General features: G+C 41.2%; 2 protein-coding genes and 2 long non-coding RNA genes across 8 annotated transcripts in view; 1 reads left to right on the forward strand and 3 right to left on the reverse strand.

Annotated features, from left to right (window-relative positions):
• Window positions 1-21,116: 21,116 nt before the first annotated feature.
• On the reverse strand, window positions 21,117-48,499 carry LOC144324768 (uncharacterized). Its single transcript, XR_013390196.1, has 5 exons — window positions 48,325-48,499; window positions 30,343-30,562; window positions 25,322-25,550; window positions 24,412-24,619; window positions 21,117-23,203 (listed from the first exon to the last, which is right to left on the reverse strand). It is a non-coding gene; the product is annotated as an uncharacterized LOC144324768 (long non-coding RNA).
• A 197-nt stretch (window positions 48,500-48,696) lies between these two features.
• RAP1A (RAP1A, member of RAS oncogene family) lies at window positions 48,697-119,390 on the forward strand. Of its 3 annotated transcripts, XM_077916080.1 has the most exons (9): window positions 48,736-48,772; window positions 56,343-56,436; window positions 98,331-98,414; window positions 103,138-103,206; window positions 105,237-105,293; window positions 108,110-108,250; window positions 109,879-110,022; window positions 115,523-115,638; window positions 118,704-119,390. In XM_077916080.1, the coding sequence occupies exons 3-8, from the start codon at window positions 98,358-98,360 to the stop codon at window positions 115,607-115,609; spliced, it is 555 nt and encodes a 184-aa protein (XP_077772206.1). In that variant the 5' UTR covers window positions 48,736-48,772; window positions 56,343-56,436; window positions 98,331-98,357; the 3' UTR covers window positions 115,610-115,638; window positions 118,704-119,390. The 3 variants fall into 3 exon arrangements, with proteins under 3 accessions (XP_077772207.1, XP_077772206.1, XP_077772208.1); XM_077916081.1 differs by lacking the exon at window positions 56,343-56,436 and having other exon boundaries at window positions 48,697-48,772; XM_077916082.1 differs by lacking the exon at window positions 48,736-48,772 and having other exon boundaries at window positions 56,346-56,432.
• Window positions 96,354-121,268, reverse strand: LOC144324767 (uncharacterized). Of its 2 annotated transcripts, XR_013390194.1 has the most exons (5): window positions 120,697-121,268; window positions 116,462-116,667; window positions 112,492-112,572; window positions 104,068-104,184; window positions 96,354-96,879 (listed from the first exon to the last, which is right to left on the reverse strand). It is a non-coding gene; the product is annotated as an uncharacterized LOC144324767 (long non-coding RNA). The 2 variants fall into 2 exon arrangements; XR_013390195.1 differs by lacking the exon at window positions 104,068-104,184 and having other exon boundaries at window positions 96,355-96,879; window positions 120,697-121,260.
• Window positions 121,269-130,617: 9,349 nt separating this feature from the next.
• Window positions 130,618-135,978, reverse strand: part of INKA2 (inka box actin regulator 2) — an 11,803-nt gene continuing 6,442 nt past the window's right edge. The window contains exons 2-3 of one of the 2 annotated variants that reach the window (XM_077916078.1): window positions 134,249-134,419; window positions 130,618-131,840 (exon numbers count right to left, since the gene is read on the reverse strand). In XM_077916078.1, coding sequence (XP_077772204.1) covers window positions 131,022-131,840; window positions 134,249-134,419 — 990 coding nt within the window. In that variant the 3' untranslated portion in view covers window positions 130,618-131,021. The remainder of the gene's footprint in view (window positions 131,841-134,248; window positions 134,420-135,978) is intronic. The other variant, XM_077916079.1, reaches the window with a different exon arrangement.

Consider the following 135,978-nt stretch of genomic DNA (forward strand, 5'->3'; position numbering starts at 1 on the left):
TAAAGGCAGCAGGGACTATGACTTAGGTCCCCTCCCTCCTCTCATCCTAAAGTTTACTGCAGCGCTTCTCAGATAAAATTTAAATGAGCTTCTTTCTCCTGAATGCCAAATAAAGGACACAGCACCTGCCCTTAAGGAATACACAGCCTACAGAATGGGAGAAGATATTTGGAAATGACGTATCAGATAAAGGGCTAGTTTCCAAGATCTATAAAGAACTTATTAAACTCAACACCAAAGAAACAAACAATCCCATCATGAAATGGGCAAAAGACATGAAGAGAAATCTCACAGAGGAAGACATAGACATGGCCAACATGCACATGGGAAAATGCTCTGCATCACTTGCCATCAGGGAAATACAAATCGAAACCACAATGAGATCCCACCTCACACCAGTGAGAATGGGGAAAATTAACAAGGCAGGAAACCACAAATGTTGGGGAGGATGTGGAGAAAAGGGAACCCTCTTGCACTGTTGGTGGGAACGTGAAATGGTGCAGCCACTCTGGAAAACTGTGTGGAGGTTCCTCAAACAGTTAAAAATAGATCTGCCCTATGACCCGGCAATTGCACTGTTGGGGATTTACCCCAGAGATTCAGATGCAATGAAACGCCGGGACACCTGCACCCCGATGTCTCTAGCAGCAATGTCCACAATAGCCACACTGTGGAAGGAGCCTCGGTGTCCATCGAAAGATGATGGATAAAGAAGATGTGGTTTATGTATCCAATGGAATATTCCTCAGCCATTAGAAACGACAAATACCCACCATTTGCTTCAACGTGGATGGAACTGGAAGGTATTATGCTGAGTGAAATAAGTCAATCGGAGAAGGACAAACATTATATGTTCTCATTCATTTGGGGAATATAAATAATAGTGAAAGGGAATATAAGGGAAGGGAGAAGAAGTGGGTAGGAAATATCAGAAAGGGAGACAGAACATAAAGACTGCTAACTCTGGGAAACAAACTAGGGGTGGTGGAAGGGGAGGAGGGCGGGGGGTGGGGGTGAATGGGTGACAGGCACTGAGGGGGGCACTTGATGGGATGAGCACTGGGTGTTATTCTGTATGTTGGCAAATTGAACACCAATAAAAAATAAATTTATTATTAAAAAAAAAGGAATACACAGCCTCTTAGAAGAGGACAGATGAATCAACCAAGAAGAATAATCAAACATCTAAGGTGCCCTAACAAATCTCTAAATGGGCAGAGAGCAACAAAGCAGAGCATATTTACTTTTAGTTTGGAAGAGATAAGAAAGAGTTTGGGAGCTTCTGGGTTTATGAATATGGAATTTGGGGATAGTGCTGTCCTTACCCCATACCTCGGCCTCTGCGTCTCTTCCATCGGGCTGCTAATGAACCAGTCATCTAGATTACTGGCTCTGTCTCTTTTACAAGTGCCTGATCAGCCCCCAAAATCTTGGCCCTGCGTGCACCTGGGTTCTAGTGGAAACCATGCCCAGACCAAATGATCTGGGACAAATTAATAATGTCTGTTCACAACCACCACAACCATAACCATGTCTATGAATTCACTGTGCTCTTTGTCATCAACCTGCACTGAAATCAGGCTGGTTCAGCCTCTCAGGGACAAGCTCATGCACCAGTACCTGCTGTAGCCCTATGGCTATGGGGATGGGTCTGAAGGCCCATCTCTTCTCCTGAACAACAATAAAATAAGGTATTAGAGTGTCCAATCACCCACATCAGAACTCCTAGAGAGGTTGATTGAGTGGAACTCAACAAGCATGAATTTAAACTATTATCATAGGCAAGAAGGCCCAGAGCCACTATCAAAATTAAAAACTAGGAACAATCCCATCTAGCACGCAAAATTATTCCAGAACACGGATAACATAAAGCTGAGAAGGGTGCATGCTTTTAAAAAAAAGTTGGGGAGGGGCGGGTTCCTGGGGGCCTCAGTGCTTGAGCATCTGCCTTTGGCTCAGGTCGTGACCCCGGAGTCCTGGGATTGAGTCCCACATCAGGCTCCCTGCATGGAGCCTGCTTCTTCTGCCTCTGCCTATGTCTCTGCCTCTCTCTGTATGTTTCATAAATACATAAATAAAATCTTTAAAAAAGTTGAGAGTGGATGTGTTTGAACTGAGCTTTTGAAAAATAAGAATTGGCAAAGTGTCCCAGAGTGTGCGTCTGTGGACTTGAATATGGGCACAGGTTGGGAAGGAAGGGATGCAGGGCATGGGTCAGTCACCAAGCAGAGGGAGAACCCTATGCAGAAACAAGCAACAGCCTAGCTTATTCAGGGATCTGGAAGAGGTTTGGAGTGGACGGTGTGTGTTGTGTGGGGGAAGGTGGTTGAGGATAAGATATGGTTACATTACTAGATCAAGACCAAATCAGAGAGGACCTTATAAGGCATGCTGAGAGGTTTGGACTCAACCAGAGGGCAACAAACAGCCAATAGGGAGGAGTGGTATGAGCAGATAAAACCTGTAGGAGTGTTTTAGCAAGACTTTTTTCTGTAGTTGCAAAAAAACTTTCAATGGGAAAAAAAATTAGAGGACACAAGAAAAAAAAAATCACTTATAATCTCACCATGCATACTTAACTCTTCACTTCTGGAGCATGTCTTCTAGAAGCAACTCTCAGAGAAAGGAAACTAACTTGTACTGAGTACATATGACACTCAAAATGCTTTATAGAGGTTATGTCATTTAATGTAATAGTCAGGGGGGCTGTTCCATGTGGGTAACAGCCTGAAGGTTCTGGACGAGGCTTCAGTAGAAGAGGAGCTGACTCAGCCTTGCATGATTAGGTCACCTAAGAGGAACATATTTACAACAGGGCCTAGTCTCTGCATCACCAGGGCCTAATGCTCATGCTGCACTCCACCAGGCAGACAAGATGGGACATGGGAAGATGGGAAGAGAAGTAACTCTAGGAAGAGGAGATACAGATACTAAGTTCTCCTTGAGATCTTTATGAGACATACAAGTGGGGACACAGGTTTGGGACTCAGGAGAGACAGCTGATCTGAAACCAAACATTTTGGAGCTGATGTTTATCTCAAAACGAAACCCTGAAGAGAGAAGAGAAGAGAAAAGACCTAGAAAGGGCCCTGTGGAATGACAGACCTTAAGGGGCAGAGCAATGGAGACCCCATTAGGGTTTGTGACAGAGATGCAAAAAAGAACCAGGAAAGGAAGACATTCTGGAATTTGTCAAGTGTCCAATGTCACAGAGGCCAAGCAAGACAAGAATGGTGGAAAGAGAACTCAGGGTTTAGCGTTCTACCAGCAGGAGCATTGCCAGGGCATTTCTTGAAGCCAGGTGAGGGAATCCTGGCTGCAGCAGGTGGAAGAACAATGGACAATGAACACAGGTTCTGCTTTTGGAGAATTTGTGAAGGGAAAGGGTTTGGGGCTTGATTCATTTGTTTTGTTTTGAGAGACTGGAGAACATACATTTTATGTGAGGAAGGTGCTGGGAGAGGCTGAATAGAGCCAAGAGATGGGGAACACCAAGAAAGCAAAGTTCTAGAGCAGTTCTTCTCCACCAAGGGCCGTCAATGTCTGGAGACATTTTGGGTTGTCTCACCTGAGTTGGAGGAGTTGCTAGCAGCTTGCAGTGGGCAGGGGCCAGGGATGCTGCTCAACACCCTATAGTGCACAGGGCAGCTCCCTTTACCGCAATAATGAATGGGTGGCCCAATGTTGATAGTGTCAAAGAAATCCTATTACAAAGGAATAAAAAACATATCAAGAATACAAGTGATAGGATTAGTTGCCATCTGGTACCATGAAATAAATATTTGTTGAATAAATAGATGAATTAAAATTCCATCCAGAAACCCCACAATTTAAGCATGTCATGAAGAATTTAAATACTATGTAGACACTGCGACCGAAAGATCAGACACAGACATACTCTTGAATTTTGAGTAAGATGATGCTACCCGGAGAATTAAGGAATGCTTGGCAAGTGGACATGGAAGAAGGAAGCTGATATTTATTGAGTATCTACTGTATGCCAAGCATTGTCTATAGTTGTGTAAATTAATATTTACTATAGTCCAGTGAGCAAGGCATTTGCTCCATTAACTGTGGAGGAAACCGCCCCACAAAGGTCACATCAACTTGTCCAAGGTCACCCATCTAGTGAAAAAAAAAATGGTACTAAGATTTAAACCCAGATACATCTTACTCTGAAGGCCAAGTTCTCTGCACTTTGCTGTGCTGTCTACACACTATGACCAAATTGAGTGATGTCTCAGCCTTGAAGGATGAGCATGAATTTGCCAGAGGAGAGAGTAGAGGAATAGAGCCATTCTAGGTGTTGTGGATCGCATGTAAGGTGGTGTGAAATAGCCTAGCTGGTGTGGTGAGTGTGAAACAAGTGGTACATGGCCATGGCAGGAGGCAGAGGTGGAAGCCAGCACAAGGAGTAGTATGGCTGCCATATAGCTAGATCTTCTCTAGAGTCAGCAGTTCTTAATTTTAGCCTTTCCTGAAGATAGTCTGCCAACTAGAGCCTCCTCATCCTCTGTTTTACACTGCTTGCCTTTTACCCAGTATTAAAATTTCCATATTCCAGGCACCAAGGTCTCTAAATATTGGTTTAGGGTTTAGTAAATCTTTTCCTTTTCTATGACAGCAAACACGAGCTATGTGACTTACAACTCCCTTGGCCGAGACACTCATTTTACAGAGCAAAATGAGTTATAGATTAATTCGGGGATATTTAAGCACCTGTTCAACAGCAGCAGGCACACAATTGCCGGGAACGTAAAACCAGGGCTGTCAGGGAGCAGCGCTAGCTTGTTAACTATAATGCCAGCTAAATGTCATCCTCCGCTCAGGCTTTTATAATAGTTTCTTTAAAAATAAAAATAAGAAGTACTCAGTTGTACTTCCTAAGGCATTTCCTGTTTACAGGGTGTGTATTCCGACAGCTGTGTTAGAAAGTGTGACCTAAGGGCTTTTGGATCAAATTGTCCTTTGAAGCTACGAGGTGCCAGCCTAGGGGATTACGCCCACCCAGGCCAGAGCCTGGTCTCCTGGCCCTGATCCTGGCTGTTCTGGGCTCCCAACTCCTAAATCCATGGAGCCATGTAATGACTACAAGGGGATGAAGGGTGCACAGAGGCCTGGAGTCCACTCGGATTCCACGGGATGGATCATTTAATTGGAAAGGCAGGACAGAATGACTTTCACAAAGGACTTTGCAGAGATTCCTGTTCTTGGTCACAGAGCAAAGGTTGCCAGGCACAGATCACACTGGTTTTCCCTACCCTCTCCTCCAGCCTAATCTCAACATATTTCCCTGCTCTGGAAAAGTGCAAAAGGGCAAAAATATGTCCCAGGCTGCTGAACATATGCCCGATTATTCTCTGGGACAAGGGGTCAACCTCTGACGGTGATAAGTAAACGTACATGCTTATAAAACAAGCAAACAAAAACCTTCTTTTTAAATACAGTCAACTTGAACACAATTTATCACTTTTAGGTCACTACTTCACTAATTAGCATTTCAGTGTATTAAGAAATACCCAGCTAGCCTGAAAGAGATGACTGTCATTTCACACAGAAAAAAGATGAAGGCAGAAAGATAGCCATCACAGCATTATTTACAGCAGCAAGAACCTGAAAACACACTAACTCTATACTCACAGGAGAATGGACCACATTTTAAAAGTATGATATATTCACAGTGAGATATTATGTAAATGTTTATACTTAAGGGAGTTAGTAACAAGGGCCCCTGAGTGGCTCAGTCGGTTAAGCATCCAGCTCTTGACTTCAGCTCAGGTCTTGATTTCACGGTCCTGAGTTCAAGCCCTGTGTTGGGACCCACACTGGGTATGGAGCCTGCTTTTTAAAAAAAGTAGCATAAGAAAATGGTTACATAATAATGCTGAAGAAGCAAAACAAGCCACATGACTATATATGCACCAGATACTTTAACTGTGAAGAGCATGTACAGACGGAGGATCGGCAACTTCAGGGCCATGCTTTGGATCCATTTCCACTGGTTCTTACAGCCACTTGCCAAGAAGCCTTGACAAGTGCAGGAGGTAAACTCCCAGCAATGGGCTTCTCACCATGTGGTTCAAGCCCTGCAAAGTGAGCAGGCCTTTCTTTCCTTCCCTCTGAAAAGTATTCCAGTGTCGTGTCCTTAAAGTCGAAGTCAATATGGATGACCGTCAGGACGTTGTTTCAGTGTCAAGTCAATGAATGCCAACCTTCCAGTGTTTTAAAAAGGGACAAAAGTGGGAAGCCTGGGGGGCTCAGCAGTTGAAGGCAGTGCATCCGCCTTTGACTCAGGGCATGATCCCCGGGTCCTGGGATCAAGTGCCGCTTCGGGGTCCCCTCGGAGAGTCTGCTTCTTCCTCTACCTGTGTCTCTGCCTTTCTGTGTCTCTCATGAATAAATAAAATCCTTTAAAAAAAAGTTGGGGGGACAAAGTGTGGGTGAATTTTTCAGAGCTAATACAGAAAAACTTGAAGCCACCATTAATGAGTTAATCTAATCATGCTTTCTGAAAACATAACTAGCCATCAGCTGTTTAAAGTTCATAATTGTTTCATTGACATACACAAAAAGAAAGATCATAAGGATGCACATAACAGGATACACCATGGATCAATTTGACTATCACAAAAGGACGAACCTCTCCTGTGTTGGAAACACTTAGAGATAAAAGGAGCCTCAAAGAGAAGAGGAGAGAGGAATTAGGTCTCTTAGAGTGATTTTACATTCTTCTAATGCCTGTAGAGTAAGTTGTTTATAAATAGGGACTAATTTATAACTGACTAGTGTGGCTAATGACCAGAATGCCATTATTTAGTAAGAGTAGAAACAGTAGCAGCTCGTATAACCAAACTTTAAAAAAACAAAAAACCAAATTTGAGTCCTACTCAGTTAAGATAACTGGACCTACGAAGTGAATTCCAACCGCTCACCATAAAATTCTCACCACGAGAGTCTGCAGCTTTCCACTGCAAATTACAGAATTAAGTATCTTTCCTCTTCATGTTCACACTCTGCTGTATTTGCTTCCTAACATTAGGAGCCGCAGACAGTAAACAAAGCGATGGCTCCTATGATGGGGTGGGCCAGGTGGACAGGCCAGGAAGAGCTCCTCGTCCCTGCCTACTGCACGGAGGTTCTATCCACCACTGTTGAAGCTCTAATCCTCCCTTTCAAACTGGGACACCTGCTTTCCTTAACCATTGTGGCCTCAGGGGAGGACAAACAGGAAGCAGCATTGTGTCTACAGTATTGAAAAAATATTAATCACATCAAATAATAGATTGCTGTCTGTATCTTTTTTTAAAACTGCCTTGTGTGTCTTGAAAACTTCTTGAGAGAAATAAAAAGGACAGTGAAAGAGTATGCTCTATAAAACAATTAAACTATAAAGCCAGCAAGGCCCATGATTAAGGAGATGAGATAGATATAGACGCTGGGCATAAATCAGAAGCACATTGTCAAAGATTGTTGTAGTTACTAAATCTGTTTAGAGTCTCTCCAGCAGGAAAAAAAAAAAAAAAAAGAAGTGATCATTGGATTTTTAATGGAGGTCTGGGCCATTAAGCCATTATGTAATTTTTATCTTTTCTTGCTCCTTTTGCCAGAAGGCATAGCAATATCTTCTGCAGTAAATAAATTTCCTCTGCCTCCAAAGTGCTGTAGGGTGCAATCCTGAGCCAGCCACCTATCTCTTAGGACTCAGTTTCCTCACTTGAAAAGGAGAGAGTTGGTTCTTCTGGGTCTGACATTCTATATTTCTCCAGAAGAAAATATTTAGAGAGTCTAGGACATGAATCATCATATATCATCTATTCTAAGCCACATTTAATTGCAAAACACACCAGTATTTTATTTATCACTAAGAGGAAAAAAAAAAAAGTCCTGCCAACTAAATTATGACACAACGCCTTACCCATAACCCCATGACCCAGGAATTAATCACACCAGCCTCTCACAGTTTTAAAATATGGGACAATTTTCCTTGCCTTCATTGCATTGTTTGGTTTTTCTTGGCAATTACTTTGTGTATACATCAGTGACAAACATAACACAATTTTTATTTGTTTGTGGGTATTTCTTCTTTTGTGGGTCCCCTAAAAACACTTGGCTCTTGTCTTTTTGCAAGTATATATGGAACTGTGGAGATTTCTCCAAAATAAATATCTGCTTCACTAATACCAGATTCACGCCTCACTATTTCCACACCTTCCACAACGACAACTTTTCATTTCAATGCCAAATGATAGCGTAAGTTTTGTAATTGAAACAGCAACTAAGCTCAACACGTTATTATGAACAGTGTACTTAACTAAAGCAATGATCACATGAACAGCTACCACAAAGTTTGAGCCTGGCAGACAATGACAACCACATCATGGCCTCAGCCTGGCTGACCTCAGCAGAAACAAGCCTCTCAACTTGGGAGGATTTCAGAGATTTGATTTGATTTTTTAAGATTTTATTTATTTATTCCTGAGAGACACACAGAGAGAGGCAGAGACACAGGCAGAGGGAGATGCAGGCTCCCTGCAGGGAGCCCATGCGGGACTTGATCCCGAGACCCCAGGGTCACAACTGAGCTGAAGGCAGACCTCGACCACTGAGCCACCCAGGCATGCCCCGTCTTATTTCTACACAAGGAAGTGAAAGGCAGCAAGTTGGAACCTGCTGAGCTCCCTGCCCAGCACCTAGACACAGAAAACTCTGATTTCATCTCTCCCTCCTCTCCTGGTCAAGGCTAATCCCTCCATCTGGCCTCTGCCTCCTCCTCAGGAAACTCTTGCTCTATTAATCATCCCATCTACCTCCTTTACTCTGAGCTTCCCTTCATTTGATCTTTCCTGACACCATGTAAATATTTGCATCTTGACTCTCTTTAAAAACAGCCCCCACCCTTCCACACCATGCTCTCTCCTAGCAGCTGCCCCTTCCCTCTCTTTCAAAGCCAAGTTTGTGAAGTCTTCCCATTACCATTGTCTCTGCCTTCAGCTCCCATTCGGTTGCAGGTCTACTGCAATCTTGCAAACATCCCAGCATGCCAATAAAATTGTTCTCCAAGGTCACTCTTGTGACTTCTATGTGGCCTGTCAGAGTCTCACTTTGTCTCGCTACAGGACTTCACACTGTAGAATCTCCCTTCTTGATGTGGTCTCCCCTTTGGTTTCTGTGGGACCGTTGTTTCCTTTTTCACATCTTTCTTTGGGTATTCTTTGACCAGACAGAAGAAGGCTCTATCTTAAGCCTTTGGCTCTTCCAGTCTACATATGAACTCTCTTTGGTGGTCTTCAATCAAACTTCAATCTTCAGCTTCCAAAGATGACCCCAGCCCCAGATCTGTTCCAAATATGCTGAACTCAAACTTCTCTCCAGAGACATGATAATGGGTCTCAATCAAACCCATCTCTTCCCCTATAGACCAAGCTGGAAATGAGGCCACCCTTTTGTTCTGGTTCCTTTCTCACCTGTGCCTCTGATGGGCTACTTAGGCTTCTAGAGCCTTCTACTACCTCATGAATCCATTTCCAAGTAAAGCTTTTATGTTATGAGGCCTTTGTAATCCATCACCTGGATTATTATAGTGGTCCGCTGATTTCTTCTTCTCCAATCTACCTGCCATATTACCACCAGAATAAGCTTTCTAAAATGCAAATTAGATTGTGTTATTTCCCTGCTTAACATACTTTGATGGCTCCCCAGTAGCTTTCAAGATAAAATTAAAACCCCTTAAACACCTAATCCTTCATGATGTGCCCCTGCCTACATCTTTGGCCCTTATTCCACTAAGTACCCTAACACTTTCCTTTTTCTAATCATACTTAACCATATACATGGGATGTTTCATGCCCCGGGCCTCCTCCTCGGATGCTCTCCTACTCTCTCCTCATTGGTCCAGCTAACTAACTGCTAAATATCCTTCTCAAACATCTCTTCCTCTAGGAAGCCTTTCTTAACTCCCTTATTAGCTGCTGCTCCTCTGTCCCACAAAAATATCCTGTGCATACCTCTATCACCATTGCTAGTGGATTTGTACGTCTAGCCCTAGACAATATGCTCCAAGAAAGTGAAGACCATGTATTATTTGGTTTAAGCTGTTATAAAGATTAGTAGAAGGAAATGAATGAACAAATGAATCACACTGAGCCTTTGAGTCTAAACACAAGTTCAAGTGAATAAAAAGTTGTTTTATACTCAAAACGGGGCAAAGTGTGGAAAATTAAGTAGTGACAACAGTGGGAGACAAAAAAAAGCAATGCATTAAAGTAGGATCTTCATTCACTGAACATCTTTCTCTAAAATGTATCATTCCTAGGGCGACTGGGTGGCTCAGTCAGATAGGCATCTGACTTTGGCTCAAGTCATGGGACCAAGGTCCTTGTTGGGCTCTCCTCAGCATGGAGTCTGCTTGTCCCTCAACCCCTCCCTCTGCCCCTCCCCCTGCTTGTGCGCTCTCTCTCAAATAAATAAATAAATAAATAAATAAATAAATAAATAAATAATCTTTAAAAAATAAACAGGGGCAGCCCCGGTGGCACAGCGGTTTAGCGCCTCCTGCAGCCCAGGGCCTGATCCTGGAGACCCGGGATCGAGTCCCACATCGGATTTCCTGCATGGAGCCTGCTTCTCCCTCTGCCTGTGTCTCTGCCTTTCTCTCTCTTGCTCTGTATCTCTCATGAGTAAATTAAAAAAAAAAATCTTAAAAGAGAAAATTTCTTAAATAAATAAATAAATAAATAAATAAATAAATAGACAAACAGGGACACATGGGTGGCTGAATGCTTGAGTGTCCTGCTTTCAGCTCAGGTCGTGGTCCCGGGGTCCTGAAATCGAGTCCTGCATCAGGCTCCCTGCAGGGAGCCTGCTTCTCCCTCTGCTTGTGTCTCTGCCTCTCTCTCTCTCTCTGTCTCTCATGAATAAATACAATCTTTAAAAAAAATAAATTAAATAATAAATTAAATATATAATTTCCTTAAATGTGTGTGTTAAAATAGTTATCAGTGTTTTGGTGTCTTACTGAAATTCTAATTTTTAAGTGAGAAAAACCTAATTCATTTGGAAAAATACCTTCAACTGAACTCCCAAGAGAATAAATCCAAGTGGAGCCTAAGTACCTAATGTGCAAATCCAGCTACCACAAGACACCTCAGGCAATTTCAGTCTTCTTACCCAACACTAACTTGGATTGAAATATCTCCAGGATCTTATTCCAACCTATTTTTCACCACTCGTCTGTACTCAACAATTATACTCCAGTCAAATTGCACTTCTGAATTTCAAAGCTCTACACTTTCTCACTGCTGTATTTCCCCTACCAAGGCCTTAAGTCCCTCCACCAAGAATCTCTTCGTTCCAACTATTTAAATATTAAGTATAGCTTCAGGTGTGAACACTTCTCTGATTCCTTTTGGAAAGATTCGTTTCTCTTTTCTCAAGACTCTCATATCATTTTGTGCCTGCTTGCGTATCTGGGTGAACTTTTAAAACTTACACAGCAAAAATTATAAAATAAATGATTATACCTGGTTTTATGTTAAAAATTTTTTTCTCTAACAATTTTCAACCTTTTAAAGACAGTACAAATAAAACTCTTTTAATGGCATATTTCAAGCAGATATATTTTAAATACAGAGTATGGTGTGATACCCTATCCACACTGATGCATGATAGTTCTAACTCATGCATGTTAACTGGTATACATTGTTCCATTGTGTAAATATTCCACAGTCTATTCATCTGTCCTCTTCTAAGTCGCTGCTACTTTGAAACAAGACATGATCTCTTGTGCATGGAAAAGGGGTTTCCTAGGACCCCTTCCTGTGCATGATATTCTTATGAATGGACGGTTAGATTACATGCATCTTCACCTCCACCAGGGCTTGCTCCCACCTGTGTGCAGGGCCGGCGCTGTCCTAGGTCCTGGGGAGTGCACCTGTGAACAGAAGGAAGTCCCTGCTCTCTAGAGCTCAGATTCTAGCAGGGGAGGGGCTGTATGCAGAAGCTCTCCCATCCTCACCGGCACTTACACATTTTTTCCTTTAATTCTACTCATCTGACAGGTTTAAAACGATACCTGGGTGTGTTAATTTATCTGATTACAAAACACTTGACATTCTCCCTTATGCTCATTCACCAGTTTAAGTGTTCCTTCCTGTATCTGTTCATTTCATCGGCCCATTTTTCTCCTGTTGACTTGTCTTCTTCTCAATAATTTGTGGGATATATTATTCATAATGCTGATTTTAGGGGGGTATCTGTACATTGTAAATGTAAACTGCTAGCTGCTGGCTTCACTTCTCACTTTGAGTCTTTGGTGTAAAGAGGTTTTAATCTTACATGAAATGGATCACTCTGGACCTTTATGACATACTTTTTGTATCTTATTTGAAAAGTCATTTCCCTTCCTAAGATCATTAAAATATCTTCCCATATATTCTTCTTAAAATTTTAAAGTTTGTTTTTGATGTTTAGGAATCTAATCCACCTATAATTAATTTTTGTACCTGATATGTGGTAACTGTGTAATTTTACTTTATTTTTCTATGTGGACACCAATTGTCTTAGCCCCATATCTTGACTAGTTTGTAACACCACCCACTTGTCACCTGGTAAATTTCCATACATGTTTGGTACCGTTTCTGGGCTCTCCATTCTGTTTCATTGATTATTTGCTCACCCTTTGGTCAAAGGCACAGTATCTATTTTTTTTTCTTTTAAAGCAAGACTTTTTCATTTATTTATTTTTATTTTCTTGGTTCGTATACAATACAATATTGGTTTCTGGAGTAGAATTCACTGATTCATCACTTACATACAACATCCAGTGCTCATCACAACAAATGCCCTCCTTAATGCCCATCACCCATCTAGCGCATCCTCCACCCACCTCCTTCCATCAACCCTCAATTTGTTCTCTATCATTAAGAGTCACTTATCACAGAGGCACCTGGGTGGCTTGGGCACTTAAGTGTGTGACTTTTGATTTCAGCTCAGGTCATGATCTTAGGGTCATGGGATTGAGCCTCCAAGCAAGCTCTGTGCTCAGCAAGCAATCTGCTTGCCCTCTCCCTCTGCTCCTTCTCCCACTCATTCTCTATCTAAAATAAATAAATAAATAATATTTTTTAAAAGAGTCATTTATGGCTTGTTTCCCTCTCTCCTTTTTTCTCGCCCCTATATGTTCGTCTGTTTTCTTTCTTAAATTCCACATATGAGTGAGATCATATGGTATCTGTCTTTCTCAGACTGACTTAATTCACTTAGCATTATACCCTCTAGTTCTACCCACATCATTGCAAATAGCAAGATTTCATAATTTTTGATGGCTGAATACTATTCCGTGATTATATATATATATATATATATATATATCACATCTTCTTTATCTATTCATCAGTTGATGGACATTTGGACTCTCTCCACAATTTGGGTATTGTTGATAATGCTTCTATAAACATCGGGGTTCTTATAACCCCTTCGAATCTGTATTTTTGTTTCCTTTGGGTAAATACCTAGTAGTGCAATTGCTAGGTCATAAGGTAGCTCTATTTTTAACTTTTGAGTAACCTCCAAACTGTTCTCCAGAATGGCTGCATCCACTTGCATTCCCACCCACAGTGTAAGAGGGTTCCCCTCTCTCTGCATGCTCACCAACACCTGTTGTTTCCTGTGCTGTTAATTTTAGCCATTCTGACAGGTGTCAGGTGGTAGCTCATTGTGGTTTTGATTTGTATTTCCCTGATGCTGAGTGATGTCGAGTATCATTTCATGTATCTGTTGGCCATGTGTAGGTCTTCTTTGGAAAAGTGTCTATTTATGTCTTCTACCCATTTCTTAACTGAATTACATATTTTTGGGGTGTTGAGTTTGGTGAGTTCTTTATAGATTTAGAGTACTAACCCTTTATTAAATGTGCTGTTTGAAAATATCTTCTCCATTCCATAGGCTGACTTTTAGTTTTGTTGACTGTTTCCTTTGCTGCACAGAAGGTTTTTATCTTTTTTTTGTTTGTTTGTTTTTATCTTGATAAAGTCCTAATAGTTCATTTTTTGCTTTTGTTTCCTTTGCCTTGGCTATGAATGGCACAGTATCTCGTTTTGATTTATACGAACTTAATATGGTAAGGCAAGTGCTCCCAAATTTATTTTTTTCAATATCGTGTTGCCTATTTATGGCTGCCTGAATGCACTACCTTCTGAATTTAGATTGAGCTTGTCAAGTTCCATTCAAAAAACAAAACAAAACAAAACAACACTTGGGGATTTTGATTGGAATTGCAACTGAACTTATAAATTACCTTGTGAAGAATTGACATCTTTACTGAGCCTTCCTTTTACAAAATATAGTACCTCTCGGTAATTGTTTAGGTATTCTCTTATGTAAAAAAAAATGAATATGGTTTTATAGCTGTTTCCACTATTGTCTTACTCATCCTTTGGTTAGAGTCAATGCTTTTTTCTTTTTTTTTTTTTTGCTGCTAGGAAACATCATTTTTAAAATATAGTTTCTAATGATGTGTTTTTCCTCCATAAGAACACAGTTGATTTTTGCATTTTGATTTTGTTTCTATGGATTTTGCTGGCTTCTCTTATTTTATCTTTTAATAATAAATTTATTTTTTATTGGTGTTCAATTTGCCAACATACAGAATAACACCCAGTGCTATTCCCGTCAAGTGCCCCCGTCAGTGCCCGTCACCCATTCACCCCCACCCCCTGCCCTCCTGCCCTTCCACCACCCCTAGTTTGTTTCCCAGAGTTGGGAGTCTTTATGTTCTGTCTCCCTTTCTGATATTTCCTACCCACTTCTTCTCCCTTCCCTTCTATTCCCTTTCACTATTATTTATATTCCCCAAATGAATGAGAACATATAATGTTTGTCCTACTCCGATAGACTTATTTCACTCGGCATAATACCCTCCAGTTCCATCCACATTGAAGAAAATGGTGAGTATTTGTCATTTCTAATGGCTGAGTAATATTCCATTGTATACATAAACCACATCTTCTTTATCCATTCATCTTTCGATGGACACCGAGGCTCCTTCCACAGTGTGGCTATTGTGGACATTGCTGCTAGAAACATCTGGGTGCAGGCATCCTGGCATTTCATTGCATCTGTATCTTTGGGGTAAATCCCCAAGAGTGCAATTGCTGGGTCGTAGGGCAGGTCTATTTTTAACTCTTTGAGGAACCTCCACACAGTTTTCCAGAGTGGCTGCACCAGTTCATGTTCCCACCAACAGTGTAAGAGGGTTCCCTTTTCTCCACATCCTCCCCAACATTTGTGGTTTCCTGTCTTCTTAATTTTCACCATTCTCACTGGTGTGAGGTGGGATCTCATTGTGGTTTTGATTTGTATTTCCCTGATGGCAAGTGATGCAGAGCATTTTCTCATGTGCTTGTTGGCCATGTCTATGTCTTCCTCTGTGAGATTTCTCTTCATGTCTTTTGCCCATTTCATGATTGGATTGTTTGTTTCTTTGCTGTTGAGTTTAATAAGTTCTTTATAGATCTTGGAAACTAGCCCTTTATCTGATACGTCTTTTCCAAATATCTTCTCCCATTCTGTAGGTTGTCTTTGAGTTTTGTTGACTGTATCCTTTGCTGTGCAAAAGCTTCTTATCTTGATGAAGTCCCAATAGTTCATTTTTGCTTTTGTTTCTTTTGCCTTCATGTATGTATCTTGCAAGAAGTTACTGTGGCCGAGTTCCAAAGGGTGTTGCCTGTGTTCTCCTCTAGGATTTTGATGGAATCTTGTCTCACAATTAGATCTATCATCTATTTTGAGTTTATCTTTGTGTATGGTGAAAGAGAGTGGTCTAGTTTCATTCTTCTGCATGTGGATGTCCAATTTTCCCAGCACCATTTATTGAAGAGACTGTCTTTCTTCGAGTAGATAGTCTTTCCTCCTTTATCGACCTCCTTTAGTTGACCAAAAAGTTGAGGGTCCACTTCTGGATTCTCTATTCTGTTCCATTGATCTATGTGTCTGTTTTTGACCAGTACCACCCTGTCTTGATGACCACAGCTTTGTAGTACAACCTGAAATCTGGCATTGTGATGCCCCCAGATATGGTTTTCTTTTTTAAAATTCCCCTGGCTATTCGGGGTCTTTTCTGATTCCACACAAATCTTAAAATAATTTGTTCTAACTCTCTGAAGAAAGTCCATGGTATTTTGATAGGGATTGCATTAAACGTGTAAATTGCCCTGGGTAACATTGACATTTTCACAATATTAATTCTGCCAATCCATGAGCATGGAATATTTTTCCATCTCTTTGTGTCTTCCTCAATTTCTTTCAGAAGTGTTCTATAGTTTTGAGGGTATAGATCCTTTACCTCTTTGGTAAGGTGTATTCCTAGGTATCTTATGCTTTTGGGTGCAATTGTAAATGGGATTGACTCCTTAATTTCTCTTTCTTCAGTCTCATTGTTAGTGTATAGAAATGCCACTGACTTCTGGGCATTGATTTTGTATCCTGCCATGCTGCCAAATTGCTGTATGAGTTCTAGCAATCTTGGGGTGGAGGCTTTTGGGTTTTCTATGTAGAGTATCATGTCATTGGCAAAGAGGGAGAGTTTGACTTCTTCTTTGCCAATTTGAATGCCTTTAATGTCTTTTTGTTGTCTGATTGCTGAGGCTAGGACTTCCAGTACTATGTTGAATAGCAGTGGTGAGAGTGGACATCCCTGTCTTGTTCCTGATCTTAGGGGAAAGGCTCCCAGTGCTTCCCCATTGAGAATGATATTTGCTGTGGGCTTTTTGTAGATGGCTTTTAAGATGTTGAGGAATGTTCCCTCTATCCCTACACTCTGAAGAGTTTTGATCAGGAATGGATGCTGTATTTTGTCAAATGCTTTCTCTGCATCTAATGAGAGGATCATATGGTTCTTGGTTTTTCTCTTGCTGATATGTTGAATCACATTGATTGTTTTACAAGTGTTGAACCAGCCTTGTGTCCCAGGAATACATCTACTTGGTCATGGTGAATAATTTTCTTAATGTATTGTTGGATCCTATTGGCTAGTATCTTGTTGAGAATTTTTGCATTCATGTTCATCGGGGATATTGGTCTATAATTCTCCTCTTTGATGGGGTATTTGTCTGGTTTTGGAATTAAGGTGATGCTGGCCTCATAGAACGAGTTTGGAAGTACTCCATCTCTTTCTATCTTTCCAAACAGCTTTAGTAGAATACGTATGGTTTCTTCTTTAAACGTTTGATAGAATTCCCCAGGAAAGCCATCTGGCCCTGGACTTTTGTGTCTTGGCAGGTTTTTGATGACTGCTTCAATTTCCTCCCTGGTTATTGGCCTGTTCAGGTTTTCTATTTCTTTCTGTCCCAGTTTTGGTAGTTTGTGGCTTTCAAGGAAGGCATCCATTTCTTCTAGATTGCCTAATTTATTGGCGTATAGCTGTTCATAATATGTTTTTAAAAATCGTTTGTATTTCCTTGGTGTTGGTAGTGATCTCTCCTTTCTCATTCATGATTTTATTAATTTGAGTCTTCTCTCTCTTCTTTTTAATAAGGCTGGCTAATGGTTTATCTATCTTATTAATTCTTTCAAAGAACCAACTCCTAGTTTTGTTGATCTGTTCCACAGTTCTTCTGGTCTTGATTTCGTTGCGTTCTGCTCGAATCTTAATTAACTCTCTTCTTCTGCTGGGTGTAGGATCTATTTGCTGTTTTTCTCTAGCTCCTTTAGGTGTAAGGTTAGCTTTTGTATTTGAGTTCTTTCCAGTTTTTGAATGGATGCTTGTATTGCGATGTATTTCCCCCTTAGGACTACTTTTGCTGCATCCCAAAGATTTTGAACGGTTGTATCTTCATTCTCATTAGTTTTCATGAATCTTTTAAATTCTTCCTTAATTTCCTGGTTGACCCTTTCATCTTTTAGCAGGATGGTCCTTAACCTCCATGTGTTTGAGGTCCTTCCAAACTTATTGTTGTGATTTAGTTCTAATTTCAAGGCATTATGGTCTGAGAATATGCAGGGGACGATCCCAATCGTTTGGTATTGGTTCAGACCCGATTTGTGACCCAGTATGTGGTCTATTCTGGAGAAAGTTCCATGTGCACTTGAGAAGAATGTGTACTCAGTTGAGTTTGGATGTAAAGTTCTGTAGATATCTGTGAAATCCATCTGGTCCAGTGTATCATTTAAAGCTCTCGTTTCTTTGGAGATGTTGTGTTTAGAAGACCTATCGAGTATAGAAAGAGCTAAATTGAAGTCACCAAGTATAAGTGTATTATTATCTAAGTATTTCTTCACTTTGGTTATTAATTGATTTAAATATTTGGCAGTTCTCACATTCGGGGCATATATATTGAGGATTGTTAAGTCCTCTTGTTGGATAGATCCTTTAACTATGAGATAGTGTCCCTCTTCATCTCTCACTACAGTCTTCGGGGTAAATTTTAGTTTATGTGATATAAGGATGGCTACCCCTGCTTTCTTTTGAGGACCATTTGAATGGTAAATGGTTCTCCAACCTTTTATTTTCAGGCTGTAGGTGTCCTTCTGTCTAAAATGAGTCTCTTGTAGACAGCAAATAGATGGGTCCTGCTTTTTTATCCAGTCTGAAACCCTGCACCTTTTGATGGGGTCATTAAGCCCGTTCACGTTCAGAGTTACTATTGAAAGATATGAGTTTAGTGTCATCATGATATCTATTCAGTCCTTGTTTTTGTGGATTGTTCCACTGGACTTCTTAAAGGGGAATTTGAAGAGTCCCCCTTAAAATTTCTTGTAGAGCTGGTTTGGAGGTCACATATTCTTTCAGTTCCTGCCTGTCTTGGAAGCTCTTTCTCTCTCCTTCCATTTTGAATGAGAGCCTTGCTGGATAAAGTATTCTTGGTTGCATGTTCTTCTCATTTAGGACCCTGAATATATCCTGCCAGCCCTTTCTGGCCTGCCAGGTTTCTGTGGAGAGGTCTGCTGTTACCCTAATACTCCTCCCCATAAAAGTCAGGGATTTCTTGTCTCTTGCTGCTTTAAGGATCTTCTCTTTATCTTTGGAATTTGCAAGTTTCACTATTAAATGTCCAGGTGTTGAATGGTTTTTATTGATTTTAGGGGGGGATCTCTCTATTTCATGGATTTGAATGCCTGTTTCCCTTCCCAGATTCAGAAAGTTTTCAGCTATGATTTGTTCAAATACATATTCTGGACCACTGTCCCTTTCGGCGCCCTCGGGAACCCCAGTTAAACGTAGGTTTTTCTTCCTCAGGCTGTCGTTTATTTCCCTTAATCTATCCTCATGGTCTTTTAATTGTCTCTTTTTTCCTCAGTTTCCCTCTTTGCCATCAACTTGTCTACTATGTCACTCACTCGTTCTTCCACCTCATTAACACTTGTCGTTAGGACCTCTAGTTTGGATTGCATATCATTCAATTGATTTTTAATTTCTGCCTGATTAGCTCTAAATTCTGCAGTCACGAAGTCTCTTGAGTCCTTTATGCTTTTATCTAGAGCTTTTATCTAGCTGTATAATAGTGCTTCTGAATTGGCTTTCTGACATTGAATTGTAATCCAGATTCTGTAACTCTGTGGGAGAGAGGACTGTTTCTGATTCTTTCTTTTGAGGTGAGGTTGTCCTTCTAGTCATTTTGCTCAGTGCAGAGTGGCCAAAAACAAATTGTATTGGGAAGAGGAGAAAAAGAGAGGAGAGAAAGAAGGAAAGAAAAGAGAAAAAGAGAAAAGAAAAAAGGAAGAAAGAAAAAGAAAGAAAAAAGGGTGGGGGAAGCAAACAGAAAGCAAAAAGCAAAAAAAAAAAAAAAAAGAAATAAAGAAAAAAGAAAAAAGAAAAAAAAAGAAAAAACCACGGGGGAGTATCTTCTGATTCTGTGTACTTTAAGTCCCTTGACTTCCCCTGGAACTTGTCCGTCTAGCTGGTCTTGTGGAGGAGGAGCCTGTTGTGCAGATTTTCAGGTGTTAGCACTTGGGGGAGCTTCTCTGCCCCCTGCCTGGTGCAGGGCTCAGTGGGGGTTGTTTACCCCGTGAGGCCCCAGGAGGAACAACCGCAGTGGCGGTGGCCAGCTCTAGAGCCCTGGAGTCAGCTCTCGCAGTAACTAGGAGCTCTCCATCTGCAGGGCCTGGATGCTCCGGGGCGGGGCCGCTGATCCGCTCAGCTCGGGGCAGGAGCGTCCTCGCTGTCCTGGGCCCTCCCGGCTTCTGCCTGTCCCGGGGGGAGGCCGCATCCTGGGCTGTGTCCTGGCGCCCTGTGCTCCTGGGCCTGCGCTGTTGGATTTGCGCTCCCGGCCCCGCAGCCCCCTCCGCGGAGCCGCCCCGAGCACCCCCCCCAGCTGCTCCCGCCCCGCAGCCCCCTCCGTGGAGCCGCCGCCCGAGCCCCCCCGAGCTGCTCCCGCCCCGCAGCCCCCTCCGAGGAGCCTCCCCCGAGCCCCTCCGAGCTGCTCCGGGTCCCGCCGTGCACGCTGCAGCCCTTAGGGAGCTCGGCGCACTCTCCCGGGGCGCAGGTGTCTGTTAGTGTCCCCGGGAGCCCGAGGGCATCCCCGCCCTCCTGGGTCCTGCTCCAACTCCCCACGAGCCCCTTTCCGCCCGGGAAGGTTGGTGCAGCTCCTGCTCCTCCGGGACGGGGCTCTCCTGTCCTGGGGTCACTCGCCCCGGCCTCAGCCCGGCTCCTCGCGGGGCCCCTCCCCCTTGGATTCCTTTTATTTCTTTTTCCCCGTCTTCCTACCTTGATAGAAGCGCGAACTCTTCTCACTGTAGCATTCCAGGTGTTCTCTCTTTAAATCTCAGGCCGAATTCGTAGATTTTCAGGATGATTTGAAGGTTATCTAGGTAGTTTGGTGGGGACAGGTGACCTGGGGACCCTACTCTTCCACCATCTTGCCCCTCCTCTGGCTTCTCTTATTTTAATAATTTGTAGATTATACATCTACATTTACATCTGCATTTGTGAGAGATGGTTCTATAATTTTCCTTTTCTACCTATCCTTGCCTGGTTTTGATATCAAAATTCTGTCTGCATCATATAATGAGTTGTAGTCATCCTTTTTCTATTCTCTGAAACAGATTACCTGAGATTATATTTCTCTTTTAAGATAAATTTTCTGACAGAGATTTGCTTATAAACCACTTTAGTGCTTGTGTAGTTTGTTTCACTTTGGTAGATAGATTTTAAACTACCAACTACTTTTTAAAAATAGCTTTAGCTCTCTAGTTAGATTTTCTATTTCCTCTTGAGTCAGTTCTGGTAGGTTTCATTCTTTTATTTTTTAAAAAGTCTACTATATATGTAGTGATTTTCCCTTTTAATCTGTCAATTTTATTAGTCTTTCAAAGCAGTAGCTTTCATTTTAAAAAGATTTGCTTATTTATTTTAGAGAGAGAGAGCATAAGTATTGGGGACAGGGGCAGAGAGAGAGGGAGAGATCTCAAGCAAACTCCACACCCACCAAGGAGCCCATGCAGGGCTTGATCTTGTGACCCTGAGATCATGACCTGAGCCAAAATCAAGAGTCAGATGTTTACATGACTTCACCACCCAGGTGCCCTTCAAAGTACTAGCTTTCTATTTTCTTGATCATTTCCACTGTAACTTTGTTTTCTATTTAATTTCTCCTCTGTGTTATTTTTTTTTCTACTTTCTTGGTGTGTATGCTGTTGTTCCTTTTACCAGTGTCTTGAGTTGAATACATGGCTCATTAATTAAGGAGCCTTTTTTCTTTTATAAATAAGTAAGCATCTTAAAGCTTTTGTAAGTTTCTCTCTGTAATTTCTCTGTAGCTTTTGCTGCATCAAACAAGTTTTAAAATATATTTTATTTAGCTTGTATACTCCTTAATCTTATATATAAGATTATATAGGTATTTATTTCTTTGAACCATTAGTTATTCCTAATGTTCTTTAAAAACATTTTAAATTTCCTAATTTATGGAAATCAAAGTAAGGGTTTTTTTAAGAGTAAGTTTCCTTATAATTCAGAGGATGTGATCTATATGACACTAATTTGTTGTCTTCTGTGCTGAGGTGGATGGGTTTTGCCATCCTAAAACAAAGCTTCTATCACATACCTTCTTTGTATTTCTGTTTCCAGGAAGACTGTTTGCATAGAGCGGCCGTGGTACAACCCACCATTGAAACATATCATGCTTTGCATAAGAAGGAATCAACAGCTCAGACTGAATAATCATGAGATTTGTCATGAAATCCATGAAACAGTCTTGTCTCTAGTCTCATCAGTTTCTTCCTCTCACATAGAGTTCATAGTCCTGTCCTGGAAATGCTCATCAGAGGCCTGGACCTCAAGGACTGCCTCCAACATTAAGCCTTTAGGAAATATTTGTTGAAGTAAAAAATGCATAATTAAAAAGGAATGAATACTCTCAGCATGCTGATCTTGCAAGCCCTGAACTAGCAATGGATAGTAAATGTCACAAATGGCAATTCAATACTCTTCCTAAAGATATCAGAGTGAGGACCCGAGCAGCTTTTGGTGCAGGCAGGAGTGTCACGTACTGCACAGGCTTGGAGGGCGGGGACAACTTAAGGAAAATTAATTTCTAAACAACAACTTTCTGGAAGTCTCTAAAACATATATATTCGTGAATCTTCTGGCGGTCCTGTCCATGTGATTTTTTCCATTGTTCACAACGTAGGCAGCGGCCCTCTGCTCAGGACAGCCGCAGCTGCACACTGGATACCGTCCACAAGCAAGCCCACATCATTGAGCCAGCGGCACATGGGTATCAGGGACCAGGAGATAGCCCTTTAGGGCAGAGGATTTGCACTCTATTTTGCAGGTAGCGTCTGGCTGTCCCTTCCACCTTGCACTGGCCGAGTCCACATGCTTTGGGTGCGGTTGCTCGTAAATATTCCCAAAGAGCAGTGCCCATTCTTTTGGACGCCTGACCACGCCGGCTCAGTTGCAGGAGAACCATGGTGCGCGCAGGCCTGTCAATGAAGTTGTAATCAAAGCACGCTTTCCTTCCTGTTGTTGCTTTTGGAAGAGCCTCGCTCCCCCGGGGCCAAGCTTCAACCACGGCACCTCAGCCGAATTTTTCCACAGCCACTTTGGATTCCTGCCCCACCCCTCCCATCTGCACCCCCATTTCCTCCCTTCTCTGTTTTGGCTCCATGTGGTTCTTGGTGAAGCGGCTGAGAAGTAACAAACCCAAAATACCTTGAGTGAGGAATGAGTCACCGGGCTTCAACAGCAGAGCTCTGAAGATCAGCGGGCCTGTGAGGGGATAAACAGCAGAGGATGAAGAGCGGGGACGGCAGCTGAGGGGGGGAGGGGGCGGGGTTGGGTTGGCCTGCAAGGTGAGCTCAGCTCTGGGCCCACACCCCGGGACTCAGGCTGGGGCAAGCCCCCAGGAGCTGCTAGCACTGGGCTGTGTCTACTGCTCAGCTGGATAAGCCACCTGACTGCTCTCTGCTTCTGCTTACAAGTCCTGGGTCCTCGGGTTGCAATTCTCTGTTCAGGTTCATGCAAAGCTGCTAATCCGGGACCATGATATTACCCCAGGGCTGGTCCCTTTCTGGTCATGTGGTACCTGGGTGATAAGCGTCAGGGCATGAGCCAAATGATTTCTTTGTACTTTTTGGTTTGCAGGGATTTTTTAGAATGCATCCATTTCCTAAGACCTGATCTCGAAGCACAATAGTGGAGCTGGATGGCAGCCGAAGAGCTAGGGGTGGTGGTGGTGGGGGGAGTGCTGAACACCAGGGGCAGCTAAAGCAGTGCTTCCCCCCTCCCCCCCACCCCCCCCCCACCCCGGGATCCAGAAATGCGCCTGGTGCCCTGTCAGGATGGGCTTGACTGGGAGGCCACTGGGTGTATGTCCTGGTTAGGACATGACTCCTACTTTTTATGCTTTTTCTAAGTGATCAAAGAGTACAGTAGGCTGAGCCCTTGAAACACACACGTCTGATGGTCTGATTCCGTGAGGCCCTGCCAGACTGGCCCACGGTCCTTCTTGAAGACTCTGGAACCGTCAGGAGAAACCAGAAAGAAGAACCACGTGCGCAAGGAACTGCTGATGTGGTGTGGCCACCAGGAGGATCTTTCGGAAAAAGGAGAAAAAAATGCATAAGCTTTCCCCTGGGCTAGGCTGCCTCAGATCATAGGGATGTCAGGATTCGCTCACAAGCTGTCTGGCTCTCATTTTAGGACAAAACCAGGAAGTTTGGAGACGAGCTTAAAAACAGAGGAAAACAAAATAAGTTGATTTGGGTTCTTCTGTGCGCAGCCAAGTTCCGCTCCAGTGGCCCCTGCTGGGGGCGGCCTTAGCCTTGGGTTTCATCCCCCTCCGCCCTCTCACCCTGCCCACAGTGGTGCACAACCAGATGCCAAGAGTGGAAAGAGCGAAGCTTGATCTCAGAGAGGAAGAGGAAGAGACTGGAGGCTAATGAGGCTGGGCAGCTAGATAGAAAACCACGACGGACCTTGTGAGGGAAGACCAGACTCAGGACGTAATCAGGGCAAACTTTCTGATCCCCGTTCAATTCCTAAAAAGTGCTGCCTTTGCTCACTTTGACCTTCACTCAGCTGGGCCATCCGGTGAATTACTGAATAGCCTTCTTGGAAGTGATGCACGCAAGTGGCCTCCGGGAAGTCCATATTCTTGGCCTCAGAAGTCTTCATTTCAAAATGCTTTTTAAAGATGATATAAACAATGGATGCTTATTATAAAAATAAAAGTAGAAACAAAAAATTAGCCAAAGTTCCAACACCCAAATATTAAAGTGTTTCCTTCCAGTCTTTTTATAGGCAAAGATTTATTCTTTTAACACAGTTGTGCTCATTCCATATATAGAATTTTGTACACTGCTTTTTGTTAAATATATGTTTTTTTTCTATCATATGGAAAATTAGGTTACTAATAATTATTATAAGAACTCTGTTATTTAAATTATTAATTATGGTTATATAAAATTCAATTTATGTGTGTGTGTGTATATATATATATGATTAACTTAATCTATAGAGTTAATCACCCCTTCTGTTTTGGACATTATATTTGTTTCCTGTTATTAAAATTCTAAGTCTTTTTTATTTTTTTAAAAATTTTTTAAAATTTTTATTTATTTATGATAGTCACACAGAGAGAGAGAGAGAGAGAGGCAGAGACATAGGCAGAGGGAGAAGCAGGCTCCATGCACCGGGAGCCCGACATGGGACTTGATTCCGGGTCTCCAGGATCGTGCCCTGGGCCAAAGGCAGGCGCTAAACCACTGCGCCACCCAGGGTTCCCATCTAAGTCTTTTTTAAATTAATGTACACAATTTGGAGATTTTCCTCATGAGCCCATCACTTAGCCATGTGACAAACCCTACCAGTATCTGGATCTCTCACCTGAGAGTTTGGGGAGGCAGCTGTAGGAGAAGACAACTGGAGGAAGCTATTTGTCCCAGACTCCATGGGAGATCTAGCCCCTCTTAAGCTGTAAGACTCATGGATTTCTGGTGCAGGGGTCTTGAAGGATGTAGAGATTACTTAAGGCAATGTCACTAGCATCTAGCTGTGTATTTCCCTGCCAAATGTGGCCACAGGTTCCATCTCCACCTCCATGTTTTCCAGCATCCTGGAGATAATAGAAAATACTTTCAGTAAGTAGAAAGAACAGTAAAATGAAGTACTGGTCTACACTTAAGTGTGACAAAGCTAAGGATATCATTTAAAAACTTGAAGTGTGGGATGCCTGGGTGGCTCAGTGGTTGAGTGTCTGCCTTCAGCTTAGGACGTGTTCCCGGGGTCCTGGGACCAAGTCCCATATCAGGCTACCTGCAGGGAGCCTGTTTCTCCCTCTGTCTACGTCTCTGCCTTTCTCTGTGTCTCTCATGATTAAATAAATAAAATATTTTAAAAATAAATAAAATAAATAAAAACATGAAGTGTCTGTCTCTTACTCTGATTTCTTACTGGAGCATTCTGATTTCTTTTAGGCTTTCCCGGTTGGGCCACTTGTTGGAGAGGTATGGCTTGTGCAACAGAGTTAGGGCAGCAGAAGCAGAAAGTGTTGGCACACTCAGGATGGGCAGACTCAGCCAGAGGCATAATTTATCACTTACCAAATAGCTCACAGTTGTGTATGGTTGTCATTAAGTATTTCATGCGGATGCTGTATTCTCTCAAAGGCAAGACCTGTGTCACATGGAATATAGTTCCCACGTATCATGGAGGAGAATGTGCCACATACCAAGCACTTCTTAGTGATTATTTCATTTAAGAATGTGAGTAATCCTGAGTTAAGTGCTATTTTCTCCATTTTGCATGAGGTAATTAAGCCACAGGAAAGTGAAATAATCCTCCCAAGGGGAAATGGCTGATAAATGTTTGAGCCAAGATTAGAACACAGAGCTAACTTCACAGCCTATGGTCTTTGCACTATATCATGCCACCTCTCTTGTTAAACCTAAAAGACATAAAAGATTAATTAATACTCATTGATTAAAGATGGGGCTTTCTCTGGGTTCCAGAGGTCATCATTATGGACAGGTAGGATCCTTTGTAGCATTTTCTTAAGCCCCTAAGGACAACCTATGAAGACAAGGGTTCAGACAAATCAATTGTGGATAAGGAGCTCTTCCATAAGGTGGTTTTTATTTTATTTTTTAAAGATTTTATCTATTTATTTGAGAGAGAGAGATAGAGCATGAGTGGGAGGGAGGAGCAGAGGGAGAGGGAGAAGCAAACTCCCGCTAAGCAGGGAGCCCAACATGGGGCTCCATTCCAGGACCCAGGGTCATGACCTGAGCCAAAGTCAGGTCCAGTCTTATCCAGCTGAGCTGCCCAGGCATCCCCATAAGGTGGTTTTAATGACTGTGGAGGCTCTGACAACAGGAGCCTATGAGGAGCTTCCACCTCCCATTTTTTGCAAGGCCAGTGCTTGAGACATATTGCAGTTGATAGAAATGAAAATAATTGGTTTACTGTGCTTTTTAATACCTGTATAACAGAATGATTAGATCATAAGTGTTTTCCCACTAGACTCGAATTTTCTGAAGTCAAGAACCATGTCTGTCTTCTTCATTGCTATATGCTCTCTCCTAACACGGTGCTTCATCCATAGCAGATGCTCTATAAAATTTGTTAAATGGATGAATGAAATATATGAATGAAAATAACATCTTCCCAAGTCTGTGCCAAAGGTGCTGACTGGAGTTAAGGATGTTTCATGATCAACTCCCCAGGTATAAATGTGTTTCTCAGGGTTTATAGTCTGAATTGAGGTGGCCCAAAGCAGGATTGGTCAGGAAGCATGTACAATCAGCTTCCATTTTAACAATATTCATTTAAAATATTCATAATAATTCTTGTTGGGAAGCATGTAGCCATCTGACCTGGGAAGTTAAGAGTTTCCTTTTTCCCCCTGTTCTTGCAGCATGGAGTGAAATACACAGTCTCTTTCTCTCTTGTCCCTGATTCCTCAATCAAACTGGATTTATGCTAGGCTTAGGAAGAGAATCTCTCCTGCAGAGAGTGCTTATAGCATCTGGCTTATTCTCCAAAGGGAAAATTTGGGCTAAAAGTATACATTAAGCACCATCATTAAGCAATTAATATTGTGCCCAAGAAACAAAAAGCAAGAGCATTACAAGTGGATTTTGTCATAATCCTACATCTCCCAAATGTGTAAACTCCAGGAAAGTCCAGATCCCCAGCAGGAACCCATCTGCTGTATTTCTGGTGTGATACTCCTCTGTTTATATTTGCTCATTTCTCTCACAGAGTGCCAGGAAAGAAAAAGTGATATTTAAAAAATTCATCTGCTAGTATTTATGCAAACACATTTCTCTCCAAGTGTGGGTTGAGCAACGTAAGTGAAGCAGACGCAAATGCCTCCAAGGGACTACAATGTCACTTTTTTTTTTTTTTTTTTTTTTTTTACAATGTCACTTTAATAAAGAGAAATGAAGAATATACATGCCTGGGAGAGTGAAAGATCAGAAGACAGCAACTGTCCTCTGATCAGCCACACTCAATAGGGAGAAGATGTAGGTCGTGAGCCCCAGATTTGAAGGCTCATTTGAATCTGTCAGTGGATCTATGGAGCTTCTCCTCTGAGCTGGCCAGTTAGGAGATTCTAAAAGCTTAAGATTCCTGGTTGAGGATGTAACAGTAAACAATTATAAGAGAACATGTCACTGACATAAGGAAGAAGGAGAAGAAACTTCGATTGAGCCTCAGTTATGTGCCAAACTTTTTGCTAAGTGTTTCTTGCACATTGTTTTATTGAATTCCGACAGCTTTTCTATGATACGATCATCTTTGGTTTTCAGAACCAGTATCACAGTGGCCAAATAATCTGCCCCACATCGTGTAACTTAGGCTATTTTAAAAATTCATGCTCTTTCTCTTGCATCATACATAAGCTTCTAAGGCAGGGTGCCTGGGTGACTCAATCGGTTAAACGTCTGCCTTCAGCTTCAGGGCAAGATCCCAGAAGACTGAGCTCCGCATCAGGCTCCTTGCTCCACAGGGAGCCTGCTTTTCTCTCTCCCTCTGCTGCCACTCCTCCAGCTTGTGCTCTCTCTCTTTCTCTCTCTGTCAAATAAATTAAATCTTTAAAAAATTTTAAAAAGAAGCTTCTAAGGTTTAAATCTAATGTTATGTGTGTTTGTCATATAATACCTATCATTTAGGGGCATCTGTGTAGCTCAGTCGGTTGAGGGTCTGACTTTGGCTCAGGTCATGATCCCAGGGTCTTGGCATCAAGCCCCGCATCTGTCTCCCTGCTTGGTGGGGAGCCTGCTTCTCCCTCTCCCTCTACTCTCCACTCCCAACCCCTGCTCATGTGCACTTGCTCTCTCTCTCTCTCTCTCACTCAAATAAATAAAATCTTTAAAAAAAAATAGCATTTGTGGAGTGCTTACTATGAGGTAGGCAAAACTTATTCTTTGTTATATGTTAACTTTGTAACCATCCTACGAGGTGGATACTATTATCTATCCCTCATTTTAAGGATGATGAAACTGAGTCTCCAACAAATAAAGCTGTCCAAATTACAAGGAAATAGCAGAACCAGTCTGGACTCAAGTCTGTGCATTTAAGCACTACCTACCCTTCGTCTTCTCAGAGGAGTCCTTATAAGCACATTCTAAATCCCACTCTGCCCTTCAACCACTCCAAGCCAACACTGATATACTACAGACAATATTCAGCAAACATAGCATTTCAATTCCTCTCTTAAATCCCTCTTACAGCTCACATCCCAGGCATCGTCTCCAGGCAGGTCAGGACTGTTAGTCAGGAGAAGTTTGAAAAACAACCTGGGTAAATCTACATTCTTCAGAAGTTCAAGAACCAAGCACTCTGATTTCAGAGTTTCTCCCTTAGTACAAAGAGAGATTCCTCTGTTTGATGGAGGCTGGTAGGCCTCCTCTTCCAGCCACATGCCAAGCCTGGCGTCCCCTTGCCATCTTCTCCCATCCAGGTCTCTGACTGAAGGACAATGAAATAAATTAGAAGTGGGGTGCCTGGGTGGCTCAGTGGTTGAGCGTTTGCCTTTGGCTCAGGTAGTGATCCTGGGGTCCTGGGATTAAGTCCTGCATCGGGCTCCCCCTGGGGAGCCTGCTACTCCCTCTGCCTGTGTCTCTGCCTCTCTTTCTGTGTGTGTCTCTCAAGAATAAATAAATAAAATCTTAAAAAAAAGAAAAATAAAGAAATAAATTAGAAGAACCAAAGCGGGAGAGCTCTTTCCCATTTCCTGTGAAATCCCTTCTTAGGGCACCACATTTAAATGAGCATAGCAGTGATGAGAAGGAGTCAGGGGCCTGGTCTCAGAAGCACAAAAACTACTTATAGAAAAGCAAAGCACAAGACAAGACAGGAAGAAACTGAAAGAGTGAGCCTTAACTCTAAGCACAGAGTTAAGCCTAAAGAAACTGCTTAAATCACTGAATGACTAAATTTTAAAATCTATTGAACTAAAATTAGTTTTTTCCCTCTTGCTACCCAGCAGGTGCAGGCTCATAAGGGATACCAGAGTGATTCAGAGAGAAAAGAAATTATGTGTTCTTTACACATCTGAGTGGAGTGAGTAATTGTGAATCCTGGTTTACACATGAAAGGGTAAGCAGATGTGAATTTCAGTGTCAAGATCAGAAGCAGAGGCTTCTATGGCTTCACTCCCTCCCTCCTCCATGGTGGAGGGGGGGTGGAATCCCCAAGACTTTTCTTTAAGACCTGACCTCTTCCCAGTGAGGTCCACGTACTTATATTTAGACAATAAAAGAACACAGTCAATGGGGTGCCGGCTGGCTCAGTCAGTAGAGCATTCTACTCTTGATCTCAGGGCCATGGGTTCCACCCCACTCTGGGTTGAGATTACTAGAAAGAAAAACAAACAAACAAAAAAGAACACATTCACTGACCTCAACCACTGTGCTCAGTGTAGGTAAACTGCCTGTCTCCGGTGAGGTCAGCGATGATGGTGGCATCCTCCGGGACCAAGGGGTAACATTGCAGCCACTTTCAATTGCCCATCGGTGAGCAGGCATTGATGACCACAGAGTGGTAACCCACAGCTGAGAATGAAGACCCAAGCTGCCAAGCGCCCCTCATTCCCAACAAAAGAGGAAGGAGCTGAAGACCCTGCGAGGAGAAGGAAAAAAGAGGAACAAAACTGTCATGAGAGAACAAGGAGATCATCTCAGGAGGCCTCTAGAGGGTTGACATGTCTGTGGGTAAAAAGGGACCTGGTGATCTGTGTAACAGGTTACTGTCACTCTACGCATGGAAAATGAGAAGAATCTTCTCCAACTACAGAAATGACCATTCCTATCTCTGTACATCTTCCCTGATGACAGGCAGCAAAAACTGTAGCTGATAGGTGTCCAGGTTGGGAAGTTCAAGTCCCAGTTTTGTCACTTCCCACCTGTGTGTGTAACCTTGGGCAAGTTACTTCACCTGTCTTAAAATCTCCCATGTGTACTTTCATCTGTAAAATGGAGACATGAGTAATACCTTCCTCATAGGACTGTCAGAGGAGTAAAGAACACATGCAAAGCCTAAAGAACAGTTTCTGGCACAGAATAGGCCCTCAATCAACTTGACTATGATTACTTTTATGACAAGTGTGAAAGCAGTACGGTTTGAAAGTTCTTCTCATGTAAGGTATCCCTAAATTTATTGACAAGTGATTTAGGGTAAACCCTAACAGGATTTTTCAACACATAAATTCTAGACCATCTGCATCTGCAGGTCAATGAACTTTGCAGGGACCTGCACCCCACACCCTGGAAAAAAAAAAAAAAAAAAAAAAGATGTTCACTCAGATCCTTCAGTCAAAGAGGGTTTCAAAATGAGTTTGACATCCTGATCCTTCATGTCATTGGACATTCTGATAGCCACATTGTGTAAGGAGAGAGTACTGGACTACTGTCCTTTTCCTGCTGAAGGCTGAGCTCAGGATCAGGCCAGTCTTCATTCAAAATGGGCACGTCAGCAAGACAACAATACTCAGGGAAGGACTATGCAGTCAGGAAGCCCTGGGCTTTAAAGTTTGGTCTCTTGGCTTCCTAACTACCAGAGCCTAAGGGAGTTGTCTTTAAAAATATGAGGGTAAAGTTTGCAGATGGCGTAACTGGGTGACAGGCATTAAAGAGGGCACTTGATAGAATGAGCGCTGGGTGTTACATGGAACTGATGAGCTGCTAAATACTACCTCTGAAACTAGTAATACACTGTTACTTAAATTAAATATGTTAATTAAATTGAATTTAACTTTTTTTAATATATGAGAATAATAAAACCTACATAGTAGTATATGAGGGAGAATTAAATTTATATAAAGTAACCAGCAGAGAGCTGGCACTCAATAAATGTTGGTTCCTACTTCCACTTCCCCCATTTCCTGCTGAGATATAGAGTCAGCCCACTCTGTGGGGAAGGGGCACAGTCATCAAATAACGTGTCACTTAAAAAAAATAATGTGTCAGTTTACTTTGCTCCTACTTTTCTGAGGCAAGAGATCATGGCCTGTGGAGGGAGAGAATCTGTGATTTGTTTGTTGAAAAATGTTAGAGTTTGCCCTCAATCACTTGTCAATAAATTCAGGGTTACTTTAAATTAGAAGAACCTTCAAAATCATACTACTTTTACCCTTGTCATGAAGATGGGAGGAAATAAGCACCCATTGTTCTAATCTTTTCCACCAGGGAAGAATTGTCCATCTTTCTCTTCCAGTACTTAAAAAAAAAAAAAAAAATCAAAGTCCAACTGATACTTAATTTGTCTACCTACTCTAAGGTCATTGTGATTAACCTAGGCAGAAGTGTCCTGTCCATCTCTTTTGAAGATGAAAACAAACTGGGCCTCAAGAAAATCTACCCCAATATGGCCCCACCCAAAGTCTGCAAGATGTGTACAACACCCAAGGGGGACAAGTGAGGCCGGGGGTCAGGCTCTATGCTTCATTACCAAGGGAGGAGGTCATACAAGTCCTGCTAGTTTCTTACCAGAGTTTAAAAGACAAAGCTGAGTCTGCAGCTAGTCCCCTCCAGCTATATTAACTCACAATCACAGAGCCCTTCTTCCCAACTCGGATCCATTCAAGCACCCAACCACCAAACTCACCGAGGTTTCACCCTGCTTTCCCACAAGCTCCATTTTCTTTAACCACCAGAGAACTTTTCTGAGGTAGAATAGAAGCCAAGAACCTGGGGCCCCTTGGATGGGAGTCACCTTCGCTTTGGACACACACAGAAGCTGACTTGGAAAGTTGGCTGCTGAGTCTAGAAGCCACTTCCCAGGGAGGGCAGAGGTACCCCAATGATTCCTGGAATACCACTGATTTAGCCTAGGACCTTGGAGCCTTCCATGTCTGTTTCCCAGCACATGGGAATGGGAATGAAAGCAAAGGGAAATTGCTACCTACCACCCCACCCGTCATCACTCTAAGTGTGAATGACTCGACTTCAGAATTCTGTGGGGAGTATTCATGAGTGTTTCCCAGGTATCCTGAGATAGAAGATGCCAGAATTGCTGTGCAGGGCTGAGGCAAGCAGTAAGATGTCAGCTGGCGGGCAGTGAGGATTTGACAGACTGTTTCTTTAGCTCGTCAATTGAACTTTAATTTTTGCCAGGGTAAAACATTTTAGATGACAATTATTCTTACTGTTTTCCTTTGTGAACTACCTCAAGCTCACTACTTCCAAGTTTCACATGTGAACAGTTGTGTTGGAATACAAAACCTGCTCCTCCCAACTGAACTGTTCAGGGACTGCCATTTTAAAAAAATAGTGAGGGGCCCCTGAGTGGCTCAGTGGTTGAGTGTCTGCCTCAGGCTCAGGTTGTGATCCTGGGGTCCAGGGATCAAGTCCCACATCCGGCTCCCTGCCTGGAGCCTGCTTCTCTCTCTGCCTGTGTCTCTGCCTCTCTCTGTGTGTGCCTCTCATGAATAAATAAAGTCTTTTAAAATAATAATAAAATAATTTAGAAAATAGTGAATATCTTCTCCATTCTTCTTCATACCATGCCCACTAAGGGTCTAGCTTCTCTCTTTTCCTTCCTTCTCATTTTAACAAAACAAGTAAAACTTGCAAGGGTTGAGGTACTCTTCAGCTTTTGATTCCGTTCAGCTTTGGCCCTGCACATTGCTTTTGCTTTTTTCAGATGAGCTTTATTTCACACTCAAGTTGGAAATAATGGAGATGTTCGTTCAACCCGGGGCCACTGTGTTGCCTCTGAGCTCAAACTTTAAGAGCACAAAAGGAAATATGGTGACGATCATTGGCAGTCAACCATCCCAAGCATTAGATATGAGTATGAGGGGGCAAAGCAGGCTAGTGGAGGCCTCGGCTGCTCTGCTCACAAGAGCAGTGTGACGAGGAGGAAGTGGAAAGAGGCCCGGTGGCTGCGGTGGAGACATTCAGCAGAGTCAGCACCTAAAGACCAGTGAAGACAGCAGAGGAGAGTGTGCCTGGTGCCCCACAGTGAGACTGCCCTGAGGGTTGGCATCAGGGGCTGGGGAGCCTGACTTCTGTACCCTGTCTGTGCTCCTAGAGGCTGCCACTGACAAAGACACCCTCTGAAGTCGGAAGGCTGACTCTCATAGGCTGAAAGTCTCTTCCTCATTCTTGTTCCCACATCCTCCCTCAACACTGTGCTTGGATCCATAGTCGTCTTCAGGGTCCCTGGTACAGGCTGGTTCCACTTGAAATCAGTGGCCAAGGTGGTCATGTTTGAGAGTCTACCCTTAAACAATGAAAGCAAGATCATCAAAACAAAAAAGGAGTCACCGCTCCTGACATAATTTTGATTTTTTGACTTGTTTCAAAGGCCACAGTTCCTACCTACTTCTCATCTTGGCACTGTTACTTGCTGTCTTCAGGGCCCTTTCCTTCTTCCTCCTTTTGAGCCAACCCATTGATGACCATTCCACAAAATGGTTGAGCAGTGAATTCCTTCCCTGCCTTATAAATTTAGCCTTAAAACAGGTTCAGTTACAACAATCCCAGGCCCGATGTCAAAGGGGATAAGCAATGTACTTTGAGACATCCAGGCCTGTCACCTCTCAGGCCTGGGCACCCGAACAGACCTCGTCCATGTTTATCTCATTCTGTGATTCATCAGCCTCTCTGACTTTGGTTTCCACACCGTGATATTGCCTTGGGGTTGTTTGTGAGACAAAGACCTCCTGATAGAGCTCAAGTTGGTAGTGATAATACTCCGTTAGACCTCAGACAGAAGGCTGCCACGGTGTAATACCTACTGGTAAACAGCAACCACAGGACTGACGTGATTTCCAAGATTCGGGATTTACTGAGTGGTCCTCACAGCTAGCAGCCTACAGGGAAGGGGATACCCCCAAACGAGCCTGTCCTGTGAAGTGTTGGGCACGGTTGGTCTACAGAGGATGATGCTTTGCATCGTTTTGTAGTGTTGCCATCATTTTGGCAGAAGAAAAACCCCCAAGGGCCAATTTACCCAACCAGCCACAACTTACCAATACAAAAACAAACTGAAGTTTGTTTATTGAGAAGAAAATCAAAGTTTTGGCAGAAGACAGGGACCATTTCTTTGGATCCCCAGGACCTTTTGGTCTCAAAATATATTTATTGAGCTCAATTGATTATTCTGAGGGTTGATCATACAAAGATTTTCCAATTCTTTCTGTTTTGGCACTGTCCTTGGAGAGTAAATCTCTGTCCTACAGTACAGCCAGGAAGTAGATCCAAGGCCGAAGAAATTCTCAATTTTTATAAAACATGAAAGGAGAAGGGGAAAAGCAATAGGAGCCTGAGCCTCCACAATGCTTAGAATTAATAGATTAGTTCGTTGATGATTTTTAAAGATGTTTCCCTCTAAAAATTGGTGGGGAAACAGTTGGGTCCAAGTGGTCACCAAGACGGCCAGAAACCCAAATACCATTACAGGCAAAACTCTTGGCATTAGAGCAAAGAAAATTGGGCCATAGGATTGGACCATGTGTTTCCGAGGTCATGTCAGCAGCCTCCTGGGCCACAGCTTTTGCTTGCTCAGAATGCAGTTAGCACATGTGGGAACACTCCTCTCACAGACATGGCAAGTAGCCTCCAGTGTTTCCTGTGCCAACGCTCCTTGTCCCCAGCAGCCCAGCAGCTCTGCAGCACAACCTGGTGCCGCAGCCCAGCAAGACCCCAGCATCTGGCGCCCCGGACCGGGAGGGAACGCGCCAGGTGCTCAGCACCTACAGAGGTCCAGGGCCCGAGATCCCCACCCCCCGGCCCCATTCCCACTGGAGCCCTGGAGAGCAACCGGCGGTAAGCCCTGGTGTTGTTATTATTACCCTGATGTGTAATAAATCTACGTGGTGCAATAAATTAAGGCAAGGCTCTGTTCTCACTTTGCTCACTGCCAATAGTTTTATTGTAACAGCTCGAAGATGTGAGTTTTCCTTTTTAGGAAGAGAAGAGGAAGCTGTGAAATTTGAAGACAGAACAAAAGGGTATGAATGCAGTTTGTGGGACAGGTATTGTACACCAGATGGCTCATCAGGACACGGACACCTAACATTTCTGTGCTGAGGGGCTTATCAGAGAACGTGGAAGCCTTACAATGCCCATGAGAATTCATTTGATTTATTTTCACGTCAAAGTATCTGCATTCTGCAGAGCCAACTTCTCTAACGAGACTTACAACGCTTTCTTTCAGTGGTGAACCTGGGCTGATTGTAAGATCACAAATTGGTTTCTGAACTCATTAAAGTCAGCAAATGAGTATTAGGGAGATGGTTGCATAGGCTGAGATGTGATAGTTCATTTTGGCGATTACGGCTCAGGGGATGAGGAGCAGGGGGTAAGACCTGACAGCTACCCCTCCCACCCCCACCCCATCCCAGGAAGATTATAGTTCCTTTCAGAACCCTGTCCAGAGATGCATACGCTCTGGTTTTTTTTCCTTTACACCATTCACCTCAGTCCTACAGGAAGCAAGGGAAGGCCTCGAGAAATGCTTCCGAACCTCTACTCTTTGCCAAGTTCAAAGCCCAGGCAAGGCCTTCAATCATATCCCCAGCATACCTGACACTTAATAAATTTTGTCAGGCATCCTGTTCCTTGGTAGCAGATTTTTAGTCATTTAAGATTTCTTAACCTTCTGGTTCAAGAGCCTTCCTTTAGCGTCTTCTTCAGGTCTCACCTGTCTGTGCTTTAGGCATCACTGTAGCCCCTGAAAGCTTATCAAGCTGTTGAGCACATAGTTAATACTTAATATAAAATGTTGATTAGCTGGCTTTCAAAAGAGTCATCTAGCTCATTCTACAACCACCAGCTCTGTCCTCCTGGCTTACCATCATCTCGGAGTTGCCCTGCAAAACTATGCATTCCTTATGACCCTCCAGCCCAAAACAACAGACTCCCTCGGTAATCCCCTCAGTAAAACCCTAATGCTCACCCCTTTACTCCTCCCTAGAAAAATCCCATACTCCTCCACTCTAGTCTCACTTTGCAGCAAACGCTAAGGCAGGAAATTTCGTTCTTTGAGTTTGGATGTTCTCATGAATTCTATTTTTCTCTCCGAGGTTTTTTTCCCTAATACTTTCTACCTCTGGTTAATCTGTAACAAGCCTAATCAGTACAAACTCTGGAAAAGCTGAGGTCATAACTTCTGAATCTGGTTTGAATTTGTGATTTACTCCTGCAACTCAAAATTAATATTGTAAATTTACTGGAAGTGTGTTGTCTACTTTCTGGCCTCAAACTAATATTCTTTACACACAAAGATCAGTATCTGGCTCAACTTAGTCATTAAATGAAAAAGAAATTTCCAACTCCTTCCCTGGCCTTTCCCCATCTCACCACTGCACCTCCCCACCCCCTACCCCACCCCCCAGAGTTACTGGTGATGAGAAAGATCCAAGCCTTGCTTGAATTCCCCTTAGGCTGTATCATTGTTTGGAAATAACTGCTTCTTGTCCAGAAGCAAAAAGGGACAAAGCAAGGAGTTACTGTTTTAGCTCGGCCATATAAAGTAGTACAGGGGCACCCAGGTGGCTCAGTCAGTTGAGCATCCATCTCTTGATCGCAGCTCAGGTCTTAATCTCAGGAACCTGAGTTCAAGCCCACACCCAATGAATGTTAGTGGATATTTATCCAGCACTTCCGTTGTTCCCAGTACTGTATTGTTCATTATATTACCTCATTTAACTTAATTCTTGATGTTTTCATTTTATAAATGAGAAAGTAAATGTTCAAAAGTACTAACTAGGTGGATTGTGTTGAGAGGTAGAACCAGATTTCTGGATACTAGGTCTACTGTTCTTTACATTTCACCATGTTTCCTCTTGTCTGCTTCTCAGCTGTAATGCTAATTGAATCCTATATGCAAGAATTGGGACTCCAGACAAGGTGGCGGTTCTTAAACAACCTACACAGCCCTGAAATCCCATTACAGCAAATAACCACTTGATACAACCCCATTCTAGAGCTGGCATTGGCTCCTGAGTTTCATCTAGTGAGTACTCAAGCACTACTTTATGAAAGTTTATAGAAATTTCTCAGTAGAAATTCAGCATTTAGGACATCTTTAAGATTGAATCCAAGTGTTAGAAACAAGAAGCCTGAGAGTAAGATGCTGGTTGTAGATTCTAAAAGCTATACTAATTTAATTGGCTGTAAATAAAATCAAAAGTACCAAGAAAATAGGGGGGAAATACATCTTCACCTAGATTTTTTTTAAAGGCTCTTGGAATCACAATGTCAATTTAAGAAAAAATTGGGGGATAGTAAATAAGCATTTATGTTTCCTGCAAAAGTAGTGATTATGTTTCTCAGCATATACTATGTATCAGTTGCCATTATGAATTTTTATATATTATTTAATCTTCACAACAACTCAATGAGGTAAAAGCTATTTTCATTTTATACCTAGAGAAACTCAGGCTCAGAGAGGTTATGTAATATGACCAAGGTCACATAGCTGATGAGTAGCAGGACTAGAATATGAACTCACACAGGATGATTCCAGAGCCTACTTGTTTAATCACACTTAGGGTTGCCAGATAAAATACAGAATGTCCTGAATTTCAGATAAACAAACCTCAAATATTGCATGGAGCATATTTATACAAAAAAACATTATCTGTTGTTTATCTGAAATTCAAATTTAACTGGACATCTTGTCTTTTTCCTCATTAAATCTAGGAAACGTAACCACATTGGTCTGTCTTCTATAAATTCATATATCTATATATATTCAGGTTATTTAATTCAGTGGTTTACATATGCTCCAATTTTATTACAGAGCAAATAATGTTAACTCATACCTGCAAAGCCAGGGCAAGCCCTCTTGGGTCCCTTTTCCCTCCATTTATTGATGCTGGGGACAGCCTTCTCCTTGATAACGCACTTAAATGCAAGCTTTCCTCTCCTGATAAGAAAGAACTTTGCTTACTTTTGGCGCATTCTGGCCTCCTGCCTACCTTAGGCTTTCCCTTCAGTGGCCAGTAGTATCCTCTCTGGTGCTCATCTTTATCCAACTTCCCTGATCAGAAATCCTTGATTCCTTCTAGGAGTTAGAGGGCTACATGGCTGAGTAGCTTCTTCCTTCCAGATGACGGTGTTCCCAGAAGGTAATGGAAAAGAATGAGCTGGCTACAGCTTAGCAGAAAGGGGCCCTGCATATAAAGTATGTGGTATAAAACATGTATATAGGCAATACACACATCACAAAACAAACAAGTTTTGCTTATCTGTGTGTGCACACTCCACTCCAACATACTTGATGCAATGCATGACACGCACCTGCCTGCTTACTTTTACCACTCAAACAACCTGCAGAAATAGAATGGCCATTTAGGTGACAAATGTACTGTCCCCTGGATTGCAAATTCATTACAAAAATATATAAAGGGCTTTGGAATTAGCTTATGTTTATTATTTTTTAGTAATGTGAATAATTGAAGAGTGACCACCTATATACAAGCCCGGATAGTTATAGAATCACCCTTATAGTCAAGATTTTTTAAATCTTTCAAACAGCATGAATTTTTTATGAGCCCGGGATTAAATAGTGATGGATAATATTTATTATAACATAAAAAAACAACCTGTCATTATGTGACAGGCTCTGTGACAGCACTTTATATGCCCGACCACATAATTTTTACTAAAACCCTGTCAAATTCTGTACTTTTATTATGTCACAGATAGGAACATGGAGGCTGCAAGAGGTTAAGCAATTTGCCCAAGTTTGCACAGTTGGTAAGTGGTAGAACCTGCATTTAACCCCATGTAGTTTCAGTCCAGAGACCATATGCTTAATTACCGAGCAATAATACCTTCACACCTTAAGACCAGTAGATATAGCTTCTGTGGTGAAAAAGCAGTTTTGTTTTTGTTTGTAATTTCAAATCTGTTGTTAACTCTTTCATTCCAAAGACATGAAGTATTCTCTTTCCAAAAAATTAAAGAATATCCAGGAAGAGAAGAAGGTGGATGGCAAATAGCCAAATGGGTTAGGATTAAATTAGATGATTAAATCCCTAGAAACATACAACCTACTAAGACTGAATCATGAAGAAATAGAAAATCTACCAATTACTAGTAGGGTGACTGAATCAGTAACCAAAAACCTTCCAATGAACAAAAGTCCAGGACCAGATGGTTTCCCTGATGAACTCTACCATACATTCGAAGATAAGTTAATACCAATCCTTCTCAAGCACTTAAAAAGAGAGAGAGAGAGAGAGAGAGAGAGTGAGAGAGGAATACTTCTAAACTTATTTTACAAGGCTGGCATTACCATGATACCAAGACCAAACAAGAAAGCCACAGGAAAAGAAAATTACAGGCCAATAACCCTGATGGACATAGATGTAAAAATCTTCAACAAAATATTAGCAAACTGAATCTGACAACACATTAAGAGGATCATATACCATGATCAAGTAGGATTTATTAGGATATGTGCAAGGCCAGTTCAACATCTGCAAATCAGCCAATGTACTACACCACATTGACAAAATCAATAGATACAAAAAAAATCTTTGATGGTATTCAACATCCATTTATGATAAACACAAAGAGGGTATAGAGGGAACAGACCTTAACATAAAGGCCACATAGATAATTCCATATCTGATATCATACCCAATGGTGAAAATCTAAAAGCTCCTCCTCTCAAATCAGGAACAAAACAAAGATTTCCGCTTTCACCACTTTTATTTAATTCAGTTTGGAAGTCCTAGCCAGAGCAATTAAGCAAGAAAAAGAAATAAAAGTCGTCCACATTGGAAAGGAAGAAGTAAAACTGTCACTATTTGTAGATGACAGGATATTATATATAGAAAACCCTAAAGATTCCATTGAAAAATTATTAGGATAAATGAATTTGATAATGCTATAGGATACAAAATCAATACACATGCAAAAAATCTCTATACTAATAATAAAATATAAGAAAGAGAATTTAAGAAAATAATCGCATTTACAATCGCGTACCCCTCTTCTGCCCCAACAGGAGAAAATGTAAGGGTAAGCTCCTTCACAAAGGTCTGGTAATGATTTTTCCAAATCTGACACCAAAGAGCAACAAAAGCAAAAATAAACAAGTGGGATTACATTGAACAAAAAATTTTCTGCACAGAAAAGGAAACCATCAACAAAATAAGAAGGCAACCTACTTACTGGGAAAAAAAGATTTGCAAATCCTTTATCTGAAAGGGGTTATTATCCAAACTATATGAAGAACTCAAGTAATGCAAGAGCAAAAAACCCAAACTATCCAATTAAAAAAAGGGACAGAAGATCTAAATAGACATTGTTCCAAAGAATAATGACAAGACATGCCATACCAATAGCCAAAAGGCACATGAAGGATGCCCAACACCACTTATCATTAGGGAAACATAAGCCAGAACCGCAATAAGATATCACCTCACACCTGTCAGAAGGGCTATTATAACAACAACGAGAGACAACAAATGTTGATGAGGATGTGGAGAAAAGGAAACCCTGTGTATTGTTGGTGGGAATGTACAGTGGCATAGTCACAATGGGAACTGTATGGAGGTTCCTCAAAAATGAAAAACAGAGCTACCATATGATCCAGTACTGGGTATTTATCCAAAGATAATAAAACCCTAACTCAGAAGGATACTTACAACCCCATGTTCACCGCAGCACTATTTATAACAGCCAAGATATGGAAACAATGTAAGTGTCCATAGATAGATGAGTGAATGGATTCACACACACACACACGTGAAAGAAGTCAGAGAAATACAAATACTATAAAATCTCTCTTATATTTGGAATAGAAAATAAAACAAAACAGACCTGAAGCTCATAGATACAGAGAACAAATTGGTGATTGCCAGAGGTGGGGGTGGGGGTGGGAGAGTAGAAGAAATGGTTGAAGAGGGTCAAAAGTTTAACACCTGGATGTTGTATGACGAGTACCCAACTCATACCGTATGTGACTCACCACACGAGTTAGTCAGGCAACACTTGTGCTGGTTTCTGTCCTGCTCAACTGGACGGGTCTACTGATCACCAGGTTATATGCCACAGCAATGTGAAATTGTCACAAAGGATTCTAAACGCTTACTCTAGTTTTCCATACTTGATGTTGACTGGTGCTATGAACTGAATGTTTGTATCCCTTCCAAATTCGTAGGTTGGAATCCTAACCCCCAAAGATGATGGTATTCAGAGGTGGGGACTTGGGAAGAACTTAGGTCGTAAGGGTGAAGTTCTCATAAATGGACTGCTGCCCTTATAAAAGAGGTTCCAGAGAGATCCCTAGCCCCTTCCGCCAGCTGAGGACACAGCAAGAGGCACCACCAGGAACCAGAAAGCAGGCCCTAACCAGACATGACTTTGCTGACACTTTGATCTCATGACTTCTAGCCTGCGGAACTTGAGAAATAAACTTCTGTTGTTTATAAGCTGCCCAGTCTATGGTATTTCGTTACGACAGCCTGAATGGACTAAGACAACTGGTAATAAAAAATTTTGTGGACCAGTACCAGTCTGTGAACTGTACTTTGAGGAGCATTAATATAGAAAAGATCAGCTTAGCATGTAATTAATTAAAATATACAAATATGCTAATGAATTAGATGGTTGGTTTATATTCTCTCCCCAGCCCTCCCTCCACACCCCACATGTGCTTTTATGCGTGCATGTGCGCGTGCACAGACACACACACACACACACATTCCTGAAACATTTATTGAGAACCTACAATATACCTCATGTGATTTAGGCTCTGAGAATATAGTAATGAACAAAACAGATCAAGTCTGTGCCCTCAGGGAACTTATATTCTAATTCAACCAATGTTTTAACACTCCAGGGTCTAGGTTTCAGTTTGAGATCTTACCAATTAATAGCTCAGTGCTTTTGTGCAATTCATTTAATCCATTTGAGCAAGTTTTCCCCTCTGGAAAATGAGACGTATACCTACTTTAATGACACTGTCAGTAGGATTAAAATAGGTACTGTGGAGTCATTTTGAAAACTGTAAAATGATGATATGTATACCAGTGCCAGGTCATTTGAATTTTTAGCAACAACCATAGAGCAGCGAGCACTCAGTTAAGATTTGCTGACTAAATGTGTGTAAGGTCCCATATGTGTGAGGTATATTTTTTTTGTGTGTAAAATATGCCTGTTCTTCAAATCCTTAAAACCACTGTACCACAAGAAAAGTGTATTAGGTATTGCAGGGCATAGCATATGTAATTCTACTCTTGGGTTACAGGTTTCTAAGAATACTGGTCTGAAAACACATTATCTAAATATTTATTGGTTGGAAGCCTCTTTTTATTGATTTGTATCACAATCTGAATGCTTTTTTCTTATAGGTTTTACTTATTTGTTCATGAGAGGCAGAGACACAGGCAGAGACACAGGCAGAGGGAGAAGCAGGCTCCCTGTGGGAAGCCTGATGCAGGACTCGATTCCGGGACTCCAGGATCACTCCTTGAGCCAAAGGCAGATGCTTAACCACTGAGCAACCCAGGTGTCCCTTAATTTTAAGGTCAGTTCATGAAGTCCAAGGATGAAAGCTATCAAAAGAATATTCTCCTGGAAGTGATTTTTTTCTTAGGAAAAAAAAAAAAAAAGGCAAACTGTCAACACGGTCTCAGCACAGCATAGCCCAGACACTGTGGTGGTCAAAGTCTGCAGACAGGAGGAATCCATTGCCAGTTAACTCACTCTCTGGGTCAGCAAGACTGTAGGTGAGATCATCCTCACATGCAGCTCCTGGAACGTCCATCTCTTGGAGCAAAGACTCACCTACCTCCACGTTGTTTCTAGCATCCTCCTAGAACTGGCTATCAGGTGTGTCATGATTATGATCTATTTCAAAAAGCTGTTTCCCACTTAATTTTTTTCCTGCTTGTATTTCTTTCATTCCTTTTTTCTGAATTTCCAAGAGTGTTGCCCCACACTTGGTGTTCCAACTTGAGAAATTCTCAGTTGTGACAGGAGTGCCATGAGATAATTGCCATTTGGCTTCTGCTTCTCGCCCTTTTTTGTTTCTCCCAGGGTATAACCCTCTTTGAGGGTTAGTGACAGTACTTAGGGTCAGAGCGAGGCATAAATGCTCTTCAGATTCCACAAAAGTGTACAACTCAATTCAGAGGCTGGTTGAGGAGAACCTCCAACACTGAAGGTATAAGTCTGACGAGAGGCGCTAATGTAATTAAAACACAGGGACCTGCAAGAAGGGAGATTTAGTAACGGGAATAAAAATGGCTGCAAAATACATATGACAAGGCAGCAGGTCAGCTCCACAGGTGAGCTGAAAACAGAAACTGTGGGATTTTGGAGGAGAGGAAAAATCTGGAAAGGTTCTGGGTAGCTGCTGCAATATGAGACAGGCCTCCCAGGATTTCAATACATTTGGGGGCAGCAAGAAGGGGTGGGGGAGGCATCGTTCCAGGCAGCGACAATTTGGGCAAACAGCTTGGCTCCTCTGTCAGAGGTCGGTAGGAATTACAGCCAGTAATTCAAGTTGGCTTGAGAACCAGTTCTTTCCAAACATCCTGAAGGAGAGGCGGGAAAGGTGGGATGAAGCCACGGTCCTGGGTGGGCACTGGTGTGAGACTGACGGAGAAGCAGCAATGATTTTAAGAGGGAGATGTCAGGACTTGGCCACTGCTTCACAGAGGTGCTTCCGGCAAGAACACACAATGGGGGGGGGGGGGGTAAGGAGCTAAGCAGGAGACGGAGGAGGACATGCCAGGAAAAGTCGGACGAGAGGTAACTGACCAGTCAAGGCCGTGGAGGCAGACAGAAGAGACGTTGTGTCGAGGGACTTCTACTCGTCTGTCTGTCTGTCAGGTCCAGGAGCCCCCAGCCATATGTGCCTGCTTACATCGAATTTAAATTCCTTAAGGAATAAGGTCAAATAAGATCAAAAATCCAGTTCCTCAGTCGTGTTAGCCACATTTCCAGTGCTCAGTAGCCACCTGTGACTACTGTACCAGATGATGTAGGTAAAGAACACAGTAGAATGTTCTCCTGGACAGTACAGATGGCCACATTTTGGGGACTGATGGGGCACAGGGATGGGGAAGAATATAGGCAGCTGAGGCTTGGTGGCTAAATAACCGAGAAAGTGTCACGAACAGAAAAGGGGAAATCAGGAGGAGAAAGAGGAGGTGGACTGGGGAGGAGACGTCATTTAGTTTCTGTCAAACACCAGAGAGAATAAAGTGTGCACTCCAACACAGGGGTGTCCTCAGTGGAAGGAAAAGCAGAAAAGACAGGTAAAGTCAAGGCCCCGGTGGGCTCTCCTGCAGAGCCCAGCTATGCCCAGTCTCTCCCTAGCTTCTGCAGCTCCCGCAGCCTCCCTCAGACCAAGGGCTCAAGTGTGTGCTGTGACAGGACAAGATCCCGAGGTCCTGGCTGCTTCCTCAGCTCCATGAACCCATGTTTCTCATAAGACACCTTGGCTTCCTCTTTCCCGACGACGGCCTCCTTCACCCTTCCCCATGCTTGATCCTTGGAAAGTCCCCTCCCCACTTATTCCACCGCTTCCTCCTCAACTGTTCTTTCTCATAGGGACCACCAAACCAGTGACCCCACGGCATTTTTATTTTCCTCTCTTCCGCCTGGCTTAGATTCCAAGGTCTGTCACTAGAACCACTCCCTGGTGTTTCCTCCCTCACTCCCTCATGACTTTCATCAGCAAACCCAGCCCTGGTCAAATCCAACCCTCCTGCCATCTCCCCAAGCAATGGCACGTGTGGCTGGAGGAAACCACACAACCTTGCTGAATGGTCTCACTTTAAATATAGGACCACCGTACTATACTTCTCTAGTAACTCTTTCATTCTTCAGGGGAGTTCTTGTTCACCTTCTCCTAGCTCCTTAAATAGCCAATAGTCCCTCCACATTGACAGGTTTGTTTTTTTTTTTTTAAAGATTTTAATTTATTTATTCATGAGACACACACACAGAGGCAGAGACACAGGCAGAGGGAGAAGCAGGCTCCCCACAGGCAGCCCGACGTGGGACTTGATCCTCGACCCCAGTATCACGAACTGAGCCTGAGGCAGACGCTCAACCGCTGAGCCACTCAGGTGCCCCTCATTCACAGTTTTTTGTTGCAGAGAGTAAAGGAAAGCACACAGACCAGCTCTATCTCCTCAGACCCAGTGAGGCAGCCCGCACATATTGAACTTAGTGCAAACCGGGAAAATGTACACACAGTGTATGTGTGTGTGCGTGTGTGTGTCCTAGGAGGGCGGAGATGATCGCTAAAAGGCAACCCCCTCCAGGTGGGGTAATTAGAAAAGCTGCCCCCCTCCTGCTGGGGTGACGTAGCCTCAGGGTTGGCAGAACAGGGGCTGAATTTTAGCTCCCAGCTGTCCCCTCCTGCTCTGCCACCACCAACACCAAGTATACTCCCTGACTTACCTGCATTTGCATCCAGACTTTGCCTTCTCCCCCCAAATACTATGTCAACATACTGCCCTTGTTCCTATTCAAGGCCACCTCTTCACTCTCATGCTAGGTCTCATTGCTTCTCTCTCTCTCTCTCTCTTTTTAAAGATTTCACTTATTTACCCATGAGAGACACAGAGAGAGAGGCAGAGACATAGGCAGGAGAAGCAGGCTCCCTGTGGGGAACCCTGATGCGGGACTCGATCCTGGGACCCCAGGATCACACCCTGAGCCAAAGCCCCTCAGGTGCCCTGCTTGTTACCGTCTTGAGGACAGTCTCCACTTGTCTCTCTTCCCTTTTGTATTGTCACATTTACCTTTCCAAAGGATTGATCCAGCGTACCAACAACAGAAGCATCTCCCATCTTAATATACTCTCCCTTGATCCCAAGTACTCCGGGGGCTACTACCATGTTCCCAGTTGCTCCTTATAGCAAAGGTCCTCAAGAGCGGTTTAGACTTGCTTTATAGCAAGTCACTCTCTCCTCCTCACTTCCCATTCTCTTGTTAACACACCCTAATCAGACTTTCTCCCTTGTGACACCATTGAAACTGCTCTCATCAAGGACATCAGTGACTTCATCTGGCCAAATCTAGTGTTCAAACTCTCTCCTCGGCTTACTTGTTTCAACAGTACTTGATAAGAGTGATGGCTCCCACCTTCCAGAAACAAGTATCTTCTATCACTCACCCTTTCCTAGTATTCCTCTGATCAGACTGGTAGCTCCTCCTCCTTTTCTACTTAATCTCCAAGTGTTGGATTCCTCGTAGTCCTCTTTTCTAGCTACTCTCCCTCCCTAAGTGCTTTCATGTAGACTCCTGGTTTAAGAAGCATCTGTGCTCTGAAGAATCCCAAATCTATATCCAACTGTTGTTCTCGACATTTCCTGTGGATGTATACGACAAGCACCTTATGGAACATGCACAAAACAGAAATACTGATTTCCCCCAACCCCAAATTTCTCCTGTTCGCAGCCTTCCCTTTCCCATTAAATGGCACCACCATGAACTCATCCTTCGAGCTCTGAACCTCAGAATCATCCGTGGGGTTTGTTCCTTCACACACTCTCTGCCAAACCCATCCCAACTCAAAATGTACCTGAGTAGCTTTCTCACTCCTTTGTTGCCTTCCTGTTCCAAGTTACCTCCAACAACATCCCTGGTGGCCTTCCTGTGGACATTCGTGCTTCCCTGTTGTGTACTTTACACATAAGAGCAAGAATAGTTTTCATTTTTCAAAAAATATTTTATTCATTTATTCACGAGAGACAGAGAGAGAGAGGCAGAGACCCAGGCAGAGGGAGAAGCAGGCTCCCTGCAGGGAGCCCGACGCGGGACTCGACCCCGGGTCTCCAGGACCAGGCCCTGGGCTGCAGGCGGCGCTAAACCGCTGGGCCACCGGGGCTGCCCAAGGGTAATTATTACAACTGTGGATCAGGCGTGGTCGTTCCTCTGCGCCGCCCCCCCCCCCCGCCCCGGCTTTTAGTTGCTCTTCCAGGAGCCCACCCACGCGGCTGCGCCGGATCTGGTCCCTCCACGCCTCTCCCAGGTTAACCGCCGCTGCTTTCGGGGTAGCTGGTTCCATTCGGCCCTGCCGGCTTCTCGCTGCTCCTGCAACCTACCAGGTCTGTTATGGTCACCTCTGAGCTTCGGGCCGATCGACCTTCGGTGTGGGAAGGCTGTCCCCGCCAGGCCCCCGGCCCCGCCCCCGCCCCCGCCCCGCGCGCACCCAGCACAGGTGTCTGCGAAGCCTGTTCCTTCTCATCACACGGTAGGACGCGCGCTCCCAGGCCTCCTCTGCGGGGCAGCATCCGGCCCGCTACGGAGCCACCGCACGCCCGGCGTCACCTCTCTCCACGCTGCTTAGCAGGACCTGCCATCGCCGTCGTCTGGCTGCCCGTCTCCCCTCCCGCCCCGCTGGGGTTCAAGCTTCGCGAGGGCCCCTGCGCCTCGCACGGAGCCTGCACTTACCCACACAGCGCGCGCTCCCTCCAAGCCGCGACTCCTCCGGCATCTTCGGGCCCCTCCCCGTGCGCTTTCCGCCCTCCGCAGCCTCCCGCCCGCGCTCCGCAGGGCCCCTGCACCGCGCTCCTCCCCCCGGTCCTCAGCGCCCACCGCGGTCCTCTGCGCGGCTGCTTTAAGCGGACTCCGGAAAGTCGCGGGGGGCGGGGCCGACACCGCCTGGGGGCGTGGCCGGGGCGTGGCCGGGGGCGGGGCCTGCGTGCTGCGTGCTGCGTGCGTGCGCGTTCTGGAGGCGCCGCCGCCGCTCTCGAGGCCGCCGTCGCCGCCGTCGCCGCCGCGCAGAGCCGGAGCCGGAGCCGGAGCCGGAGCCGGAGCCACGGCCGAGAGGAGGGAGGAGGTGGAGGTGGAGGTGGAGGTGGAGGTGGAGGAGGAGGTGGAGGAGGCGCCGGGCCGCGGGGTGAGTGAGGCGCGGGCAGCCCGGGCCGGCCGCGGGGCGCGGGGCGCGGGGCGCGGGGCGGCCGAGCCAGGGCAGCGGCGGCCGCTGCGGCGGGTCAGTGCCGGGGCTCCCCCTTCCTCCTCCGCGTCCCCTCGGGGTCCGGGGCGGCGGCCCGGGGGCCTGGCCGGCGGGAGGGGCGGAGGGCGGAGGGCGGAGGGGCGGGAGCTCCGGAGGCCCCGCCGCCGCCGCCAGGGCCGGAGCCGGCCACGCCCGCGGACCGAGCCGGTGCGCCGTGGCTGGGCCTGCGGGAGGCGGGCGGGAGGCGGGCGGGAGGGGCCGGGGCCGGGCGCGCGAGAGAAAGAGGACATTGTGTCCCCCGCGCTCCAGCCCCGCGAGGTGTCACGGCCCGAGCCCGCTCGCCCCCGCGCCGTCGCTCGCCACTGGCTGCCCGAGGGCCGCGGAGCCCCGCACGCCGCTGCGCCTTCCCCGCTCCTTGCATGTCGCCGGGCCCGGCACGGAGCTTCCCCGCGACCCAGCCCTCCGCTCGGGGCGCGCGACGGGGTCCGAAGGCCGGCGGACCCGGTGCCTCCTCGCTCCGCCGGGGCAGGGCGGGGGGCGGGGGGCGGGGGGCGGGAGGCGGGAGCGCCGGCCTCCCTTTCCTGCCTTTATTCCGCGGTGCCGAGGGCGGGCATCTCCACGGCCACTCCGCGTCCCGGCCCCGCTCCCGCCCTCTCTCCTCGCGTCCCCGGAGCCCGAGCCCGAGCCCGAGCCCGAGCCTGCCCGCGGGGCGTTCGCCTGGTCGGCGTCGCTCTTCCCGGATCCACGCTCCGCCCCTGAACTCTGCTGGGGAGGAGGCCGGCCACCGCGGGACTCCAGCCTCCCTTCGGCCCGGGGCCCGGGGGCTGGGGGGAGTGTGGCTTGTCCCCCCGGGAAGTCAGGGGCCGTGTCCTCTGCCGGGCCGCGTGGTTCCCCGCGACGGGGAGACGGTGAGGGGAAGACGCTGGCGCCCGAGCAGTGGGACCTCCTCGCGGGGCTGAGCACCAGGGCTCTGGGCGACCTTCTGACCCCTCGGGAAGGAGAACCGACGTGGAGTCACCTACTCCTTGCTGGGGGGGAACACGGTGTCGTCATTGCCCTGAAGGAAGGAGGCATCGGAGAGAAAAGGGATCACGGCAGGACGTCCCTGGGCCTCACAGGTGGCCGCGGCCTTCTGCCTCCCGGGTCCGGGGTGATGATTCTTTCTGTTTCCATCGTAGTAGGAGTCAAGCAGCCGCTCCTAGTTTTAAGGTAGGGCGCCTGCCTTCAAAAGCACGCTGCAGGGCAGTCTCAAGGGATGCTGCTGGAAACAGGATTCGGAAACTTTCTTCTGGTTTCCTGTCAATGTGTGGAGGCGGGCACGCATGTGTAGTTTTTCTTTCCTTTTGATGTCATTGGTATCTGCAGTACTTTGACATAATAAGCACTAAGTCAGCACCTTCCCCCCCCCCCCAAGCTTTTCTCGGTCTTTATTATGATTCCTTATACCGCTTTCTGTTTTGAGACTGTATTTGCATTGGGTGCAGTTATTTATTTATTTAGCCAGTCTGGTGTCTCACTGAACCTTGTTTCCTTGGTATTTTCAACCGTGTACTGCAGAGTATGGTTCAGTGTAAGCTAGTGAGGATCACACAGTGTCTGGCACAGTGCAGGCACTCGGAATTTTATGGGTGGGTTGAATGATTACAAGGAGGTGTCTAGGTAGGATATATTTTCTGTTCGTTGGAAGGTAGCTTATGTTAGGATAGTACACTTCCAGTGTGAAACAGTAATTCTTAACCTTTTCTAGGCCACTGACACCTTTGAGATTATGATGAAATATATAGATTTTCTCTCCAGGAAAAAAAAAAAAAAAGTTAACAGACGTTCATGCATGACATTTTGCATTCAGTTTCAGGTTCCCTCCGAAACCGAGCATAGATACCCGTCTCAAAGGAAAACTGGAATCCCCGAGTGTTATTCAATTCCATATTAAAACTGTTCAAAAGCCTTTGTTCACTTTCCGTGTGGCCTCAAGGGTGGCAGTGTCTGTCGGTACTTACAGACCAAACTTTGGGTCTTTAGGAATAAGGTTTAAGAGTAATTGTTACTACAATTGTATGAAGAAGAGTTGTCATTAATAACTACTACCAGTCAGTTTTGAGCTAATACACTAATGGCTTCCAAGGAAATAAGATTGCTGTGGTCACTTTTGGCAGCCTAAAATCATGATCACAACTGACTTAAATTTTTATTGTACAAACTCCTTAGTAACGTGATCAACACTTAAATGTTCGCAAATCAAATTATTCATTTTTCCTGTTCTCTTCCGAGCTTGTTTAAATGCACGGTTTTTCATGTAGTTAATAATTATTATACCAGCATTTAATATCACTTCAACAACTGCTTTTTGAATGCCTGTTGTGTGAATAAAATCAAGTTCTTGTTGTCATGGAGCTTATATTTTAATCAGAAGAGATGGGCCATAACCAAATAAATGTAGACTATATTACATGATAAGAGCCATGCAGAAGAGTCAATTAGGGTGAGGGAAAGAGAGAAGCAGTGGCAGGGATGGCATGAGACTGGAGCAGAGACCCAAAGGAAGTGAGTTAGATGTGCTCTCTTGGGGAAGAAAGTTGTAGGCAGAGGGGACTGCAAGTGCAAAGGCCCCCCCCCCCCCACCTCAGTGTACTTGGCCTTTTGAGAACAACTAGGAATACAGCAAGAGGGAGTGAGGGAGCATTAGGTTAGAGAAGTAACAGCCTTGTAGGTCATGGTAAAAACTTCAGATTTTACTTTTTTTTTTTTTTTAAGATTTTATTTGTGAGAGAGAGAGAGAGAGAGAGAGAGAGACAGGCAGAGGGAGAAGCAGGCTCCATGCAGGGAGCCTGATGCAGGAATCGACCCGGGGCTCCAGGATCACGCCCTGGGCCAAAGGCAGGTGCTAAACCGCTCAGCCACCCAGGGATCCCGGATTTTACTTTAAATGAGATGAGCAATCAACTATTGGAGGGTTTCAAGTAAAAGAGTTTGTGGGAATCCTTCTGGCTGCTGTGTGGAAATCAACTTGGTGGGAATTGGCCAGGGCAAGAGTATAAGCAGGAAGACCAGTTAGGAGGTTTAATCTTTATTTTAAGCCTTTTTCAGAGGTTGCAAAAATACTCCATCTTTCGTTACCGATTGTTGGGCATGTAGATAGTTTGTTTCACTTTACTAAAATTATGATGAAATGAACACTTTGTATATGTAGCATTTTCTTTCTTTCTTTTGGAATTTTTTCTTGGGATGATTTCCAGAAGAAGAACTGAATCAAAGTATATGAATTTACTTGTCTTCTTGATGTATCCTGTGAATTACTTTAAAAAATATGTTGTACTAGTTAAAGGGATAGCCACAGTTGTTGATCTTCAGTGTTATGGTAGTGTTACTTGCAATGAGTATTATTATTTAATACTTGAAAAAAATTATTTGAGTTATAAAAGAAGATCTTTTAGTTAGGTTGAATTTTCAAAGAGCTTGAATTTAAAGTTCATATCATAATTTACCTCTCCAACATTTAACAACAGAGTGCTAATTGTTGGTGATACAGAAATGAATTAGGGTATTTGTCCTCAGGGAGTTTTACATTCTGTCATGATTCAGAATCTAATAGTTAAATAACTTAAAAGTCTTGCCAAAGTTTACTACCATCCGTGAACTTTGTTATTATATGACTGATCTTTTATATAAAATACACATTCCAGTCGAGCATCTAATTTTTCATATTGGCAATTCCTGTTTTTATTTTTTTTAACACAAAGGGATTTTTATTTTTTTAAAAGATTTTATTTATTTATTCACGAGAGACCGAGAGAGAAGGAGAGACAGAGAAACAGGCAGAGGGAGAAGCAGGCTCCATGCTGGGAGGAGCCTCACGTGGGACTCCATCGGGGTCTCCAGGATCATGCCATGGGCTGAAGGCGGCGCTAAACCTCTGAGCCACCTGGGCTGCCCATAAAGGGATTTTTAAATGATATCTGCAATTTGTTTAATTTCTGTTATGTGTGTCTTTAGAATCTTAAAACTGACAGCCCCATGTTTTGTTCTTTGCAATAAATTATGCAACTAGTACTTAGTTGAATTTTGAGACAGTTGTAATTCTTTATAGCTTTCAAAACACAGAGATTATTGTTTTGTTAAATAAGGTTAGCATTGCATCTTTGACATTTTATTTAGTTTATAAGGAAGAATGATACCAGTCGGTTTTGATAGAAATTTTACCACTGTGAGAGCACTGCTCAGCATTTCTAGTTCTGAAATCTAGATGGCTTGATTTGGCATGAGCAGGCAACTCCACCATCTCTAAAGTGAGTGAGTTGAATAATTGAGTTACCTGCAAGCAGCTAGCACTGTGTCTGACACATGCTAGGGATCCAACAGATGTTCATTGAACTTCAAATAACCTCTAAGTTCCCAGTTCTAAAATTCTCTTATTTTAGAAGTTCAATTTAAAAATTTGTATAAAGTGTTTATATATTAATGTTGTGGTGAGTTTAAAATTGTGAACATAGTCTTACTTCCTCCTGATGTTCCTTTTCAGATTAAACTCATCAATTTTAAAAAGAGTTACGGCGTATTTCCAAGTATTTTCTGTTCATTCTGATGTCATATATTGCTGTATGACTTAATGCCAAATTCACATCTTATGGAAGTGATTAGTGTTAAATATATTTAAGCTTTCTTATGTTATTGAAATGAGCACCCATTCTCCCCACTCCCTTTTTCTGTGCATGAAATTTGGGGATTACAAGTGGTAGTTTTTATGTGCTTTACAGTTTTTCATGTACAGAGGTAATATTGGCCCTTTCAGCTTATGAATTTTTGTTACAGTGGTTATGGTGACTGAATGAATCACTCACTCTTCACAGTCCCCTTCTCACAGTTTTGAGATGAGTGGTTAAGAGGCCAGTTTGTTTCAAAGTTAAATGATCCAGAAGAGTATTGAACCTATAAGCTTAGTTTCTTATGACATACTGATCAGCAAAGCAGTTTAACAGAGAAGCTATGCCATGTTCTCGTTTCCGCTTGAAAATAGGTCTTTTAGATGTGGAAGGTACATGACCGCACCAATAAGAAAAGGAAATTGTGTGTGATGATTAAGGTGGAGTTGAAATAAATAGTGTACTTTTATAAGTGGTCTAAATAATAATCATTTAAATATAATTTTCAGAAGTATATGATATGTACATGAAAGATTAAATGTGTTTTATGAAATTAACCTCAACCAGGGACAAGTCAATGGCTTTTTTTTTAAAGGTACTGATGACTTATTTAAGCAAATTCCAGATAAATCTGGGAAAAAAAATTTCTTTGCATACCCAGCTATCTCTAGCCTGTGTAGTTCACATTGCTAGAGATTGGTTCAAAGTGTGGAATGGTAAAGTCAACCAATTTTGAAATTAAATATGTAACCTGGTGTTTGGTTTCAGAATATATTTAAGTTAGTCCATATTTCATAAGAATAGGAATATACTAAACTATACATTGTAACTGGTAAAAGATACTGTTGGATTAATTAAAGCTTAGTTACTTTGAATTTACAAGTTTGTATACCTTTAACATTCATGGTTTTTGCAGTGCTATGTTATACACATGTATTCTGGTTGTAAGAAATAACTTTGCTCAGGATAGAATTGTGGTTTAGTTATCAACCACAAAAGTGTAAAAGTAAAAGAGGCACAAAGAACTGGATGCAGTTGTTTCTTTGAACAAATCCCAGATGCAGCTTGTAAGATTCTAAGTTAGAAGTACGAAATTATCTCCTTTTGCGGACTGAATATTTCAGATCACTCAGACGTATAATCTAAAGAGTAAATTTATTTACTATGTTTTCAATGATATTTAAAAATTTGTTCATAAACAGGATCATTCTGTTCTAGACAAGTTGGCTGTATTATAGAACATTACACAAGCAACCATAACTTAATTATTTTGCAGTTGAAATTTAACATTAATCTTTGGATTTTATGTAGTTTTCAGTGTCTAGTCCAAATCTTTGATGTCTTTTGATGTACCTTTTCCATTCCATTGAATGCATGTAAAAATGTTGCATGATTTTATTAATAGATTTCTGATTCAGTCATTGAACAGATGTTTGCATGACCCAATATTACATTCTTTGATGGAAACTGAGATGTGAGGCTGTAGCTTCTATTATAAGGAATTTATAGTCTAGTAATTTATTTTGTTTGCCAGAACCTGACATATGTTTTATAAATAAATGTTGTATTTTCATGGTAGGTGAAAATAGGATGATACTCATTCTCTAAGTAAGATCAGTGTGATACTTTAAATTTTCTCTTAGTTGCTCAATAGCTATTTCTGTGGTATTATTTTCTTTCTTTTTTTCCCCTATCGTTTTATTTTTTTTCCCTGTAGTTTTCCCTGATATTATAGGCATACCAGTTTCCCAGTTTAAAATACAGTAAAATTAGAATCTTTTGCTTATCATCTATTTTACCTCAATTCAGGACTTTTTTTTTTTTCTCCTTCAAATTGCTTTTCTGTGTATATGCCAAATGATAGGGAAGTTTTGTTTTTTTCCTTTCTGGTTCAGATGGCAGTTTTAATTCTGTGTTCAATGCAAGAAGGTTTTTTGTTGTTCTTTTGTTTTTCCTAGAACAGCTCAGCTTAATCTTTTTTCGTTACACTGATAAAAATCATCTTTTGCCACTAAAGTTAACTATGCCCTAGAACAGAAATGTGCATGTAGAAAAAAATGCATCAATGTGCATTTTTAGTGAATGTTGGTAGCTTGCCAGCTTTATTTTCAAGTTCCTCCCCATTCCAGAACTATGATGTGCTTATAAGGCAACAACAGTATACATAGTTAATTTGCAAAACAAGAATAGTTTTTCATTTTTTCATTTTGCATGTTTTGAGTTAGGATTAATTGGACATTTATTATTATCAATTGACATATAATAAAACAGTTCATTTAACTGTGGTGCTTTCTGATGAAACATTGGCTGACTTTTAGTACTCAGTTTCATGAGTACTACTGCATTTTGGTGACATTCTTTAGTCTAAAAGTAAGTGTGAACATAATAAAAGCTGTAAACAAAGTAAGTTTGACGTTTTCTTTGCACCAGGAAGTGTTCTTTCCAAGTAACATGTCCTTGTTAGGGTCAGCATCATTTTTCAGTGATAATAGCTACTTAAAACATTTTTTTTTCCTGTTTAAAGTAATTCATGTTTCATTATGGTATATTTTGAAAAGCACATAAATGTAAAGAAGAAATTGAAAATCATCTATAAATCCATAACCCAGAAATAATTACTGCTAAAATTTAATTGTATATTTTTCTAGTTCTTTCCTTGCATGTACAGATTTTTTAATTTTTAAAAAAAAATGGAATTATACTTTTATATATACTGTTTTGTTCCTACTTTTTTCTCTGAACAAGATATTGGTCTCCTAGTATGGGACTTTTAGGTTTAATCTTTATAATATTACTATTTTAAATAACACTGAAGCAAACATCTTTGTACATTTATCTTTGATTGCATCTCTGTTTTTTTTTTCTTCCTTTAGGATAGATTCCCAGAAGTGGGATAACTGGATCAGAGGGTGGTTACCCTGTGTATAAGAGTGTGTGTCTCACTGCACCTTCAATGGCATTGAGTAGGTCAGTTTTTACAATCTTTGCCAATTTGATAGATATCTGTTACAATACGTGGGTGGTAATTGCAAAATCCTCTTATTAATAATCTGTAAAACCATCATAGTATATGATTGGTAATTTGCAGTCATCCTTGAAAAAGCTGGTAGGAATGAATTTCTTTGAAAATATTTTAGGTGTAAGTAATCTTTGTGACAAAAAAAGACATTCCTTGAAGTTGCAATCTGAGCATCGTTCTTTCATTGGAAAGAAGTAGTATTTTAATGCTCTCCCTTTACTAAGCTGGCAAACATGAGAAAGCTTATTGTATAGTATGTTGTAAGTGGAAGTATCATGTAAAACTAAATTATTTCAGATAGATGAGGGGGGTAGTCACATAGTTCCGACAAAAAAAAAAAAAAAAAAAAAAAAAAAAAAAGCCAGCACAACTTAGGGCTTAGACCAATGGGCTTGGACTTAGGCAGCCTGGGTTCAAATCCTTGCTTTGCCACTTACTAGGTATATGATTGGAGGCAACTTACTGAGTATATAATATGAGATAACTTACTAAATATGTGATTTGATGTTTCTGAACTTTGGCTTTCTCATCTTTACAAGGAGAATAATAACACTTCATAGGTTTATTGAGAGGATTGGGAATAATATGTAAAACTGTGTGGCACATTGTAAACATTTAATAAAAACCAACTGTTGTTAAATTTGTGGGTTTTTACCTGTTTTGTGGGGGGTGGGCAGGAGCTATCATTTGTGTGTCCTTGTTTACATGATTAAGTGCAGAGATACAAAAGGGCCATGAGCAGTGGCAGCTGGAGGGGAGTGGTAGACATTCTTTATGGTAGGAATGGCATGAGCCAAGATAGAAAGTTCAGGACCAGTTGGAGGACAGGGGATTGATTTGACAGAAGCCTGAGCTTGTGTAATTAGAAAATATGGAGATACGGCTGTAAAGATTTATTGGGCTAGACTATAGAAGTTACTGAATGCTGGGTTGAGAAGTATAAACTTCATTCAGGAGCACAAGAGGTTTTTGAGATGAGGAAAATGACCCAATCAGAACATTCATCTTTTGGAAGATGAATCTGGCTACAGAGTATGGAATGAATCAAGGAAGAAAGGAACCCAGGGCTAGGAGGCTGGCTTAATAATAACAGAGGTAATGCAAATCTGAGAGTTCAATGGAAAACAGAAGAGTAGGTTTTGGGGAGACTTGCTGGGAGTCACTATTGTGAAAGTCTCTGGGTCTTTAAGTGTACTCAGTTTGAAGATGAAATTCAGAACAAATAGTCTGTGCCTAAGGGGTGGGCTATATGGAGTTAGGAACCACTGAGAGAAGATAGGACTCACTGTGCTTTGGTTGTTGCTACTTTTTTTCTTTTTTCTTTTTTTAAATTGAAGGGTGAAAGATTCCTGTTATTTAATCTGTGAAAAGCATATATATTTATGCTCTTTCTTTGACAAATGGATAATCTGCAGAAATGTTATTTATTTAGCATTCTGAGTTCTTAGTTAACGAAGATGCTTCAGTTTTAGATATTATATTTCTGGAGGTATTATCTTAAAATACTTCACTGTAAGGTTAAATTTTGCATGTGTCTTTCAGCATTTGTCCATGCAGCTGGATCAGAAGCATCAGTTATGTGAGCAGAAGTGATGAAAAGTGAAATATAGGCTTCTTGTTAAGCAGCTAAGAATGTTGTGGGCAGGGAAATATGGAGCAATGGAAAATAGGAAATTGAGTATGTGATCTTTAGAGAAAATATTACTTGTAGTACGTCTTTCCTCTTCTCTTTAATTAAAAGAAAAAAAAAGTTTGCACGTGTGATTCTTAGTCATTTTGGTTCCTGGCTCTAGCTCTGTGCTAAGTTGAACTTTCTACTTGGCTGAATAATAAGTAAGCAGGTTAGCGTACAGATTGATATAAATGTTTCTTTGTGAATGGTAAGTAAACTCATATGGGCTGTGGATTATCTGCTTGCTGTCTTCCTTTAAAACACCAATTGAAGAAAGAAACAATGCCCAATTTTTAAATGTAAATACAATCTTGTAATACTTTCAAGGTGTTTGCATTTTTAAACCACTAAATTGTTGTATCTCTCTTAATGTTTGTTTTGGCTTTCAAATATTTTCTAAACTCAGAAGTAACATCTTTATTACTATTATCATTTAAAATCTTTTTAAAAGTATTCTTGAAAATATTTTTAAGTTATAAGCAAATGTAGCACATAGTATTGGAGATTGTCTTACTTATTACAAATACTGTATTTTTCTTTTGTGAAACTACAAAAGCCCATAGCTTGTAGACTAAATGATATTCCATTTGCTAAAGAGACCTCAGATATTCAAAAACAGTTATTTAATGTAGCAAACTATAAGATTCTAGTTGAGTCCCTTTTGAATTGGTTTGAAGATATTTCTACTTATTAACAGAAATCAGAACTACAGTTATTCTCCTAGTTCTCATCACACTTGTCCTTCTCTCCTTCCCAGCTGAGAAGCTGAGAGCAGGATCATTCATCCCTGGTTTGGACCATTCTGGCACTGTCATGTTATGGCAGCAATGGCCTTCCCAGTCTGTATGTTTTACATTCTTGGAAGTTTTTCTCCTTCCATGTTGGCAGGAAGAATAAGTTATTAGATTGAGTGGCTGGCAGCTCATGGCATACAATTATAAGAAAATTCACAATTTTACATTTCACTTATACCTCAGTAAAACTAAAGTAAAAAATTTCATTTTTTTTACATGAGGTGACATATGACGTGTGTGAAACATGAATAGACTCATATTCCATCCAAAAGGATAGAAATACAAGAAAATAAAGCTCACTTGTTGGATAGAATGTTGTATATGTTTTTCTTATTCTTTTTAGTTAAAAAACATTTTTTCTTATGTCTTTTGGATCAGCAGTTTTGATTGCTAAATGTAAATTGTTGACTAAGATATCAGTCTTTCCCTAAAACAATCTTAAACATTCTGGCTAGTGACCCAACAAATAGTTATTGCATGATTATTGAGTCCCTTCATACTATTCTAGGAACTAGAGATAGAGCAGTGAATAAGACTTGTTCTCATGGAACTCTTCATACAAGTGGGATTTGGTGGTGGTAGTGGAGAGGAATAGTAAATAAGTGAATAAGATAATTTAATTTCAGAGGTCACAAATGTCATGAAGACGTTTTAGACTGAGTGTTGAGGGAAAGCTCTGAGATGGTAATATTTAATTGAGACCTGAATGACAAAAAGCTAGACGTGATGATCTGCAAGAAGAGTGAACCAGGCACGAATGCCTTGAAGTGATAAGCAACAAGTTATGTTTGAGAAGGCCATCATGATAAGCTGAGAAGAGACTAGTAGATGGCATTGGCAGGAGAAAAATCACATAGGTCTTTGGTGAAAGGTTTAGATTTTGTTCTTATAAATACAAAGGGAAGACATAGGATATCACTACATACATAGCTTTATGGGTAAATATGTGTAACTTTTGAATTTGAAGTTGGTGTTATTAATGATACTGTTTTTTTTTTTTAAGAATTTTTAAAATTCTTTTTAAATTTTTTTAAATTTTTTTATTTATTTATGATAGTCACAGAGAGAGAGAGAGGCAGAGACACAGGCAGAGGGAGAAGCTGACTCCATGCACCGGGAGCCCGATGTGGGACTCGATCCCGGGTTTCCGGGATCGCGCCCTGGGCCAAAGGCAGGCGCCAAACCGCTGCGCCACCCAGGGATCCCAATGATACTGGTTTAAAACAAACCTGTAGGGTAACCAGTTTCTGTAGACATAGAAAATCACTAACATGGTATATAAATTATGTTTATATAGGGGGGTCTACAGAGAAAGACCAGGGGTCTGCAGAGAAAGGAATGCATTTTTTCTCAGTATTGTAAAAAGCCTAATGAATCTTTGCTTTGACCAATAATTACATTGACTCAAATCTTTGCAGCTAATTATCACAAATCATTATCATATATTGTGGTGATTTGTAAACTGTTAATGAAATAAAACATCATGCTTGCACTTTAAGAACCTGACATTGAGTTTCATTAGTATTTAGGTCTTTGACAATTTGAGGTCTCAAATTAATTATCTAGTTAAATAAATGTCAATGCAATTGGTAGACAAAAATGTGTAAAGATGTGGAATCTGTGGAGAAAAGAGATTTTTCACAGTAAGGTTGATCAGTGACCACTGATCAGTGTCCTAATCTATAGAGGGACCTATAGGGAGAAGGGAAGTAATATTTTTTTGAAGAAAGTTACTATATCATTTAATCTATAAAGCAAATCTGAAAAATAGATATTGCTCATTTGTTTACAGATGATAAAACTCTAAGTATATGATTTATGCAAATTAACAAAGTCTAGTTATAAAGGATAATGGTGACGGCAAACTTTCAGAAGGAACTACTGCATTATAAAGTACACAGTAGATAGATGATCAATAAATATTTGTATTTTGCTTTTATGGAAACATGATGAATTAGTGGAGTAGCTGAATCCCTGTACCCTTAAAATCCTGTCTTCAGTGTAACACATTATTTTCCTTCTAGATGAGTCTAGGAAATTACTCAGAAATAATTGGTTTCACCTTTTTTTTCCCTGCAAACCGCCTCCCCCCCCCCCCCCCCACTCCGTAAGGTTTAAGTTACCTAAATCAGTCACACAGTAAAAATCCTGAGAAGGGAAATAACGACCACAAACTTGGAAAGTATAATTATCACTTAGATTTTAACTGACTAGTTTGTAATGTTTTTAGCTTTTAAAACATTCAAGATACCATCTTTAGGTTCTGTCTCTTAATTTTTTTTTAACTTTAAAAATTTACTATAGTTTTCTGAACTGAGGTGAAAAAACAGTAGTTGAAATGTTTATGTAGACAACATGAGTTGTCCACCTAATCTCTGACTGTTTCAGTGGTGTGGGAGGGCATACTTAGGCAGAATAGTAGTAGTATGAGATCTCTGAACTGCTTATTTATAAAACTTCTTCTAATCCTTCAAATGCATTATATCTTAATAAATTTAAGTTTAGAATACCTAATAGAATGGATGCCTAAAAGATGAAAGCAGATGCAGGTAATCTAGAGAGTGAAAGAAATTTTTAGTTGAAGGTCTCAAAGGGAAAGGGCTTATGTTACAGGATTAACTGTAGGAGAATGCATAGTACATGGAAATTGCTGTGATAGACTGGAAAAGAAATTTTCACAAAAACAAAAAGAATTTTTTTTTAAGATTTTATTTATTCATGAGAGACACACACAGAAAGAGGAGGCAGAGACACAGGCAGAGGGAGAAGCAGGCTGCATGCAGGGAGCCCAATGTGGGGCTCAATCCTGGATCCCTGGGATCACGCCCTGGGCTGAAGGTGGTGCTGAACCCGCTGAGCCACCCAGCCTGCCCCACAAAAACAAAATTGATGAAACGTGGGCCATGAGATAATGTTGAACAAGTACAAAGAACACTTAGGTTAGATATAGTGGCCTACAGGGGCCTTCAGAGAGGATATGATGAATCTTACCATGTGTGGCAGTATCATTATTTAGTATGGGATCTGTCTTGATGGTGTGGGTTGAGAGTACAGTACAGTAAATCTAGATACAATGAATAGGGTTATTTTTGTGAAGAAGGAACATATTTTAAAATTTGTTGCCAGTTGTCTGAGACTAAGGTTATAAGATGACAGGTCTATAAAAGATAACTTTAAATGATATTTTGGTTCTTGGTATCCTTGAAGTGCTCTTTTTTGTTAGTTTGGATTTTTTGGCTAGATTTTTGTATGACAGCTTTACTGTACATTCTCCTGCTCTTTATTCTAATCATATAATCAGTTTAGTGATAGCATACATAGCTCCTGATATGAAATTTTCATGCCTCAGAAAATTGTTTTACGTATAAAGCACAAGTATCAGTTTGCTTTATAGATGTGTATATCTAAAAATTGTGGGTGAAACTTTTATTAATTATTTGAGAATAACTTGAGAATAACAGACTAAGAAAAACAATGGGCAAGCGAGCTTAGAGGGTGAATCTTCTGTCTCAGACTCAGAAAGCCAATGGTTTTAGACTTTCAGATGGTAGGTTATTTTGATAGTATTTTTTTTATACATTCAAATGGTAAAGGCTGGAATTTGAGTAACTCAAAGTTGGTCAAATAGTATATACTGTTTTTAAAAAAGTTTTTGTGCCTTTTGAATAGTTTCACACTTAGGACAAACTCCATTGTAAAACATCCCTTTGAATTTTTTTTTTTTAAGATTTTATTTATTTATTTGAGAGGGGGAAAGAGAGCACACAAGAGTGCAAGATCAGGGAGATGGAGAAGCAGAGAGGGAGCCCCTATGTGGGGCTGGTTCCCAAGGCCCCCCGGGATCATGACCTGAACAGAAGGCAGACCTTTAACCGACTGTGCCATCCAGGCACCGCCCCCCTGACCCCACATTTTGAATTCTAAATAAATATTCAGTAACTTCTCATAGTACTCCAATGTCATAATTTTCACATTGTAATATGACAGCATTGTAATTGAGGAACCAATCAAAATCTGCAGTTGAAATCATGAGTAAAGGGATTTTAGATGATATAGTCATTCTGTTATTCCCATTATGCTTTAGACTTGTACTAGTGTCATCAATAGAACAAGCTTGAGATTGTGTCACCACCGAGTACTATCTGCTTGCATGTATATGTAAGCAGTAGGCCTTCGACACTGGCTATGAAGAACCATTGCTTTGTGGTGTTCTTTAGGTGGCTCTGCTTAGGTTCTAGTGTACTGGGCTGAGCTTGTGTGTACAGTGAATTGTTACGGTTTTGATCTTTTGCAGCCCTAACGCTTCTGTAACCATGTTCTCCATGTGTAAATGTGCTGAAGATGGATGTGTGAAGTTTTTCGTAGTGCAAAGAAAATGATTATTTAATCAGTAAAATTTAAAAATGATTTTTAAAAAACATTCAAAACTTGCAAGATAGAAAACTTTCTATAAAGGACTAGCCATCTATCCCTTCTCCACTTCATGGTTAAGAAACCATTTCTTAAGCCCAGTAAGCCAAAGTGTATTGTAGAAAATCAATCGTAACTGTTATTTGTCTGCACTATTTTTAAAAAGTGATCTATTGTTAAGAGAGAAATAAACATTACCAATGTTTATATAGTATAATTTCAGTAAACTAAGGTTTTACAAAATGCCTATGCATATATAGGCTAAAAGGAAATACCAAAAGACTGAAGTCATTATCTTGAAGTTGGGATTATAGGTGGTCTTTATTTTTCTCTTTAAACCTTTTATTTTCTGAATATTTTGTATATCATATATTTTATAATTAAAAATGAAAGTTTTAGAACATGTTTATTATAGAATGTGAAATGAAATTTAATAAAACTTTTAAAGATGAAGATTCTAGGGGATAAAATGAATTTAAAGGCTTTACAAATGAATTAATAAGTAGGATCCATTTCCTGAGATGGAATTATATATAATGATAAAATCTGTACTTTAAAGCAAAACAAGCAAAATTAAGTAGTTGTTTTGGGGGTGTTAAGGAGTGACAAAAAAATGGGAAAATATTGTGCTACTTGATACGATGACTTGGAAAATTTTTGTTTGGTTCTTGTAACTCAGGTTTGCCTCAGTTACATTCATTTATATGCTCTTTTATGGATATTTAATTACAAGATTTAAATTTATTCATGAAGATGATGTGCCAAATCTCACTGAATAATTTGTTAATATAGTTGTGGTCAGCTCGCAAAACAGTGAAAGTTTGCAGATAGCACCTACCAGCTGTTATTTATTTCTCAGTCTTTTTATCTGTAAAATGGAGAAAGAACAATACCTATTTCTTAGACATATTTGAGGATTAAGTGTGTGTAGCATACAAAAAGCACTTAAAATGTTATTGCTGCCATTGCAAGTATTACCACCACCAAAAGGTGGCATTGAAATCTAAGAAATTGGAGAAGGTTGCTATGGCCTGGTGCAGTGTCTTACACTTTGTATCTAACTACTACTTGGACTAGTCTCCGTGTATTTATTCTCCCTTTCCTTAAGCAGGACTGTTATGTGTTTAGGTAGTTTCATTATTTATTTATACAGTAAATCTTGGCATTGGTGGTTTAATGTTTTAAGCCCAGAGTATTTAACATGAGGAGATGTTTAATTTGGTATAGGCAAAATGTTGAATCCTACATCATTTCAAGGCTGACATGCCAAGGAAGTATATCAACTGGAGAATTGAGTATAGCTGACTGCGTCCTAGTTATTATTATCCAGCAGTGACTTTTGTTCCTTACTTGTTTAATTTGCATCATAAGATTAGAAACACAGTTTCTAAGGAAGGACTCATGGTGCCTTGAGAAAGCCAGTGGTAGGGGATCCCTGGGTGGCTCATAAAATCTTTAAAAAAAAAAAGAAAGAAAGCTAGTGGTTAATGCTAGGTTTTGCACACTCAACTAAAGTGAATTTATTGTAGTGGCAACATTTATAAATATTTCTTTTTTTCTTTTATATTCTTCACAATGCCTTGTACCCAGTAGAGATAGTGAGTAATAGGGTATGTTTGATAGTTTGTGAAAAAATTTGACTCTTTAAGTTCCTTAAAGGAAAAGAAGGAACTTAGCAAGGACTCCTAGATTTCTGGGCTCTTAGTTTGTTTTATCACTTTAGTACATAATTTTAAAAATCTCTTAGACTAAATTAAAATATATCTGTATCTCACGTTTCCATGGAGCAGTATGATGATTTTAGTGTGCCTCATTTAATAAATTCCTTAGAAATTTTGATTTTATTAGGTCTGCAGTAAGGTGGATTACTTTTTAGTAAAAGCAGTTTACTTTTTAGTTGACTTAGTTTACTGCAGAATCTGTAGTTCTGCAAGTGACGCCAGATGATTCTGATGCAGTACTTTCTCATTTTCTTTATATTTTTGTTTTATTATTATTTTTTAAAGATTTTATTTATTTATTCATGAGAGACACAGAGAGGCAGAGACCTAGGCAGAGAGAGAAGCAGGCTCCATGCAGGAAGCCCGATGTGGAACTGGATCCCAGGACCCCAGGATCATGCCCTGGGCTGAAGGCAGACACTTAACCACTGAGCCACCCAGGCGTGCCTTTGTATTATATTTAATAAATAGTCTATGTTGTATTTTTAAAAGACTTAGGGGAGTGTAGGAATAAATTTTATATTTAAAAATGAAAAATAATGCTATTGTCTTAACTTACATTGTATATCCTTTTGTAATTAGTTCAATGTATATATATTACTATTCAAACTCGGGTAGTATGAAGTTCATTGTAGAAAAATGGAGAGTACCAATGAGGCAGTGTTTGTCAATCTTTATAGCATTATCACTTGTTCACCTTGCCTGGTTTTTAGATATTTTTTCCTAATTGTACAACCCTCATGAAATTTTAATACCACAGATATATTCTATGTTTATGTATTGTATTGTGTGTTGATTTGTGTTTTGTATGCTAAGAGTTTTCCTTTCTTTTTTTTTTTTTTTTTTTTTGCCCCTCAATAGCCCATTTTCACCCCTTTGGGAGTGATATTACCCCTATTGAGAATGTATGCAATAAGGTTAAAAAAAAAAACCCTTAATTTTGCCTCTCAGTCTATTAATATTTTGTTTTTGTTTTTTTTTTTTTTGTTTTTTTAATTTTTTATTTATTTATTTTTTTATTTTATTTTATTTTTATTTATTTTTTTTAATATTTTGTTATACAACTTTCCCAGTGGTCTTCAATGCATATATATTTTTTTCTTTAAACAATGAGATCAGATACATATTTCATCTCCCTTTAAAAATATATGTTATAAATTTTTGTGAAAAATGAATATATTTGAAAAATATCTAAGGATAAATAATATCAATGAATAGTATTCCATTATATGAGTTTGCCATCATCTCTTTAGATGATTCCTTGTACTTTTCAGGGTTTTTTTTGTTAGAAGAGCTCTGATCTGATTATCATTACGATTGAATTGTTCTGTGCATTAATTATTTCCTTAGGATAAATTCCAAGAAGTAGAATGATATAAAGAATAATATAATTCTGTACACTTAAATATTTTTGGTCTGTATAGCTTCAAGTATGAAAGCCCCTTTCCCAAGGACAACCACCATTAATGTTGTGCAGTAATTTATCCATTCTTCTGTTGAAAGACCTTTTGTTTCCTGTTTTTTTGTTTTTTGTTGTTGGCATACATCTTTGTTTGCTTGTGGTTTTCTGTATTATAAATTTCCAGTTGTGTGAGTATTGTTGGGTCATTTAAGAATTGAAAGTACTTTCACTTGATTTTTTTTTTTTTTTTTTTTTTGGCTTTCCTTGTTTGCTTATTCTGATGTTGCTACTAAATTTTATTTACTGTAACTGTAGTATTGTGCTTTTGTATCTGGAAATATAAAATGTTCATTAAGTAGGCAAATGTGTCTATGTATTTTTCAGATTACAAGTTATAATTACACTTGGCTAGGTTTTTTGTTTTATTGTTTTTTTTTTAAGAGACAAGTATATGAATTTTAACTGGACTAGAATAATACAATTGAGGATTTACAATTTTAGTATTGAGAACTTTTATTGCCTAGAGGTGATTCAGAAAAGCACCTTTAAGTTGCAATGTGAAGAAAAAAGCTGTTGAGCTGTGAGCTTTCTGGAATATTTGGAACCACAACATTTCTGTCAAATATGCCTTTTAATATTTGGTTTATTGATTGAAGTATCTTTGACATATATTCTGTTTGCAATCCAACTTCTCTTCCTTTTAAAACTTTCTCTTTTATATTTCTGGTAAGTACATAATTTAGTATGTCTTACTATGCTGTTTTTGTTTATTTTTATAGAGTTCCCTTATATATTGTCTTCAGAGTTATGCATACATTTTTCTGAGGTTTGGAGTCTCATGAAGTTCAAAATATATCAGAATAGTTATTATATTAGGTAACACTTATGAATCAGCACCTGATTTTTACAGAATCTTAATCTAATTAGTGGTTTTTGTTTTTCTTTTTGCTAGATTCAAGCAGGTTTCTTTATGTGAAACCATTAAAACATTGCAAAAGAATTATGCTTTGGCTTTCAAAGTAGAAATGTTTTTTGTTTTTTAAAGATGGGACTAATTTTCTTGGGTAGTTTCACCTTTAAATTTAAATTTAAGTGCTCACACCATCACTAAAATCTTTAAATGTTGATTCTGACTCTACTATAATTAATTAACCACTAGTTTTAGTTAGTTTTCTTTTTTAAGACAGACTCTTGAATGAGACTTTCAAATACTCTGAGTGTTCTGGAGGAATTCGTTTACCTTTGTAATGAAAATCCCTCCTGAGGGTAATACACTCCCCACTAGGATGAAGGCCAATCATACTAGATATAATAAAGGATACTCTAGGCAATTCAGATAGGTCTGTTTTCTAGGAGTAGCCTCTGTTGGAGCTGAGCTGTCACCACAGCTAGCTTAGGCTCATTGCAGAGGTTCACCATGCTTTGGGTCACAGTCCTTTTTTTAATGAATTGAAAAACCATCTTGTTTTTTCCTCATGGTAGTGTTTTTTTTTTTTTTTCATGGTATATTTTAAAAAATTAGCATCTCAAATCTAATCAAATTTAATCTGTGGTACAGAATTTAACTTAAATACTTTACGAATACACATGAAGCTCGGTCCTTTGCTCAGAATCACAGCAGCAAACAAATGACAACACATGTTTGAGCATTAACTCATTATGACTTTAGACCTTTGGCCAAGCCAGGCATGTGGGAGGAGAATGTGCTTTATCTTAGCCTGCATATGGAAGCTTGTTGGAGCTTTTGAGTTCTAGTATGGGATTAGGGAAAGCATAGATTGAGTCCAAGGGGCTTTCTTTCTCAGTTTCCTGTCTTTAAGAAGGGTGGTAGGCATAGTTCTTTGCAATCCCCCTCAAGTTCTCGAAGGAATGCACTGACACAAATTTCTCCATTTATTCCAGTATTGGTTCATCTACAGAGTTTGTAGTACTTGAATTCTAAGGAAAATCAACTCATTAATGCAATGCAGATTAGATAGACAAGAAGGCCAGTGGTGAAACAGTATAGTGTTGTGGTTAACTATACATATGCTAGAGCCAAACTCCCTGGCTTATAATCCCAATTCTGTAATTTATATTTGTTGAGTTTGGGCAAGTTTGTTTTAGCTTCTGACTCATCTATAAAATGGGAATAATAGTCTCCACCTCATAGAGATGTTGTGAAGATTAGAAATATTAATTTGTAAAGTGCTCAAAACTATTTTGTATATGGTAACTACTCAATAAGTAGTACAGTTAATGCATTCCTTTTTTTGTGTCTTCTTTTCTAACAACGTCACCCTTTTTTTGCCCATTCCTCCTGAAGGTAAATTAAAGCTTTCTTTGGTAAAGTAGAATAGGGATCAGCCAACTTTCCCCTAGATTTTTAAGGCCATGTGGTCTCTCTTACAATACTATAGGGTGAAAGCAAATCAGTATGACTGTGTCCACTTTATTTATGGACACTGAAGTTTGCATTTCATATCATTTTCACGTGTCATGAAGTACTGATTTTCTTTTGATTTAAAGAAAAGACGTTTAAGACTGTAAAAACTGTTCTTAGGTTATAGGCCACACAGAAATAGGCAGTGGGCCCTGTTTGGCCTATAGGTCATAGTGTGCTGATTCCTGAACTAGAGTAAAGGAACCCATACATTCTGACCATTTTAGATGCTCTTTCTTTCTTAAGCATGCCTTCATTCTTTAATTTCCCTGTACTTTGGAGGAATCTAGAAAATTATTTTTATTGCCACCAGGTTTAGAGTTTATAAAAATTCTACTTACATTTCTGATCCTAAACAATTAGCATATGTATGGAACAGGGAGCACTTTGTGAACTTTCCTCAGTGACATATATAACAGTACCTTTGGGTCTTTGGTTGCAAGCAATAGACTTTGTCTTGTTCTCAGCACTAGTATATAGTAGGTGTTTATATTAGGATTCTCCAAAGAGGGATCCCTGGGTGGCGCAGCGGTTTGGCGCCTGCCTTTGGCCCAGGGCGCGATCCTGGAGACCTGGGATCGAATCCCACATCGGGCTCCTGGTGCGTGGAGCCTGCTTCTCCCTCTGCCTGTGTCTCTGCCTCTCTCTCTTTCTCTCTGTGTGACTATCATAAATAAATAAAAATTAAAAAAAAAAAAAGGATTCTCCAAAGAAACAGACCAGTGGAATACATACACAAATATGACACATACACATTGTGTATGTGTGTAAGTAAGATATTTATTTCAAGAAATTGGCTTATGTTGTTTTGGGGCCTAGCAAGTCTAAAATCTATAGGGCAGGGCAGCTGGAAACTTTCTGGCAGCCTTGTGGTAGAATTTCTTCATGGAACCTCAGTTTTGCCCTTGAGGGTCTTCAGCTGATTGGATGGAGACTCCCCCACATTATTGATTATCTCCTTCACTTAAAGTCAACTGATTATAGATATTAACCACATTTACATTAATCCTTCACAGCTATACCTAGATTTTGTGTCTGTTTGAATAACTGGGTACTACTATCTCCTAACCAAATGACATAAACAACTAACCATCACATAGTTCAGTAAATATTTTTCCAAAAAAAGGATGAACAAATGGCTAAATGGTTAATTTAAGCAGAAAAAGACATGTATTTGAAGGATGTTGAATAATAGAATTTAAGAAATAAACATACAGGCCTAAGGAAACCCCAAGAAGCACCAGGACAGTTTGCAGGTGTTGAGAATAGGTAGCAGGAATAAACAGTGTCTTTAGTGTAGTGCAGTCAGAATGAATCTGCCCTGACCATTTTCCATCTTCACATTATTCTGCTCAAGATTCAGCTTCTTAGGAGATTCTGCTTGATTTGCCTACACCTTGAGTTTGGGTAAGAGATCTCCTTTCTCCGGAGGAGAGTGGGACACCTTGATTGACAGTTCCACCAAAACTGTAGTGAGGGAGTGAGGTTATTTCCCAACAGAGAGTCAGGATGCTGTTACCAAGAGGAGGAGGAAGGTATACTAGACATGCAAAAATAACAGGTATCTACTTCACCAATTCCTGATATCTGCCCACATAGAAGGGCAGCTGGTGAGGTCGACACGGACAAGGGCCAGATCATGGAGAACTTTACAAGTCCTGGTAATAAGTTTAGGCCTTAATCCTCTAGAAGATGAACTTTTTTGGAGTCAGACTCCAGAGGAAATTTGGAAATTTTTGGACAATCTTCCTTTCTTCAGAAAATTATACTTAGGCTTTAAAAAAGCTTTGTTTTAGTGCTTGGGTGACTCAGTCAGTTGAGTGTTCAACTTTCGATTTCCGCTCAGATCATGATCTCAGGGTTGTGAGAGGGAGCCCCACATGGGGCTCTGCACTGAGTGTAGAACCTGCTTAAAATTTTCTCTCTCCCTCTGTCCCTTCCCTCCTCCCCCACTTGCTCATGTTTTCTGTCTCTCTCTAAAAAGGAGGGAGTTCGTTTTGTTTTGCATAGCATTTCCAAAGATTCTCCTACCTTTTGAAGTACATCCATGGTTGGTGGGAAGAAAGGCCAGGCTCTTAACCTGAATGGTTCAGAACTTGAAGGGAGAAGGTGGTATATACTATGAAAGAATTTTAGGTACAGGAACCACAGTACAGTTGGCATTTTAAATAAATTATTCTTGGGACACCTGGGTGGCTCAGTGGTTAAGCGCGTCTGCCTTCAGCTCCGGGCGTGATCCTGGAGTCCCGGGATCGAGTCTTGCATCAGGCTTCCTGCAGGGAGCCTGCTTCTCCTTCTGCCTGTGTCTCTGGCTCTCTGTATCTCTCATGAATAAATAAATAAAATCTTTAAAAAAGAAATAATTCTGGTTTGAATTGGAGGATGGATTTGAGGAGTGTAAGGCTGTGTGGAGGCTGAAAAACAGTCACAAAATTACATCTCTGTCCTCAGCTTCTGATAGTTGCAATTTTTTGATTCTCCTTAATCTCTGCTCATGGAAAGATTTTGGTTAAGGGATGATGAGGACTTCAGTTACCAAAAAGTAATAGGGATGAAGGGGAAATAATTTTTAGAAATATGTGGGTGATGAAATCCATAGGACTTAGCTATCGATTGTATTTGGAGAACAGATTTTACATGGCTATGTATGTTTCTGGCTTACATGACAGAAAATTGCAGAGGGAGTTAGTAGAGAGCAGATAAGAGGGATTGACCTTAAATATAATGAGGGACTTTATCTCCTGAGGGCGACTTGAGGAAAAAAGATCATAGTGACTGGACTTGATAAATTTACCAGTGAGGAGTGGGAATGAGAGAGGAAGTAAAGCAATGATTGGTAAAAGGATTGATGTGCAGTGCTGAAGGTCTAGGTGAGATTTCAGACTAGGAATTTGTAGTAGTGACATCAGTTACATAGTGGTGTTTTCTCAAGCAATGAAGAGAGATTTTTAAGATTCATTTATGGTTGGGCTTGTGGGTGGCTCAGTCGTTAAGTGTCTGACTCTTGTCATGTTTGGCTCAGGACATGATTTCATGGTGAGATCCAGCTCTGTGTGAACTCTACTGTTAATGGGGAGTCTGCCCCTCCCCCTGCTCTCAAGCACTCGCCCCCCTCCCCCAAATAAATAAGTCTTTAAAAAAGATTCATGATTGAAGTTACACTGGCTGATTTTAGGGGAAACATGGGAATATGTAAATAGAAGCGGGTGGGCAAAGAATAACTTAGACAAAGAGTGCAATGATGATAAAGAGCAAACACATATGGAGCCCTTACTCTGTGCTAGGCATATTTATAAGTATGCTTTAAAAATACTAATTCATTTACTCAGAGTAACCCTGTGAAGTAGGGACTGTTATCCCAATGATAAAAGACACAGAGGGTAAAACATTGCCTAGGATTGTAGAGCAAGTTAGTGACAAGAGTTGGACTTCAGATACAGAATTTAGCTTCTGAAGTCTCTGCTTGGCTACTAAGCTATACTTGTGATCACTCCTGGAATCCAGGTTTGGAAGAGAGATGGGCAGCCCGGGTGGCTCCGCGGTTTAGTGCCACCTTCAGCCTAGGGTGTGATCCTGGAGCTCTGGGATCCAGTCCCACATCAGGCTCCCTGCATGGAGCCTGCTTCTCCCTCTGCCTGTGTCTCTGCCTCTCTATCTGTGTCTCTCATGAATAAATAAATAAAATTAAAAAAAAAAAGAGGGGGGGGGAGAGATGATAGGCTGGGAGATGGTGAAGGGATCAAAGTGCCTAAAATTTAGTGTAGTGGAAACTAGTGCTGTGAGATTTTCCTCAGATTATAGACACACACACACACACACACACACACGCCCTGATTTATACCAGGCCAGGTTTACAAAAGAAATTGATTTAGACATTTACTAGTAATTCTTAATGATCAGGAGGCCTTTTTCATGAATTATATTTGGCCTGCATAGTTCTTTTGTTTGATTTTTGCATGCTGTGATAGTAAGATATTCTTGTAAAAGTAAACCTCCTTGTTTCCTTTTGTATGCTTCATCACTCTAGTTTGACAGAACCTTTAGCAAATGACCAGGTTTTTTCTACTCTTTCTTTTTGCTCTCATAACATTACTTTGATAGGCTTTTTCATTTTAGTGTGTGTTCATTCTGCTGCTGCTGTTTAGTAGGTGAGCTCTACTAGTTAGAGCTAGAGCTATTTTTGTTCTAATTTGGAGACACAGCATGTGTCTTAAGTTCTCCATTAGACTTTTTTTCTTTCCTTTTTATCCCCCTCTTAATTTGGTGCCTAATTTGTAAATTCATTTCTGCAAAATGCAGAATAAGGGGATAAAAATGAATGAATCCCTCAGAGTGGAGTACCTTCTCAAAATAGAGCTAGTTTGCTTTTTCAAAAAATGTTTGGCTTTTTCAATTGTGTTATTACCTAAGGCCATACAGTTGATAAATTAATCTAACATTTTGACAAAAGGCATTATAATATTTTTGTTTTATTAAATTTAGGCAACTGGTTTTATTTTCCTTTCTCACTGCCTTGTATTCTTAGTAGATCAACATGTCATGGGTGTTTGTGGTATTAGGGACCACTGTAATACTGTTGGGTTTTTCCCCTGAATTAAGCTAGATACCAAGTTTGATGTTTGCTGTGCTCGGTATGCCTTACAGATTGACTTGGGGTAATAATTTCAATTACTTGCTTCTAGCCAATAGAAGACATTGTTAGAAACAGGGCTCTAGATGTAGATGTTGAGATTGTAGCCTCTGAAGAATTTAATCAATATGTTTAATTGTTGTACCTGCCTTTGAACTCTGACCTTCAAGGCTTTAGCAATAAAGTTTTTCTTGTAGTCAGGTGATTTTCATTTTGATCTTAAATACCTTTTCCCCGTTAACAAGCTTAGTTCAAATCTAGGCCTCAAAAGTAAACTTTATGCTTATAGAGAATTTTAATAGCTATTATTGATTGGTATCTTTTAACTTATGTTGAAGTTATTGAAGTTGGTAAATTGTTATCAATGAAATGTTGTAGTAATTTATTTTTGTAGAATTTGATAATTATGTGAGTCCAAAAGAATTAGACTCAAGCACAGTGTTAAGAGTTGGTAATTTCATAATTTGTTTGCATGTAGCATTGTTCAAATTTCACAGTTTATATATGCTATAGTTTGATACTTTAAGCATACCAAAAAGATACATCCAGATACTGAGAAATTTCTACTCAATGTGAATGTGTATGAGTGTTGTATATAAACTGTCAGTCTTTTAGTTTGTACTATATTGAGAATTCTATTCTTCAGTGAAAATAGCTGGTATACTTGTCAAGAGTTAATTCTACACAGAAATTCCTCTATAATTATATTTTCAGGTGTTTTATAACAAAGTCACTGTCCAACTGTGCTATATAATTTCTGTTTATTTGTGATATTTTGTATATTTGGTTGCTTGGAAATTTTATCATGTCATGGGAATATTATGACAGTTTAAAGATTGTTCTCATATCCTTACATTTTATTTTTGTATAATACAAATACGTTATATTTTATTTTGTTGTTTTAATTATTTTGTTAACTTGTTTCTTTGGCAGTTCTTCTAATGTCCTTAAATGTTTCCAGGTTTGTGACCCTTGGTCACTGTCTTTCAACATATTGATGTCAAGTGAAAGATTTTGGGGTTATTTTCATGTATATGTATTTCATACATATACAATGTTCTTTAGATAAAAGAAAGATATAATTCATTCAGACACAACTTTAAAAAATAGAATTAGATACTATTATTGAGCAACTATTTTGCAGGATTAATATTTCTAGTCAGAATTTTCCTGGTAAAAATGTTTTAATTTTCAGAGTTGAAAATATTTTAAAGCTTTGATCAGAATCGCACATTTTCAAGGAAGTTGTTGTAATATATTGATTTCTGCAAATGTGCAGACGCATTAGGTACCAGACCTTGCATTGATATATACCTAAGTAAAAATGGGAGTAGCGAAGATGGAGGTGGGTTTAGTTGGTTATTAGATGAAATGTGGGTGGATGTGGATGATTACAAGTATTTCCTGGTGATCATTTCTTTTTTTTTTTTTTTTTTAAATCCTCTCTTCTTATACATATAACTGGTTAGTGCTTTTCCTGTTTTAGAGAGGATTTTTTTAAAGATTTTATTTATTTATTCATGAGAGACACACAGAGACAGAGATACAGGCAAACCCGGGTCTCCAAGATCACGCCCTGGGCCGAAGGCGGCGCTAAACTGCTGAGCCACCCGGGCTGCCCATCCTGGTGATCATTTCTGTCAACAAATAGTATTTCAGGTATTTTAAATACTCATTCTCTGAGGCAAATATTCTAGCACATTTCAAGCACAGTGACTTAGACTTACAGTCTTTGGAATGGGTTTTCTTAAGGGAATTTAGCCACTGTGAACAAAGTAATCCAGTGAAACAAGGCTTAATTTTAAATTAGAAAAATTAAATAGAAGCCATTTAAGGGCTAAGTCCGAAATACTTAGCACAGAATATTAGATATTATCATTGTTTTATTATCCCTTTTCTGTTGATGAAAACTTTACTTTGGATTCTAACTGGATTTTTGAGGTTACTATTTGGTTCCCATTGAATTTTTAGCAGGCAGTTTAGTGTTTTAAGGAATATTTAGTACGTTCTTTCCTTCACTGGAATAAACTAAAGATGCAAAAGATTGAATGTTGTCTTAGATTCCTAAGAGCTGGGGAACCGGTCTGAATACTTTTATGCACTTGGCTAACCTTTATGCCATTCAGAATGTGAGACTAGTTTGTGCTGATTTCCATTCCTCTGTTAGTCTTAAAAAGTGAATCACCATAGTGTTCATTGATGTAATTAGGTCCATTAGGAAAAATACTGGTTATAACTATGAAGATCCAGAGAACTCTTGTTTATACTTACCTTAATAGTGAAAGCTTGGTTTTGATTATTTTGTCTAACAATATATGAGTAATGTTAATAGAGTTCTTTTTAGAGTTTTATAAACTTTGTCTCATATGATCTTCACAATTATGCAAAGAGGGTAGGACATATGGAATCATTCCTACTTTTAAAGATGAGATCCTTGGGCTTCAAAGAAGTTCAATGACTTTCCCAGAGATAAATAGTTATATCTGCTGTCTCTTACATTAGTTTTCATTCTACTGTATCAAAGAGTTTCTGTGTAGAACCAATTCCTTTTATATGATCAATCTATAATTTCCAGAATGTAAAACTCAAATTGCTGAAATTACTGGATTTTCACATTTGCCAGAACTATATACCTTTTGTTTTGGTTTGGTTTTGCTGTATATCAAGTTAGAAGAACAAATATCAAGTTCTGCCATAGTATATTACCGTAATTTTAATCTTATTTGTAGCTGTAGGATTTAGAGGTGCTTGATTTGGAATAGCCTTAAAATGCATTTGGTCCTAGAAAGCTATTTTAATAAGTTTGATTCAGAGGACATTATGAAAGATTTTTTTCTCTGTTCTCATGATATTCTTAGGCAGGCTGCCCCATTTCAAAAGAAAAATGACTTTCAGCAATCATTTTAAAAACTAGTTTGCTTTATATTGTGTGAATACCTGTGGAAAGATGTATATTTCTTTTGATTAGGGACTTTCTTTGTGTAAGAAGTTCAGTTAAAGTACTTTTAGATCCTCTGCTCTTATATTCGTGGGCTTTATGCATATCACTATGAAGGAGTGTAAAAGGAGCCCCTGGGTGGCTCAGTGGTTGAGCTTCTGCCTTTGGCCCAGGGCGTGAACCTGGGATCCAGGATTAAGTCCCACATTGGGCTCCTTGCAGAGAGCCTGCTTCTCCACTCTGCCTATGTCTCTGCCCGCCCGCCCCCCCCACCCCCCGTGTCCCTCATGAATAAATCACTAAAATCTTTTTTTAAAAAAATGAAGGAGTATGAAACAGGTTTTACCTTGCTTTCAACAAAGTTGAAACGTTGATAGAGAATGTAAGGCTAATTATGATACAAAGTAGTGGCTGCCAAACTATAAGGCCTGATTTTTTATGGCAATCAAACTAAGATGGTATTTGCTTTTATTTAAAACAAACAGAGGAGAAGATGTAATATAGACCATGTGTGGTCTGCAAAGCAAAAATATTAACTATCTGGGCCTTTACAGAAAAGGCTTGCCGACTATGAATTAGAAGAATATGTATCACATAAGATAAAGTATAGCAAGAGACATTAAGGAGTGCAAACCAGAATCATGAGATACATTTCATACCCACTAAGAAAGCTATAATTAAAAATGGACAGTAACAAGTGTTGACAAGGATGTGGAGAGATTGGAACTCTCATGCACTGCTGGTGGGAATGTAAAATGGTAGTCACTGTAGAGAAAACAGTCCGGCAGTTCCTCAAAAAAGTTAAGCATAGTTACCATATGACCCAGCAATTTCACTGTAGGTATAAACCCAAGAGAATTAGAAACATATGTTGACATAAAAACTTGTTCATACTATTGTTAGTCACAATAGCAAGTAAGTCCATCACTGACTAATGAATAACCAATATGTGGTGTAGCCAGACAATGGAACATAATTCAGCCACAGAAAGAAATGAAGCACTAATACATGCTACAACATAGGTGAACTTTGCTTTATATGTGAGAGAAGCTGAACACAAAAGTTCACAAATTGTATTCCATTTATAGAAATGTCTGGAATAGACAAACCCATAGAGACAGAAAGTGGTTGCCAGAGGCTGGGGAGGGGATATTGGGAGTGATTGCTGCTGGATGTAGGGTTTCTTTTTAGGGCACTGAAAATGTTCTGAAATTAGTGGTGGTGATTGTACAGCCTTGTGAATAATTTAAATGACTCAATTATATACTTTAAAATGGTGAATTTTATGGTATGTGGATTATATCTCAACAAAAGAAAATGTAAGCAGAGATTCCATAGTTTTATGGAAGAAGTAATGAGAGGTCAGGTAAGGAAGAATTGCAGGCATGAATTGATTGCTACAGCTTTGAAGTTGGGGCTTGAAAATGTACCTCAAAGGGCATCGAGGATTTGAATAGAGAAAGAAGAAATGGGTAGATACAGTGTTACCGGTCTTAGGAACAGGCATAAATCTTCCTGTTTGACAGGAGAGGAAGAAGGGACAGGACTAAGAGGAGGAAAGACAAGCTGGATTTGTTCTCATGACATTTCTAAACTGGAATATTGAGCTGATTTGTCTTGCAAGGGACACTGCCCTATCAGGGGGATGCTTTGCACTGTCATTTGTATGGAGTAATTTGTGTATTCTTCTAGGCTAAAGCAGGAGCTTTCTAGTCCAGCCAGCAAGCCAGAAGCTGCCATGATACTTTTAACAGGTTATTGTAAGGATTTTAGGTCTCAGTATATGCTTTGAGGAATTTTCTACCATCTTTTTTTCCTTCTTTTTAAAGATTTTATTTATTCATGAGAGAGAGGCACAGACACAGGCAGAGGGAGAAGCAGGCTCCATGCAGGGAGACCATGTGGGACTTGATCCCAGGTCCCCAGGATCACGGACGGCCTAGGCCGAAAGCGGTGCTAAACCACTGAGCCACCTGGGCTACCCTCTTTTTCGTGTTTTTATGTGAATTCCACGTAACATACAGTGTAATATTAGTTTCAGATGTAGAATTTAGTGATTCATCACTTAAATACAACACCCAGTGCCTATCACAAGTGCCCTGCATAATGCCCATCACCCAGTTACCCTCCCCACCCACTTTCCCTCCAGCGACCCTTAGTTTGTTCTCTGTTGTTAAGACTCTTTTCTGGTTTTGCTGTCTTTTTTCTTTTTCTCCCCATGTTCATCTTTTTGTTTCTTAAATTCCACATCTGAGTGACATCGCATGCAATATTTGTCTTTCTCTGACTTATTTCCCTTATCATAGTACTCTTCTTGCTCCATCCATGTCATTGCAGATGGCAAAATTTAAGTCTTTTTGGTGGCTGAGTAATATTCCTCTGTGTGTGTGTGTGTGTATACCATATCTTCTTTATCCATTCATCAGTCAATGGACATTTGGGCTCTTTCCATAATTTAGCTATTATTGATAATGGTGCTATAAAAATAAATATTGGGTACATATATCCCTTCAAAACCATATTTTTGTATCCTTTGGATAAATACCTAGTAGTGCAATTGCTGGGTTGCAGGGTGGTTCTAATTTTAACTTTTTGAGGCACCTCCATACTGTTTTCCAGAGTGGCCACACCAGTTTGCATTTCTACCAACAGTGTAGGAGGGTTCTCCTTTTTTTGCTTTGTTTTGTTTTTAACCAATTTTAAGTCATATAAAGTATCTGATTTTTTTGTTGTTATTCGAACAAAAATCCTTAATATTATGGTTCATTATACTTGCCACTTTATAAAGTTCTTTGTTGTGTATTGCCTCATTTAATCTTCTCATCACACCTGTGAGATAGATGGTATCATTCCATTTTAAAGATGAAAGAGGCCATATAATAGAGTGATTTGGAGCCAGGTGGGGCCACTGAAGTCAAAATGCCTAGGTTGGAACTCTGGTTTTGTCATTTATTTTGAGTTTTTCTCATCTCTCCTAGAGTATATGTTTTCTTTTATGCAAAATGGTGATTATATCATACAGTTGTATTTAAATAAGTTATAGAAGTAAAATTCCTAGAATCATGCTTGATGCATAGTAAGTCCTCAGTGTTATGCTCTTATTTATAGATCATAGATCATGAGAATTGAGTGAAATTAAGAAGTCCAGAGTCTTCCAGCTAATAAGTGGTAGAGCCAGCACTTAATTACAGGTGTTCTGAATCCAAGTCTCATTTTTAAACTTGCTTTTACCAGATTTTATTATATACTTATTTATTGGCCATACATTTATAAACTTTCTAAATTTTGATTTACATGGAAACCAGACAATAAACCAGATATTGATACACAAGAGATTTTCTACCCTCTTTACAACAGAACATTCATTCTTAAACCCAGTCTTTTGCTTTAATCCTTTGATATCCAGTCCTTCGAAATTATAAACCAAATTATGAACTATGAAGGGAAATTGATGAAGGAAAGCATAGATTAACATAGTTCAGAAAAATTAGCTTGAATATGATAAAATGAACAATTAAAGGCAAATAACACGTAGGGGAAAACCTGGAATAACCAAAAAGGTTGCTATCTTTAATAAATAAGCAGAAAAGACTGATTGATAGGAAAAACAACTTTTTTCAAAGACAAATGAGAAAAGAATAGGCAATTCAAAAAAGATGTGACATATCTGAAAAACAGCTTAACTTTACAAGTTAAAATTCAGTTTAGGATAATATATTTTTTTAAGATTTATTCATGAGAGACACAGAGAGAGGCAGAGACACAGGCAGAGGGAGAAGCAGATTCCCTAGGGAGAGCCTGATGAGGGACTCGATCCCAGGACCCCAGGGTCACACCCTGAGCCAAAGGCAGATAGATGCTCACTGCTGAGCCACCCAGGTGCCCACCTCTTGGATAATACATTTTTGATGATACACTTAAACCAAGAACATTGAAGTTAAAATTTAAAAATTTAAATTGAAATGCTCTGCTGTTAGGGATATAGTAAAATAAGACCCACACATTCCTGAGGAGAATGTAAATTGATAAACCTACTAGTCTCCATGAAAAACCTTAAAAGTGTTCCTAATCTTATACCTAGTAATGATCCATCTGAGAATGTAACCCAGAGGAAAAAAAATGATAACTTTGGACAAAAATTTGTGCACAAAGATTCATTGCAGTGTTATCTATAATAGCGAATATTTGGACATATCTGGCCAAAAGAATAATTATTGTACATTTATTGCAGTATTATTTGTCAAACAGTTTTCATTAAAAATTTTAATGCTCTTGAGAAAAGAGGATGATATAATGTTTGGAGGGGTGGGAAACAAGATTCAAAATTATAGCACTAACCTCTAGTGTCAAGTGGTAAAATGAAGTCTCGAGAGTAAATAGTTCATTCTGGACATTCTTAATGTAGTAGTTCTTAAATGTTTGGTATACTGGATGTCTACCCATTATAAAAATAGAATAAAAAACAGAATATACCTTTTGAACCCCAAACCACTTCCCCTTGTAGTAGTGAACACTCACTTCTCTATTCTTTAATGCAACTCCTCAAAAAAAATTTCAGTAATTCTGTTTCCCGTTTCTCACTCTTTTCCTGAACTCAGGCTTTTGTCCCTAGGTTAATCCACTAAAATGAGCTCTCCAAGTCTCCAGTGACCCCCAGTGGTCGGTTCCCAGTGCTTCTCTTACTGGATTCAGCAGCAGCTTGTGGCAGTTGATCACTTTCAAATGTTTTCTTCTCTGTCTTCCAAAAAGCCACACACATGGTTTCTCCCTACCTCACTGGCTGCTGCTGCTTGTCCTCTTTTGTTGACTGCTCTACTTAGGATTTTTTAAAGTTAATATGAATTATGTATTTTTTAAAATTGTGGTAAAAAAACATAAAATTTACCCTTGTAACCATTTTTAAGTGCACAATTTAGTGGAATTAAGTACTTTTACATTTTTGTGAAACTATTCCCACCATGCATATCTAGAATTTGTTTAATCTTCCCAAACTGCAACTCTGTACCCATATAACATTTAACTCCCTATTCCTCTCTCCTCCCATGCCCTGACAACCACCATTCTACTTCCTGTCTGTGAATTTGACTATTGACTACTCTAGATATTTTGTGTACCTTGGAATCATACAGTAATTTGCCCTTTTATGACTGGCTTATTTTATTTAGTTAATGTAGTATTCTCAAGGCTCATTCATGCTGTAGCTTGTGTCAGAATTTCCTTCCTTTTAAGGCTGAGTATCCCTTTGTGTGTGTGTGTGTGTGTGTGTGTGTGTGTGTGTGTGTACCACATTTTGTTTATCTCCTCATCTGTTGATGGACACTTGAGTTGTTTTCACTTTGACTACTCTGAATAACGCTGCTGTAAACACGGATATACTACCAATACCTGTTTGAGTCTCTGCTTTCAGTTCTCTTGGGTATATACCCACAAGTAGAACTGCTTGATCATATGATAATTCTGTATGTAAACTTTTGAGGAACTGCCATGCTGTTTTCCACATTCCCACCAGCAGTACACAAGGGTTCTAATTCCTCCATATTTTTACCAATATTTGTTATTTTCTGGTTTCTTCATTGTTTTGTTTTGGCAGTAGCCATCGTAATGGCTGTAAAGTGGTATCTAATTGTGGTTTTGATTTGCATCCCTTGATGATTAGGAGTGTTCATCATCTTTTCCATGTGTTTTTTGCCATTTGTGATTTTTATATCTTCTTTGGAAAAATGTCTATTCAAGTCCTTTGCCCATTTTTCATTGTGTTGTTTGGTGCTTGTTGTTGAGTTGTAGGCGTTCTTTATATATTCTGATATTAACCCCTTATCAGGTACATGACTTGCAGATGTTTTCTCCCATTCCATCAGTTGCTGTTTTACACTAATGGTTGTGTTCTTTGATTCACAGATGTTTTAATTTTTTAAAAAAGATTTTATTTATTTATTCATCAGAGACAGAGACAGAGAGGCAGGGACACAGGCAGAGGGAGAAGCAGGCTCCATGCAGGGAGCTGGACATGGGACTCGATCCTAGGACCCCAGGATCATGCCCTGGGCTGAAGACGTGATCACTTCAGCAGCACTAAACTGCTGAGCCATCTGGGCTGTCGAGAAGTTTTAAATTTTGATGTAGTTCAGTTTATCTATTTTTTCTTTTGGTGCTTGTACTTTTAATGTCATATCCAGGAAATCATTGCCAAGTCTAATGTCCTGAAGCTTTCCCTTATGTTTTCTTTTAAGAGTTTTATACTTTTGTTCTTATATTTAGGTTTTTGATTCATTTTAATTATTTCTGTAAGGTAAGGATCCAACCTAATTCTTTTGCATGTGAATACCCAGTTCCCAACACCCTTTGTTGAAAAGACTGTCTTTTTTCTTACTGATTGGTATTAGCACCTTGTCAAGCTATTTGACCGTTTATATAAGGGTTTATTTCTGGGCTGTCTCCTACAAATTTTGATATTTTTATTTTCATTTTCATTCTCTTCAAAATACTGATTTCCATTTTGACTTCTTTGGATCACAGATTATTCAGAGACATGTTATTTTGTTCTCAGATATTTGGGGATTTTCTTAATGTCTATTTCTGATTCTAGGTAAATTCCATTGTGGTAAAAAACATACTTTGAAAAAAAAAAACATACTTTGTATGGCTTAAATTCCTTTAGATTTATTGAGATGTATAGTCTAGATTATAGATTATAGTCTCTTGATAAATGTTCCATGTGCACTTGAAAATAATGTATATCTTGTCAGATGAAGTATTTTCTTTCTTTCTTTTTTTTTTTTTTGAAGTATTTTCTAAATATCAGTTTGATCCAGTTGATTGATAGTATTGTTCAGTTCAAATATGTCCTTACTGATTCCTGCCTGCTGGATCTGTCAATTACTGATAAAGGGATGTTGAAGTCTCTAGCTGTAATAGTGGATTCATCTGTTTCTCCTTGCTGTTATATGCTTTGTCTCATATATTTTGATGCTCTGTTGTCAGACACATAAACATTAAGGATTGTTAGGTCTTCTTGGAGAATTGACTCCTTTATCATTATATAATGTCACTCTTTATCCCTGATAATTTTCCTTGCTCTGAAGTTGGCTTTGTCTGAAATTATATAGCTACTCCAACTTTCTTTTTTTTTGATTAGCGTTAGCATGGTATATTTTGCTCCATTTACTTGCTCCTTTACTTTTAATCTGTGTTTTATATTCAAAGTGGTTTCTCATAGACAACACATAGTTGGATTTTGTTTTTTAGTCCACTTGGCAGTCTTCTTTTATTTATTTTTATTTTTAAAAGATTTATTTATTCATGAGAGGCCCACAGAGAGAGAGAGGCAGAAACACAGGCAGAGGGAGAAGCGGAGAAGCGGGCTACCCGCAGGGAGCCTGAGTGGAGCTCAGTCCTAGGACCCCAGGATCACGACCTGAGCCAAAGGCTCAACCACAGAGACACCCGGCAGTCTTTCTTTTAATTTGTATATTTAGACCATGATGTTTAAAGTGATTTTTGATATGTTGGATTAATAGGTACCACAGTTGTTACTGTTTTCTATTGGTTATTGCCCGGGGTGTTTTTTGTTTTGTTTTGTTCTTCTACCCTTTTTCTGCCGTTTTCTGGTTTTGTTTTGTTTTATTTATTTATTTGTTTGTTTGTTTTATTCATGAGAGACACAAAGAGAGAGAGAGAGAGAGGCAGAGACACAGGCAGAGGGAGAAGCAGGCTCCATGCAGGGAGCCTGACATGGGACTCTGTCCCGGGTCTCCAGGATCACACCCTGGGCTGCAGGCAGCACTAAACCGCTGGGCCACCGGGGTTGCCCTATTTTCTTTTTTTAATTGAACATTTTATGTACTTTCATTATTCTCCTGTCTTACCATATCAATTATATTTTCTTTAGTGATTGCCTTTGAATTTAAAACCTACATTCACGGCTATAACACCATACCACTTCACAGGGTAGTACATGTATTTTATAGCAAAGTATTCCCAGTTTTTCCCACCAATCTCTTAACATTGCTGTTATTCATTTCACTTATCCATAAGCTATAGTCACATAATATAATTATTATTATTCCAAACAATTATCTGTTAGATCAAGTAAGGTAAGAAAATAAAAGTTTTTATTTTACTTTCATACATTCATATTTAGGTCCAAGTACCTACCCTAAATCATTTTCCTTCCTTTAGAAGAACTTCTAACATTTCTTGCAGGGCAGGTCTACTGGCAACAAATTTCCTGAATTTTTGTTTGTCTGAGAGAGTCTGTATATCTTTCATACAAAGGATAATTTTGCTGAATACAGAATTGTAGCTTGATGGGTTTTTTCTATCAACACTTTAAATATTTCATTTCTCTTTATGCTTGTGTACTTTCTGAAGAGAAATTGGATGTAATTCTCATCCTTACTGCACTGTAGGTAAGGTATTTTTTTCCTTCTGACTTCTTTCAGCATTTTTTTTTTCCTCTGATTTTCTACAACTTGAATATATGCCTAGGTATAGATTTTTTGGTATTCTGCTTGATATTCTCTGGACATCTAGGATTTGTGGCTTGGTGTCTTCTGTTTATTACTGTCTTTTGATTATTTATTTATTTATTAACTATTAATTTTTTTTTTCCTCCCAACTCCTCACTCCTTTTAGTCCTGACTTCTAAGTATATCTAGAAGATAACTAAGTCTTAATACTTTGCCACTACTGCTTTGGTCCATTTCTATCTTATGGGTTTCTTTTTCTTTTTTTTTCTTTTTTTAAGATTTTATTTATTTATTCATGAGAGAGAGGCAGAGACACAGGCAGAGGGAGAAGCAGGCTCCATGTAGGGAGCCCAAAATGGGACTCGATCCCAGGACTCTAGGATCACGCCCCAGGCCAAAGGCAGGAGCTAAACTGCTGAGCCACCCAGGGATCCCCTCTTTTGGGTTGTTTTATTTGCTTTCACATAGTTTTCCTTACTTCTGCCCTTCACCTCCTCCTTCCTTTCACCATATAACAGCAGGGTATCTATTTAAAATTTCCATGGGGACCTGTCTTCCTTTGCTCACAACCATTCAGTGACTTCACATCTCTTAGCAAGCAAAAGCTATAGTTTTACCATGTTCTGAAAAGCCTGTATTTAGCTCTTATCTGCTAATCACACCGTACTTGTTAGGTACTCTCCTTTCTCTTTGAAAGTCAGCATATCTCAGAGGTCTGCATAACTGTAGTCTAACTTCCCCTTACGTTTAGGTGTTCCATTCAAATATCACTTTCTTCAAATTACAGATCTCCATGCCCCATGAACTAATAACTCCCTGTCTTCCTTTCCTGCTGAATTTTTTTCCAAAACAATTTTACCAGCTGATCTATGCCTTTGGTAAGGAGAGAACATGGCGCACTGAAGAAAATTAAAGAAAGCCAGTTGGCTGGAGCATTGAGAATGAGAGGGACCATATTGTGAGGTAAACTAGAGTAAGAGTTATAGACCAAACTGTGCAGACCCTTATGGGCTATCTTAATTAACATTTTTGGTCTTTATTTAAAAGTAGTGGAAAAGTACTGAAGTATCTTAACTGGAGGGATTTGGGAGGAGGGTCAGTAACATGATTAAATTTTTATAATCTTTTTATAATCATCTGGCTTCATTGTGGAAAAATAGATTGAAGGGGGAAAATTGGATGTGGGGAAACCAGATGAGAGGCCATCACAGTAATCCAGGTGTAAGCTGATGGTAGCTTATCTGACCTGGGTTGATGGCCATACAGGAAGAATATTTGGAACTGTTTGATTCTTATGAAAAAAATCCATTTATAAACATGTGGTCAGCAATTTATAACTCCTGATTGCCAGATTAAGATCTCCCATTTATGTGATACTCATCTCATTCCCTTATGACAAAATAAAATGGTTCAGCCAATGTAACTCTTTAAAATAAATCATAGAAAAATCAATAGTTTTATATCTTCTTGTATATTTCTTTGTGGTAGGCACAAAATCAAAGATCCCTAATTAAATTATTCATTCTTATTTTTATAGCCAGTTTCTAGATCTGATTAAATTGATATATCTGTCATGAAAACAGGGCTTTAAATAATTTTATTATATTTTTTCTGACCTCCTCTCATCTCAAAAATTAAGTTGATTAGGACCAAGGTTGTTCCCAGTGGAATTTTTAAAAGACAAAGGTGTCTGCCTGTGGTATTTCTTGTCACTAAACAAGTAACCTCTGGTAGCAGGAACCTGTGTATAACTTCAGAGTTTACATGAATCAGAAACTCAAGACAACTTTGGCCATGCTAAGATAGTTTTAAAGATCTTAAAGCAAACAAACTAATAAACTAGGATCCTCATAGTAGTTTTCTAATGTGGCAATATTTTTATCAACCAAAATGTTGGTCCTATATTTGTTTCACTTTAAAAGGGAAAAAGCATTTAACTTTTCCCATGGCAGGCATTTTGTTTTATGTGTGACTAAAATATGTTATATTGTTTAGTTATCAGAGTTATCATGTGTCTCTCATGAATAAATAAATAAAATCTAAAAAAAAAAAAAGCAGAATCCAGATATACACAAATTCAAGAAGTCAAATGAAGGATTAATAAAAATATAAACCTAAACAATTCATAGTTAAATTTACACACATTGAGAGGTCTTAAAAATAGCCAGAGTGAGAAGTTAGATTATTTTGGAAAGATCTGCAATTTATCAAAAGGAAAATTAAAGCCAAAGGACATGAGGATAATAACTACAGTGTGCTGTGAATAAATAACTCTTAAGGCAAAAATATCTTTTTTAAAAAAGATATTTATTTATTTATTTATTCATTCATTCATTCATTCATTCATTCATGAGAGAGACAGAGAGAGGCAGAGACACAGGCAGAGAGAGAAGCAGGCTCCATGCAGGGAGCCCCATGTGGTACTCTATCCGGGACTCCAGGATCACACCCTGGGCCAAAGGCAGGCACTGAGCCACCCAGGGATTCCCAAGGCAAAAATATATTTAAGAGTATAGGTAATAGGGGATCCCTGGGTGGCTCAGCAGTTTAGCGCCTGCCTTTGGCCCAGGGCGCGATCCTGGAGTCCTGGGATTGAGTCCCACGTCGGGCTCCCGGCATGGAGCCTGCTTCTCCCTCTGCCTGTGTCTCCGCCTCTCTCTCTCTATCTCTATCATGAATAAATAAATAAAATCTTTAAAAAAAAAAAAAGAGAGTATAGGTAATATATAATTTTCAAATAAATAAAAACAGATTTTGCTGCTAATAGAACATCTCTATGACAACTTCAAAAAGACACACTTTAGGTAGAAGGAAAAAGGATCCCTGCTGGAAGGCTTGGGATATTAATTAGAAAAGAAAAAAGGCTGAAAATTAAAGAGCCAAGCCTCCAAGCTAATTTAGAAAAAGAGAAAAAGAAGGGAATGAAGAAATAAACATAAAAGCAGATATTAAAGAAATACAAAACAAGCTTATAGGAAAGGAACAATAAAGCCAAAGTTGATTCCTAGGAAAGGCTGACCTGGTAAGTACAATAAAAAAAACCAGAGGGGACATAAACAATGAGAATGAAAGAGGAACTAAACCACAGCTGCTATACGATTATTAAAAAGTATACCTAAGTAACTTATTGTTTAAGGAATTTCAAATGGTAGATTATTGCATGTGTTGTCATAATAGAATATTAAGCCTTTCAAGACCACTTGTCAAATTTGCTTTCCTGAATAAGAGAGTTGGAATATTTAGTCCTTCCCTTGAACTTTTGGAGAATGATTTCAAGGGTGTAGTGAATGGGATGATTGTCCCAGTCAAGCTTTACTTAAGTCATACAGTCTTAAGATTTTGGTAAAGATTTACTTGGGGATAAATGATATGAATTTCTTTTAAAACAGTAGAATTTGTGTTCTTTTTTTAATACACAAAGAAGTGAGGATGTATCATTCAATAAAGAAATGCAGTAACATAAACTGTAGAAACCTTGTGTTTTAAATTTTTTTTTTTTAATTGGTGGCTCAGTTGGTTAAGCCTCCAACTCATGATTTTGGCTCACTTATCAGGGAGTCTGCTTGAAATTCTCTCCCTCTGCCACACATCCCACCTCCCCCCCTTACACATGTACTCTCTCAAATAAGTAAATCTTTTAAAAGAAAGGAAATATGGGGAACACTCAGAGAAGCTAGAAATTTGAAGTAGCTGTTGTAAGTTAAAGGATACAGTGACTGCTTTTTTTTTTTAATTTTAAGCTTTTTAGTTATGCCTGCTAATAGTACTAATTAATTAGCATATAATACTTTTTTAAAAAAGATTTTATTTATTCATGAGAGATACAGAGAGAAGAGAGAGAGGCAGAGACACAGGCAGAGGGAGAAGCAGGCTCCATGCAGGGAGCCTGATGTGGGACTCAATCCTGGGTCTCCAAGATCATGCCCCAGGCTGAAGACAGCGCTAAACCGCTGAGCCACCCGGGCTTCCCTAATACTTTTATTTTAGAAAGTAAGAATTAAAGAATTTGCAGAGGAGATCAGAATGATTATAGATTTTGAAACCTTTACCATTTGAAAAAGGAAATGGACTGCTTCCTGAAATAGAGGATATTAGGGGCAGGGGATAAGTGTTTCCAAATATTTGAGGGATATAGACTTCAGAATAGGAATTCTCTTTATTCTGTTTAACTTCAGAGGACAGAGACCCAGTAAGTAGCCACTACAAAGAAATAGAGCGGTGTAAAGAACATTCTAACAATTAGGTTACCCAGGGAGGGACTGGACTATTCTGTGAAGGTAGAGTTCAAAGGGCTTAGATGATCATATCTGGAGATGTTTTTAGACTGAATTTCCAGAAAGGGAACACCTACTATAATTCAGGCATTCTGTTGTTGAATACTGACTTCAGTAGGTATAACAAGAAAAGACAATCCCTGGGTGGCTCAGTGGTTTACCGCCTGTCTTCGGCCCAGGGTGTGATCCTGGAGTCCCAGGATCAAGTCCCACATCAGGCTCCCTGCATGGGGCCAGCTTTACCCTCTGCCTAGGTCTCTGCCCCCCCCCCCCCCCGCTCTCTCTCTCTCTCTCTCTGTGTGTGTGTGTCTCTCATGAATAAATAAATAAAAATCTTTTTAAAAAAAGTAATTAAACTTATTTTGGGACATCTGCGTTTGCTCAGTGGTTGAGCATCTGCCTTCAGCTCAGGGTGTGATCCTGGGATCTGGGATCCAGTCCCGCTTTAGGCTCCCTGTGGGCAGCCTGGATCTCTCTGTGTCTGTGTCTCTGCCTCTCTCTTTCTGTCTCTCATGAATAAATAAATAAAATCTTAAAAATAAATAAATAAAATAAAATACTCATGGCTTCTGGGACACCGGGTGGCTCAGTTGGTTGAGAGTCTGGGACTTCTGGTTTCATCTCAGGTTGGGTTGTTAGATAGAGCCTGATGTTGGGCTCTGGGCTCAGGGGGGGTCTGCTTCTCCTCTCCCTCTGCCTTTTCCTCCCTCTCTAAAATATGTAAATAAATACTTAAAATATTCATGGCTTCTGTAAATATAATCAACAATATAACTGCTTAAGAAACTACCTTCAGTGTTCTTTAATGTAAAAAAAACTTTCTTTGAAATTTCTCATCACAACAGAATTTTCTTAAATGAATTTTGTTTTATAGGTTCATTTATGTAGGAGAAACTGTCTCCTTGTAATTAGTTTACATATTTAAAAACTGAAACAACAAAATTGGGATTGATTTGTGTCATAAAGACAATCATGTTATTTTGTGAAATTTAGAAGTAGTTTTGAAGGAAGAATGAAAAATTTGTTGTATTATAGCTTGGACTATAATGTTAGGAACTTAAGATTGACTTAAAATTTAAACATAGTGTAGTGTAATGTTTATTCTTGTCCTCCTTATTTGTCAGGAAATCTTAACCAGAGAGAGAAATTTTCTGGTGCTGTGTTGGGAATGCAGGGCACAAGAGATTTCCATAAAAAGGCATGGTTTGCTTTGAAGAACATAGTGGTTTTCTAACTTGGCAGTAATGAGTTAGAATTAACCCCTTTCAAAAGAAAATAATCCACATTATTCCTTATTGTATATTTGTATGTGTCTGTTTTCTTATCTGAGCTGTATTATTTTTGCATTTGCATGTGTGCATATGTGTATACATTCATGACCCATGGTATTATGTGTAAAGAAAATAATTTTCGGGATATATAGTACATATGAAAAATATATACTATATATATGAAAAATGGCTTTGGGATTTGAATATTTTACTGCTTGAGTTGAGGAACAGGGGCCAAATATTTTGTTGTTGCAGAATACCCAAAATAATTTGGCTGTGTCTGAGTGCTTTTCCCAAAATCTGTTGCCCTAGGAGGCAGTTTGGGGAATGTAAATGAGCCTTGCTATATTAGGATTCCCTCTGGAAAGATACACATATTTGGATTAGAGAGATGATGTATTTACGCCTTGTTAAAATGACAGTGGTCCCCAGCTCAGAACCATGAGGGACCTGAAAAAGGGTTTACAGATAAGATCTGTCTGGATATATTTACATGCTCTTGTGTTTAATAGTCAAGGTGTTTGTTTTTGTTTTGCTTTCATGGAAATAAGAGAGCCACCTGATACAGACAGAGGATGATTAGTGTTGAGCACAAACCTTTTTCAGCTCACAGTTTCCTCTGAACTTCCTGTCCATCTGTGTTGTAAAATGTGGTCTTTTTTCAGTGCTCGATTCTTAGATTTCTTCTGTTTTCACTGAATAAATCCTTCTTGGTTGATCTCATCTACTATGGTTTCAATTACAAACATTTCTTAAAACAACTCCTAAGTCTCTACCCTCTAGCCCTTTAGTTTCTGCTGAGCTTCCAGACTTAGATTTACTTTTCCCATAGGAATCTCAAACTTAATTTTGAGCAGGAATATTAACTTTCTTTTTAAACCTCCTTTTAGCCACCAATTTTCCTAGAGTAGATATTTAGGAGTTATTCTTGATTCCTCTTAAATCCCCTTAATAATAACCTGTAACTAGCTAGAGGCCTGTCAGTTTTACCTTCAGAAAACCATTGCGCTTCTTCAGCACTAGTGCTGCTGTGCAGGCCTGTGTCATTTTCCACCCAAGCTATTTCAGTAGCTTTCTAACTATTCTTGCCTCTCATGTCTCCATTCTGTTTAGTAGACTGTTAGTTGTTGTCTTTCCAGAAGGTATACCTGACTGTATTACTTAAAAAAAAAAAATACTGTTTCTTCCCTTTGCTTCCTAAATAAATTGTAGGAATTTCTCTTTTACATGGTAAGTGCCTTTGCAAGCATAACCCAGGTTCCATACCCTGCTCCATTTTCCATACCTTGTTTTTAAACTGTGTGTTCTGGCCACACCCAGTTGTCTGGTATTCCCTAGATCTTGTATATCTAGTGACTTAGAGTATTTGCTCAAGCCATTTCCTCTGCTTAGAATGTCTTTCCCTACTTACCTGGAACATTCCTATTCAGTTTTTCTCTTAGATCTTATGTAACCTCCGTTGAAAAACCAACCTGCTCTCTCCTGTGTTCTTCCATACTTCCCCAACCCTTTAATCTCTGCTCTATAATAACTGTTCACATCATATTGTAATTTTAGTTTTTCCTCCTCCATGGGCTCTTTGAGGATGGGAAACATATTTTTCATTTTTGCCTCCCTTCCACCTAATACAGAACTAGTACCTGGGATATACTTGGTAAATGTGTTTTGATTCAGAACAACAGTCATACCTGCTACCATGTCTGTTGGATAGTCCACTATAATTTACCCTTACTGTGGGTAAGGGCTGCTGGAACAAATTACCATAGACTGGGTGGCTTAAACGACAAATGCATTTCTCATAGTTCTAGAAGCTGGGGAGTCCAAGATCAAGGCACTGGGAAATCAGGTGTCTGAAGAGGACCTGCTTCCTGACTTATAAATAAATGACTGCCTATATTTTCACTTGGTGGAGAGTGAAAGAAGCAAGCTCTTGGAACTCTTAGATGACTGGACTAGTGTCCTTATAATCCTCATCTAATCCTGATTACCTCCCAAAGGCCCCACCTTTTAATCTCATCACATTGGGGGACATATTCACTTTATAAAACTGTATGTGTAACTGTTATTCTGAGACATTTCCCTTTTTTCCCCATTGGGTTTTCCTAAGTGAATTCTACGAGCTATATATATAATTCACATGTAGTAAAATGTCCCTATTTTTTTCTTTTTAAATTTTAAAAATTTTATTTATTTTTAAATTTTAATTCCAGTATAACATACAGTGTTATATTAGTTTCAGGTGTATAATATAGTGGTTCAGCAATTCTATACATTACAGTGCTTATCATCGTAAGTATATCCTTAATCCCATTTACCTGTTTCCCCCATCCTCCCACTCACCTCCCCCATGGAACCATCAGTTGCCCATAGTTAAGGGTCTGGTTGGTTTGTCTTTTCTTCTTTGTTCATTTATTTTGTTTCTTAAATTCTACATATGAGTGAAATCGTGTGGTACTTTCTTTCTCTGACTTATTTTACTTAGCATTATACTCCATTATAGATCCATTCATGTTGTTAGAAATGGTGAGATTTCATTTTTTTAAGATTTTATTTATTTATTTATTCATGAGAGACAGAGAGAGGCAGAAACATAGGTAGAGGGAGAAGCAGGCTCCTTGCGGGGAGCCTGATGCAGGACTCGATACCTGGACCCCGGGATCACGCCCTGAGCTGAAGGCAGATGCCCAACCATTGAGCCACCCAGGCATCTAAGATTTCATTCTTTTTTATGGTTAATATTCGATTGTTTGTATATACTACATCTTCTTTGTCCATTCATCTATTGATGGCCACTTGGATTGCTTCCATAATTTGGCTATTATAAATAATGCTGCAATAAATATAAGGGTGCAGATATCTTTTTGGTTTAATGTTTTCATATTTGGGTAGGTACCTGTAATGGAATTACTGAATCATATGGTAATTCTATTTTTATTTTTTTGAAGAGCCTCCATACTATTTTCCAGAGTGGTTGTATCACTTTACATTCCCATCAACAATGCACAAGGGTTCCTAAAATGTACCTGTTTTAAATGCAATTCAAAAAGGGGGTGCTTGGGTGACTCAGTAAGCATCTTCCTGCGGCTCAGGTCATGATCTCCTGGACCAGCAGGAATTCTGCTTCTTCCTCTGCCTCTGCCCACCCCTCTCAAGCCCCACTTGTGTGCTTTGTCTTTCTCAAATAATTAATTAATCTTTAATTTAAAATGTACAATAAAATTTAATAAATGGAAACACCCATGTAACCACCGCCATAATTAAGATACAAATCATTTCCATCACCCAGAAAAGTTCCTTTATAGTGATCATGCCTGTCCTACCACCACTGGCCCCAAGTAACTTTCTGGAACTATAGCTTAGTTTTATCTTTCCTAGAATTTTATGTAAGTGGAATCGAACAGTAGTCACTCTTTTACTGTGTGGGTTGTTTTCTTTTGGTTTTTTTTTTTTTTTTTTTTTTGAGATTCATCCATCTTGTTTCTGAATCTGTCAGTAGTTTATTCTGTTTTTTATTACTTAATAGTATTCCATTGATTGGATATATCACAGTTTATCCATTCACTTCATGATGGATACTTGGGTTGTTTCTAGATTTTGGCTATTATGAATAAAGGTAAGGGTTGAAGTTCATTTTTTTCCAGCTTGACTTGTTCATAAGACTGTCTTATACATACTGAATTTTTTTTTGCCCCTATCTGAAACAGTCTATTTCTGTGTAACAGATTAACACAAATCCCATTGGGCGTAGAACAGTAATAATCATTTATTGTCAATTTTTGTGGATTAGGCATTTGGGAGTGGCTTGACTGGAATGTTCTGGCTCATAGCCTCATGAGACTGCAATCCTCTGAATTAAGGCTTGACTAAAACTGCAAGATCTGCTTCTGAAGGTGTTTCGTAAAGTGTGCTAACTCTTGGTAGGAGTCCTCAGTTCCTCTCCATTTGGGCCTCTCTGAAGGGCTGTTGGTTAAGTGTCCTCCTGATATGGTGAGTGGCTTCCCTAAGGGAGACTGATTCCAGAGATTATGGTATAAGCTGCAGTGCCTTTTAAAGGAGGTCACATATGGTCACTTCTGCAATATTCGGTTGTCACTCAACCAATCTTAGTCGGAAACTACACAAGGATTTGAAAACTGAGAGGGAACAAGTTATGAATACCAGGAGACCAGGATCATTGGGGGGATAGCTTGAAGGATGGGTACTATATAGTCCCTTTATAAAAAAATGAACCAAACATAATATATGGTTTTATTTCTGGATTTAATTTGGTGCCACTGATCTCTCTTTATGACAATATAACAGTATCTTTATTACTGTAGTTCTATATTGTCTTAAAATCAGATAGTATATAAAACTTTTTTTCTTTTTCCAAACTGTTAACTGTACTAAGTTATTTGCATTTTCAAAAAAATGCTAAAGTCATCTTGTCAATTTTTACAAAAAAGAAATCTGTTGATTGGGATTGCATTGAATCTGTAGACCCAGCTTGGAGAGAATTGACATCTTAACAATACTATGGATATATCTTAATATAACATAGCAAGTCTCGGGATCCCTGGGTGGCGCAGGGGTTTGGTGCCTGCCTTTGGCCCAGGGCGCGATCCTGGAGACCTGGGATCGAATCCCATGTCGGGCTCCCGGTGCATGGAGCCTGCTTTTCCCTCTGCCTGTGTTTCTGCCTCTCTCTCTTTCTCTCTGTGTGACTATCATAAATAAATAAACATTAAAAAAAAAAACAAAAAAAAAACATAGCAAGTCTGTGTAGTTACTGTGTCCTTAATTTCTCTGAGCTGTGTTTTTTAGTTTCAGTATATAAGCCTTGCACATATTCTGTTAAATTCATCTTTTAAGTATTTTATTTCTTATTGGATACTATTATAAATAGTATTTTTTAGATTACATTTTTCAGTTCTTTGCCAGTATATACAAATATAATAGTTATTATTTTGTATCAACCTTTTATCCTGAAATCTTGCTAGATTCACATTATGAGTCTGGGAGCTTATTTGTGTATTGTACATGTGGGATCATGTTATCTGTGAATAAAGACAATTTTACTTCTTCCTTTTGCATAGGCTAGACCCTACTATATACTGGCTTAGAACAAATTTGAGGTGGAATGAACAGACATATGGATGGAAAGAAAAATAAAAACTATTTAATACAAATAGATGCAGAAAAAGTATTTAGAAAATCAGACATCCATTCTGGAGAATCCATGTAATTATAAACTCTTAAGAATGTAAAAGGGTATAAAGAAGATGTAAAACCATAAAGTTTGAGTTTAATTAGAGTAACCAATATGCTAACTGCTTAGAATAGGTAGGGAATCATAATCTAGGGTCCCCAACACTTGTATAGAAAAAAATCTTTATTTTTCACTAACTTCTAAATGAAATTTAGTATTTGTTTCTATTTTGAGTGCAGGCAACAAACTACATAGTGATATCAGCAGCAATTGTGACATATCACCAATAAATATTACTTTTAACTTTACTGTGTCTTTTTTTAAAGTTTGTTTCTTGAAGACAACATGGTTAGTCTTGCTTTCTTATCTTGACTTTGAATTGGAACGTTGGAATATTCGATTAGGTGATATACATTTAATGTAATGATGTGGTTGCCTTTTAATTCTGCTCTCCTGCTATTTGTTTTATCTTTTTCTCATCTTTTCACTGTTCTTTCTTGCTTTTTTGTGCTTTTTCTGCTGTTTTATGGGTGAATCAGTTTTTTTTCTAGTGGCTGCTCTAGATTTTATTTTAATATATGACAGTTTATCTTCAAATACTTATTATTATATTATTATTATATTACTCCAGATACACTGTAAGAACTTTGAACAATATACTCCCAGTTCTCTTACTTTTTGTGTGTTTGTGCTATTATTGTAATACGTCTTTACGTATGTTGTAAAACGTTGTAATACATTATTAGTTTTGCTTTTTTTTTTTAAGGGTTTATTTATTCATTTGAGAGAGAGCACGAGCAAGAGGAGGGGCAAACAAGTGGACTCTCTGCTGAGGGGAATCCAATGAGGAGGGGATTCATCCCAGGACCCTGAGATCATGACCTGAGCCCCTGAGCAAAGGCAGGCACTTAACCAACTGAGCCACCCAGGAGCTCCTAGTTTTGCTTTAAGTGGTCAAAAAAAGCCTGTAGATTTACTCTCATTCACCATTTCTGGTACTTTTTATTCCTCTTGTAATCATCATTCCTTTAGGTAGATCCAGGTTTCCATCTGTTATCGTTTTCTTCCACCTGAAGAACTTCCTTTGCTTTTTTAAAAATGTGTACTGGCGAATTTTTTCCCCCAGCTTTTCCTTCTTCCTTCCTTTCCTTCTTTTGTTTTCTTTCATTTCCTTTTTCTTCCTTCCTTGCTTCCTTCCTATCTGGAAGAAAAACAAAAAACAAAAAAAACACCTTTTATTTCACTTTCATTTTGGAAGGATATATTCATTGCATTCTAGGTTGACCATTTTTTTCTTTAAGCATTTTTTTAAGGTTTTATTTATTTATGAGAGAGAAGGAGAGCAGGGGGAGTAGCAGAGGGAGAGGGAGAAGCAGACTGTGCTGAGCGCAGATCCTGACAAAGGACCCTGAGATCATGACTTGAGCTGAAACCAAGAGTCTGGTGCTTAACTGACTGAACCACCCAAGTTCCCTTTAAGCATTTTAAAGATACTCTGTTTTCTTCTGTCTTGCATAGCTTCTCAAGAAGTCTGTGAATCTTCTGGGATTTCAAGGAAATTGCCTGTGTTTCAACAAGGAGAACTTTTCTGACCAGAACTCCAGTATTTTCAGCACTCTGGAATGCTCAGCTTATAGATCTCTATTTATTCTTTGCCTTTACCTCATGGAGTTTCATCCTGCTTGCTCTGTTTAATGTTTGGCCAGAGACTCAAGTGAACCCCTGTGCAGATTTCTGGAATTTTCTATGCATAACTCCCTCTTCTCTGATACACATTTTGGCATCTGCTTGAGTTCTTCCTCCTTGTACAGCTGTCTGAAAAGTGCCTCCAAGCAGAAAGCCGTGGCAGATATAGGCCTTCATTTTGTTGCATCTCTCAGAGATCATAGTCCTACACTGCTTATTCTCAAATGTCTGAAAACATTGTTTTGTGTATTTTATCTGGTATTTTAGCTGTTTACTGTCCATTCATACTTATTCCATCATGACCATTGGAAATTCTTTCCTGCCTTTTTACGTTTTAAGATAATTGTGGAGTTAAAAAATAAAGTTTATATTTCTTTTTTTCTCTTTCTACAATTTGGTCTTATGGAACATACTGCTAATACTTCTAGAATTTTTACAATCTCACTAATAATAATCCTTTCATAGCCTAATAATTTTCAAGGGTAACATTTTACATGGTTTAGCTATAATAGAATAATGAACAAAATAGTATATAATTACTATATGATATTAGCAAATAAAATATCATATCCATTAAAGCTCATGAGTGAACTTTTTAAAAAAGTATGTTAAGTCATTTAAACAATAGCTTTGTAAAAAATTGGGTTCATGATTGTAGTTCTAAGACAACTACTAGTTTTAATCACCTTATTTTCTGATCACTCTTACAAGTAACATGTACAGGCTCTAATGATGACTGATGCCTAGTCAAAGATGAACTTTAATGAATTAAAAAATGCCTGGCAGTAGTCCTATAAACTTGATTAGAATCTGCATGGTCTTACTGTGTGCCTGTCTTCCCCTTAATAGTCTTAAGGAGGAAAGGAAACAAAAACCAAAATATTGCCTTATCTTATGTAACAGTTATACATTTTTAGATTATTCTTAGATGTTTATTAATCTTTAGGTTTTTGTTTTTTTCCCCAGATTGTCAGTATTTAAAAAGACCACATCATGCGTGAGTACAAGCTAGTGGTCCTTGGTTCAGGAGGCGTGGGGAAGTCCGCTCTGGTAAGTTAGCCACCTAACTCTAACTTAATTAGTATAGTACAAGAAGAACATTGATATTTGCTTGCCTTAAGACTTTTAGTCACTACCAAGAAAAGGTGGCAGCATTTTTTATATGCCTAGTATCTGGCCCACAGGGAATGGAGATTCATTCAGTAACCACAGATGTGTAGTTTACAGTGGTAGCTCACTCATTCTTTCATTAACCAGATTATTTACTGGCTGCCAGCACTTGTGATTGTGATTCAAAGAATAAGATTGTTCTGATTTTTTAAGGAACTTTACATTCTAGTGGGAGTGACTGATTATTTCAGATACCAGTAAGTCCTACCCTACTCCCACCCCAGACTTAAGTGAAATGAAGTTATTTTTTGTACACATGCTGTATTTATTTAGTAAATATGTGTTGAGCTTCTGTACTGTCAGACTCCAGGGTTACAACAGTGAACAAAAACAGTCACAGTCCCTCAGGGATTACCATTATAGTGGAGGAGATATAATAATTGCACAGTTAAATAAAGAACTACCTCATTATAAATTGTGAGAGAGATACTTTGAAAGAAAAGTACACTCTTAAGAGAGACTCCTATTCAAAGAGCCTAAGTTAAGTTAGCATTTGAATAACTGAGAGCTGGTGACAGTTGCTGAGGCCTGAGTAAACTGGAAGGAAGTAAATGAGGTGAGAGGCAGAGACCAGATCTTGACTTGAAGACCATATAAGAACTTGAAACTGGGACGCCTGGGTGGCTCAGTGGTTGAGCGTCTGCCTTCAGCTCAGGGCGTGATCTGGGAATCGGATGGAACCTGCTTCTCCCTCTGCCTGTGTCTCTGCCTCTCTGTCTCTCATGAATAAAGAAATAAAATCATTAAAAAAAAAAAAAAACTTGAAACTTATTCCTAATGACAGTGAGAAGCAGTTGAAAGTGGTTTGGGGTGGAGGTGAGGGCAGTGACAGGGGTGTTGACAGAATTAGATATATGTTTTAAAGAGAATACTTTGCTCTGTGTGGCGTGATTTAGAAGAGAGGCTGACTGGACAGTTCGGAGCTAATTCCGAACCCCAGATTATTGTTTGTGGAAGCTTATATGGGGGCCATAGCAGTGAAGGAGAGAAAAGTAGATGTTTTGAGAATTAAATAACTTCATGCTGGATTGATGTGAGAACTAGGAAAGAAGGAGCTATTGAGGATGATTCCCACAATTCTAGTTGTTAAGTTACTAATTTTATGGATGGATCATTTAAGTAGAAAGGAATCACTGGAGAATGAATGAGGAGATCTGAGAGTGAAAATCAAGAGTAATGTCAAATTTGGTTATGTGAGATGTTAACATAAATACATCAATAAGTAATTGGATCTTCAAGATAATAAGCTTAAAAGAGACTTATGATACGATTTGGGGAACCATGAATATGTCCACAGTATTTAATTTCATAAGAATTATGTTACTCTCAAATTAGTACCTATAAGGTAGTACCTCTGTGGTGAATGAGAACATCTGTCATTTTAAATGCATATAACTTTCCGGGTGCCTAGCTGACTCAGTCAGAAGAGCATGGGATTCTTTATCTCGAGGTCGTGAGTTCAAGCCCCACACTGACTATAGAGATTACTTAAATTAAAAAATAAAACTTAAAAAAATAAGAATAAATGCATATAACTTTCAGTGTAGCAAGTCTCTTCAAATTTCACATATAAGTTCATATGTTACAAAATAATGTGGTCAAGAATGTGGATTGCAAATACATACACACACACACACACACACACACAGAAATATATCCATTGCAACATTCCTTATAGTGGTAAGAGTTTGGAAACACCCTAAATGTCTGCCAGTGGAGGTGGTTAAGTAAGTTTTTAATACACGTTTTGAGTAGAATAACATATAACTATTAAAAAGAATGCAACAGCTCTGTATATACTGATACATAGTGATATTCAAGATGTACTATTTAGGGAGAAAAAAGGTACCAAACATTGTAGACTACTGTTTGTGTTTATAAGGAAAAAAAGGAAAGTGAAGGGGAAGATAGTATAAAATATGCTGATTATCTCTGAAACGTTAAAGAAGCTACCGGTTACCTGGGGGAGTGATATTGGATAACTGGGAACAAAGGTGATAGGTAAGGTTGGTTACCACTGCATACTCTTTTGTATTTTGTCCTTTGTCCATGGATTACCTTCTCAAAAATAAATAAAGTAATTAAAAGTAAAAAATCCGTGGGAATAATTGAGGTTGTCTAGGGAGAGACTAGAGAAAAAAGAGTGAGTACCTCTGAACTTTTAAACAGTAGGTAGAATTGCAGGATCCAGCATAGAAGAGTATATCTTACACTTGAATGTAAAGAAAGCATCTTTACTTGAAGTCAGAAGTCAAATAAAGAAGAGGAAAGAGATGATACAGGAACATGCAGGTATCTGGGCTTGATAAAAGCAAGCTCCAATAAGGTGATGGTGCCGTTAACCATACTAGGTGGGTTGAAGAGTAAATGATCGCTGAAGAAACAGAACCATGATTGTAGGCAGGTGAAGTGTGATTAGGAGAGGAACAGTGAAGGGGAGGGTGAAGCTGGAGGAATTGTGGAGTTAAGGGAAATTTTTATTTCTGGGTGGAAGATGGGAGAACAAACTGTATGCTGGTGGCAATAATTCTGTGGAAAGGAAAATGACGACATAGAGGAAGGGAATAATTGTGACAGATGTCAGAAGTTCAAGAAATAACAAATAAAATTAATGAATCATTGAAGTAGTGATTAGTAAGTTTATTGTGCACGTATTGCAAAAAGACAGTTTGCAAACTGGGAACCTACAAACCAGAACATGAACTGAAGCTCAGGGGTATATTGTTATAATGCAGCTTAGAGAGTGAGAAAGCAGTGACTATTCTTTACAGTGACTGGTTATAGTGTTAGAATATTCTTAAAGTGAGAGAGAATTGGTTAGGGGTTACCTCATATCAACCTTGGGAAACAGTGTAAGTTTTGCTTTTGATTTCCAGAGGCATAAGCAAGATATGACCCCCAGGTCAATTTAGCTTTGCTGCATAAGCTAAATTAAGCTTTGTTTACATGATGAAACTCATAAATTTCATCAGAGTTCAGAGAATTTTCAAGCTGGTCTCTGTTTTTTATTTTAACACAGAAAGAACAGTAGGTCAGGAAAGAAGAGGAAGATCCAGTAGGAAAACTAAAATAAAAGTTGGTATGGGCAGTCTGGGTGGCCCAGCGGTTTAGCACCGCCTTCAGCCCAGGGCGTGATCCTGGAGACCCAGGATCAAGTCCCAAGTCGGGCTCCCTGCATGGAGCCTGCTTCTCCCTCTCCCTGTGTCTCTGCCTCTCTCTCCCTCTCTCTCGTGAATAAATAAATAAAATCCTTAAAAAAAAAAAAAAAGTTGGTACGAATGAATGTCTCTGAGAACTGAGAGGCTGAGATTCAGAGAAATAATGAAAGATGGCTTTAAGTAAGAAGGAAGTGAAAAAGTGGGAGATTGTTTTTAATTTTTGCAAGTCTGTAACAACTGGCTTATAGAAAGCACTTGAGTTCTCATACCTGCTTTTGTACCTCGTTTCTTGCTACATCATATGTTACATACCCTTTGGAAAACACTGTAAACTTATGAGAGAAAGGGAGTATGTCATGGTATTATGAGGACAGTAAGATTCTTTCTAAACATCTGCTTTGGATTATATTTGCATAAAGCATATTAGGAAGTTTTCCTAATGTTTGAATTATATGTAGTATTAAGAATATGAGGTGATTAAATCCCTGATCAAAATAATGATTAAAGTTTTTGGTGTAATTATATCTTGAGTTTCCTTTGAAGAACAGGAGCATAGTAGGAGGAAGAAGTGTGAAATTTACTATATTCCAGTTAATGTGTTTAGCTCAAACTAAAATAGTGCATAATTTAAGTGTAGGTGACCTCAGGTCACGTTCTTACCTATTCTTGCTTTTAGATGGCAGTGTACCAGACCCTGTTTTAAAGCTGTGCAGTCAGTATTTCACAACCATCTTCTTTTTATTTACCAAATGATAAAATACCTAGTTTCAAGCCTGTGTTTACAGAAATTTTAGAGAGAGAGAAGTAGATAATCTGAAAAAAGATGAGTAGGCTGTGTCTCCAATGAAAAAGTAAGGCTTTGGAATCAGGGAGGTTGTATATTTAAATCTCAGTTGGCAAATGGGAAAAAATAACTTTGAAGGAGAACATGAAACTCGAACATGACTATAAATTTAGTAAATTCAGTACTTTTTAATTTCCTCTTCTCTTTTCCTTCACAATTTAGATAAACTTTTAAGATTTTTAAAAAAATTTCTAACCTTTTGTCTCATTCCTTTAAGAGCATGAGATAAAGTTTCTATAGATACATAAAGAGGTATTAGAAGTTTTAATACTGATAGATTTTCATTTTTTCATTAATTAGGATCTGTGTCCTTATTTGTATCTTCATTGTATTTTGAAACTTAATATAGTAATTATTTCACAGTATGAGTTGGCTGCAGCATTGCTGGACAGCTTTTAACATGAGACTGCCTCCTTTCTTAATGTACCTCCTAGTTGTGGGTGTATCCTTGTATTAAAAAATAATGAAATTGTACATCTGTGTGTTTACCCAGAATTTTCACATAATTTCATTTAGTCTTTATCACTTTATAAGGGTGTAAGTAGCATTCTAGAGGAGTTGATTTTTAGGTTCTTAACTTTTCTCTGCTTTTTTTTTCTAGACAGTTCAGTTTGTTCAGGGAATTTTTGTTGAAAAATATGACCCAACGATAGAAGATTCCTACAGAAAGGTAAAAATGTGAAACTTGTATACACATGCTTACAAATAGTTCCTTAGGGCTTTAAAAACTTGATTCATAGAATTGCTTTTTACAAGTTATTTTGAGAAGTGATATAAATGTTCCCGGTTTTTAAGTTTCACCAAGACAGAATATTTCTCATAAAGTACTACTTAGCCACAGAGAGCTCTGTGTTCTGTTACTGATTAGTAATCTGTCCTTTAGTGTACAACATTTCTCTGGTGTTTTGTTTTTTTTTTTTAATGTAGAAAAATTGTGTATAAATAGTAGGTATATTTTTGACAATTCTTTTTGTGAAGGAAAATTAAGATCACCTTTATACTCGAAGTTACCCAGTGACTGAAGGTTTTTATTTTTATTTAGTTTTATAACTTTGAAGATATTTTCTCTTTAGACTGTAAGAAATTAGATACTGGATTCTATATGATTAAAAATGGTAGGTACGTGTCATTACACATTTTCCCAACCCACAATGTACAATACCAATGTAACTGTGTACTTTTTACAGTAATGTAAACTGTGGACTTTGCGTGATCATGATGTCTCTACGCAGGTCTGTTGAGTCTAACAAATGTACCACTCTGGTATGGGAGGCTGATGGTAGGAGAGGCTAATGGGGAACAGAGAAGGGTGTATGGAATCAGTATACTTTCTGCTTGGTTTTATTGTCATCCTAAAGCCAAAGTTCTGAAAACATTTAAAAAATTCAAAAGAAAAAAAAATTAAATAGTCTTGACAAATAATCTTGACCATTATATTTCATTATGAGACTAGCATTATGAGGAATTTTTATGATTTTATTTCCCAGTATGTTAAAGGCGGGCAGGGGGAAGGGCAGAAAATTAAACCTACCTTTCAACAAATAGGAAAGGATTACTTCATTACATGTTGTAGAATTTACCTTTAATAGTGTTATAAATTTTGTTAAATTTTGTAAGCTCAACCAGCCATTGGCGCAGCAGTCATTATCTGCAAATTGAAAATAAAAATGTATTCTAATTACATTGAAAAACTACCTAATTCATTATTCATTGAGCATTCTCATTTACTGATTGTGCAGATTACCACATTAGTCCTGTAAGTGGTGGGACAATGAGTTTGTAGCACCACCAAGGGTGCTTCTTAGCAATCCCCGATCTGACACAGAAGCATTTAAAATAGGCCTTAGATCAATACGTTTATTTTTAGAAGACAGTGTTGCATTACTAAAATTGCCCCCAAATAAGTTGCTGGCTAAAGTTGTAACTATAAACAGATTTGTACCTAGAATGTTGAAGATTTGACTCTTTTCTAATTTAAAAATTCTTTATTAAAAATTTTCCGCACAGTTGATCTTGATACTCTCTTTAGGCCAACCTTCTCTTATTTTATAAAACACTGGGGAAATAGAATTCGGTATATAAAATTTCACCTTTTGCACATAGCGTAGGGTCTTTTTCTTAAAGTCCTGAGGACTATATGAGTTCAGTGTTTCCATTTTAGCACATCTGTGTTCCCCTTATCTCTTATTAAAATTTTCCTATGTACCAAATTTGGGACATATTAGTAAAACTTTAACAACTTGAATGTGGTAAGTTGGCAGAATTTTCTTTACCCCCAAAATCTTATCTGCATTTTGAGCTATTTAATACTTTTGTGCTTTGTTTTCTTTGAAGATAATATACTTATTTTTATACATTTTTATTTCTGTCAGAACTATACCTGTTTGTTGTAGTTTTTCTTGAATTGGAGAATATGACCCTTGCCTTCTAAAAATAGCAAAAATCTTTACTCAGTTTATAGTGATCAGAAAATACCTAAACTCAGCATTAACAGTCCCGGCTTCTATAGTATTAATAGAACATGTTTGAGACCTCTTGTTCTTTATTATAGTACCAAGTTAAGTCTCAGCCAATAGGGCAAACTCCTAGAAAAAGGCTTTATAATTGTAATAGGTACTTGGAATGAAGAGATGACAGGAAAGCAGATTCACATTTTGATTTTGATAACACTTTTCTCATTTTTCCTCCCTTTCCCAACAGCAAGTCGAAGTAGATTGCCAACAGTGTATGCTCGAAATCCTGGACACAGCAGGAACAGTAAGGATGTTTTCTCTTTTTCTGATAGATTATAGTTAGTGAATAGGTTTTGTCATCTGAATAATTCTTCTGAGTAAAAGTAATTATTCTGATTAAGAACAAATTATCTAAATGTAGGGCTTCTTAAATTTTCTTACGTGCTTCCAACCATCTGTGATGTACTTAATGCCTACATATCACTCTTAAATTTTATGTTGAGTTCACCTATAGAATGTGTGTTGGGTATCTTCTTCCTATATGGAAGTAAGGATTACCCTATTGCTGCTTTTTTTTTTATTTATTTTTTATTGGTGTTCAATTTGCCAACATATAGAATAACACCCAGTGCTCATCCCATCAAGTGCCCCCCCTCAGTGCCCATCACCTAGTCACCCCCACCCCCGCCCACCTCCCTTTCTACCATCCCTTGTTCATTTCCCAGAGTTAGGAGTCTCTCATGTTCTGTCTCCCTTTCTGATATTTCCCACTCATTTTTTCTCCTTTCCCCTTTATTCCCTTTCACTATTTTTTATATTCCCCAAATGAAGGAGACCATATAATGTTTGTCCTTCTCTGATTGACTTATTTCAGTCAGCATAATACCCTCCAGTTCCATCCACATCGAAACAAATGGTGGGTATTTGTCGTTTCTAATGGCTGAGGAATATTCCATTGTATACATAGACCACATCTTCTTTATCCATTCATCTTTTGATGGACACCGAGGCTCCTTCCACAGTTTGGCTATTGTGGACATTGCTGCTATAAACGTCGGGGTGCAGGTGTCCCTATTGCTGCTTTTTTAAAAAGGTATTTTGAATCCAGAATTTTAGTTAAAATATGTATTTCTCTGGGTTTATGTGAGACTTTGTCTTGGCACCATAGTCATTAATTTTTATCAAAGTTGTTTTTGCATTTTATTAGCATTTTGACATCTCAAGGAGCTATTGACAGATACATGTTTTCTGACAAAAATCTTTAGGATTATTTTGAAGCCTCATTTTTTTCATCTTTAAATGACTACTCCTGATGACATTAGTATATCATACAGTGCTTGTAATGATCAAATGAGATAGTGATTATAAATCACTTGGCACAATGCCTGTTATTGTAGTATTAGCTCCAAGTATTTGCTTCTATTTGCATTGTGTTCATTTGTCACCTCCTTTATAATTTTATTAATTGCTGATAATTTCCTGTTTATATTGCCATAAAAAGTACACACGTGAAGTGATTTTTCTTTTTTTCTCCATATACATAGACTTTACCTATTAGGCAATTCTCAGTTTGAAAATGGATGGTATTCTTAAATGTTGTAAGTTGTTTAAAATTTAGCACAAATTTTCCAAACATTTTTATAAATGATGAGAAAGTTTCATGTCACTAAGAAAAGCATATAGGTAGAATGGAGCATTAGTAGAGCTAATTATATCATATTTTCCCATTCTTTTGTGGGAAAATGCATCTTGACTCCAGTAGGAAACTTGGGATCATTAGTACTACATCTTTCTTGTATCTGCTGACTCAAAAAAATCTCCTTTCTCCACCCCCCGCCCCAATTTCCTTAGCTTCTGAATCAGTAGTCATTCTCCTCTGTTCCCAGACACCCCAACAGTTAACACTTTTCTACTTTTTCCTTTCATCTCCTCCACAAGCACGAAGGAGTTCTTTTTTCTTCTTCCTCTTGTCCAAATTAAGGAAGTTCATCCCTTCCATTGAGATCTTTCCTTTGTGCTCTTAAATGTCTTGTCACTCTCCCATCCTAGTGCTGTGACACATATTGTGTTATAATTGCCTGTTTAGTTGTCTGTGTCCCTAGTGCCTCCCATAAAGCTTAGAAAATAGTTGATACTTATTAATCATGTCCCAGATCACTCCTTACTCCTTGAAGATTTTGCTCACTCTCTTCATCACTGCTTCAATCAGAATTCTTGGTGATTTTGTTATTCAAATAGAATCTATATATATATTATAGATGATCAGTTTCCTCGACCTGTCAGTTTATTGACCTCCTTACTGCTTCAGCTATTCCTACCATGGTCTTATCTAGACTATATGATTACCAATAACTGTGATACCACCTTCATCTCATATTCAAGCATGCTACTCATTCTCCACTTCTTGTTTTTTCATCTCCCTTCCTTTTGTACCTTCAACTTCACTGGAACCTGCAGTTCATTTATCCCACTATCTTTGAGTGTCTTTATGTCCTAACCCCCTTCTTCACACAGCTTCAAGTCATGGCCTGTCATTCATGATCAGCCCTCTGCACATATTGTCAACTCCTTAGACTTTTCGGCAACCTCCAGCTCAGTTGATTACTCTCCTCTAAAAATTTTATTCATTTGGCTTCCAGGAAACAACACTTGGTTTTTTCCTTCTATCATTGGTTACTCCTGATTCTCCTTTCCTAATTTGCTTTCATATCCCCAACCCCTTATGTTGGAGGACCTCAGGATTCAGTACTTGGACTTCTCTTTTCTAACAGCACTTCCGTGGAGATCATCTTTAGTGGTATCAAAATAATTTAATAGGATCTATATGTAAAAAGGAATTATGTATAGTTTTCTAAACCACACAGAAAACATGTTAAGGTGGTTAAGATCTCTCTCCTAATTCCTTAGTTCATTGTCATTGCCTCTAGTCATGTAAGTAGGGAACAAGAACATCTACCTCAGAGTTTCTAGAAACTGTATAATAGGTCTTATATTTCCTGTCATGATAGCATGTAAGAAAAGATTCAGTTGCTCACTTGTAATGATTTGGGTTTAAATTGTTTCAGAATACATTCAAGAAATTGTACTTTTAATTGCACTTTTTTTTTTTTTTTTTTGTAGGAGCAATTTACAGCGATGAGGGATTTGTATATGAAGAATGGCCAAGGGTTTGCACTAGTATATTCTATTACAGCTCAGTCCACGTTTAATGACTTACAGGACCTGAGGGAACAGATTTTACGGGTTAAAGACACAGAAGATGTAAGTATTTTTCTCTCTATAAGACATACTGCTCATTCTCTGTGGCCAAATAAAAAGTGTCTGTTTTTCTTTTAAGAGGATTTGGAGGTTATCTACCATATAGTTAAAAGCATTCCTGTGATCAAAAATTTTTTACAGTTTTCTCAATTTACCTATACATTATATGATAAGATAGTTAGAAAAGGAGGGCATGTATGATAAAGTGTACTCATTGTGCTTTGTGCTAGTAAGTGCAGGAGGGAAGGAAGAGGAGTCCAAAGACTTGGTAGAAGTGGTGGGACTTGAGCTTTGAATGGTGATAGTTAACATCAGAAACTGTTCAGAGAACATTAGTAAGAACCATAGTGATATGTTCCATTTCTAAAATTCTCTGGTATCGTTTGTACTTAAGAGTTTTTTCCTTTGAATTATGTTGAAGATTTTAATTAACTGGGTTTTTATGTTTTTTTTAATTATATTTTGTTGCAGAATTCATGCCTTATTTGGTGAATAACATCATTGCTGTTGTGCCTTTTTGCAAAGATGTACATTTTACTTGTTTACCTCAGTTTTGAATTACAGAGAGTTCCTTTTCAGTTGTATAAATTGGGATATAAAATTTCATTTGTACCTTTCTGTTTTTACGTGTTCCCTCTCATTATTAATGGGAACATATGCACCTGCTCAGGACCTTAACTTTGGGTAATACCGTAGGCGGAAGGGATTTCTACCATAGGACTCATGATCATCCATAACCTAATGAATAGTTTTCTTCCTTCCCATGAATAATTTATCTAAGAGACTTCTGTTTTCATAGGCAATTACATGCAAATCACTGCAATGTAGCAATGTTGGTCTCTTTATCTTGTGTCATAACTAAAAATGATGGAGTTGTAGATGTCTTGTTTGTTTCATCTAACTTGTGATAATTGCCTGTTTTAGGTACAAGACCCACCATGTCCCTTAAATCCTTTCTTGTGTGTAGCGTCCATCTCCTCACAAATGACTTTGTTCTGTGGACGCCTTTTATCTAAGGACATTGTACAGTTTGTTAGCACTTTGTTTTATTGGAAGTAGGGACAGCATTTCTGATACAGGGGAAAGGGGGAGGCATAGCTGCTCTGTGGCTTTTTTTTTTTTTTTTTTAATTGTTATTCCTTCTTAACACCTCACCTAAACTGGTCTTCAGATCTAATGTAAAATGCAGAAGGAGAACCTATTATTATGTTGGTCTTGCCACTGCTTTTGTGTTTGTTGGCCCTGTGAGATGAAGCACTTAAACTGTAATTAGGCCCAGTGAATATATACATTCTTTTCTGCTTGCAGGAGATTTCTTTTCCTTCGGATTTTTGTACATAGAATCCAGCTATTAGTAGTAGTAGTCCACATAAGAATTATGTGATTATATCCTTAAAATAATTTAGCAAATGAGCATAGTAGAGCTCTTCCATATTTTTTCTGTTTCTTCCCCCTCCATCTACCTTCTTCCCCCCAATGTGTATATGTGTATACATAAAATTTTTTTAATCACTTGGCAAAGCTTATAGTTCTAACTAATACATTTCGATTGGTGACAGGTGACTGCTTACTTATAAGGGGGTAAGGAACAAGTATGCTACTGCTCATATTACATTTTCTCCTTTCCACAGGTTCCAATGATTTTGGTTGGCAATAAATGTGACCTGGAAGATGAGCGAGTAGTTGGCAAAGAGCAGGGTCAGAATTTAGCAAGACAGTGGTGTAACTGTGCCTTTTTAGAATCTTCTGCAAAGTCAAAGATCAACGTTAATGAGGTAACTGACAGCTGCTAGGCAGCACAAACAAGTGCCCTTTTAGTTACCTTTCTTTTAAATTAGTAGTCAAAACCAAATTTTTGAAAGAAAAATATTTTATTCTTCTAAGTATGTAGAGAACTAAGTAATTCTTAGAAACCGTATTTCCTCTCTTGCATAAAATCACTTTGATGGCTGTAATGAGGACTCTTATATTTACCTTATTGGCAAAGAGAAAGTTTAAGTTAAATAATGTGCCTAAAGTCCTGTTGAGCTTCTGAGTGATATGCCAGAAGGTGGTATGTGCAAATTTTTCTATCACCCTTGTATTGTAGCAGTTGCTTATGCACATGTATGTAAAGAGGTTGTCAAGTAGGAAAATACAAAAATCAAAGTAGTTATTGAGCTTATGAACTTATACAGAAAGAGATTGCCTCATGGATATCACAGAATTTGGTGTTTTGAGTCATGTATTCCTTTGGTTTCTGACTCAAAGGGAAAAATCTGTCAGCATGGACGTGGAACTAAAATTCACCTGTTCTTTGAGGCCTGATACAGCAGGTGCCCAAGGCTTTTTTTTGTCTGTGACTTAAGCTTTCTACTATCTTGAGAACATAGCTGTGACAGGAATACTTTAACAAGCATGCCTGCCTGCCTGGGTGTAAATCCAGTACCCTCCTGGATCCCTCAAAGATCAGTGCAATTCCACCTGCCACCACCAATGTTCTATTTGCTTTTGTTTTAATATAAGCTTTTTAAAAAGCAAACAAAAAGCCAGAGTAGGCTTCTTTCCTTTCCCTGTAATGCAAGTCTTCACTTGCCAATTTGCTTGTCATTATGGCATCATAGGTGATCAGTCAGTTCAGCTCACTTTAGGTGAGTTACGGGTGTATTAGGTTGTCAGGATCCTGTGTTTTTATTTGCTGTTTTCTCTGACCTTTGGGTCTGTAGGTCACTTTCCTTGACTTAATATTACAATTTTAGACTATTGTCTGACTTTTAAAATGACTAAGTGACTTTAAACATCTGACAGGCAAGGGACACCTGGGTGGCTCAGCAGTTGAGCTCCTGTCTTCAGCTCAGGGTGTGATCCCAGTCTGGGATTGAGTCCCTTGTCGGGCTCCCTGCAGGGAGCCTGCTTCTCCCTCTGCCTGTGTCTCCGCCTCTCTGTGTCTCTCATGAATAAATAAATAAAATCTTTTAAAAAATAAATAAACCTCTGACAGACAAAAAAATTAAGCTTGCTACAAATCCTCTGATTTCAAATAACCAAGAATGTTAAAGCTTGCTTTTTTTAGGTAAAAGCAGTTTTTATAAGTATATAAAAATTCATAAATTTCATTTATTCAGGAAATATTTATTGCATGCTTATATTTCTGGCAATGTGTCAGGCCCTGGGGTAACAGTGATCCAGACAGACACTGTTCCTGCCCTAAAGAAGTTTATATCTTAGTGGGGAGCAAGTCCTACTGAGATCTTCAACAGTCATTTCTTTTTCACTGCCAAGTAAATGAAAGGAAGTATATACTTTTAGCTTCAGCTTTCTCTGTGGTAGAATTATAGTTTCATAGATTTATTTTGAAAAATTTGGCTAATCATAACATTTTAAGTTTTTTTTTTTAAAGTTTTATTTATTTGAGAGAGACAGTGTGTACAGAGGGAGAAAGAGAAGCAGACTCCCTGCTGAGCAGGAAGCCTGACACGCTCAATTCTAGGACCCCAGGATTGTGACCTGTGCCGGAGGCATACGCTCAACCAACTGAGCTATCCAGACACCCCTAAAATTTTAAGTTCTGGTACAGTCTTTTCCCTCCAAAAAAAGAAAAGAAATAGAGAAAGGAAACTGAGATAAAAAGCATTGGGGGTGGCTGGCGCCTGGATGGTTCAGTTGGTTGAGGATCCAACTTTTTTTTTTTTTTTAAGATTTTATTTATTCATTCATGAGAGACAGAGAGAGAGAGAGAGAGAGGCAGAGACACAGGCAGAGGGAGAAGCAGGCTCCATGCAGGGAGCCTGACGTGGGACTCGATCCCGGGACCCCAGGATCACAGCCCGGGGCCAAAGGCAGGCACTGAACCTCTGAGCCACCCGGGCTGCCCGAGGATCTGACTTTTGATTTCAGCTCAGGTTGTGATCTCAAGGGTCGTGAGATCAGCAAGGAGCCTACTTGGGATTCTCTCCCTCTCCTCTGCCCATCTCCCTGCTTATATGCTTATTCTCTCTTCCTCACATAAATAAACCTTGTGGGGAAAAAAGCATTAGGATTGTTGCATGAACTTGGCTAGGGAAATATTAGTGCAACATCACCATCTACAGGATGATTGGCCTTAGGGATCTGGTTTCTTGCTCTCCCTGTTTTCACTCTCACTGGTAGCCACCCACCAGCTTCATAGGACTTGGCTCTGCTGGGGCTGGATTGGGCCACAGTCCAGGAAGCACCATTGACAGGAGGTGTTTCTTTTAAAGCATTACATGTTTGTGGGAACTCACCTGCTACTTGCTAAGCCTCCTGGGTTGTAGTTTCCAGTGCCCCAGAGGTCCATTTTCACAGCAGTCTTGTTAAAATCAACCCTTGGTATGAGGATTTATTAAACAAAAATGGAGAACAGTAAACAAATTGGAATACATTAGCTATTTTAAGGATCCTTACTCTTTTGAGGAACATACAAGCTTTTTATGCTAGAGTATATATTCGAGTTTCTTTCAATGTTTCTCTCTTTATAGCCTGATAATCCAGCTACAGAGTTTCTTTGATAGTTAATAGTACCTCAGGCAGCTAAGGCTTTATAAATACACATGTGATTCCTGTTGGACTCAAATTTCAAATCACACAGGGACATACTGCTTGGCTAAATAGGTCCCTGCTGCCTATATCAGAATATATATATATATATATATATATATATATATATATATTAAACTATTATCCATACCATTTTTGCTATGTTCTGAAAGTAGGACATAGTAATACCAGAATCACATCAGTCTTAATCAAGAATTAATTGTTCTTTGCTGAGGCTGGGATAATAATTGGAATCAAGTGAACATCCCAGTTGAGTAATGGCAGAGGGATTGAGAAACTATTCTGTGTTCCCTTTAGATTTTTCTGTAGTTGAGAGATATGAAGAAGAACCTAGGCTGAGGACTCTGAGCATATCTAACTGAATACTTAGTATAGTTTGAACTTGCCTTCGTCACTGAACCAGCTATTGTGAAGTGGGCAGAGTTTGTGAAAGAAGTTGTTGAGAATATCACTACAAAATCAGTTAGTGTAGTACCAAAACCCCAAAACTGCCTGGCATAAAGAAACGTGGTTTTGATTCTTAGACTATTTTAGTTTGTTCTTTTAATTTTTCATCTTATAGCTTATGTGCTAAGGTTAAGGAACAAATGAGAACTTGTTTGTGGCTTATCCATATTAAGTTCTTAAAGGGTTTCAGAGCTGTGAAAGAGACTGCCGTTTTGTTCGTAAATCCTGTGTTTTCAGCTTTCTTAGAAATTAGATAATAGAGAAGTTAAATGGTTTGAAGGAGATGGTGGTGAGGAGGATGTAGCAGAAAGAAAAGAATGTAAATGCATCACTTATAATTTTAGGATAAATCACTCAGTAGTGGCTTTTTTTTTTTCTTTTTAATAATTTAGCCTTGTAATCTTAGGATTATAAGGTAAATAGAGATTGTTTTATCTGAGCACCATCTTAAAGAAATGTAGACCAATGATTCTTAAAATATTTTACTTTTAAAACTTACTGAAAATATGTAAGAACACTAAATTTGTTTACTCTTCATCCAGATTTCACCAGTTAACATGTCAATGTTTACTTATCACCCTCCTTTATTCATAAATACGTTAGTGTATGTACCCTTAGATCAAAGATATTTTCTTTATACAACCACAACACAATTATTAAAATCAAGTCCATGTTAGTGCATATTCAAATTTTGTCATTTGTCCCAATTTCCTAAAAGCTGGGACTTATGATAGACTTCTACAAAGCACTTTTATTATAGATGAGTAATAGTAAAGAGATTCTGCAATATTTGTTTCTATTCCAGGTCATTAGTATTTGCATTTCATAGCAAAGAACTGAATTCTGCTGATATGTTGTTTAATTATTCTGACACTTTGAAACATATAAACATATTGGAATTAAAATAATCTTTTAAATAAGTACTATTGTATTTTTCTTTGATGCCTTGCATTTCTCATTCAAAATGAATCCAGAAGATATATTAAGAAATTATTTGTCACTTCAAATTGGGGTGACTTTTTCTCTTTTTCACTTTAGCCAAAACCAATATCACCAAAAGAGGCAAACAAAAATCATGTGCATTTACATGTATCTTAAAAGGAACTTAAGTTCCTCTTAAGTATCTCTTTTGTCCTGGTCCAGTAAAAAATATAGAGCATGAATATAATCATGAAGAAACATCAGACAAACCCAAATTGAAATTCTATAAAGTTACTAGCCATCCATTTTCAGAAATGACAGTGTCATGAAAGACATACTGAAGAACCAACCATTCCAGATTCTAAAAGGTTAAAGTGACAGACAATGAAATGCAGTATGTGATCCTAGATGGACTCTTTGTGGTGGAGGGGAGCAGGAATTACTATAAAGGACATTATTGAGATAATTTACAAAATTGGAATCTGCACTGTAGATAATACAGAGTAATGTATCAGTGCTTAAATGTATGCAACCGGATAACTATAATATGGTAATGGAAGAATATCCTTGTTCTTAGGAGATACACACTCAACCATTAAGGGACCGTTATATGCAAGCTACTCTCAAATGGTTTAGAAAATAAGAGAGTGTATTTAGCAATTAATGATAAAGTACATGTGGTAAATTGTTCCTAATTGATGAACCTGTATAAAGAAAATACACAAGTCCTTGGTATTATTCTTGCAACTTCTCTGTTAAGTTTGATTTTTTTTTTTTTTAAGATTTATTTATTTAAGAGAGAAAGCGCATGTGCTTGTGAACAAGGGGAGGGACAGAAGGCAAGGGAGAGGGAAATAAGCAGACTCCCTGCTGAGCGGGGAGCCCATTGTGGGGCTCCATCCCAGGACTTTTAGATCATGACCTGAGCCGAAATCAAGAGTCGGGCACTTAACCAACTGAGCCACCCAGGTGCCCAAGTTTGACATTTTTAAAAAGTAGAATAAATGTGAAGATTCAATGTGAACATTAACTGTTATTCCCTTAATAATTAATGTATTGAAGCATAGAAGATTCCATGAAGACTGTAACTTCACTGCCTTGTTTTTTACTACTCATTTTTTTTTTTTTCTTGATACTGAATATCTAAGAGCAGGTGTATTTCCTTCATGGTAAATTGGTAAGTCCTGCTTTACCCTGAGAGTCACGTGGGGCTTCTAAGAAACCTGCTGTTAAAGCAGCAATATATAGATCCAAGGGCAGAATCCCATTGAACAGAACCAGGATGGTTTTGTGGAGCAAGATCTCAAATGTTTGTTGAATAAGACATTTTTTTCTCTTGTTTTTATTTAGATATTTTATGACCTTGTCAGACAGATAAATAGAAAAACACCAGTGGAAAAGAAGAAGCCTAAAAAGAAATCATGTCTGCTGCTTTAGACTTACAGTAAGCAGCAGCTCTGAGCCAGGTAAGATACTGAAAGCAGAACAAATGCCGTTCTCATACTCTTATTTTGGGCTTTCCCCAGCCCTAACCACTTCCCATTTCACCTTTTGGGGTATTTCCAGGTTTCTGTATCTTGTGAACGTGATTGATATATGGCTTGTAAATATGTTCCTCTGTTGATAATTTGTCTTTCTTCCCATAAGATTGTAAGGTGTCTGAGGGCAAGGACCATGTGTGCTCATGTGTGCTTTATTCACCCTGTGTCCCTAGTGCCAAGTACAGAATGGGTTTTCAGAAAATAGTGGTTGAATAAATGGAATGCCTTCTAGGGTCATTCCTAAATTCATGCCCAATTAAAGTGAAACATGGTTTATCTGAAACAAAATGCTTAAGTGCACATTTTGATGCATTATTTAAAAATGAACACACCTGTGTGTATCAATCACAGTCTTTCCTCCCCTCAATGTAACCCTTGCTCTGATTGTTAACACAATTAGTTTTGCCTCTCTTTGAACTTAACATTAACAAAAACAGGTATTGTGTCTGGCACCTTTTAGTCAAAAATATGTTTTCCAGAATTCTCCTTATTGCATATAGCAGTAGTTCATTTTTATGGCATGACTGTACTGGCAATATTTTTATATATTCTGCTATTGATGGACATTTGGGTTGAAGAACTGATGGGGTAATTCTGCACATTCTTGCATGAGTATGCACATGTGCATCATTTTTATTTGATAAATACCTAGGAATGAAATGGCCAGACTGTATACTATATTATATGGATAGTTTTAGTAGATACTGTTAAAAAAAGTTTTTCAAGGTAGTTGTACCAGTTTACACACCTACTAGCAGCTTTATAAGTTCTGCATCCTCTCCAAAATTGGTATTGCCAGTCTTTTTAACTCAAACCGTTCTTCTGGGTATGTGGTACTATGTTATGGTAGTCATTTCCTCTTGGGTATAGGTTGGCTTTTTTGAAATGTTTTGTCTACAGGCTTCTAAGTAGTAGTTGACTTTAAGTACCATTTAAATTTTCATTAAAGCGAACCTGTTGGAGAGAAATTAGTGGCAGCATTAAAGTTGCCTATCAAATGAGAAACCAGGTGCTGAGGGACCATTTGTTTGTTTTCCTCTAATTATATATATTAAATCCCCTAAACAATTTCTACTTATCTTCATAAGCTCTATAAACTATACCATAAAGGAATATTTTCATGAAGCTGTTTTATGATGTATTTTGATGCTGGTTATGTGCATATTACTAATCTTGGTCGGGTTAGAGGAAAGTCTACTTTTACCACTGGAGAGTTCTAAGTCTCTTGGGTCCTTTGAGCAGATTACCTCTTCCAGAGCACCAAATTAACTAATTAATAAGTGCTTCCTTAGAGACTTGGATGAATCTCTCTCTCCAGGGAAACAACTGAGTAATTGTACCCCCCCTTTAATTTAGTCTAATTTAATTTTTTTGGTACCTCCTTTTTAAATGAAGGTCAAGGAAAATGGGCAGAAAGCATGAAACAGCATGGGGTTGCCTCTGGTTGGATTTAGGAAAGATAGCGTCTGGTCTAATGTTTGCTTTAGGCTTTTAGTGAAATCTTGATTCAATAACTATAAATCGTTAGCTCCCTGAAGATGATTATTTTAAAATTTGCTGGTGTGTTTCTTTAGGTAAGGGTGCAAAGGTAAGGAAAATAGGACTCCAGTTCCTATTCTGAACTAAATCATTTAGCTCTCTTATAGGTAACTGTCTTGTTGATGCTATTACCTTAGCTGACCCTAGTTTAATTTCCAGTTCTGTAGAAAATGTTTTAGCCTGTTTAAAGGAAGAGGTGCCATCTCCTGGCCTGTTGTGAAAATTCATTCATATACAACCTGCAGTGTGTTGTGGCTTTACCTGAGAGATTAATCTTGGCCTACATCCAGAAATAAGACTTTCATCCTGGTTGTGTAAATTCTTAGGTTCTGATATGTAATTCAGCCCAACAATATATTTAATACGTCACCTGAGATCTCCGTGGATGCTTGAAAATACAAAATAAGTCAGAATACTTGGCAGAGCAGAGAAATCATAGAGTGATTATAGACTGGAAGTGCCATGTTGATCCCACTTGAAAAGTACTGGGATGGGGAATAAATTAAAAAAAAAAAAAATATATATATATATATATATATATTTGAGTAAGAGTACATGAACCTTGAGGGCAGTTTATCTGACCTTATCCTTTAAGCAAGACTGTATTGAAACATGTTAATCTCTTTCCAGTATGTCCCACTTCTAAAGAGGAGGAGAGAAATTCATCTTCAGGAAATTCTTCCTTTAACCTAATTCTTTTCTGCTGAGTAATACAACTAACTTGGAGTCTTCTGCCCTTGCCTATGGGGGTCAGCTCTTTCTGTGTCGTGTTTTCGGGTCCTAACTTGTGTTAGAAGTGGTAATCCAAGGGCCACCTGTGTGGCTCAGTCGGTTAAGTGTCTGACTCTTGGTTTCGGCTCAGGTCCTGATCTCCAGGTTAGGAGATGGAGCCGCCTCCCGCCCCACCCCCCAGACAAGCCCTGTATCAGGCTCTCTGCTCAGTGCCAAGTCTGCTCAAGGGTTCTTCTCTCTCTCTCCCTCCCCCTCTGCCCTTCCCCCCTACTTGTGCTTGTTCTCTCTCTTTCTCTCTCAAATAAATAAATATATTTTTTAAAGAAGTGGTAATCTTAATATCATATAGTCCTGAAGTGGTTGGATAAGGATATTTTATGTGCAGGTATCATTTCCTTTTTGGAAAAATAAGATAATGAGATAGAAATAATTACAGTTTTCCTTTTTACAGACAGGACTGTCAGATTGTGAAATTAATAAAACCATTTTTAAATGTTTTTAAAAGTTTAAAATAGCCTTGTTACTGATAGCTATTTGGTATAATTTCATTGTCTAGTAACAATCGGCTGAAATCATTTCTTTCTATATGATTATCTGCTTGTTCACTACCATCTTCTGACATCAAGAGATTAACTGTATATGTGTGTGTGTGTATATACATATGTTTGTTTATTTTTACATATGTATATATATTTAAATATATCTATTCGATGTTCTAGATTACAGGAATGAAGAACTGTTGCCTAATTGGGAAGTGCCAGCATTCCAGACTTCAAAAATTAAATCTGAAGAGGCTTCTCCTGTTTTATATATTATGTGAAGAATTTAAATCTTATATTGGTTTGCACAAATTCCCTGGAGAAAAAAAATTGCTCTGTGTATATCTCTTGGAAAATAAGACAATAGTATTTCTCCTTTGCAATAGCAGTTATAACAGATGTGAAAATAAATATACTTGACTCTAATATGATTATACAAAAGAGCATGGATGCATTTCAAATGTTAGATATTGCTACTATAATCAAATGATTTCATATTGACCTTTTTATCATGATTCCTCCCTGTCAAGCACTAAAAGTTGAACCATTATACTTTATATCTGTAATGATATAGATTATGAAATTTCTCCTCAAACTCATTGCAGCAGATAACTTTTTGAGTCATTGACTTCATTTTATATTTAAAAAATTATGAAATATCATTCTGTCATTATATTCTAATTAAAATTGTGCATAATGCTTTGGAAAAATGGGTCTTTTATAGGAAAAAAACTGGGATAACTGATTTCTATGGCTTTCAAAGCTAAAATATATAATATACTAAACCAACTCTAATATTGCTTCTTGTGTTTTACTGTCAGATTAAATTACAGCTTTTATGGATGATTAAATTTTAGTACATTTTCATTTGGTTTTGTGTGTTTTTGTTGTTTATAGATTTAAGATTTTATTTTATAATGGCCACATTGTTTTAAGTACAACTGTAGCTCCTTTCTGCCTGGTACTTACAGAATACTTGGCTTTAAACCCCTAAGTGTTTAAATCACCTAATTGGTGATTTCTTTGAGAACAGACTTCATGCTTTCTGTTCTAGATGTATTTATTCCTACTATACAGCAAACTACATCAGACTACATAGAATAGTTTTGTATATTCTCTCTTGATCTTATAGATTGTATCTTATTGAATAAAATATCCCACTGTATTATTTTTATATGTAAAAATAAGTTTAATACTGTATTAGGGGTTAACTTTACTATTTCAAATCTTCCACAGCTTGTAATTTCACCAAGGGAATCCTTTGGTCATTGTTAATTTGTTGGGTGTAAGCCCACCAACGAAATGTTATGTAAAAAATTTTCAAACTTACTTTATAATAGATTGAAGAATTTGAGAGAAGTGAGAAAAAGTGAAAAAGCGTATAAAGAATGTGTTGGTTACTTTTGCTTCGACTATGTATGAAGTAGTATGGTAGACATAGTATGGAAAAGATTGCTAAGTTAAAATTGTAGCTGGCTATTCAGTGGTGCTTTCTTTTCCTTCCCAGTTGTTTTTCTCTACAAAGGTGGCGCTTAATGAGGACATGGATCTGGGGAATCGATGTGACTTACATGTTCTCCATAGAGGTAGAGCAGAACAGCTTGTCGGCCAGTTGAGTGCTGGCGACGGAAAGAAACAAGCTGAGAAAACCCTGTGCCTTGTCCCTGAATACTGAAAAGGAGACTAGTCCTAGAAAGTCTACATCACTGCTCAGGGATCTAGATATTGTCTCATTGCAACTAGGTGTGAAGTAGTGTTCATGCCTTGCTGAGACTTTCCAGGAATGTGGTCAGGCCATCGGTTACTAAATTGAGATTTAGGAATAAGATTTCAAATGTAAGCTCTGACCAACCTGAGAAAATGTTAAAATATTGTTTAAAAAAAATTGGAAATTGTATTCTTTTGAGTTTCTAATAAATTTAGTTAACTAATACTTTCCTTCTACTGATCCAGTTACACATATGTCTGGGATTGAGGGGCCAAAAATCTAATAAATGCAACAATTTTTTTAAATTAAAATAAGTAAGTGAAGCATTAAGGCCAGTCCAGGCCAAGGTGGCATATTTTAAGGTCCTCTACAGCCATTCTGCTTGAAAACTCACCTCTCAGACATTCCTTTGGACTTAAAGTCATAGACGAACATCACACATTAGTAAAAGTTGCTAAATATTACCTGTTACATCTGTGACATAGGCTGTGTGGTTACTTGCCAGATAGGTTAGAAATCATTAAATAACAGTAACTCCCAAGTTACAATACGATGGATTAACAGCATCAATTTGTCCTCAGTTTGAGAGCATGATGGGGAGAATGACAGTGCTGGATTCCTTTGTCATGTCTCACACAGTCCACTTGGGATACAGCAGAAATGTGAAGAGACACGCCCTGTGGGGCACAGCAATATGCAGGGCAGGACCCGCTGAAGTCAGGGAGATGCGTTACTATCCCAAGGAAATCTGCCACTGCTGAGGGAGGTGGAAAGGTGGCCTGTCAGAAAGGGAGGTGGGCCTGCTTCCGTTGATCCCTGTGTGGATTCTGTAGTCTTGGCTCCAGAGGGGAGCATGCCCAAAATTAACATGTATTTGATGTATTTTTTATGGCTGAAAAGTCCAAAAGCTCTCAAGGATATGATATATGAACCTCATACTATATGATAAATATCTAAGAACTGACACCATGTTCATATCTGTGACTCTAAGTATGAGTGACCTAGAATCTAGAGGAGGCTTGATGTCACAGTTGATAATTCTTTTCCCCACTAAAACACAGATGACTTTAATGGCTTACTAGTCGTGCCCCCAAACAATCTAGTTTTAGAGACTAACAGTAAATACGCAAGTTATGATTTTAGCCTCCATCAGGGGGAGCTTTGGTACCAGTCAAATACTTCTACTGGTATTTAAGGAATAGGATGGAGCCAGTCCATCTGTTCTTATGAATAAACACTGCTTGCTTCACAAAGAGGCATAAAGGCCTTTCCTCAAAAGTTTGCAATCTACCGGGCAGGAAAGATAGGTAAGTTCATCAGAGGTATGAAAATACTGTAATTTATTAAACTGTGGGCACATAGTTCTCTTAGGAATGTTTGGAGAAATACGGGTGTTGGTCTGTTACTCTCTTTCCCCTCGGCTTTAAATCTTCTCTTCCTGGCCTCTTGATCTGCCATCATAACTGACCACCTTTTACCCCTCAGTGAGACAGTCCGTTTCTTTGAAGTTAGAATGTACTTGGGAAAAGTTAGTCCTTGGGAAGGTCCTAGTCTTTATTTTATTACCAGCATTATTAAGACAGGTTATGTGGGCTGGAGCTAGTTCTCTCCACATAGGAACATTCTTCATTATCTGGACCTGCCCAGTTTCAAATATTTTGTCTCATTTTCCTCATTAAGTACACATACATTTGTCAGTTCATGTATCTGATTTGTTTTTAGGATTGAGGGACAGAAAGAAGGATTACCTCAGTGTTTTCCTTGGTAAGCAGTCACAGTAGAATGCTAAAAGACATAAAATACGCTCTTATAAGTTATATGTATGTGGTGAAACCAAAGTGTGAAGAGATTGCCTGGTATTTGAAGGAGGAAAATAGCTCATAAAATAACCTATTGTTTTATTTGGGTCTTGTATTTATTTAAGGTGCTACTTAAATGTGTATTAAAATAGCCCTCCTTGACTCAGCCCCCAACTTAAAAGGGCAGAGTGATTTGGGTACTTGTCTATGATCTGGAAAAATCCCATCTTGTACAGGGAAGGAAATGAATGTGAGCTTTGAGGTAGTCCAACCACCAAGCTTTTAGTATTTCTATCCCACCAAAATGGAAAAAAATACAAGGCATTCTTGGAAACATAGTACAGATATTACATTGAATATGCTTTTTTTTTCTTTACTGCAGTTTCCTCTTGGGCTTGCTGAATGCTCAGTCCATTTATTTAATGCCATGTCTTGCTAAAATATTCTTGTTGAGAACAGCTAGAGACTTTGAACTGGATGCCTAGTTCTGTTTTCAGGGAAGGCAACATGGATTCTGCTTTGCAGACCTTAAGAAGAGCTTTGAAAGGAAATTGGAATATAGTTCTCTGGCTTTTCAAGAAGAAGCCTCCTGTGGTTCTGGGCTTAAGGTATGACATACATTTCCTGCTAATTGCTTCTCTTAAGAAGCATGGGCAGGGCTGTTCCTCTTGAGGAAAAACCTTAATAAACCTTCTTGGGTTTTTTTTTTTTTTTTAAAGATTTTATTTATTCATGAGAGAGACAGAGGCAGAGACACAGGCAGAGGGAGAAGCAGGCTCCATGCAGGGAGCCCGACACAGGACTTGATCCCAGGTCTCCAGGACCACACCCTGGGCTGAAGGCGGGGCCAAACCGCTGAGCTGAGGCTGCCCAAACCTTGTTTAAGCAGTGATGTGACTCTTCTTTTGAGCAGTTGTTTTATTAATAAATTTATTTATTTTTTTGGTAAAGCTTAACCATGCACAAGTTCTTGTGCTTACTTTTAACCACGTAAAAATTCTTGTAGGGCATAGAAAGCAGATGATCCTTAGAGGCCCTTCAGTAAATAGATGTGTCTGCTCTATGCCCTGTGCTTATCTGCACGTTGGGGATAGAGCAGTGAATAATACAAAAGAAAATATTTTCTCTTGTGGAATCTTTGGCAGAGACAGGAAGTGTTGCACATGGGCGTGTGCATATGTGTGCACAATGAAGAGTGGAGAAGAGTTAAGAGGATAGGAGTGCTGGGCGGAGAGAATGTTGCCTAAATTGCTGTTTGCGTAAATATCTGAAATGTGCAGCCCACACAACTACCTTCTGTGGCTTGGAAAGGGTCTGCAAATGCCACGAAGTAGACGTGTGCCTACATGTTGAAGTGCTAGCATTGGCTGCCTGGGGTCCACAGAAAGGACTTCAACAAGGGGTAGAGAGAACATGATCTGACTCAACCTCTCATCAGGATACTAGGGCTGCTGAGTTGAGAATAGCCTGTGGAGGGGCAAGGGTGGAAACAGAGACTGGTTAGGAGAAAGCAGAGCCAGCAGAACCTCCCGACTCGAGTGTGAGAGAGAGCAGTCAAGGATGACTCCCAAGATTTTTTGCCAGTAATCAAGATAGCAAAGATTATGGCAGGAGCAAGTCCAGGGGTTCCATCTTGGACATACCAAGGGTTAGGAATGGGTTGGGTTCTAGACTTGCGCCGAAGGTGTCTGGCAGTGTCTGGAATTGAGACGAAGAGATCTCGACGGGAGATTCACAGTGAACATTGAAGAACGTGGGGCTGAGTAGGACCCCTAGTGTTGGTTGTAGATAGAGACGTCCAGGGATTCGGTCACGAGGTTGGGAGGTAGAGAGGAATTGGCAAAGGAGAACGTGAAGCTCACTCTGGTGACCTCGATGGACGTCAGTGGAAGGATAGGGGGCACTGGAGACATGAGGTGTGGGCATGTGTGGGTGCTCTAATGGGAGTGGGCCACCCAGGGGGCCTGCGAGATGGAATCCTAGCATTCAGCACAGGGGCTGAGCTGGAGAGCAGCGGCTGAGGAAAGGCAGTGGTGGGGTTGTAGAAACTGGGAGGGCACAAAAACCTAGTAAGAAGCACCGTAAAGAGGTGTAGTACAGAGTAGTAGGGGCAGAGGGACCGATACTTTCTGCTCTGGGAGAGCCCAAGTGCTTCAGGGACGGGAGCTCCAACTAAGCCTTAGGGGATAGAATTTGCAGAAAACGGGAGCAAGAAGTTGGCATTAGTGTGGAAGTGATGGGCCAGGGAGTGGCGTGGGGCCGCCCTGCGGCAGGCCTGGAAACAGTGGGTGTGTTCAGGTGAGCTAGGAGTGCAGGGCCTGCCGCTCACCCGGGGCCACAGAGAAAGTCTGGATGGGGACATTGCAGAAGGGATCAAAGACGGGTGCAGGGGTGACTCCCCGTGGATGATGGTCTTTCCAGTCTTCATGTCCCCCTTTCTCTAATGAAGATGATCCGAGTCCATGGTCACCATCCTCCTCAAACCAAAGCTCAGTTTAGAAGGGAGCCAGCCTTAATACTCTAGCGCCCAAAGGTGCTAGAAAGGATAGAGGTGACAAATCTTTGCTCACTCCCTGCTCTGCTTTACCTGACACAGTTCTGCTCCCCTTAGACCTCTGGCACCTCGAGGGCACACGGCAACCTCCCGTTTTCTTCTCCCGGCTCTTCTCCCGGCTCTCCTTCTGGCTCTCAACCTCGCAGTGTGACAGCAGCCTCTGGCCCCCAGCCATCCCCGGGCATCCACCGTGGTGATTGGGGAGTCTCCTAAGGGGGCTTCAGTCCACCCTGTTGGGCAGCTGCCAGCTTTCCCATCAAGGTCCATCATCCAGGCCTTCCCTCGTCAGGGGGAAGAAAGGCACAGGCCACACTGTAGCCCCTTGCATCACCAGCGTCCCCAGTCGGGTGGGGTGGCCACCGAGACTAAGGGGATGCTAACTAAGCACACACCCCTTCCCACTAGGGCAAACAGGCCTTTTTGGGGGGAGGGGAGGCTACATCTGGCGAAGTTTATGGAAGATACTTGATCCCCACACTCCCCACAGGGTCCCAAGGCCAGAGGATGTGGATTCTTTGGGCCCTTGAAATCTCTGATGCAGAGCGTAACCCCTTATTTTCTTCCCCTTGCCATATAAATGGACTTAATAGATGCTCTGGAATCTCGGACCAGAGAGTCTAAGGCCCGTCTAAGCCCTTCGGGCCCAGTGCTCTCTGGGACAGTGAGCAGGTTCCCGGCTTCAAGTGAGTGCTCACACGCAGGTTCCCAGCCTGAGGCCACGTAGGGATCCTGGTGCTACACTTGGAGGAATCTCTGTTGCTTTTCTTCGAAAAAATTGTGCCTGATACCGTCCTCTTTCCCACCACTTGTTCACAAATGGCCACAAATGCCGCGGTGAGGGCAGCTCCGTCGCTATGAAACAATGCCTGGAGTGTGGCCAGGAGCAGGCTGGGTAGGGAGTCTGAACACCCAATTCGTGACTTCCTTCCCGTTACCCCACCCAGGCCGACCCTTCACAGTCACAGTCGGGGAAGGAGAGGTGAGCAGACTCAATGTCCCCAAGAGAGGTGGTGGTCCCTGGCCATGCAGGTCAGGAAACACTCCTGGGGAGGGTCAGCCGTCAGCGCCCAACTGGACAAGGACACAAGCCAGGTCACCAAGGCCAGTGGAGACAGAGCAGGCAGAAACAGGGACAGTTTGGAGGCCGGGGGAGAGCGATGGGGACCCATTTGAGACAGAGCAGGCCTGGGAGAGCAGGGGCGGCCGTGGCCATCTGAGGACCCAAGCTCTGGGCAGCCTGATGACACTGAGGCGTGAGAACAGAACCGGCCTGGGAGGCTAGGATGGCGACGCCAAAGGGACAGGTGGCAGACAGAGACTGCACGACAGCTTGGGGACGGGCTAGGAACAGGGTTTGTCGGCTGTCCTGACAGTGGGCCCGGGAGCAGCTGGGGCGGCCCTGACCACGGCCTTCCTGGCTCAGGGGCCCAGCTTAGAGGTCACAGTCACCCCGAGAGCTCTGTGCTCAGTGCTGGAGATACGGACATGGTGAGTTGTGGGGCCCTTGCCACCCCAGAGGTGCCCCTGCTTACAGAGGAAGACCTGTGGTTGGGCCTACAGGTGCGAGGCCCAGGGAGGGCTCACAGAGGAGGTGCCCTTTAACCAGCCCTGAAAGCCCAATAAGTAGCCAGTGTGAGGCCACGGGAAACCTGGGGTCTCTGAGAATAGCTAATGGAAAGACCTCGAGGCCAAAAGGCCAGGCCTGGAGCCTTGGGTGCACCTCCCTGGAGGCTGTAGGAGCAGCTGACGGCTGACGGGCAGGCCAGGCCAGGTGAGAGGAGTCCCAGTGCCTTGAAGACATTGCCTCCCCTCCCTGCTTGCCCCATGGGCAGCATTTCCTGGAGGCTGCAGCCTGGAGGTGAGCAGGGCCAGGGCAGAGCCACTAACAGGAGGACAGAACCTGACCTTCCCTGGAGGAAGGCACCTTCCCCCACAAGCAGGGCAGCTGTGGGGGAGGGGCAGTGGCACCTGCTGGGTCGGAACCAGAACTTCCGCTCTGCAAGCAGGTGGAGACTGCTGGGGGGCAGGGAGAGGGGTAGGGGCAGGGAGAAGGGTGGTGGGGGGCAGCCCGGAGCTGGGCAGCAGAGCTGGAGACCCAGAGCATGCAGGAGGTGACTTCTGGAAAATGTCCCATAGGCTCTGGGAATGGGTCAGTCAAGCCTGGTGGGGGGGGAGTTGCAGATCCAGAGAGAACGGGTTCTGTGGGGTGGAAGCCTGAGGCCGTGGTAGCAGAGATCTGCCCCCTCCTGCTCTCCCCACCCCCCTTGTCACCTCCTGTTGCCCCTGCCCCCTCCTGCCCCCATGTACTCCCCCCTGCTCCCCTCACACCCCCAGCTCCCCCACCCCCCACCACCTCCTGCTCCCCTGCTCCCTCCCACCCCCACCCATCTCCCCCCTGCCCCCCATCTTCACCGCCCCCCATCGCCTCCTGCCCCCTCCTTGCCCCTTCCTGCACCCAAGTTCACAGTCCCCTGCCAGACAGTTGCCCCAAGCACTGCGGTGCCACACAGAAGCCTCTCTGACGGGACACAGAGGCCTTCAGAGGGACCGGGTGGAGGTGGTAGCGGGGCCAGCAGGAGGCAGACAAGGTGGGGGAGTTGGCGGAGGGGGCCGGTGAGTGTGACTGCCTCCAGGATGCCTGGCCGGCTCAGTCAGCGGAGCCTGCGACTCTGATCCCAGGGTCCTGAGTCCAAGCCTCACATCAGGTGTACAGATTAGTTTAAGAATAAGAATAGGGATCCCTGGGTGGCGCAGCGGTTTGGTGCGGGCCTTTGGCCCAGGGCACGATCCTGGAGACCCGGGATCGAATCCCACGTCGGGCTCCCGGTGCATGGAGCCTGCTTCTCCCTCTGCCTGTGTCTCTGCCTCTCTCTCTGTGTGTGACTATCATAAATAATAAATAAAAATTTTAAAAAAGAATAAGAATAAAGCAAAATAAAACCAGTACCCAGGGGGTGCCTGCAGTCTGAGGTCCTCAAGGGGCACCTGAGCCATGAGACCCCCTGTGAGGGGCAGTCAGGGCACCTCCCACCCCATGGGGTGCACCCTAGTAGGACAGCCACAAGCACCTTTAGGCTGTCAGTCCCCAGGGTGACTGGGGGAGGTCGGGGGTGAGGTGCAGGCCATGTGGGGGACTGCAGTGACCAAGGACCTTAGGAGCAGAGAGCAGAGCAGGGAGGGCTGGACCGTCCCTGAGGCCTCACAACCTGGCTCATCTGACTCTCCAGGCCCTGCCGGGAGTGTGCGGGGCCTGCAGGGTGGCAGGAGGACTGCTGGGTGTGGGAGGGGTGGCAGGGCCACCTGGAGCACATCCTCGGCCACTGGGGTCCTCAGGCGTCATCTCTGAGCTCGGCCCCCCTGCTGCCTTCTCCCCCCACGCCACGTCATCCTCCACAAGAAAGTGTCAATTGTTTGCCATTTGGCAAATAGCAGCCCAGCTGGGTTACATGTTCACAATGTACAAAAACACCAGAGGGGAGACAGTAGAGACACCTGCTGTCTTCCCCGATCCCAGCCCCAGTCCAGGGAGCCCATCCAGCCAGTATACATTTTTTTTTTTAACAGAGGAGGGAGAACTCAAGCTCCAGTGAAAGTTTATATTGTTTTTTTTTCCCTCGTGGTTTTGCTCTGGTTCACAGGGTCGGTGCCTGAACCGCAGGCCTGAGGTGCCGTGGGGAGCTTTTGCTGTGTTCTAGACTGTGCACTGCGGCCTTCGAATCTGCAGAGCCTTGCCTTGTCCGCATGTCAGAGACCAGAAAGCCGAGGCTTGGAGAGGTCAAGCAGCACACTGGAGCTGACCGGGACAGAAAGGGGTCGCACATCCTGTTTGACTCCAGCCCCCGTGCTCATTCCATGGTCCTGGCAGGAGTGCCTTATCTGCTCCGGGGGGACGGGGGAGGTGCGCCGCGGTGCACTGGAAGCCCGACCCCCGCCACCCAAAGGCTCGAGCTGTGGAGGCCCTGCAGGGAGTGCTGCAACCTGGGCAAGACTGGGGTGCATTCCCGAATGGGGAGCGAGGGGGATGTGGTGGGGACGAAGCCCGACCGGGCCTCCGCTCCTCTTGGCAAGTCCAGGTCGGGCTCACCCTGAGGGGTGGGTGCCGGGGACGCGCTCGGGGCGGGGCGGGGTGGGGGGCTCCACGCGGCGAGGGTAGCGAAGGCGCCCCGCTTACTTGCGTGTCCTGGTTGGCCGGAGAGTGAGCCCCAGAGGCCGAGCGAGCCCTCAGCCCCCTCTGCCCCACCCTGCGCCTTCCGCAGCACCTGGGCGCCTCCCCGAGAGGGCGGCGTCGCAGCGCCCAGGGGGACCCGGGATCACCCCACTCATCAGCCGCGCGTGGTTAACACGGGCAGGGGGCAGGTTTTGTTGTCGTTCCTCTTGACTTGGCTCCTGGAGCAGACGTGGCTACTCTGCGCAGCGCGCCCAGGCTCGAGGCCGGGAGCCACCCGGTCACTTCTCCGAGGTCTCCGCACACATGCACGCATGCACAGCTCCGCCACCACCAGCAGCAGCACCAGCACCGCCACCAGCACTGCCACCAGCACCGCCACCAGCACCCTGGCAGCCGAAGCCACCGGGCCTTCACCCCGCACTGAAGCATCACCACGCCCTCCCTGGGGAGACAGGATGAGCAGGGGCTTGCTCCTCCAGAAAGGGCCGGCTCAGTTGGCAAACTCCATACTCCGGGAGGGCAGAAGGCTGTTCTGCCGCCAGCCAATCCTGTTTCAAATCTTGCTCTTGCATGAGTTGGCAGGCCGATCTGGGCAGCCCTTAGGACCCCTATGAACCTCCACTGATCCACCAAGAAGACAACCCTTTCTAGGGTCAATCTAGAAAGGCCTGTTTTGCACGCTGCCCGGCAAGTAGCAAGCACTGAATAAATAAATTTAGCACCTTCCTTCGTGTGGCTCCCGCCACCAAAGCATGAAACATCCACCATTTGGCAGAGGGGATCTGAGGGTGATGGAAGCCTCCTCCCTCCTCCAGCTTGGTCTCCAGGGCTCTGGAAGGCACAAAGAGCCTTTCTTGCAATTATTCTCTTCCAATTTACCCTTAATGCTCTGAGGGCAGGAAGGCGGCCTGCACCTAACTGCAGTTGTCACCCCACCCCCATCAGGTAGAGGGGAGCTCAGTGGGGGGGGAGTGGCAACGGGGCGGTCTGGCCCCCAAGGGGACCCACAGTGTCTGTCCCCAGCCAGCAGCTGGCAGCGCAGGTGGGGTGGGAGGGCCATGCGGTATAGGGCAGAGCCACCGCTGGCCCTTCCCTCCCCGCCAGTTGGGGTCCGGTCTCCCAGGAGGTGCCTCCATGCCCCATGGGGAGTTGGGCACCTAAAAATGCGTGCGTGCCTCTGAGGGGCACCCCTTCCCTCCAGGGGACCCCCGCCTGTGTCTTGGGGGCGGGAGCCAGGGAAGGGGCATGGGGGTGGGGATGCTGCTGCCCTTGGTCTGGGGCTCCAGGCCTGCCCCCTGCCGCCCTGCCCTCCTGCTTCCTGCCCACAGGTGGCACATCCAGGCGGCCTCGGCCTCGTTGGCTGGAAGACAGGGAAACATCTGCCTTACTTGCTTCCTCAAGAGGTGGCGATGGCTAGGAAAGGGCTTTCCAGCATTTAAAGTGTTACACAGGGCAGCCCGGAGGGCTCAGTGGTTTAGTGCCGCCTTCAGCCCAGGCCGTGATCCTGGGGACCCGGGATGGAGTCCCCTTATTGGCTCCCTGCGTGGAGCCTGCTTCTCCCTGTGCCTGTGTCTCTGCCTCTCTCTCTGCGTGTGTCTCTCATGAATAAATAAATAAAATCTTTAAAGACAAACAATAACAAAAAAAAGTGCTGTACACATCTTTCCTGTGCCTTTGAAAGATCCAGGGCCATCTCTAGGTCCCCGCAGGTCCACTCCACCCATTTTTCAGGCCCGGGTGTGGCCGGAATCTTGAAGGCGACAGGGAGAGGTGGGATGGGGAAGGCTCCTCTCTCCTGCTCCCAATCCCGGGAGGGCTGGCGTTGCACGCCTGTGCCAAGGAGCCCACGGTGATGAGGTTGGGGATGACAGAGACACAGACGAGGTCTTTATTGGGAGCCTCTGGGGGGGACCAGAGACCCCAGCACTCTAATCTTACAGAATGTTCAACTGAGGTCTTTGGGGGCAGGGAAGGATCAAGATTGCCCACTGCTCTGTTCCTGCCCCTCTCGTCACCTGCAGCCCCAAGGTGAGTACCCCCCTGCCACGTCTCTCCATGCCCAGGAGCCCTCACCTCCTCAACAGCCCCCCCCCCCCAGCCTGACTCAACCATACACAACCCTCAGCTCCAGACACTCTCGCTGTCTCGCCCTCCTTCCTGGGGGAAAGGAACTCAGGAGTTCGGCTTTCGAAAGCCATAGCGCCCGCAGCCCACGCTTCCCGGCACACGGGGCCGCTCTGGGGCTCGGTCAACTTTCTGTCTCCGGGACTCAGACCCAAACAGCCGTGTTGACATCAAAGCCAGAAGGCGACGGCTCCAGGGCCTTGGGGCAGCTGGTGGCGGGGCCTTCCCCGCGTCTGGGCCCTGCGGTGCCCGGGAAGGGGAGCCGTCCGGGGCCCTTGGGATGGCTCCGCTTCTTGGCCTTGTGCGAGCGGGCGGCCCTGGGCTCGGAGGCCGCGGGGGCTGCCCAGCCCGGCTTCTCCTTCAGCAGCCTGTCCCGGTCCGGCCGCACGCTGCGCAGGAACTTCCTAAAGATGTTCGCCGTGAGAGAGAACCTGCGGCCCAGCTCCCGGGGCTGGCTCCTCTCCCCTCGGGGCTCCCCCATCTCCCCCTTCTCCGCCCCCTTCTCCAGCTCCGGCAGGTCCAGCCAGTTGCCCACCAGGTCCGCAAAGACGTTGTCCCCCAGCACCAGCGGCTGTCGGTTCCGGCCCCGGGACATCAACGTGGAGGTCCAGTCTTCGGGTTCCAGTGGCTCTGGCCCCGGCTGCGTGCGGCCCTGGTGCCCTGCAGGCTGTGCCCCGGGGAGGGGCCGCACCCCGCACCCGCACCCGCACCCGCACGCGCTGCCGGCGGCCCGAAGCTCGGTGCCCAGAGGAAGGCACCTGGAGGCGCACTGCGCTGCGGCGGCCCAGCCAGCGGGCTCCGGCTGCGCTCCGGGGCTCCCTGGGCCCCCTGGGGCTGTGCTCCCTGCAGAGATGTCCAGCTGTTCCAGCGCCGCCTGCACCTGGAGGAGCTTCAGTTCCTGCAGGGCACCCATCATGCAGTTCATCTGATCCTGCAAGTCATCGCCCACTTCCTTCATGGACACCTGCAGGGGAGGGAAAGCGCAGGGCAGGCCGGTGAGCCTGGGGGGGCGGAGGATGGGGAGCCACGGGGTGGGGGGGAGCTCAGGCCGGTGAGCCTGGGGGGGGCGGAGGATGGGGAGCCACGGGGTGGGGGGGAGCTCAGGCCGGTGAGCCTGGGGGGGGGGCGGAGGATGGGGAGCCACGGGGGTGGGAGCGCCACCCTCACCACCAGGACCTAGAGCCCTCGCTGCCCAAGCCCACGCCCGCGGGGTCACTCCAGCCTGCCCTGACCCTCCGTGGGGCCCAGCACAAAGCGAGTCAGAGCTGGGAAAGGAGGTGCCTTAACGCTGACAGGTGCACCCCAGAAACACTAGTGGCAGCTGCACAGCCCTGAAGATATGGACACGGAGATCAGCCCGTCTACCTTCGGGCTCACCAGGCCACGAGGAGGCGGCCAGTCTTGTTGCCACCGTACAGATGAGGGAGCGAAGCCCATCAGTGACTTGCTCAGGGTTACATGGATGGTAAGAGGTGGAGCTGAGGGTGCTTCGAGGGTGCACGGAGTTGTGCCGGGCGCCTTTGGCCTTTCCCGCGCCCGTGCTCCTCTCTGGAGCCTCCCCAACGCTGACCACCCCCGACGCTGACCAGGGCGAAGCCGCGACAGTTGGGAGCATTCACCCCATGACAGGAAGGGAGCTGAGGGCCCTCTGGGCACCACCTCTTATGATCTTCCTATAAATCCCACAAGGCTGCTCTTACTGTCCTTATTTTAATGAGGTAAGGAGGGGGCGGGGGGTGAGGTCAGCTGCCTGAGGTCACAGCTCACCCCCGGGACGCAAGCAGCCCCACTTGGAATGCTACCAAGCGCTGGCTACTTCACACGGCTGGCCCTGGCGTGGGCTTTGGGGCCCCTTTGTCTCCCCCAGGGCAGCAGACGAAGGAGAGGGACAGGAGGGCAGGACAGGGAGCTCAGATTCCCAAAGACAAAGAGTAGGCCTGGGGCTCCTTCCCTGTGCACACCTGGCGAGTCAGGAGGGAGACAAGGCGCCCAGAGCCCCATGAGCAGCAGCTCTCCCTGCGGCAGCCCTCCTCGCCCCTTCCCTGCCTCCCAAACACCTGATCTCCTCCAGCGACTCCAGTGCTCCTTCTGCCCACCTCCCGTGCTCAGGCCAGGAGTGGAGACGAGGCAAGTCAGCCTCCCAGCCTCCCATAGGCATGAGGCCCGGGGCCCAGGTGGCAGCTGGAGGAGGCTGAGAGGGTGAGGGCCGTGCATGGGGGCCACGCGTGGCAGCCGTGCAGGGACTGCTGCTCTGATGACATTCTCGTCCCAGTGGCCTGGGTCCTGCCGGCTCCTGCCCAGGATCTGCTCTGCTCCCAACAGCACACCCGGCGGGAGGGGACCAGCTATCTCTGAAGCTCCCCCAGGGACCCACTGGGATCATCTCACCCCCAGCCTTGTCCTAACGCACGGAACCAAGCCCACGGGTGCAGAGGTGGGGGGTCAGGATGGCAGGCACATGGATGCTCAGGACTGCCCTGGCAGGTGACCCCCTTAGGCTGTGGGGTCAGGGCCCCCCCTGCCAATGCAGCCAGCGCAGGGTGGAGGATGGGGGATGGGACTGAGTCAGCCACACCGACTGCCCAGGGACTAATGTCCCTGAAGGCAAGGACAGCTTTGCTGGGTGGTGGCTGCAGGCCACGGTGATCCTGGGACAGGCCAGTGGCGGCTGCAGCAGCAGGGGACATGGCCTGGGAGGCGGCTGTGCCTGTGGACAGACCCCTGCTCTGACCCCTCTGGGTTCCAGCCTGCTGACCCCTTCTCCTTTTGGAGGCTGCTGGCCCGCAACTGGGAAGACCCAGGGCAGAGTTGTGGAGAAGGAGACCCAAAGCCTCAAACCACAGTCATTGAGCTCTCTGCCTGCCATCTGCTTCTCTGATCCCCTTCCCTTGTCACCTCAACCCGGACCTCAGAGCTACTTTCGGCTTTTCCACTCAAGGCCCCTACTCGGGTCCCCAGATGCCTCACATCTGCTTTGCCATCTCCCGGAAGGAAGGCCCTTGGGCCACCAGGCCAGGCTTCCCAGGCCACGCCTGTGATCGTGCCACCTGGAGGCCCACGTCTGTTCCCGTGCATGCCCCATGCTGTGTTGGAAGCTTCTCGGAGACAGCGACAGCTCCCCCCCCCCGCCCCCCATCCGTCAGTGCTGGCTTACACCGCCCAGCCTCCTGCACATGTGAGTGCTCAGCGGTTCATGAAACGTTCAGGGAGCCTCCACCACTGAGGGCAGCGCCCAAGACCCACAAATTGTTACTGTCTCCCCAGGTCCTAGCTAGCACCCTGCCCCTGCCACACCCCCACAAAGCATGTATTGAGTACCACTGAATACCCAAGTCAGCTCTCCAGATGTGCTGCCCGCAGACAATGACGCACCCCACAGGGAGAAAGAGGCAGGGAGATGGCTAGTGGCTTCATTTCACCAACAGGCAAGGAGTCTGAGGCTTGCAGGCTTCCTTCCAGAAGGCTGAACACAGTCCAGGTCAGATCAGAGGCAGTGGGAGGAATGAAATGCCCCCATTCAATCTCTTCCAGTATGGAAAAATCCTGAGGAAATAACGCTGACATTTTGTACCCTTTTCCAGGGAGAATGACTGTGTGGGTATGTATGAATGTGGAGCCGCCCGGGAAACAGAAGCCCCATTTAGGTTAACAGGAGATGGAATTATACCCGGGTGGAAAGTGAGACCCTGTGTTGTTAAGGTCTTGGGTTCTAGAGATAGAACGCACGGAGTTCAAATCCCCACTCTGCTCCACAGAAGCTGTGGGACCTGCCCTGGCGGTTTAAACTGCTGCTCACTTCCTTCGTTCTTCAAAATGGGAATAAGAGTTTCTGCTTCCTAAAGCTCTGGCCAGCTGAGGTGACATAATGAGTGTGTACGCATGGCCCGGGGGGAGTGCTTAGGGTTATCATAAGACTTCTAGGAACTTCCAGGACAGTTCTTCCTCGGGAGACCTTAACACACAGCAACGATAGGATCCTGTTCATCGGCTGGGTCCCATCAAGGAGGAACTTGTCGCTGCCCTGCTCCTTCTGTCCCAGCCACCCCTGCCCCCACAGAGTAAGAGCCCAAGAGGGAAAGGGAAACCCCACGCCCTCTTGCCCATTCTCAGGCCGGCCTGGCTGTCCAGCCACCGTGCAGACACTGAGTGCAGAAGGCAGCTGTGGGAGGGAAGGCCAGAGGAGAAGGAAGTGTAGGGGAGGCAGTCGGGGAGGCAGGAGCATCAGCTGGGTCTCCACTGAGCAAGCTGCCTTTCCTGGCCCCAAGGGGAATGATGTCACCCAGGGAGAAAGAGCCAGAGGGCAAGCTTCTGTCTTGCTCTGGAGTGTGGGACCTTCTCAGATCCCAGGATTTCTCTTGCCTTCAGAAGCTTAGAGGGAGCCGGGGAGGGGGGTGGGGGGAGGAGGGAAGCAGAGGGGAGAGGCCTAATCAGAGAAGATCCCAAAGCAGAAATTGCCACCGCTAAATCCCAAACTCTGGGCTGTAGTGGGCTGAACTCTTCCCCAGCCTTCCAATGCCAGAGCTTCAGGCCCGTCTTCAGGACAGGGCCCAATCACACCCAACCTGCCCTCAAGGGCCACTTGGAAAAGTCCTAAGAGGGTCTAACTGGTTCAGATTGGTCTGAGTGGGAGTGGATCTAACAGCCATCCCCCTCCCCACACCCTGTGCAGCCCTGGTCCCACTGATGTGCACACATGCCAGGGCTGACCGGTTCCACTCAACAGCACATCTGGGAGCGATTCCGTGCTGAAAACCCCAGGAGGCTCTCACCACTGTCCTTGCCAGCACCCCCTGCACCCACCCAGCATCTCCTCCATCCGGGCACATCCTAGGCCTCAAAAAGTTTCATTCTAAAGCTGTTCTTCATGTCGTGCTTCAGGCTTTCCCACTGCAGTTCACACTTCCTCCGTGTAGGAGAGCTGGAAGGCCACTGGGCATGCACCCTCCGAGCATCTGTAAGGAGCCCACGGAGTCCCAGCCGCCAACCTGGAGCCCTCTGGCTATACAGTGATAAGCTCTGCCCTCTTGCTTTGTCAGATACCCCACTGTATGGATCAAGAAACAGGATCTACAGGGCCCCTGGGTGGCTCAGCGGCTGAGCAT

Source organism: Canis aureus, chromosome 12, assembly GCF_053574225.1.
Source record: "Canis aureus isolate CA01 chromosome 12, VMU_Caureus_v.1.0, whole genome shotgun sequence".
Taxonomy (NCBI): domain Eukaryota; kingdom Metazoa; phylum Chordata; class Mammalia; order Carnivora; family Canidae; genus Canis; species Canis aureus.

Bases quoted from the DNA above. Each gene is read 5' to 3' on its own strand.
- RAP1A (XM_077916081.1), top strand. From the start codon at position 98,358: ATGCGTGAGTACAAGCTAGTGGTCCTTGGTTCAGGAGGCGTGGGGAAG. The intron at 98,415-103,137 runs GTAAGTTAGCCA...TTTTTTTTCTAG, and splicing joins GCGTGGGGAAGTCCGCTCTG to ACAGTTCAGTTTGTTCAGGG. The intron at 110,023-115,522 runs GTAACTGACAGC...GTTTTTATTTAG, and splicing joins CAAAGATCAACGTTAATGAG to ATATTTTATGACCTTGTCAG.